General features: G+C 42.8%; 7 protein-coding genes across 9 annotated transcripts; 3 read left to right on the top strand and 4 right to left on the bottom strand.

The window, feature by feature from the left end:
* Positions 1-23,378: 23,378 nt before the first annotated feature.
* Positions 23,379-26,984, bottom strand: LOC133927336 (disease resistance protein RGA2-like). Its single transcript, XM_062373755.1, has one exon. It carries the CDS (start codon positions 26,857-26,859, stop codon positions 23,584-23,586), a length of 3,276 nt encoding a protein of 1,091 aa, XP_062229739.1. The 5' UTR covers positions 26,860-26,984; the 3' UTR covers positions 23,379-23,583.
* Positions 26,985-31,739: 4,755 nt separating this feature from the next.
* LOC133927800 (uncharacterized) lies at positions 31,740-36,783 on the bottom strand. The gene is made up of 7 exons (XM_062374190.1): positions 36,180-36,783; positions 35,740-35,793; positions 35,413-35,584; positions 34,480-34,555; positions 32,407-32,639; positions 32,095-32,172; positions 31,740-31,754 (listed from the first exon to the last, which is right to left on the bottom strand). Exons 1-7 carry the CDS (start codon positions 36,761-36,763, stop codon positions 31,740-31,742), a joined length of 1,212 nt encoding a protein of 403 aa, XP_062230174.1. The 5' UTR covers positions 36,764-36,783.
* An 8,530-nt stretch (positions 36,784-45,313) lies between these two features.
* Positions 45,314-54,638, top strand: LOC133927335 (protein SEMI-ROLLED LEAF 2-like). Of its 2 annotated transcripts, none has more exons than XM_062373754.1 (20): positions 45,314-45,758; positions 46,214-46,357; positions 46,473-46,547; positions 46,931-47,046; positions 47,230-47,344; positions 47,456-47,584; positions 48,416-48,463; positions 48,730-48,920; positions 49,010-49,206; positions 49,297-49,583; positions 49,775-49,924; positions 50,019-50,546; positions 50,673-50,822; positions 51,664-51,739; positions 51,913-52,040; positions 52,689-52,889; positions 52,976-53,110; positions 53,182-53,304; positions 53,763-53,981; positions 54,099-54,638. In XM_062373754.1, the coding sequence occupies exons 2-20, from the start codon at positions 46,223-46,225 to the stop codon at positions 54,258-54,260; spliced, it is 3,165 nt and encodes a 1,054-aa protein (XP_062229738.1). In that variant the 5' UTR covers positions 45,314-45,758; positions 46,214-46,222; the 3' UTR covers positions 54,261-54,638. The 2 variants fall into 2 exon arrangements, with proteins under 2 accessions (XP_062229738.1, XP_062229737.1); XM_062373753.1 differs by having other exon boundaries at positions 54,087-54,638.
* Positions 54,639-66,254: 11,616 nt separating this feature from the next.
* Positions 66,255-67,198, top strand: LOC133926018 (auxin-induced protein 6B-like). Its single transcript, XM_062371749.1, has one exon. It carries the CDS (start codon positions 66,504-66,506, stop codon positions 66,906-66,908), a length of 405 nt encoding a protein of 134 aa, XP_062227733.1. The 5' UTR covers positions 66,255-66,503; the 3' UTR covers positions 66,909-67,198.
* Positions 67,199-70,976: 3,778 nt separating this feature from the next.
* LOC133926017 (uncharacterized) lies at positions 70,977-71,782 on the bottom strand. Of its 2 annotated transcripts, none has more exons than XM_062371748.1 (4): positions 71,594-71,782; positions 71,329-71,511; positions 71,193-71,241; positions 70,977-71,057 (listed from the first exon to the last, which is right to left on the bottom strand). In XM_062371748.1, exons 1-4 carry the CDS (start codon positions 71,759-71,761, stop codon positions 71,053-71,055), a joined length of 405 nt encoding a protein of 134 aa, XP_062227732.1. In that variant the 5' UTR covers positions 71,762-71,782; the 3' UTR covers positions 70,977-71,052. The 2 variants fall into 2 exon arrangements, with proteins under 2 accessions (XP_062227732.1, XP_062227731.1); XM_062371747.1 differs by having other exon boundaries at positions 71,175-71,241; positions 71,594-71,781.
* Positions 71,783-77,568: 5,786 nt separating this feature from the next.
* On the bottom strand, positions 77,569-78,709 carry LOC133926015 (auxin-induced protein 6B-like). Its single transcript, XM_062371746.1, has one exon. The coding sequence runs from the start codon at positions 78,558-78,560 to the stop codon at positions 78,153-78,155; it is 408 nt and encodes a 135-aa protein (XP_062227730.1). The 5' UTR covers positions 78,561-78,709; the 3' UTR covers positions 77,569-78,152.
* A 28,546-nt stretch (positions 78,710-107,255) lies between these two features.
* On the top strand, positions 107,256-109,241 carry LOC133926014 (cation transporter HKT2;2-like). The gene is made up of 3 exons (XM_062371745.1): positions 107,256-108,539; positions 108,623-108,847; positions 109,037-109,241. The coding sequence occupies exons 1-3, from the start codon at positions 107,371-107,373 to the stop codon at positions 109,239-109,241; spliced, it is 1,599 nt and encodes a 532-aa protein (XP_062227729.1). The 5' UTR covers positions 107,256-107,370.
* The last annotated feature ends 4,984 nt before the right edge of the window (positions 109,242-114,225 follow it).

Genomic DNA, 114,225 nt, shown 5'->3' with positions numbered 1-114,225 from the left:
CGGTGTATAGTAAACTAAATAACTGTTTCTACAGTAACAGATGATTAATTAATATAGAATACGGTAGCATTAGACTCATTTCATTTGTGCAAAATAGTGATCCTCTATATTGATCCACCATTAATGCAAAGGATCCGAGTCCAAACCCTTAGACTTTTCTTTGTAGTGTAGCATAAGGTTGATCTTATGTTAATTTTTCCAATCCTCTTCTTTATCACTTCTTGTTCATAGTGTAATCTTCCTGTATTTAGATAGAAGTTGGACATTTCATAGGATTTTGTGAACACTTTCTTATAGAATTTTCAAAAGCCAAATATTTTAGATGAGATTTATGTCCTTTTAAAACTTTCATGAGAACGCTTCTAAAACTGTGTGGCTGAGTCACTGAAGGGGGGTGAGGTGGTCCGATGGGGTGGCTGTTGCACCGTTGGTTGCACAGGTTTAGTGGAGGGAGTAGCTTAAGGAGGAGTTACTTTTAATCCTCTCAAATTAAAGTGAACGACCCTTCACCCTCCCTCCAACATCGCTGATTTATTAGGTAACTGACCTGCTACGAAACACATATACATCCAGAAGCCACTCTAATACCATATCGGATACGGATACATGTTAGATATGTATCTGCTAAGTATCTGAATTAAAGTAATTATGGGTATTATATATATATATATATATTTGAGATACTTTTCCGATACACCTAGCCCATTCGCATAATATAACCACTTACCATTGGCTATCATACATTCCTTCTACAATCAACTCCCTCTCGTCAGCCGTCGCACGCACGCCTCGCTCAAGCCTCCACCAAAGCACCACCTACCTACGACAACTGGGAGTTTCTCTCCCCCTTTTTCCACCTTGCTTCCCCTTCACTCTCTTTTGATTTGAAAGATTGTTCAACCGAGCACCAACTGATGTGGTTTTGATGCAGTGATGCAACTTTAAGTAGTTGTTATTGCTATTTTTTAAACAGTAAAACGTATCCGTGTATTAGATTTTTTAGAAAAAATAATGCACCCTGGTATCCATATCAGTCTTACACCAATACACATATATGTATCGATGCTGCCTAGTAGGGGTGAAAACGGGCCATATTTTTCCACTCGTTCGATTGCTCGAACCATTTAGATGCTAATTGGATGTCGGATATAAAAAAAATCTCAGATATCGGATCAGATTTAGGATAGTCATATCGGATTAGGATGTTAGGAGCCAGATATCTGTTGGATATCAAATATCTAAGAATAAAATCGGATAAATCCAAAGATTATCTAACAACTATACGAGCATATCTTACGAATCTTGTAACTTTTTCATACTGAGTTGGATGAAAATAATCTCTATATGAAAATTGCAGCTCTCAGCGAGATATACGAATTTATAGTTGATATTTTTAATTTAAAGTTGTTAATATATTTAAATAATCAATAAAAACTTAAAGACACTCATAATTTTTTCGATTTCGCTCTAACATAACTCCTTCCATAAGAACATATTGTTGATTTATTTGTTAGATCTCTAATATAGTTAGGTTTTTAATACGTAAATTGATCCAAATAACACATGGAGTATATGGTTCTTGCGTTTACTCAATATTCAAATAAATATTTGTGACCGATATTATATACATCGGACTAGTCACATATTCCATTTATATTGTGACTGAGACTATCTTAGATTCGTATTTTTATCCGATATTATTTATACACAGCTTGATTCTAATAACAAATATTCGATAGAATATAGAATCAAACTATATCGATGCATAACCGATCCGACTATAGCCCTACTGCCTAGCTGGCCTGTGTGTGTATGCCAGAGTACACCCTCCAAACTCACCCGCGCCACTAGTGTATATAATTGCGGCCGCTAATCTTGACCATGGTACCACCAGCTTTAAAATTCACTGGTTGGGGGACCTGGCGTGATGGGATTAGCATAAGAAAAAAATCACATATGGAATAGGGTTGCATACTATAAGTCAGATAGTCTAAAAGTATACTGTTGTTTAAAAAAACAGAAACAAAAATATACTACTTAGAAGTATACTGTTGTTTTTTTAAAAATAGAAACAAAAAATATACTACTTAGAAGTGTACTGTTGTTTTTTTAAACAGAAACAAAAAATACTACTTAGAAGTGCAATGTTGTTTTTTTTAAACAGAAAAAAAATGTACTACTCAGAATTATACTGTTGTTTAAAAAAAACAGAAACAAAAAATATACTACTTAGAAGTCAACTAGGAAACCCGAGGATCAAAGTAAAACTTTTCTTCATCCAGAGTAAAAATAGAAGTGCTGAAATTATGTTCGGAATGAGCACAGTAAATTGTTTTAAATTTGGAAACAAACACACTAACAACAAAGACACTAACACTACTTGACACAATTTAAAACTGAGTAGCATACACTTTCACCAAACCTATGGTCCTCAATTCATTTTGTTCTCTGTTAGGCTCGATTATCTCTCGATCATTGGGGCAGAAACACGATGAGCGTGGGCCTCGATAATTGGAGAGAGCAAAGCCGGAAACCAGGGCATGCTTGCAGGGGCCAACTAATCTCCTGTGGCCTCACCTCACCAGCTCCATCATTCATCAACCCCTCCCCATGTGATCATCTTTAAACTAATCATCCACTTGCAATTAAACTAGTTTAACCTCTCAGCCTCATCTTTTCTCCAGGGCATCTTGCTGCCAGGGAAACTATTAATCCCTCTGTTTCAAAATGTTTGTTTATAGCCCACCGTGTGCACTGACCAAGAAAGTATTAAAGTATTACTTCTAAGAAAAAATCAGTGATAAATGACCATCTATATCCCTATTATATGACATGATATGACAATTTTCTATCTTTCAAATCGTTTAATTAGGGGTAGAGAGTGAAAATATTGTAATAATTACATTCTTGATTTCCTCAGTGGATAAATATTTTTAAACGAATTCTTCCGAGTTCAGGAACATTATTGGAAGCATGGTTGTGTTTGCCTAGCTATGTCTAAGGCAAATCAGGATCCCTAACTGCTCGCTAATATTGATCAGGTTGTTGGGTTAAGGGATTTGACCATGCAGTATCACAGTAGTTTGTGATGCTAACGGCAAGTTGTTAGCCGGTGACGCAACATAAAATGCTCGCCGTAATTAAGGTTAGAATCGGGGGGAATTGTTCCATGGTTAGAATCGGTTCTCTCTCTTATTAGTAAAATTGTAAGCAGATCGTACAAGTTTGGTTTGAACTAATTATTTTTTTAAAGTAATCCTAAAACTCGTAGACGTCCGCACACACTTACACACGTATATACACTCACACAACGTCTATTAAAAATTAGAGATTATCAAAGTCACTGTAAACATTTCGCTATCGATGGATACTTTGCAAAACACTGAAAAAAATCACCTTAATAAAATATATAATAAGTAAATCTAGAATTTAATTCTTTATGACTAAAAAGTATAATCATCTCTACTAATCATCCAAGGGTTCTGGAACTGCCTCTACTAACCATCCAAGGGTTCTGGAACTAAGCATAATCGCATTTGTACCGTAGCGTACCAGTAGTAGAAATTTTGGGTAACAAAGTACCGGCCCATAAAACCGAATAAAGTCTAGTGAAACAAATAGACGAAACACAAAACACGGAAACAAGAGGACACGCCCACATCATCATAGGCCGCAAAGCATCCCGGCCGGTGGGCCACCGCCACATGCCACGTGGCGAGCCCGCTAGGGGCAGTCCCGGCGGAAGGAGAGCAAGACTGCAAGAGTCCCGCTCACTGCGGCCTTTTCCGATTGGTCAGGATCTCGTGCGATGTGTCGTGTTGACGCCCGTGTGAACCCCCCTAGCGGTACGGCGGCTATGCTATACTTGAATCTGATGAATCGAGAGCGAGAGCGAGATTTCACTCTGCATGGCGCTGCCATATTAGTATCTGGATGATTTTTCTTTGAAACAATCGTTTGTTTTCGTTTCCAAATTAAGCTTCATTTGTTTTTGATTGGATATTTCATTTTCAATAATTAGTGTTAGCAGACCATATCTTTGGGAAAGAAAATCCAATCACAGTAACAGTACAGGACATTAGACAAACTTCAGGTATGATTGTTTGGTGTCTAACTTTACCACAACTAAATTTAAGACAAAGTGTAACGACCATAAAAAAAATATGATTAACAAAATGACTACCACACTCGTAGCAAAATTTAACAAAAAATAAATCTATCCCATGCAAAGTATAAGACTAACAATTTTTTTTTAAGCCACGGTTATAGTGTTGAACTAAATATTGTGACGTAGTGAAATGTGTCTAGCAACTAAACAGGTCCTGACTCCTGCATCGAGTAGATTGCACAGCCAAGCATCCAGAATTACTCAACTTAGCTGACGTGTTAAGAGAGGGACCGAACTCCTAATCCGTACTACTTAATCTGCCCAAAAAGAAAAGCAAAGACAACACGCCGTGGTTGCCACCTGTAAACACGTTCCTTAAACCCAGGACGTATAAAATTCCGCTGCCGACGTGGTCACTGCCTGGTGCCTGCCGGGCCCACTCCACATGACAGCGACTGCACTGCACTGCACTGAGCTGCAGCTGCCAGATTTTGCTGGCCGTCCGATCATCCGTTCCTGACATCCTGGCTGTTGGGGCTGACAAGCAGGTGGGAATTATCGGCGAGGAAATTAGTTTAAAAAATGCGCGGCGCTCCCCGGGAACGCGCGTTGCGGGGCCGCAGGGTTTGACCAGGTGGCACGGATTCCGAGGCTCGATGTCGGGACTCACGAAAGAGCAGATGCTTTTTTTCCTCTTGTATTTTTTTTCCTACTTGGAGCTTCGTGCCAACCCGCCTGCAGTGACTGTGAGTGACCTTTTCTTACCTACTGTATCTGCTGCAACCTGCAGTGACCGACAACGGATGAACGGAGGACTGTCTATACGCCAGCTTTCGATGGCAACAGGCAGGATTAACCGTGTGCGTGAGGATAACAAACCCGACGGTTATGGATTTGGGTTTCAACATTTATCCGTGTATATGAGTATGTGTTGATCATAAATTTGATGGGTAAAAGATCATAGGCAAAAAATATATATATCCGTGTCTGTAAACCTGCTTCAATCATCACTAGATATATAAATCCACCTAATTATCTATAAGGACATGTTTTTTTCAGCTGGAGACTGTGAAAAGTAGCTTGTAGATCGTGGATCGTAAAATCTGGATTATAAAAATAGTATTGTGGATTGGTACAATCTTGTAGAAGGCGGATTGTTGGATTGTTTCAATCCGAGTGTTGGATTGTAAAAATCTAGTTTTTTCAACTAGCTGTTTGTTTCAGCTTTTGGATTGTGATCACAATCTAACTTTTACAATTCAACTGTTTGTTTCAGCTTTTAGATTTTAATCACAATCCAGTTGTTACAATAAAAAAAATAGAGCCTAAATCTACTCTAAATTCTTATAAACTGGTTCTAATTATCCAAGCAGTTAGGTATATAGGTGCACCCGTAGGTACACGATACCCGCATGTGACGGGTACGAGTAACATATTTTACCTATGGGGGTAACGGGCGCAGGCACGTGTCTAAAAATATACTCACGGATACAAGTCCGGATATCCTCTACCTATGAGTATTTTACCCATTGCTATCTCTAACACCCTTTGATATATGCAACTTAAAGTCATGTGGGGTAGATTATTTTTAAAAATATGGGGATACCTCTTTTTTATTACATATGAAATAAGGGACTAAGATTCTTATTTAGGAGCGGTTTAGAGCTCCGACTCTAAGATCTATGTATGATTTAGAATATAGGGTAAAAATATATAATTTAATAAAGTTTAATCAAATACTATTAATTTTTTTATAACTTTAGCTTTAAAAATTTATAAAATTAAAAATTAGCCGCTCTAAAATTTTAAGTTAGAGCTATGTCAAATAATTTCTTAGTTACATCTGAGTATGAGCAGAGGCGGATCAAAGGAGGTTAGACTATTCTCAACTATATTTTTTTCATTTCGTTCTCTTCCCGATTTTCCTCCCTGTTTTCATTCTCTTTATTTCCTTTCATCTTCAAAAACTTCTCTTCGAGGGGAATCGTGAAAGGAAAGGAGAGAGAATCCCGTCGTGAAGAGAACCGTTGGAACGCTGAAGGGAATAAAAATCCCTTCACAACGAGAATCTCTCCCGCGAAAGAAACCGTTAGGTTCAGTCTTAGGCTCTAGCCTACTACTGTTTCCTAGCTAATGGAAGCTTTTGAGCCCCTCTAATAAAATAATTTTTTTATCAATAAACGGGGAGGGAAAAAAGAAAAAAGAGGGACAGGTGAAAGAGCCTGGCTTCAATGCATCCACCACGGGGTCCGAGAGTACCTAGGAAAAAGTATCTAGAAAGAAACGAGGTAGCCACTAGCACGACACAGTTTGGCATATCGACGTACAATTGCCGCGTATGGTGCTGTTCATATGTGCCGACCCAAACTACTAGCATCGCTAATGAACGTTCCATGTGAGGCTGCATGCATGGCAAGCAGAATCATCCATCCTTGCATGCACAGCAGAGACGCCAAGCCATGTGCCACCGTCTCAGTTTTGTTCCTTCCTGTGGATTTCTGATCCAAAGTGCCACGTATAGCTGGAGTATTCTCTATTCTGGTTTCAATTCAGACGATGCTGGAAAGCGGAAATCACTTGAGGTTTGGGTTCGCCTCTTGGGACGGCTTACCATCGCCTCGACCTAACATGAAACTGCAACCGCAATATTATTAACCGATCAAGCTGTAATATTGCGGTCATAAATATAAATATCTGATTAAATTTATGAATCTTTGACCATAAACGACTGTTATAATTTTTTATTCTATTAATATACATTATAATAGAAAACATATGTCAAATGTACATGTTGAAGATAATGTCATATCATAAACATCATGTATTTTTTATAAGTACTTGTATTAGTTCACCCTACAAGACCTCAAACTCGGGATCTCATATGACTTCTGTATCAGTCTTTGATCAAGTAGCTGATATATATAGTATAATAATCATGGTATCACAGTCAAACTTCATACATAAGGTATTAAGATTCAGAGTACACAAATATTTACAAAACATACAATATATTACAAACTTGGTCTAACGGCCAACAAAAGTACAATGGAAATAACTGCCTAAAACACAGGTAGCTAGGGTGCGAATATGACTTCTAACTTACTCTTCATCTACGTCTCTATCCTCGATGTAGTCGACCATGACTTCGTCATCTGAATGATAGCAAGAGTGAGTATAGAAGTTACTCAGCAAGCCCTATACTAATTCAAATAGTTGATAGATACATAGAGAATATTTCAAGAATAAAGCTTCACCGTTTAGTTTTACGTGTAAAACATTTTTATATAGTCATTCAATTGTAAATAGTTTAAAATAGTTTAAAACCAGAAAACAAGTCATATTTGAGGGTTTTCGATTCTGGGAGGGACTGCACTCACTCCACAGTCCCTATCATCACATCTGTTGTACCTCTAGTAACACACAGATCCTGCCGGATTGAGCCATCAATCTCATCATACGAGTATCTAGTCCACACATTCACTTATCAAGACACAAGCACCCAGAGTCTAATCAAGCGTGAGCATATTTTCGTATGTCTATTACCATGGGCACGACTATTCGAATAGGTTTAAACTCTGTAGAGGTCGTATATTGTATCCACGCGATATGCTTAGCCTCCATTTGTTGCGAGCGGAGGAGCGAATCATATCGAGACACTTCAATTACATTTATTTTTGGGCTTTTCTACGAGATTTACTCTTAAGTACTAAAGGGCTTGTACTGAATGTCAGGTTCCATTTTTAAGCACTTGCCGTTCTCTGCACATTCAAACAAAGGACCAGATAGTCACTTGATTGCCCGTGGCTCTTAGCCTCCTAGTATGATGTCCAACCCAGTTCGGTGAAAATAAAGTCAAGTCATGCTCATACAGGACACATGATTGCATAACGGTGGCTAAACATGATGGCACAAGATTCGGTGCTTAAACAGCCAGGTTAGGTATCTTATGGTAATAAATACTATAAAGATAACTCAAGCCCCCAAGAGCATCCACATGTCCCTGCCAAAACAGTTTTTACCTATTTTTACATATCACCCTCCATATCTTACACGATATCAAGGATTTTACAACTATCACAGAATTCACAATCATCAAAAATTCATGATATATGAGTTAACATTAATAACAATGAATTGTTATCTCCAAAGAGATGTATTTTACAAGCGACGTCTCCGAGGATACATATGCAATCATAAGCATGCTTGTCGGAGGATTAACTCCTGTTGCAGGGATCCCGAGAGACCCCTTTTTAGAGATTCGGTCGGGGGATGATCCTGAATAAGTTTGTCGGAGTAATAAATAGGAATGAATGCAACGGCCGGTGGGGGGGTGTTGCCTAGTGCAAGAAGAAGTAAATGCACCGGAGTTTAGACAGGTTCGAACTGCACGGGGGCGTAATACCCTACTCCTGTATGGAGGCTATAACTGTCCTGAGAAAGTCTCTCAAGGATGTTGCTGGTTACAAGAATATTGATCTATCTAAGAGCTTGGAACTCCTTGTTCTTCGGTTGGAACTGGGCTCAGGCTTCCTCACCGTGTTTCTTTGGTGCTGTGTTCTTCGCTTGGTCTCTGTTTTTCTTATCGTCGATCGGTCGATCTTAGAGCTCCAGCCTTAGGGTGGGTCGATCTTAGATGTTTTGCTTCTGTGATGTCGGCGGCTTTAAGTACTCGCCGGCCGAGACATGCCCCGAACGGAAAGGAGGGGGCACGAGTTCCAAGACGTCATGAATGGAAAGGGCGTCATCATTTCTTCTGGGCGAAATGACCGGGGGTGGAAAATGTGTCGCACGCCCGGTCACCCGTCACCATAAATGCCCTGGCAACGGGCGCCGCGGAGAGGGCCCACTGGGCAGCCGCAGAGCAACCCGGCGTGTCCGCCCTGTCTTGTTCCCCTGCCACAGCAGCGCGGCAGACGGAACGCTTTGATCCTTACGACGTTATCTCGAAACGAGCCGGATGGCACGGGACGGGACCCGTGCAATTAATGACCCCACGCCTCTCTGCCAGAATATGGCAGGAACTGACGCTGAGCGCGGCGGGAGCAGTTGGAGATGTCAGGCTACGCATGCTCATTAAATGCGGCCTCGGGCCTTTGACCGGTTGACACCTCGACGGTGGGTCCCTCGGGGGCCTTCCTGGGTCGTCGGGGTACCAAATGCTCGGGGGTACTGTTCACCTCCCCGAGCACTTTCTCCCTAGCACTCTTGCACGGACCGAGTGCTCGGGGGCTGCCACGTGCAGTCCCGAGCACTCTCTCCCGAGCACTCTTACACGAACCCTTGGGGAACCGAGTGCTCGGGGGCTGCCGCGTGCAGCCCCGATCACTCTCTCCCGGAACTTAGCTCTTCTGAACGTCGGGGGACTAGGGTGCTCGGGGGGTGACTGTACACCTCCCCGAGCACTTTCTTTCCGGTACTTAGGCTCCGTGGATCATCGGGGAATTGGGGGACTCGGGGGCCACCGACCGTGGCCCCGAGCATCTTCTCCCGGGACTTGGCATTTTCTCATCCTACAGGAGAGACCTCGCGGGATGGCGCCATGTGGCGGGTGGTTGGCCTGACCTCGGGATTCGGGGACCCCCGGTTTCTGATACACCGACAATGCTAGATATCAAGACATCGTCAAACGTTAATTTCGATAATGACAGGTAAATTCTAGGGTGACATGTATTCTGGACGATGATATTTAAGATATTGTAAGTGTTTGATATGAGTAACTACCTTAAGTAGTTTGTAAAAGCGCAATATATAACACATGCGATAATAAGTCAAGTTTTAGTGGACCATTTAGATTATGTAAAAACATAGGTTTAATATGATCAAGAAAATATGATTTGTTTTCTTCGAGGTTCTTCTCTAAATACTCCATCTGATTACAAATGTAGGTCGTTTTAGCTTCCTCATCTATTCTCTAAATATAAGTCATTCTTGAACTTCTATGCACTTTTTTCTCTTTTGTTCTCTTCTTGTTCTTGTTTAATGAATGTTATCACTCTCATAAATTAATGAGTTACCTTTTCCAATGCAGAATAAATAAAAGGCAACAAGATCATTTGATCTACTTTCTTAATCCTTGTGTACAAGTCTAAAACAACCTACATTTGCAATCGGAGGGAGTAGTATTTAGTTTGTTATATCTGTTTGGACATACTAAGCTGAGATTTTGTTTGGTTGACCAATTCCGAGATCGCATACGCGGTTACAAGAGTTGGAATTATGAATGGTTATTGTAATAAAAATAATTTTATGATACTAAGAAGTAAGTCTGCCTATACGAATGAATACAAAGTTTTGCATCCATTGAATCAAGCTAAAAACATATATTTGTATTTATCAAACTAAACTAGATCAATATATACGGTCAATCAAATACATTTATACTTAAAATTATATATATCCACCTATTAGGGTAAGATAAATTTAGACAACAAAAGGCACCCTTTTATCTTCTCGAAATCTCGATGGACTTTGCGTTCATCTTTCGAGTTCCTCCTCTCGTTCTTCCGGGAGGGTGATTCAGAGTCCGGCTCGATGACAGACAGAGGATGCTGGAGTGCCAAGACACTGACGTCACGGCAAACCGGTGAGCGTGGCACTGGCAATGGCAGAGGGGAGTGGGACGGGAAGCATGGAGGCTCCGGTTGGGGCGGGAGGGGACAACTGAATCGGCATGCGAGCCGTCAAATTCTCACCGTCCTCTCTGACACCCCTCCGGCAGCAAGACATGACTCGACCAGTCAACATGTGGGAAACCAGAGACGACAGGACAGAGGGAAACCTGGTTCGTTCGATCGTCAGGTTAGGTTTGTTGGTTTTCCGGATAAGTATTGTTTAAGTAGATTAAGTGCTGTTGAAAATGAAGATTATTTTATTGATTGTGTGTGAGTTTATGTTTAGTTAATTAAATTTGAGATGATATAAACAGATACAATAGTTAAGATTATAATTGATTATTTCTATAAAGATAATTTTTTACACTAACAAGTGAGTCCACTTAAAAACAAATACAAACTAAATTGAAACAGTAAATACAAATACTAAATATGTTTCCTTTTACTATTATAGACATCTACCAAATTAAAAGGTTCAAACAATTAAACACACATAGCTACCACTCCGTATACTTGCCATGTAAATTAACGGTGTCAAGTGCTATAACGACACAATTCATGACACCTGTTAAATACAGCATTGAAACAAATCTTCTACTACTACTTGCTGCAATGAGCTTTCGTTTTCTTTTCTTTTTTTGCGAGGGCTGCTAACGTTTCTCGAAGATTGTTGCTGTGTTCTATGCATGATCTAAACTCTTAACGAGTGTAAAAAATTAAGGTCATCTATGAATCAAAGGTAGGCAACAAAATTTGCGGGAACAAAATAAGGTAAAAAATGAATAACTAGAACTATGCATGCAAAAAGCTACTAGGCACCGAGTACTACCAGTACGCGCATGCATGAAGCGGATATATGCAGAATGATTCGCCTCTGCAGCATTGGTCAGGCTATCTCTGCTGCTTCTTTATCTTTCTCTCTCTCTACGTGTCGTCGTCACCATGCATGCTAGCTTCTGACTACATCTGCTGCTGGTGGAGTACTTGGAAAAGATACGCGGCGTTACTTGGACGCAAAATGGCTACGAGTGCATCGCTCCTAGTGTCCAGCTCCGACCATGCCCTCCTCTTGATCGCTCAGCAACTTACTTTTCACCTTTCACCTTGAGGTAGAAAAGAAAAAGAAAAAGAAAAAGAAAAAGAAGAAGAAGAAGAAAAAGAAGGAGGTGGCGTTGACCAAATGAAATGCGCAACTAACGCAAGCTGTAAATCAGGCGTTATCCTTTTACATATCCTTGATTCTTAATTTAGAAGAGCTGAAACCAAAGCCCTTTTTCTTGGGCTAAAATTAATCAGCAAGCTTAGCTTTCACAGTAACCGACCGTTGACATGCGTGTGTATTACTGTAGCGTTTATCACCAAAATCCACGAGAATTTCGTGTGGATTTCTTGATTTATTAGCTGAGGACGCTTCATCAATTCCACTAGTATTAGCTAGATTCCTTTCGGGGAAAAGTGAAAAGGGTTTGCAATTGCACACCACTACCTTTGTAACCGTCGGGGTAATAGATAAGGGTATCCCACTACACAAGCGCACCGCTGACAAATATCAGCTGACTATAGATATTTTCAACCATGGTCAAACATCACGATTAGGACAGGACTCAATGGATCATCCCCTTATCAAGGACAAGACCCTACAATAAACCCATATTACTTGGTCAGAGGAAAGGTACTCAACTGACTAGTTAAATTATATTTAATATTGTTCAGTTAAGTTTTTTTTCACTAAGTACTCCCTTTCAGCGAGCCAGGTCATGAACTGGCCTGGTGATGCAGTGATTCGTTTCATAGCATTTAATGCTACGGGATAACTTCGTAGGTAAGTGTGACAACGTTTAGCTGATATAACAAGGCATGCATAACGACGTTGGGTATGTCTACCCCTGTCATGATGAGCTAAGAGTAGTTGATTTTATCAGGAGTAGATCTGTTATAAAGTTTGGTACGATCTATTTATATGTACTCATTTTCTCCTGTTTTATAAAGATGAGAACCCGGTTTGTAAAGAGGGGACATTCGGTAACAAGTTCATCTAATTTATAAAAAAATACATAAGACATAAGACTATTATCTCACGAAAGAACTAAATCTGGATAAATTCTCGCATTCTTGTATTCATCTGATCTAAAAAAAACACCGATCAATATGTAAGTCATCCGGTACACTGAATTCATTGTTAGAAATCATCCCTAATAGAAATATACTGGTCGTGGTATTGGAAGCTGCTACAGAAAAAAAGAGTAGGAAGATGTGAACAAGACATACTACCGTCTCTAGGTGATAGCCATTGACGTCTTTGCAAAGATTGGGTGGTGGCATAATAACATGCTATGTGGTGAAAAAGATATAATTATCATGTCGTTTGTTATTTTATTTGATCTTTTAGGTATATCTTTGTTTCACACTATGACTATACTAATAACTTAGGTTGCGTGCATAGTTCGGTGCTGAGACCAGAATTTTATTCTATCATCTTAAAAGAACTGCACACGACTGGCTAAGCTGGTCGGTCGTCGAAGCAAGCAGTAGCTGAACGACACGGCCATCCAGGTGCAAGAAATGATGAAAAGGTGCTCCTTTCCGCATGCGTGCAAGTCGCAGCCCATGCATGAAAACCCACACGCACGGGCTGTGGTTGATTTCGCTGCTATGGAAATGCTTAAACTCTCGCTCGAAATGGAATGTAATTAAGCTACGTACAGATTCCGAAGCAATAAAATAGTAGAGGCTGATCTGATCCAGTAGTACCGCACCTTAGTGAATTGACATGCGCTTTCCGGCCCTCTAGAACCACTTAAAACGATGGTCGTGCCAAATACATAATATAAAGTAACATTAATCCTAACTTAATTTATTCTGATATACAAAGCTCCTCATCTTACATACTTATAGTACTACCTATACTATAATCAAAACCGCAATCAAATCCATAACCACAAACAAACCCATAATCATGTGAGGATCTAAGTCTCTCATAACTGTAGGTATGACTGTTATAACAGTTTTTACACTCTGCAGATGTTGTCCAGCTCTTTCCCACGAGTCAGTGACTTACATATCGCCGTGTTTGTAAAACACTTAACACACGTCAGTGATATATCGTCAAGAAATCACTAAATGATATTTTCCACTAACCAGAGCCTAATCCAATATGCATTTGCCCACTATGTTTCACCGCCAGGGTTTACGCGAGAACTACTACCCAGAAGCTCCCTTTTGTGCTGATACAATACACATTAGATAGACTCTAACTAGTATGTCACGTCTTACCCATATCAGTCTCGTGGTTGATACGTTATTTCTTGGGTTATCACTCCACGAACCAGTCTTTACTTAGGTTACTTGAGCAAACACTAAACTAACATCATAACCATGACAACCACCAAATCCACTTTGCTCAAGACCTAAGGTTCCATATTTTTAAACCATTAACAATTTAACTATTATTGTTGCATATGTTCATTAATCAAGATTATAATACTTTCCAGTATCCCAAAAGCATGACTAAACAATCTACCCATAAAAATACATAATTATAAACCATCTAGGTTACAAGGGATGATAAAGAAAAATCTAGAAAAAATCCTAACATAGGTGACTACCCAATATATTGACAAAAACTGTATGCAATTTGTAAAATAAAACAGTTTAAATCATAGGTTCAAGATGATCAAGGACACTTGTCTTCTCCTTGCTGCTACTCAGTGTACTCTTACTCCTGGTCTTGACGTTCCTCAAATTGATCCGGGACGCTGTCAACACGGTCGGTGAAGCTCGAGAATATGGTCAGCGATGGAAGGGGGCGACGAAGAAACTCGGCTCTTGTTGGAGAAGGGGCTCCGATGGTCGATCAGCGATGGCGAGGACAACACGAGCTACAACGATGGCATGCGGCTCTGAAAGTGGCTTCGGATGGGTTGGAGCGGCTCTGGAACGGCAGGGCAGCGAGAGCACCCGAGGGCGATGGCGATGGTGGTTCGACGAGCTAGGATCCCGGTGATTTGCGCTCGGGAGGTGGCAGATTGGGTCGAGATAGATCGAGGAGGGGTGGGCACATCTTTATAGGGGCTCGGAAGGCATCGGGGAAGGCCAGGGCTCCAAAGGCGGCGATGGAGATTGACTCAGACATGGCGACGTGGCGGAGTTCGAAACGGAAACGACGATGCTAACATGCGAGGCCCACATGGCATCGATTCGGCTGAAAACGGCAAGGCGCTGGGCGTCTTCACGGGGCGCGGCTGCGGACGGCTTTGCCGTGCCGGGCAAGCGAGCGCGACCCAGGCTAGAGGGGAGCGCGGGAGGAGGGGGCTGCGGTTTGGGTTGTAGGTAGGCCGAGAGGAGAGAAGGAAGGAGAGGGTGGCCCAGATGAGGTGTTAACTTTTTCTTTTTCAATTCATTTTCAAAAGTTTTTGAATTCAACTTAAGCACTCAAATTCAAACCAAAAATCACTAAATAAAATCAAGGGAGATCTAAATGTCTAAAAACAGCATGAATGCACTTAAATCAAATATTTCCTATGTCAAATTGGATTCCCTTTTTATGAAAATAGGTTTTTGCCCTTTTTCTAAGGTTTAAACTTAAATTAAATTCTAGCAAAATTTATAAATCGATAAAGATTGAAAATTAGGAGTTACAATAACCGGCGTTCGGTGGAACTCAAGCTCTGGCTTCGGCATAAAAAGAAGTGCCCGTGTGTTCATGTGTTTCGCATGCGTTTCGTCACATAATCTCTATCTAGCTAATTGGAAGGATAAGATAAGGTCACTTTAGGAAAGCTGCTGCGTGTGGTGATGTGGTCGGTCTCACACTCTCACACGTACGAATTAAGCACGCGTTTACCTTTGCATGCATGGGCGCAATGGATAAAATTAATTCTACTACCATCCGTAGAACAGCACGTACGATCTTTCCTTCTCCTTTTCGGGCCTTTTTTTGAAATGAACAGTACCCTTTTTGTTCATAAATGCATGACGTATCTTGTATTTAAAAAGTGAAATTTTGTAAATTTTAACCGACAACTAGTCAAACTATATGCATATTTAGTACATAAAAGTTCTATCAATATATTCGTATTTTAAAATATTTTTAATATGATATTGATTTTGTAACAATTGACAACATCTTACAAGAGAAATTAAAGGTCATAATTTATTTTTTTAATGATTTTTTCAAAATAAGATTCGTCCTATATTTATGGACGGAATGAGTACCACAGTCAGTCAAATATAACAGCATATGTAATACATTATTACAACATGCACCTGAAGATAGTACTGGTACTTTATCAATTTGCTTCAGAAAAGGAAAAGGAGAAAAAAAAAGTGGCGAAAACGAAGAAACGACTTTCAGCAAACAGCGACGTCGATCGTAAAACCGCACGAGCAATACTAATAGCGATCCAAACGCGAAATAGATTTATCGGTCCCCCTTACATATATCGATCGCGTCGATGGCGAGAGATCAACTGCCGCTGCCATGCATGCATGCATGAGACCTAGCTAGCAAGCTAGATGCGTTGCATCCACTCGGACCACTCCATGGATCAATCGAGTCCAAACCTACTATCCAGTTCTGCCGACACTGTGCGTACGTGTCTTGCCGATCGACGCAATCAATGAATCAAGCTCAGTTTTACTGGATAATTAAACTGATTGAGGTGGCAACTAGAAATTAATTATATATGTGCTAATTAAGTTACTGTATTTTCAGTGAGGGAGGCCAATGTAGCAAATGTCTCCTCGGCAGATTCAATTCGTTTGCGTTTTAAAAGTGGTGTCATCTCATGCTGGCCGCTGCAATACAAATGTCACTTCGATTGAATGGGTGGCTATTAAGTTACCGTATTTTCAGTGAGAGAGGCCAAAATAGCAAATGCCACCATGACAGATTTCAATTCGATTGTGTTTTAAGAGTGGTGTCATCTCATGCTGGCCACTGCAATAGACAGGTCACTTCGATTAAATGGGTGCTTAATTTTGTGCTTTAGCTTTTGTATCTCTTCTTGAATTGACAGCGGCACAGATTCCTTTAGTTTATTTCTCCCTGAATTTTTTCTCTATTGGTGAAGATGATATGTTGGATATGACTGCATGCGTTTATAAGCGGTGGGCCTTGTGGCTGTTAGCTAGGAAGGCCCACATTAGTTGTTGGTTGGATCACCTTTAGATGCAGGACATAGGAGCAGACATCACACGATCAGTTGTCCAAGTTTTGTCTTCCAGCAAGCCACTCCCTCCACTTAAAATAGATAATATTTTAAAGTTAAACATAAGTATTAAGATAAAAAATAAAATGACCATCTTACCCATTATTATTATCATTCATTGTATGAAAAATAAGATTTGAATTGGAAAGTAAGTTACTTAATGGATAAGTTAGACTGAAAAACTTAGACTAATGTTACATTAAAATCGTAAAATACTTATATTTTAAATATTGTAGAAGAGACTAAAACATAATCTATTTTGAGACGAGTGAGTAACGTCTAAAAGGCCAGCTACAAAGAAAAAAAAAAGCGTCTAGAAGGTGAACCAACTTACTCCTGTATATTTGACTTACCACACGTCCACAGCATGACCGCAATCTCAGATTTCGTCGGGCTTTTTGCTCCCAGAGTGCTAGGATTTGTGATTCTCCTAAAGATTTGCCGAAAAGCTCCCACTCCATCGACTCGATTTGCCTTTAGCTTCACTTGAGGTGATTTGGGCCTAACCTTTCGATATACGGTTCGATTACACATCCCAATGAGTTGACACCAATATGTCATGTACATTGCATTTCGCTGCACTTCTCTCAGGGGCAGGAGGACAGAAAGGCCTAGGGAAAATGTGGTGCTGCAAGGTTGCCGATGACTCATCGATCCATGCACAAGCACAACGACATAACGCACGGTGGTGGTTTTTTTGGCGTCCACGCTTAGGGAACCGATGGTCGTCTGTGTTTGTGCGAAGCGTCCAATCGGCGTCACATGAAATAATCGAAATAGACATGTCGTCTCTCCTTTGTTTTGCTTCACAAGGATGCGATGCGATGCGATGTATGATGTGTGTGGCTACGTTACTTCGATTTGTAGTACAGTTTTGTATTTTTGTACAAGCTTGATCCTTAACTTGGCAATTTGACACGAGTTGGAACACGTACGTAGCTGGTAAGAGCAAGTACTGCCGCCGTTGAGGATTTTGCGAAGAAAAAGGAAGAGGCGTGCGTTGTTGGGTGCGTCCCCCGTGGAGCAAGGATCCGGGTGCATGAGCAGGACGACCTCACCTGGAACAGCAAGCACTGAGGTGACTGACATGACACTGGCCGGGTAGCTACCTTGCAAGCATCCATCTCGCTTCCATGTCTCTAGCTATCTGGCAAGGGATGGATCGGACATCACATAGGCAGGATGGGTCCAGCTCCAGCTCCCACGGCGCAAGTCTCGCTCATCCGTGTGGCCGGCCGCTGCCCTTCGCTGCACCGCTCGTTCTCGACGCAGCCGCAGCCGGTACGGCGCCGCCGTCTCCCGCTCGTTCGTCGGTGATTCCAAGCGCTGCGCGGAAGGATAAGGAGGGAGCGCGCAGCCCGTCAGCTCTGTGGCGCCCATCACGTGCGCGCGAAGCAACACGGCGGGCCGCTCAACCGTCGCCGGCTGTGTGGAAACTCCGTAGACTGGGCCGACAAGATGGGCCCAAGATAGCTAGCATGTTTTTTTCTCTGAAATATATTTTCTTTTTATCAATATTAAAAAATTAGACATTCGTTTGAATTTTTTACCGAAATAGACTCATGTCGCTAAATAACGGACGACAAGGCTTAATCACCTAAACACTAGGCAATTTTATTTTTATTTTTGCAAAATTCGTTCGTTTGTTTGTTGGTCAGCATTTGCAAAAATCACAAAAACATTGTGTTTTTTTTTTTTGGCTCTCAACCTTCAAAACACTATTCAAATAGTCACAAAAAATTATAAAATTTCTAGTGGTGTAGAGTATTCTACCTTAAAGTTATCCACTAAATTTGAGCCAAAATAAATAATTGGCAAAATGGAAAAAAATTGTTTCCGTGATATTTGTCTTTTTTTTTTCTCATTGTAAACTTTAGTTTTGAGTTCATTGTAAGTACTTGAAGAGAGCATACTCTACAATACCAAATTGTTTTCAAGGTCTGAGCGTACGTAATAGTTTCCTAATTTATGAAAAAATCATCCAATAAAGGGTGAATTTTCCATTGTCGTCTCTTGGTTGGGCAACACAAGTCTATTTATATGAAAATTGCAAACAATTGAATATATTAAATGTCGCCTAGAGGAGCGGGGGAGATGAAAAGGCGTTTCCTGAAAAAAATAAAACTTCGCATTGGATTAACAAGATCTAGATACTCCAGGTTCAATTCGGAACTCAACCTGGATAGTCCGACTAGAACACGAAATTAAAAACTAAGAATACCTACACAAGTCTAGTTGGTTCTAAATGTTACTACAACTTCCAAAGGTTTCCTAGAGACTTTTCCACCAAATACCTGCAGCCACAAAATCAAAAACACATAGATCGAGGCAAATCGTCCAAAATACGAACTAGAATAAGTATGAACTCGAGAAAGCAAATGAGACATGAATTTATTTCCCGAAGTTCGGATCCAACGATCATACGTCTACTTTGAGGTGCTCACAAAGAGCTGGATCTTTTTAAACCCTATTCCTCACAAAGCGACTACGAAGATCGAGCTTGGGCTTATTCAATTGTTTCTCTTCTCTTGCGGAGGCGAGGACAACCTTCACAAACTTCTCAGGGCACTCTACGAGCTTGGATGTTCTCCGGGTAATGCCTAGCCGTCTAGGAGCTCCAAGCTCCAAGAGTAACAAACATGAATCGACGGCTTGATGATGAACTTAAGTGCTTAAGATTTGAATTTGGCTCACTTGCACTCAATCTCTTGCTCTCACACCTAACTCTCAAATCTTTGCAAGAATTAAAGCACTAAAGGAGTGGAGAGAGCTATTGAAGGGCTATGAATGCTTTTGTCTCAAGGTAGTTCAACAGCTAAAGAAAGGAAGGGGCTGGAAGGGTATTTAAACTAGCCGTTACAAGCTTTTTTGACCTAACTCGGATACTTCGGGTTCAACTCGAAACCTTCGGATTGACACTTGAACGCATAACCGAGAACCTCTGGCCCGAACTCAACATGGAGGGTCCGGATGACATACCGGAACCCGGAACATCCGGGTCAACCTGGAACCTCAAAGAAACCATAGCTAACCCTAAGCTCGGTGGATAAGGCTACGTAATTTTGTTTTTTGAGGACCAAGACACAAAGGATCTATTTAAGAATTGGCAAGTACCCGAGGTACTCTTCCTATTCACTTTACAACCGGCATAATCAGAGTCCAAATAACCAATAAGATAAAAGGTTGAACCTAGAGTCCAAATAACCAATAAGATAAAAGGTTGAACCTTTAGGATACCATAAGCCAAGATAAAGGGTATGAACAAAATATCTAAGAATTCTCTTAACAACTACTAAATGACACTCTTTTGGAGCGGACACCTCCTCTAGAAGTTCTTACGTCTCTGTTGAGGGGCTCGGTCACACTTGAGTCGGGTCTCTCTCAACCCTTTTTCTCTACAAGCTCGGTCACACTTGAGCTTGGCTTTCACTCTTAATTTCTTACTTTGCGGAGGCGAAATCGAAGTATTCACAAACTTTCACGGCACACCACAACCTTGGGTGCTCGCCGGCGACGCTAGCCGCCTAGGAGCTTAAAGCTCAAAGAGTAACAAACGCGACAATGAACTTCTTACCGATGAACTTGAGTGCTCAAGATAGGAGATACGCTCACTTACACTGAAACTTGCAATCTCTCAACTCAACTCACTTTTTTCTCAAACACACACTAGATTGGAGTGGAAGGAAGTTCTTTTGGCTCTAGAAGGTTTTTCTTTCGTGCACAAGCAGCAGCAAATAAGGGTGGGGTGAGGGATTATTTATACCCTTCCTAAAAAACTAGCCGTTACACAGCTTTTTTAACTAACCAGGAGTATCCGGGTTGGCACTAGAACGCATAACCGAGAGCCCTGACCGGAATACAACTTGGAGGGTCCGGACAACTACCAGAACCCGGAGTCTCCGGGTCAAACACTTAGGCCCTAACAGACCACCTAACTCGGAGCTAAACCCGGAGACTCCGGCCAACCCGGAATGTCCGAATTTAGCACAGCTGACCCTATGAAAACGACGATAACTTTTCATCCCGAAGTCCGATTTTGACGATTTTGGACGCTATAGAAAGCATATTCAGAGGGCTACACATCTCAACTAAATTCATGACTTCAAACATATTGAATCAAATTAGAAACACTTTGAAACTCAATTCGGATACTTTCACACTTTCCGCACCGGGTTACTTAAGCTAACTCTCACTTTGGATTAGTTAGAAAACTCTTGAGCACTGAGGCACGATAATTAGCTCAACGTTGCATCCCTCTTAATAGTGTGGCATACCTATACTCAATTTCAAAAATAAAGCACATTTGAATCACATTGAGCCTTTGAATACCTTCAAGTACCGTTTCTTTATTTCAAACTTAGAGGGTTCCCAACTTTCATATAATCTTCACTCCATATCTTTTTGATTTTTCATATGATTGATGCGAGTCATCCATAGCTTCATATGATCTCACATGATCTATTGGCGCAAAGCCTTCACTCGTTCTTCACCATCGCCTTGGTCTTTCGGCGCCAAGCTATTTGCTTGCCCTTCACTACCGGATGGTCCATAGTAGCTGAGTCTTGCTTGCCCTTTACCGTCTTACCATAAAAAACCATTTTGTATCCGACATCTTCAATAAATTCACTTTATCATATATGGAGTCCAATATTATTTTTCATTTTTGACATATATAATTTCAATTCTACTTATGTCTTCTTATGTATCTCAACTCCAACTCATTCTTAAACACAAAGCACATGAGTTAGTACATAAAAACTTTATTGACAATGACATACGTTTAGTTACTTGATCTCTATAAATAACTTAGCATTCACGTTTATCGTTAATCTTCTATGAGTTTTTGTTTTCTTTTATGAGCATTACTAAGATTTTAATGATTTTGATGTAATTCTTTGCACCTATGATAATTCTTAACAAATTCATACTTTATCATTTATACATTTTCAAAGTAACACTTAGAGCCCATTCATCTTGATACATATTTTGTTTGCCCCATAATCACTTGTGAACTGACAGCGAGACCCTAGTGGACGTTGAATCGAACCTGTGGATGACCGACCCAGCGCAGGCACGATGAGCTAGTATCCCTCCAGGCCTGATTGCCAGTTGCAACTTGAGATCCATCCTGCAAGTAGACGAACCAAAAGAACTGGCGATGGTAATCGTTCATATAACAGCAGGAGCAGAAAACATATACAAAGGTTGCATAAGCAGTCGGTAACACACACTCGAGCAGCATTAAAACCTGCCAATCATCTGGAGCGCGTCGTCGATGGGGGTTATCCAAACCACCCCGACCGTGCAAGAACAAAAGAATAGCAGAGCAGAACACAACAGAGGCCTGCACTACAGCGCCCTTAATCTGATGCTGAAATGGGCAGACTGCAAGTACAGCAGCAGCCATATGGGTTAAAGATGACGCAGGAAGATTTTTCCAAACTAAGGAAAGATCGAGACAAGTGACTCTCTTTCACTGATTTTTTTTTTTAATCTGGTAGTTGATATGCTTGTGATACTAATTGCGAGAGCAAAAAGATGATGGACAAATAACTGGTAGTCCCAAACCTGGCCAAAGACGGCCTTTCAATCCTACAGTATGTGAATATTTATGGAATAAGACAATTTGTCAAGTAGAAAAAAAATAGGCGATTCACATTTCTGACCAGTTCTAATGAATATCAAACCATTCTTTTTAAGTATGGGGAACTTTAGATTGTAGAGTAGCACACAAATTAGATTCTAGAGGATAAATGTGGTTCAAGTACACTAAGTAAATAATATCCCATCCTATATAGTGTCATACATAGGAAACATGCCACAATATCGAATGCTCTCAACTTAGATCCCCTCAATGTCTCGTTCCGTCGAGCGTTGGTGGGGAATAAGTTACAAGGCTGGTATAATTTAGTGGCCAAAATTATATATGTTCAGCTCAATGACCAATCTGACATATTTTATATGGTCATTGCATCAGAACGGGTAATTTTCTGTCCAATCAATGTATATCCCATGTTGCATTTTGGAGACAACCATTATTGACATATTCACCAAAGTTTAGCGATGGAATATATGTTTAATATTAAATATTGTGTATTTGTTAAATTTTATTTACTTAGTTGATGAGTTGTGGCTATGTGGTATAGGGACTTAGGGAGTTTACATCATAGTAAAAACTTTGTAATAAGTATCGATTTTATACATCTTCGGATGTAGCGGCTAAGATATTTTTATTCCATTATTAAAAAAGGCAGCAGCCACACGTGACACAAATGAGCATAAATCATCAACACATCATTAGCTTGTTCAGTACAAACTGCTTACTGTGCACAATTCACAATTTTCCCAACTTCCGACACTGACCGTGTGGTGAAAGGCAGTGGATAAAGTCAGAACGAAGCAAGCTGCGAGATCATAATGCCACTGTGATATTATAAAGGATCTCAAATAAATATGCCATCAGTTCTAAACTTTGAAAATACAAAATAGTTATCCTCAGCCACATACATAACTCGTATCAGATCAACCGGTCATCTGCAAATACACATGTACAGAGGATGCAATCCTTTACAAAAGATACTACAATAAACACACGTCTAAATTTATCCATTCGCAAAAGATCTTTGTAGTGACGGGGAAAGGTGTAAGCATATCATCACGGCGTACTCAGAAACTTGTTCCAATCTGGCGTACTCCAAAACTTGAGCAGATCTTTTTGCAGTATCTCGATGTGTTCTTTTTGTAGGGCTGTGTTCTTTTTGTAGGGCTGTTCTACTTCGGTCAGCTTAGGGCAGTCGGATAGCTCGGCATGCTGTATGGATGAAAGACCGTGCGATCCTCCAATCGATGACAACTCCGGGCAGTAACGGACAACCAGGCGTTTGGTGCCTGCGATGGAGCTCAACGGGATGAAGATGATGTTGAGACAGTGAACCAGCTGCAGGTCGGTGAGAGAGGTAAGGTTCTCCAGGCAGGCTGCAAGTGACCTGTCGAACTCACCGCAATCTGATAGAGTGAGCCGCAGGAGTGATGGGGGCAACACCATTTCCCGTGGGCACACTAACTTGGCACACCCGCAGATTTTCAGGTCCTGTAGGCAAACAAATCCCACAAAACTATGGACAGGTATTGATACTAGATCGTCACAGTACTCCAGGAATAGCGACTTGAGGGATGGCAGGTTCTCTGGGGACAAAAACTGGTCAAGATTTGCCAGCTTATTGCATCCGAAAAGACGTAGAGAAGTGAGGCGTGTCAAGGCGAAGGATGCAATGCCATTGCTGCTGCTGCTGCTTGCATGCTGCGTCCTACGGTCAGCAAAAGTTGTGAGGGATTCAATCCCTACCTCTTTCAGCTCCAACTGTTCGAGGGAAGCTATGCAGGGGATTGATAAACTTTTCAAGTAAAGGCATCTGTAAAGCACCAGGCTTCTTAGAGTCGTTAAGTCCTCTGGTCTAAACCAAGTTGGAGAAAACCTATCACCCAAAAATTCATGGACTTTAAGGCTTTCAATTCTTGAATTAGGACGTAAGCCTTCGACCACTCCACTGTCACCGCGCCTCAGCTGCCCGGACCCGGACGTGCTCTCATCTTCCCAGTCTAGAAGCAATTCCTTGAGGTATTGCTTGTCAAAAAGTCTAGCCTCAGCGGCCTCTTCGGTGCTCCGAACATTACGAAGAGATCTGATAGACAGCGTTCCACTGAGCCGATTCATGAACTTGAGCTCACCAATTTTACGCCCATTTTCTATTCCAACTCTAAACTCACTCAAGTTCCGTAGACAAGACAGATTTCCAAGCCCTCTTATCTCTGATAAGGCCTTAGATGCTGTCGGTGGCAGAACTAGATGGCGCAGGCTCATTGGCTTTGTTATGTCCTGATGAAATCTGCGCAGATAGGAACGAGGTGCATCAAAAAATTGAAGGCTGTAAAGGCACCAGAATTTCTCTGGCAACTCTAGTACACAGCTACCAGATATATCAAGATAACGGAGACTAGTCAAATCATATATGCTTTCAGGTAGCTTTACCAGCGTGCAACCTTTTAGGCTCAAATACAGGATGTTAGAAAGCTGATTAAACCATTTAATCTCAACGTTAAGTTTCTTTTCGAACCTGAGTGAATGCAATTTATTCAAATATTGAATGTCTCTCATTCTGCTCATGGATTCACCAGAAACCTCGACTGACATATGGCGAACTGTATGCGGCATTCTCTTCTGCTCCTGGTAGCTCAAATCTTTCATCAAGATGCATTCATCTGCAGAAACGGACATTGCCATATCATGAATCAAGTCATGCATTACATATATAGCTCGATCAGGGGACTTTGGATCAGATTGAAAAAGAAATCTGCTTCTCAATTCATCCAAATATGTAATCCCCACATCTTCAAGATGCATGTTCCCCACTGGTGCAATAAAGCCCTCCGCCACCCACATGCCAACTATCTTATCTCTTTCGAAGCTATAATCTTTTGGAAATATGGAGCAAAATGTAAAGCATCTCTTAAGTTCTTGTGGGAGATACAAGTAGCTCAGTTGGAGGGCTGGTAATATCTCATTCTCGTGATGCGGTAGTTCCCACAATTCACTGTCCTGGACATTCCTCCAATGTCGCTCGGTCAGCTCCATATTCAACAGGCGTCCGAGAGTTTTCGCAGCCAAAGGAGACCCGCACAACCTAGAGGAAATGCTCTGACCAATATCTTGCAAGTGAGGATATGACTCAGGGCAGTCTTTACCAAATGCACACTTCCTGAAGAACTCCCAAAATATATCACTGGGCAATCCTTCGAGTTGGACAGGCTTACAGTTGCTGGTGGTGACAAGGTCAGCAACCTTTGGAGATCTTGTGGTCACTAAGACCATGCTGCCTTCACGTCCTTCCCTCAATGGTGCAAAAAATGCCTCCCACTCGTCATTAGCATTCGGCCAAACATCATCCAACACAAAAAGGAACTTTTGGAGCTTCGGCAGCTTCTCCTTCAATGTCTCTTGAAGATAATTTAAACTGCATGATCGGTTGTACTCTTTCCCAGTGATGGATTCAACGATCTCCTTTGTTATCCTTTTCTTGTCAAAGAGGTCTGAAACGCAGACCCATACCCTCACTTCAAAGTGATGTTTCACCCTTGGATCATTGTAGATGAGCTGAGCCAGGGTAGTCTTCCCCACCCCGCCAATGCCGACAATCGGCAAGACAGAAACGTTGTCAGTGCGGTTGGTCTCAGCAAATCCGGCGCTGCTGCTGTTTCCTTTTAGTCGCTTGGCTCTGGATGTAGATGTGACACCATTGCCTCCTCCTCCTTCTGCTGCTGCTGCTTCTCGTTTTCCATTAGACTCTGCAGATCCACAACCTCCGGTGAGTGGCACACCCAATAGTTTGATCATCTGATCACGTTTGTCCTCAAGGCCAATCGTCACACCGAGCATCTCGATCACTAGATCTCGTTCTGTGTCGCGGCCAAACACTTGAGGAGCGCCAATGACTGAACTTGTCTCCGGCATGAGCTGCACTGGCTCAACATTAAGACCCATAAAATTGAGCACTCCCTCTATCGCAGCCACTGAATTGTCGAGCTTATCTTGGGTCTCCTTTACCCTTGTTTTGCTACCATAGATAAATTTTTTTGCGAGATTCAGAGAGGAAGACAAGAGTTGACCTGCCCGGCTCCGGTCAGCGTCCTCTATCTTTTGCCGCAGCACCTGATCATCCAGCTCGCGGAGGAGGTCCTCGGCATCGTAGGTGCTGTCCTTGAGCTGCGAGAGAAGCATTGCCAGCTCCTTGTCCTTGGACCTGCCCCACTCGCCACGACTGACGAGGAAGCGAGCCTTGGGCAAGGTGGTCCGGAGGCGGTCCAGCTCATCGTTCAGCTGAGTCGCTTCGCGGATGTTGACCCCGGCTGAGAGGATCCATTGCAGTGCCTCCATGGTCGTCGTCCTCCTCGGGGCCGGCAGTTGGCTCCTCCGCCCTTAGCTATATCTTGGCAGTGCTGTAAGAGTTCTGTCTGGGTCAATGAAGCTTCTATTTTCCAAAAAAAATAGTTTTGTCTGTGGTGGGGAGTATCGCTGTCATGGAACCATGTTTTCCCACTGCAAGGTTCCCTAATTGGCAGACTTGTTTACCTCGAAAACAAAAGATTCGATATGTGGACGACTCTTTTTTTTTTTTTTTTACAAACTTGCGGTAGAGCTGCCTACTGTGTTGACAAGAAGAAAAGCCCGACAAACTAGCTTATTCGGTTAAAAATTAAGAAAAAATTCGACACAAAATTACAAACACAACGAATAAACTACCTAACTAAATTAGACTTAAATCATCATAGAAATGACAAAAAAACTCATATCACGTGACCATCAACCTAGCTAAATTAAGCTACGGATGATCAACAATGTTGTAAAGTAGACCAAAGCCGAAACCAAGCCAGCAGCCACATGAAAACGCAGGTCAGGTCCTATTCACCCGTCCCGCTGCTCAGTATTTTTGTTGTTTTTTACGAACTGACTAATGCTTGTGCTGATTGCCAACGCCACTTCTCAAGCCTTGTATTCAGATTTGTGCATCGATTTGTTGATTGAGGGGGGAAGGGTAGATTGATTTCTGATTTATTCAGTGAGGGATGGAGTGATTTGGTCATCGATTTGTTGGTCAAAGGAGAATTATAGATTTGTGTGCTGCTGTTTTTAATTTGTGAAGATGAATACATGTTCACCTGTTTTAAAGAATGATTCATTTTTTAATAATAAAAGTACAATTTTTAGCCTATGTACCAACGAGATATCAGAAATTCAGGATGCACACAAACATTTTTAAAAAATAGGTACCCAAATTTGCATCAAGGGAACTTGAATTTAGATAATCTAGATGTACATCTATGCCCTCAATCAACTGAGCTTTCTTAAGAATGATTCATTTGTCTGCTATTTTTTAATTTGTGAAGAAGAACACATGTTCACCTGTTTTAAAGAATGATTTATAATCACAAGTTCACCTGCAATGTACAGAGATGTAACTCTTCAGAACACTCATCTTTGTTTAGATTTGTTTGTTGAGAAATCACTCTTATACAGAATGTTAGAAGCATAATATGGTTTGTATTTTTAGACGAAGGAATAACATTATTCCGGCATCTGCATAGTGAAATACACATAGCCGCTCATTATTACAAAGTTTGATATAACACCTGGTAAACCAGATAAGTTATAAAAAAATAAAAGCATTCTGAACATTGGTCGGTCCAGTTCCTATTTGTAGTCTATTACTATAATATGGTTTGTATGATCATATAGGCTAATAGAAACATATGATCTTTGTTGCAGATCCAAAATAACCATGTTCCATCTTCAGTTTGCTTCTGGATTCAACGACAGTTGGGGCAGGAGCCTGGTCAAGTGCAAATCCGAGTGCCATCAAGAAGTAGCTCAAGCTAGTCGCTGTGTAAATTGTGTTCTTGCATGAATTAGCATTTTTTCTTTGCACATATAATGTGTAGATGTTCATGTCTTAATAGTAAAAGCAAGAAGTTATTTTTGTTCATGTGGATGAATATCTAAATCTTTGAATGCTTCATTTTAAAATCAATAATTATTTGTGCAGTGGTGAAAAAGAAAAATTAAATTGTCCCTAGGCTTGCCAAATTGTAGTGAAAGACTGGCTAGTGCTATTGTGGGGGGTCTAATTTCACCTTTTCGTGCCTATTGATGACCCTGAATGATGAGGTTCTTGTGGAAATGATACAGTGCATAATGAACTAAATCTTCCATGAATCTTAACTTAAATTTCGGTGCCTATATCCCCTGTTTCCCTCCAAAACTGACAATGATATTCACGGGATTATAAAACCATCTCACTGGGACTACCATGGGTAAAATTGTCTTTGCACAAACATTTAATGGCTTGGCTCAAGGAATTTGGTCAACGATGGTAAATAAGGATAATGTTTGCAACATGATGACACATTTTATATTAGCCTTTTGTGATGGAATTTATCGAATTATGAACATTTACAATGCTAATATAATAATCATTCCATATTTAAACAGTCTGTGAGAGGAAGGGAGAAATAATGAGAGGGAGACACAGGACCTGAACAAAACAAAAACAGAGACAGAACCCAACCCGCATCGGGAGAGACATTAGGACAAACAGATTGACGACTAGAGGGGGTTAATAGCCGTCTTAACAATTTCTTGTGAAATCGATGGTCTTCTTCTATTTAGATCACCCAACGCACCTCAAAACTCAAGCGGAAATAAAAATAGAGAGAATTTTTAACAAGAGAAAATAGAGGCAACACAACTCTACAGCTGTTATATGAACCATATGTTACATTTAAGATTAATCCATGTGTTTTATTACTCGAAAGATCACAACTTGCAAAGAAACAAGAAAAGATAAACACCGAGCAACGATTGGATCCTATAGAACTCTTGTTTTTTGCTGAGCAGGATCGGATCGTAGTATTGGATCGTAGGATCATGATCCTATGAGATTTTTATTTTTAAAGTTTAATTTATTTTTTATATTAAAAATATATTTAACAAGCATGAAACATCGTTAAACATAGGTTCTGAAGATACAAACTAATAAAACATGTCAAATTAAACTAATAAAACTTCATTATGCATAAATTTTAGCGATTCTGTGGGATCCTATAGAACTCTCATCTAGAATCGTAGGATCGGGATCCTATGTAGAATCTTAGCGATTCTATGGGATCCTATAGAACTCTCATCTAGAATAGTAGGATTGGGATCCTATGTAGAATCTTAGCGATTCTGTGGCATCGTATAGAACTTTCATCTAGGATCATGAAACTATGAATTTAAGATACATGATGGGATCAGTATCATTTTGACTTCGTAATATCGTAGGATCCTAAGATTCTAGGATCCGTATCAGGATCCTGACAACCTTGGTCTAATGCCACATGCAACTTGTGTGCGGATGTAACCATAGCTCCCACTCATCATCTCCAGCATCTTCGTAGTTGTACTCTTGATCTTCATCTGATTAGCAAGCAAGAGTGACTACGAAAGATACTTAGCAAATCCTAATACTACATCAAGGGGTTGATAAATGTATAATAGAAAATATCAAGGATTAGGGCCGTAAGGCTTAGATTTTAGCACAAAGTAAGTTTTTATGCAGTGGTATTGAGGGGGTCATGCAAATTTTCAAGAGACTAAGCAAAAGTCAAGTTTTATTATTTGTAGGATTTTGGCCCTAGGGGAGCTACCCATTCCGTCAATTCTCAAGTTTTAAGCTGGGGCAGACAATGCCACCAATCCACGTCGTAAGCCGGTTTTCTTCCAAAACATGGGCACCTCACTGCCCACCCACACCTTAAGGGGTACTCACACCAAATGCTAATTATTGTGTGGCTAACACTTCGCATGTCCATGATATGGACACGGCTATTCGAATAGATTTATATCATGCAGAGATTATACACTGTACCCACATAGAATACTTACCCTCCTACCATTCGGTATGGCGGAGCGAAACATAATGAGGTTTTGTACCATCAAGTATCTCCTGGCTTCCCAATTGCAGAACAAGGGCATAAAGAATCATGGGGCCTCACATCGCTCACCTCTTTTTGGTTATATTGCAATTTGTAATGGTTCACCAGCTGGACCTTAGGACTTCACCTAGTTCGCCCGAATCTTGTCCTAGCTCCCGCTGTTCCTAGCCTCTTGAATTGCCCCCCCCCCCCCCCCACAAACACCCCTGTTGCCTTCTGCTGTGGCCGTGCCCAGGTCCTACTCGCACCACAGCTATTGTGCTGGCGACATAGCAAGATGCTCACCGTCATCGGCAACTCGACGTTGCTGCACCCAAACCAGTGAGCAATGCGGCGGATCACCGAGCTTCAACAACATTGCCATTTTACAACGATTTGCTTTTAAATTTATATCAGCTTGCCTAGAAAATACATAAAGCTGCTTTTCAATTTTGTTTGGATTTATCCAACTTTGCTTCTCAAAATCACCTAATTTTCGTGCAAATGTTGTGTTGATTTATTTTTGTTTTCGATCTTAAATCGGAGATGCCTTTTTGTTTTTCAGCTGAAACATTTGTTATTTGATTTGCTCATATGTACTTGTGTTTTTGCTTCTCGATTTGTTCAGATTTGCTTATATTTTTTTTTTCAAAATTGCCTATTACTTGTACGAACTTAGTGGAAAACGTCTAAATTTTATCAAATACCAACACTTCTTTTTTGTTTCTTCTTGTACAAATAGTGCTTAAGGGGATGGTGTTCCTGATGCTAGGGTAAAGAAATGAAATATTAAGTTACTTTTTTAAAAAATTCTCCCAATCCTGCTCTGATCGAAAAAAAATTCTTCTGATTTTGCTCCCGATCTTCTACACTTTTGTACCGAAATGCTCTATTGTCCCAAACTTTGAGAGTTGGTAATGATTTGTTCTAAAATATGTTATATGTTTATTCCACAACTATCACAATTTGCTTTTCCATTTGTTCATATTTTCTCTAAAATTTATTACTTTTTGTTTTTTTTTTTTGCCGTAAAGATAATTTGCCTATCTATTGGACATGAAGAAATGAATGGAAAGGGACGGGGAAGAGACAAAAACAACGCGCTAGTGGTTCGCAAGTTGGGCACGTGGGCGTAACATAGTGGGATGTCCAGAACTGGAAGTGTGCAGCCATATGATTTTATCGTTTAGCCAAAAATAAGTTTGTATGTCGAAGAGCTAACGTATGCACGTGCATTCTTTAGCTGTGTCCTATTTTAATTGGACCCAAGTAGTATGTTAGAAACTTTACCGTACTTGCACACATTTAGAAAGGAAATATCTGAACAGCAAACGCATTTAGAAAGAATCACAGCAAAGCTCGGTTGGTAAGTCCTCCCGATATGAAGGCTACCCGCCCGAGCTTTTTGCACTGGGACTTTCCCCCAAAATGTTCTTTCGGTTAGTCTCTAGCACCTGTAGACTATAAGAGGAGAACGGAGTATCTATCGCTAGTGGGATCTGAGGCTTCGTAAATCTCTTTAATAAATATGTGTAGATTGTGCGTTTAGACATGCGTGTGTCAAGTGTGTGTTTAAATACTACAACTTATACCAGTTTTGAGACTTAAAAAAAATCACAGCAAACAGCAGCTAGCAGAAATTAAGTAGCACTAAGTCTACCTTGATAGAGCTCAGCCACTCCGCCTTGGCCCTCAGGATCAACTCGCGGGGCACCACGGCCGTCTCACTCTCACAGTACTGCATTCCGCAATCAATTCCGCAATCAGACCGATACAGTTACCCTGATAGTGTAATCAACACAACACAAGTTGACAATAAGGGGATGCGGAGGCGCGAGGACCGCACCTCGGCGGTGAAGACAAACTCCGGCACGGCCGTCGCCATGTGTACCTTGTGCCCCTCCCCCCACCCCCCGATTAGTTGCCGCATGACTTGCGATCACGGAACCACACAAATGGAGTCAAGTCAAACCTGGCACTTCAACAGCGAAACAAACGACGACCAGTGAGGGTCGTAGCCGGAATGCCCCGGGGTGAGGAGGGACCTCGATAGCGCGGGTGGCATGGCCGAAGCCATAGCCAATGAGGTAGAAGGCGAAGACCAGGCGACGCGATGTGGCAGCAGGGAGTGGTTGGCGCCTCCGGCAGTTGCTGTGACCGACGAAGTGGAGGAAGCTTGGGATCCAAGTCGCTGGTCCACCACGACTGCAATTTGTTTGGATTCTCATAAATTTTTTACAGGAAACAATATATTTTATGTGAAATATAGAGGAATTTCCTTATTTTAAGTGGAGAGTAAAGTAATTAATTTGACTATATACTTAGACTTTTCTGTGTTTTTTCTACTTTACCCACGTCTAATCATAAATGTGAATTGTGTTATTTGTATACAAAGCATGTAGAACAAAAACACTTAGATTGTTGAGGTTTTGACATTATCGATGCATATGGCATATCCGCTAAATTCACATAAAAAACTCAAAAAACTTTCTCTCTACATTATAATTTGGTTCATCTGTTTATATGGCAGACAGAAAAAAAAAAGACGAGAGAGACCTCAATGACACGGGTGGAATGGAGGTGGAAGACGAAGACCAAGCAACATGACGATGTATGGTGTATGCAATAGCATTGGCGACGAAACATAAGAAGCTTGTGATGTAAATTGGATGGGTTGCCTACTTGTTTACATCACGCTAGTAGTGTTGTCTCTCCTCCAGCTCTGGGGAACCTCTCTTTACATTATTTCCGACAGAGCTTGCTTGGGAATTTCATAGGACAATGGTAACCCATAGAGATTATGACAAAAACACACATTTTGAACTAAGCTTTGGCGGAAAAAAGTGAGCTTGTTCAATTTTGCGTTAAAGTACGTAATAAAAAACATATCGGTTTTTCTTTAAACATTTCTCAAGTATCAAAATGAAGTGCAAAAGAACTAGCCATGGGCTTTCATTGACCAAAACTTATTGGGACCCACTTTTAAGTCATCTTCTCCCCTCCTGTCATCGGATTGGCATGGAGATCCATCAAGGGCCAGATTGATTCCTTCCTTCGTGGGTAAACCTGCTTGGATGATTTTTTCTAATATATATTTCTATAAAATAGACGAATTATAACAGATTTAAACCGAATGATCTTTATCATTCATCTAAATTAATCAAATAGCCACCATATAAAATTAAATCTCATTCATCTTTCTAAATATACTTGCAATATCCTCATCCACGAATCATGGAATTAAAAGTGATTATACTCTCTTTTTTACAACCACACACGTGTTTTTTTAAAAAAAAACTGATGTGCAAATCTCTTTTTTTTATGTTATATTCTTTTACTTCTTTTGATTGTTATATCTTAAATTGATTTTACTTCTTTTGATTGTTATATCTTAAATTGATTTTACGTGTGTAAAATACTCATACAGTTGCTAGTGAAATTCGTGAGCAATCAAATCCAGTCCATCCTCTCCGTCGCTTAGGTCTGTGGTAATATCAATCGTTCTGGTTCTGTTCGGTTAGACACTTCGTCCTCATCAGTAGCCCTACGATATCGGTTCAGCATGGAAATGGAAATACATGAAACATTCTGCAACAGCGGCTGCCTACTTTTGTCAACAGTCCGACGGCCTATGCCATGGCCTTGACATATCTACATTACAAGATTCGATGCTTAGTGCATCTGATCAGCCACATCATCATCATACACTCCAAAGTTGATGCCCCTTTGAGAACAGGTGCAGCAAAATGAGACCAAAACAAGAGCAGACCCACAGAGACGAAGCTACTGCTCCCAGAGTTCACAACAGCACACTCTATGTCGTTCGAGTGCCCTCCAGATTGTTCTTGGAATGAACAAGTCGCTGCTGGTGAACTCCTTCGACACTTCCTCGACGACGCTTGCTTCACAGTTCTCTCTCTGTTTTTTTTTTTTTTTTTGAAAGGTGCTTCACAGTTCTCTTCTTGGGGCGAGGAGCCGATGGTTCAGTCACCTCAGGTTGGTGAAGGCCGACAAAGTCTGACACCTCGGGCTGGCCGAAGCCAACAGGACCGAAGTTGAAGCGCCAGGTTCACCGAGCAGTTCTCTGCGAGTAGGAGGTGCTGCCCAACCCAGTGGATCAACTGCACAGATAACAGCAATATATACACAATTATATCAGAAAACGTCATACAATATGCCCCAGGGACAGCTGGGTTTGACAAGAAATAGCAATGGAGTTAACTAGGAAAAGAAAAGACATGCAGCAAATAAAATAATACTAAACGAAATTTTGGATCGTATGAAGACAAAATAGAGAATGGAAACCACAATAAATATCATAATTCAAGTAGCGTCATGACTTTTCACAACTCGTTTGACTGCGCTCGTTGATGATGCATATAATCCATTAAACAATGGGGCTGCTAAGGCTCGTTGCCCTCAGCTAAACTGGTATTTGAAGAACTCATCACAATGGGCTATTGGGACCGTTTAATTGCAAAGCAATACATGGATTTCTTATAAATTTCCTCCTAGATCCTAATAAGCGTCGATAGAAAATATTTCTAATGAAGGGTGTCTCTTCTTAAGGAAAAGCTTCCAGGAGAATGTGGCCAGTGCTGAATTCAGCATTTACGTACTATAGTAGTACTCAACAGGCGCAGATCAAGGCCCAGCACTGCCAGTTCTTGCCTGGGCCTAGGACCAAAAGAGCATTAATGTCCTATCGAGAAAACACAAAAAGAATAAAAGAGATAGAGGGGACCCAGCCTGGGGCATGGCGTATTAAAATACCAATGTCTTATATGAAATACTACAGTTTTCACATGCGAAAGTTGTAGCAAACACTATTGGCTGTCTGGTGATTGCAGTATTTGATCCAGTTTTAACAATCCTTACCACTGTATCCTGATTTGAGGCATGCTCTATCCAACAAATGGGGGAAATGACAAGAAACTAAACTATAAAATTACAGATACAGCCAATAGTTTCAGCAAACCTTGGGCTGATTTAACGCACCTTGTGCAACCTCAGGAATCTCTGGTAATTCACGAGATTCTCCAAATGTACGCTTTCGAACATAGTCTTCTTCCAGAGGTTTGGGAGTAGCAAACGAAAACTGAGACAAGTTAACCCCTTGTCTAATGTAGTGTGGGTTCTCTGCCAAGTACCTGGGATATCAAAATAATGATGCATAACTTCATGGGAAATTTTCAGAACATGTCGTAGAATCGTAGTTCTGCTTTGTAGTACTAGACCAACTAGGTGAGTCGGTGACATAAGTAATACGCAGAAGCTAGAACAAAGTATAAATGGATGAACACACCTCCCAATTTCAACCATCGACCTCAACCTTTTCCCAGATGGAGAAGTGTAATACCTGAGAATAAGCATAACACTTATATACGTTAAGATGAAGTACCTTGCATGTCATATGCTCTAAAAAGTATCCTGCATATCCTACAAGCATGTATTAATTTCTATTTGGAATATAGAAAAGGAAAGTACCAAAGATTAAGTTTGATAAATACTAGAGACTTCAATAAACAACGAAGATCATGTTTGTACTTTAGCAAATTTTGCTAAGTTAAGCAAGCAGCTGATCCAGAGACACGTACAAGTAAAACATTTCGAAAATGATTCCGCGAATGCTATTAATCACATAGTGAAAGGACTAAACATGAAAATGGCCAAAATAATTTGATGATGACAAACCACAAGTGTTATTGCAACTCAAGTTAAAGAAAGTAGGAAACAGTGACGTACACATCTGCAAACTTGCTGGAAGCGCCCCTGATTCTGACCTCCCTGTCCCAGCCAGGAGGAGGTTGGACAATGTTTGGCTTATCGATTGCCCACACCCTACTTCCATCTTGTGACATATCTTCTGGGTCCTCACATGATAAAGCACGGTTCCATTCACGAGCCCTTGAGCATACAAAAAGCTCCTGACAAATACTTTCCCGTAGCTCTTCATATTTTTCTTTTGTTGGAACGACCCTCCATTTGAAGCAGCAGGCACACTGTACAGTATAAACACCAATAGAAGGTAGAACCGTGCCATATCCATATCTTGGCTTCTTGGAACTTTGGTGCAGTGTATTATAGTGATCTATTGGCTCAGTAACTTCAACTACCCTTTGCTTGTCATGTGTGATCTCAGGATTGTAAAGGACAAGCTGCTTTGATCTGTCTTCCGCTGAGTGATCCTTGCTGCTGCCATCATCATAGTCATCAATAATATGCACTTCAACATTTTCAGGGAGCTTGCGAAGCTTCTTTTTTGAAGGCTGAGATTTGCAATTATGAACTCTCCTACCCTCAGGGTTATGACCGTAAAAAGTCCTCATGCCAGCCTTTTACCTGTATGATAAAGAACAAAGGATTCAATTAACAACAGCATGATTTCAGTAGGGTTTTCCCATATTGTTCCCCATAAGAAAGCACCAGCATGCTAGTAATTCAATAAACGTATAGAAATCAGTACATTTTGGGACTCCCAACATTAAAATTTACAAGTATAGATGTTGAAATTCACCATTAAGAGAACTGAAGACAGAAATGTAATCACTTCTATTCACTATCCCTGGAACTATGAATATGTCTTTCATAGGACTACAGTTACAACTAATGAACCAGAAGGAACGCTGCACTCAATGGGTTAACTCAACAAATTAATATGATTCAACTATCTAAAGAGTAGTTGTACCTTGTAAGATGCAACTTGAATTTGTAGAACATGAAGCAGGCTGGCTTTCACACACATTACACATTTCTATTGACAGACACCACACTACACAATATAAAATGATCTGAAGGATAGATACCCCCATACTCTTAAACTAACATGCCATTTAGACACTATGTCACGTGAAGAAAATGTAGCATTCAATTTTTTTCCTGGACGCTATTAAGGTAGAGGTACATGAGGTTGCTCCAAAAAATCATGATACTGAGTAACTGACATGACATGACGCAATACAAAACATATCCCTTTGGATGTCCCGGTAATCGTCCTATAGTAACACACAAATAGACCATAAACGAGGATGTCAGCATATCTGAACCACAAAGTAGCCAAGAATTTGTGAGTCGAAAGTAACAGCAGATATCAATTTTTTCAGCAGCTAACAAATAAAACACAAAGAATTGTTATTAGTACGACTTGTGTGCACGATACACTGTGTGTCTTATCAACAATTCGTCATACACATAAGCACCTATAATTTCTGCTCTACTGTACACAATGCTAAAAAACCCAGAATCAATGCAAATTCCAAAACGAGGAGTTTATATTGATATAGTTGTTCGAAAAAAAGGAGTTTATATTGGTTCACAAACAGTGGGCCCTTCTTGAAGTACATCAAGTAAAGTCTACATCCTAAATCTAAAAGGCCAGGACCAATTTTGAGCTCAGGGAGTGGCAAACGCAACCAAAAGAGAGTCCCCCTTAACACTACCAATTCACACCAAATACACTAATGTTTCAGAACAAGTGGCCAAGAACTAAGCACCACATTTGAACCAAATAGGTTTCTTGATTCACAAACAAGTGAACATATTGGTGTACTACAAATTAGCCCCACATGCAACCCACCAAACAAAACAAGATAGTTCCCCACATCAAGACCCCAGAGGCCCAGACCAGCACCCAGGATGGGCCCCCTCATGGTCGCATATATACACCATCAGATCACAGCTGAAGTACCGAGCTAGAATAAATTAAACACAAGAGGGCCGAGGCAGATAAACAGAGAACACAGAACAGAAGCTTCTAGTGCTTCCTCTAAAAAAACTTGTAATGTTCCATCTGAAGCTGCAGCTGGGAGAAGGCTACCAGAAGATCGGAAACGGATGAGGCCAAAATCAGCACCAGAGATCGATCTCGCCCCCAAAAGTGGACGAAGTGACGAACCCAAAACCCGCATTGCAAAACCCCTTAAGTTGGCACCACCAAAGGAGGTGAACCAACTGGGAATTTGCCAAAAATAGCAAAACACCAAGCAAATCCGCCAAAAGCAAGCCGCGCACGCAAGAACGAACGAACACGGTGATCTTCCATGAGACGCAGGGCGAGCTGGGATCGCGCCCGATGCGCCCTAGAAGGAACGAAACCTACGTGCCCGGCCCGGAGTAGCGCGCCGCGATCGTGCGCGGAGGAAAGAAAAACAAACAGAGAGGAAAGAGAGGGAGGGAGGGGTGGCGGTGGGGAAGGAGATGAGAGGGAAGGGAAGGGGCGACCGACGTGGAGGTGACGTCGCCGAGGAGACGCGGCCTCCGGAGACTCCGAGGGAGGGGAGGGGAGGCGAGGCGAGGCGAGGTGGTCGGCGCCTGCGCGTGCTGTACCGTCTCTGTGCCAGTGTGCCAAGGCACAGTGGCAGATATGTGTGTGAATTTCTCACACAGCCCCCTATTACTTCTTCTTTTCGCACCTGCCGCTCCACTCCAGTCAAGCAAAACTCTTTTTTATGTGTTGGGGACAATTTTGCGCCTATCCAGCAACGAGGTATGTTTGGACGATAAGCGAGAATATAATTCAGCAAAACTCTTTTCTAATTTGGCAACAGCAGTAAGTAGCATTTTATTGATTACTGCATACAACCGGCAAAAATCATACTGCATGCTGCATAGAAGTTGCCTGGCTCATGTAATTCAATTCAACAAAAATCGTACTAAAATACCAGTTCAAAATAATGGAAAATCATGATAGCAGATCAAAGCGAGACTAAATTCTTTCTTTCCGCTGGTGATTTAATGGCAATAGTTAAGGATCCAATTTATTAACCATGAGCTGCATGCATAAGGTGAATACGAGGCCAAGATATGCAATAAGTGTGTCATTGGTGGTCCATATTGATGGATGCTCGTTTAGTGGATACGTATAAATTTAGTGAGATGTGTATTTGGTTATCTGCTTACATTATTTTAGTCTGATGTGATGGATGTAAATGTACGCTCGCAGTCTAACTTCGATAGATACAGCCTGTCCCGATGGATATAGTCCGATGTATCCGTTCATACAAACAAACTTACTTGTCAATGTCATAAAATCATTTCCATACGAACAACCAATCAAGTGTCAACTCTTGTATCTACTCATACGGCCTTATATTCGATCAATTAAACAGAAACTCACTTCAGCCTATCAAGACAGATACAACCAACAAAACTCTCTTCTTTTCAACTAATATGACTCCATTCAATTTATATATACAATTTATACAAGCAAAAATGCATACAGGTAACCAATCACACTATAACGTAAACATATCACAAGCCGGTATCAGAGTACCCAGGGCAAGCATTGACTAGCCAATTATCTATGTTTAAAAGAAGTGGTAAAAAAGGAAGTCCAAATCTTACTTTTGTGAACACAAATCACAAACAGATATGTGCGTAGTTCGTCAGAGGTTTGGAGCAGATCAGTGAAGGCCGGCAGGCGGCAGGCGAGATCTGAGCCATCCCCTTCCCTCCTCTCCTCTCCTCTCATATGGCTGGCTCACTCACGAACAACTGCAAATGGAACTCTGTCCGCGAGATCTTTAGTGCAACTGCAACTCAGAGCCTCAGTGTCCCAATCACATTTTCACGAAAAACAACTGCAATTGGAGGCTTACTAGTCGGATGACGGCAGCAGTAAAGAGATCGGTGATATCATAAGAGATCAGCGAATTAGGATATTTAAAATTAATCAGTTTCAAAAATTTTACAAGATAAATCTATACCAATTTTTATCTAAATATGATCTAAGTTTATCTAGTTTGTGTACTCTACCATTTAAAAGACATTGTAACATATCTAGAAAGGTAAATCGTAAGTATATAAATACGAAAACGTAAATAAGATAGAAAAAGTAAACTCAGCACAAAGGATTTTTATCCTGTGTTACCGATGGCATAAATATCACACCTAATCCACGTTAGAGCTCCACCAAAGAGATGCTACCTAACAGCACCCGGTCACGACCTTTGAGCCACCAAGCCACCAAAGTAAGATCTCACCACAAGCCTCTCTTTCGGTCACTTGCCGCCATCATCACTTCGGAGCTTGAGCCACCAAGGCAAGGGTTTCTATGCCCTCGTATAAGAGTCTTGCCACTACTCCACACCAAGTCGGAGAACCAATAAATATGAACCACTATAGCCCATGATTCCAGTGAGTCATCAAGACTCTAAGGTGCCGACATACCACTTAGTACAAATTAGGATCACTATTTAATCCTATCTCTAGGCAGCAACATCTAGATACAACTCTCTCTAGCCCTATTAGCACTAATCACTCTGTAATCACATGCTTAATTACCTTGAATGATCACTTTAAGCACTTTGGTGGTTTGAATGTCTTCTCAAGTGTATATGAGTTTCTCTGGACTCCAGTATCTTCAAATGACCGAGTAGAGTGATATTTATACCCTCAACCCCACGAAATAGCCGTTGCCCCAACCATTATATTTTGTTATACTCACTGGATGATCCGGTGTGTGCAACATTACAGCCGTCCAAACAGTATATGTGTACTCTCTATGAACTAGTCGTTAAAACTCCACTTTTTTTAACACCGGAAGGTACGATGTGATGTCGTCTTTGAGCGCCGAAACATCCAGTATTCATACGATGCCAACCAAGCCATTTACAACCTCTTCGGAAAAATGGTCTGGCGTGTTCATTTTGTGAACGCCGGAACATTCGACATGTATTAAATTTTCCTGCAGATTTTTTGTAAACGGCGGAGTATTTTTGTGAATGACGGAGCTTTTCCTTTGTGAGCACTGGAATATCCGGCATGTACAATTTCAGCAAAACACAACAATATGTATTTTGGATATAACTTTTCACTCCGAACTCCAATTTTGATGAATTTTAACTTTATGGAAAGCTTGTGAAGAGCTCTATAAGATTGTACAGAAATACATCCCATTTGATCACATAAAAAATCATGAAAAAAGTCTAATTTATTCCTTTCTTTATCCCATCTTCGGTGACTTTTCTTTTGTTGCATCCATGAGAGCCACTAAAGTATATACTTGATAAATATGTTAGTCCTATTGATTATGTTATCATTAATTATCAAATCACATACATGCACTAAGATAGATATGTTTGCTACAATCTTCCCCATTTTAGCGATTGATGACAACACAACTAAAGCAAGTGATAAATAATAAATAATAAATGATATCAACTTTAACAGCAAAGATGTCAAAGAGATACGCCTATCCGGTAGCGGCAGGTGTAGTTACACACTGTGTCAAGTAGAGTAAGCTCGCATGACAAGACGTAGAGATCAGCGGCATGTGCCCAGCCCGTCCTCCTCGGCGAGGTCTATCCGTCATCGATCCAGCCGACCATGAGGCGCGCCGCGAGCGAGACGAGGTCAGCGAGGCCGTCCTCATCGCTGCCTGCTAGCAGACGCGTCGTTGTGACGCACGTTCTTTCGCTATGGTCTAGCCCATCTCCCGCTCTCGAGATCCAGTCGAAGTCCAACCCACTCTCCAACTCCCTCTCATAGACAGCCTAGGCCCGTCTGTCATCTCCCTCTTCCACTCTAGCCATGCCCGCTCTTGCGCGTCGTGCTTGCAACCGCCGCCCACCAAAATTGCTGGCGCACGCCCCACTCCACGCCTCACGTCTCCACAACGGCACGCACTCCCTCGCGCCTATAAATGCTGCCTAACCTCGCCGTGCTCCTTGTTCCCCTATCCCTGCTCAACCCCGTCGCGTAGAGCCGCCCTTGTTACTGCTCGGAGCTCTGCCGTCGTTGACCGCCATGCTCGAGCCCTCCTTGTCACGTCTGAGGACATCGCCGGCACCGTAGGAGCACAGGAAGTCTTCTCCGCCGCTCCTTGACGTTGTTCCGCCACTGCACAACCATCTCCGCCGAGCTCCGGTAAGCGTCGTCGCTCCTCTCCATCGCTAGCTTGCCCCGTAGCGTCCCGACGCCCACTGACTTGCCCTTTGGCACTGCATGACCCCTAGGAAGCCTCCCCGGTCCTCGGTTTCGCCTCCTTGTCGTCGTACCCGCCTTCCCATCAAGCATCGATCATCGTCGCCGCCATCTCGCCGTCGTGAAGCCTTGGTGAGACTCACCGTCACCCTGTCTCTGTTTTGCACCACTTCCGATCACGTTTGGTAGGCTGTAGCTCCTTATCGAGCGTCGCCGGTGATGTTCCGGCCGTGTCCGAGGCGACGCCGCCGTTTCCCACTGTTGTCAACCGCTCGTCTCCCCCCCCCCCCAACCGCTCTCGGCTGAGCGATAGTAGATGAACGACCGTGATTAGAAGCTCGAATACCCCTTCGCGAGCCAATAAGATTTTGACATGTGATGCATAAGCTCAGTCAGATTATGTGATCTACGTCAGCGCCACGCTTCGCCCCACGTATTGGCCACATCACCCACCCGAGCCCAGTCTGCTTGCTGATGCATTAATTAGGTTTTTCAATTCAAAAATAAATCCTTTAATATCTAAAATTAGGTAATCTTGCATTTAGGCCCTTGGACTTTACTATTTTTGTAATTATGCCCCTATCAATACCGTTATTTTACTTTCAGCTCTCTGAATTCTTACTTATTTACAAATAGGTCCATAAACTTTACAAATAAGCCCTGAAACTTTCTATTTTTATAAATTATCCCTTGTTCTTTTTCAGAAAAGTCCCTGCAGCTTAAAACCCTCATAGTTTTTTCATATGAGCTCCGTTTTAGGCGATTCTTGCACTCACAAGATCGTAGCAGCGAGTACTATCTGTTAGTAGGATTTTAATAGCTCTTTGCTTCTGTTTAGTGTATTTTTCTTATATGTTTATACTTTTTTATTTTCGGTGTGCGCAATTGCAATAGGAGATGAGCAGTTCGTGAATCTGCAGGATCAGACTTTTGAAGAGTTTGAGCAGCCCGTTGCTGAAGGCAAGTGTCCTTAATCACATTGATTCTATTATAGAAAAGTGTTTCTTTTACTTTCTAAATGCATACTTGTCAATATGAATCCTGTGTTAAGGGTTTATTAGTACTTTTCATGATTATTCTTATTGCTTGTGTTTTAGTTTAAGTGTCAAGGGTAGAAGTGCTTAGTCATGTTGTCAAGTTGGGTGGTTCAAATGTTAATCTGACTAATGGTCTCTACAACGTGAATCGGTTTGGGTAATCTTTTGTAGCAACATGGAACATAGGGATCTAGGTATGTTGGTTTGGTTGGTATGGCTGCTGTGTGCATATTGGATGATGTGCGAGTAACTGCTTGAGATCCTAAGGACCACTTCATGGACATGTAACCCGGCATAACAGCGCAACCATAAGGCTTATATGGTACGGCTTGATCAATTAATTGGATGTCCTTCTTATTCTGTACGCACTAGTGGACGGTTGAGTGGCGCAAGAGGGGGTCTCTGCAGTGGATGGAATCCCTGTTAGCGGTGAAACCTTAGTGGGTATTTATGGATTTGAAGACACCTTATAAAGGCCTTGTAATGATCTCTCGGCGTGCACCTCGGAAGTGTGTAAGGTACCGACTGGTACCAGCAAAAGAGTTGATCACTACTCGTGGGTAAAGTGTATAGACTCTGTAGAGTATAAAACTAATCGATCAGTAGTGCTCACGGTCAGGAGCGGGCTTGGACTTCTTTATGATTAGTGAGGATCTTGGATGGTTGATTTTGGGTAGTCGGGTGGTAGTACCCCGATGAGTTAGTAGCCGGATATGGGATACCTGGTGAGTTAGTAGTCGGATATGGGATACCTGGTGAGTCTGGTATTTGAATGGAATCCGATAAGTTGTTCCTTTAATGTTGATGCTATCACACATAGTAAATAGAATTACTAAGTCCTTTTTGAATCCTAGATTAGGATATCACAGATGCAGTTAATCTGAGTTGAGCCTTTCTTGTCTTAAGCCTTCATGTCATATTTTCCACATTTATTGAGTACTCCATGTACTAACGCTTGCCTTCTCTCAACCTCTTGATGCTACTCAGAAGGTGAAGACTTCGAGAATGTTCCGGATGATGGATGCTGAGTTTTAGGCGAAGGAAGTTTTCGACCTGAAGACCATGTTCTAGGCTGACGCTCCCCCGGACAACGCCTGTGGATGGATGAAAGACCTGCTACCGCTGATAAGTTATCTTAGTATTTTCTTTAAGACCTACGGGTCTTTTTTAATGAATCTTATCGCTATGTAATGACACTGTTATGTTATCACTTATGAAGTCACCGCATATATGAAACTTGATTCTGACATATATGTGGAGTGCATCTGGTTTGTTCTTTTGAAATTGGGTGTGACAGTCGTCATCGACACAAAGGCGGCCTTACACTGCACGTTTATGGATGTTGATGGTTGCTGAAGAAGGCGTGTTTGCTGTGCTGGTGCCGGACAGAGTCATAAGGAGGTGGACGCGGCATGGCACCACATGCATCTGACGACGACATCGATCGAGAAGACCTCCTCAGATGGGGGCACAGCTCGCCGGTGAGCACGCAGAACTTCTACGTGACAGTTTTTGGCACTGGCGACGCTGATCTTGACGGTGGACCTGGATAGTGCGCCGACGAGGAGCCAACGAGCTTGCAGTTCAACATGGTGGTCGGTATTTCATTTACCGTCTACCCCATCAGTATTTTATTTGCCATCCAGGGTCGAGGTCCCAGATCCATTCGATGCGAAGCGTGTGGTTCTTCGATCAAACGACTTCAAGTATATGCATCTCAACATCACGAGATGTCTCTTAATACGAATATCAAAACGATAGATTTTATTTAAATAAAAAATTATTATATATATTACTTAACATATATGATTATTATTGAGTGAATCTTAGATTTACGTTAAAAACAAGGAACTGTCAGTTGCTCAGGATGCATTTATAGCCTGTTGCGTATAATTTATTTGCTTGCGGCAGCTGGGAGCACGCACGCAGATGCTACCTAAATATGGAGAGCATGACGCCGCGTACCGCCGAGGAGGATGGCGGAGGTCGCGCCGGTCCTGGAGTCCCGGCCAGGCCGCACGCACGAACGGCGGGACGCCACCACCCCTCCCCTCCCCCATCGCAACCACCCACCCAACCCGGGCCCCCACCACCCGCCTGTCACTGCGCCACCGAGGGCAAAGCCGCGTCGCGAATAACCGTGGGGCGTGCGCGCGTGCGTGCCTCTCTCCCTCCCTCCCTTTCCCCGCGTCCCCAGCGTCGCGTCTCTCCCGCTCGGAGGCGGCAGGAAGGAGGCGGAGGACGGCCACCACCGGGGCCACCGCAGGCGTCCCGCATTGCCCCGAACCGGTCCCGTCCGGCCCAGTTGCCGCGCCAGCTCGATCCGACCGACCCACTCGCCGGCCGGCCGGCCCCTCGTAGTAATGTAACGACCTCGTCCTCATCCCATGCTTCATCCACCGTGTGAATTCTGGTTGTGTCTGTGTGCGCTAATGATCGGGAATCGCTGGGGTTTGCGGGTGATCGGGTCGCGTTGCGCCTCAATTTTGGTTTCACTTCGTATCGGAAATGGCATTTCTAGATGGTGCGTTGGGTCAAGGCGGTTTTGAGCAAAATATAGCATGATTTGGTTGGTTTGGAGAAAAAATTGGCCACGTCTTTGCCTTAAACGCTGAATCCATTGTCTTGATTGATCGGTTGCTGGTTCATTTTTGACAGAGTTCGATCGATATCCCTTCAAACTTTAATCACTTGTCTTGTTTTTGTTTCGAGGTCAATGCATCATCATCTCAATTGTTGGAATCTAGATCATGAGTTGTTTCTCATGGGTGGATGACATCGCAATGGCACTAACATGTGCGTTGTCAATTATTTATGCAGTAGTAGAGGATGGGTGTGATATCACGGAAGGTCCTGCCAGCGTGCGGGAGCCTGTGCTATTTCTGCCCCGCGCTGAGGGCGCGGTCCAGGCAGCCCGTTAAGCGGTACAAGAAGATCCTTGCTGAAATCTTCCCCAAAACACAGGTTGGGACATTGCTGCATCTCTTTTCCTTCTGCGGAATGCTTACCTCCTTGCTGCCCTGCCTTGGCTGCTGTTGCGGAGCTATCGACCAATTGGGAACTTCTTTTTGTGCTATAGGATGAAGAGCCTAACGAGAGAAGGATTGGGAAGTTGTGCGAGTATGCTTCGAGAAACCCTCTTCGAGTGCCAAAGGTTCGCTCCTTGCATCCTCATTGGAACATAATTGTTTGACAAAAGCTGTCATTATATTCATGCAATACTAGGGGCTGGGACCTTTTGATCAAGTTATTCTTGCTGCCAAACGATTCTACAGAATACCATGTACCAGTTCTGCAGCTACTGTAATACAAATTATAAATGCAATCAATCATTGTAACTTGTCTGAAAACTGGAGGTGCCTCATGGGATATTATTCTAGCTTAATGTTTCGAGTATAGTTCCCTTTTCTCCGTGGGGCTATTGTTTCAGACTAATCCTTGTTCATTATAATGCCAGACATGAATGCATCTCAATCTGTTTAAACAAATTCAGATTCTCAGTTAACAAGCGTTCTTTTGCACATTGATATTTGACAGATCACAGTTGCTTTGGAGCAACGGATTTACAAGGAGTTAAGGACTGAGCAGTATGGCTTTGCGAAAGTGGTGATGTTAATATACCGCAGACTGTTGGTTTCTTGTAAAGAACAGATGTGAGTCTTCTTTTTGAAGTTTCTCTTTCTCGCATGTCACTGGATGCCACAAAGTTATGTGTTAAGTTAGTACCACTCTAATGTCAGTAATCCGATGTTATACTGTCATCTGGTTTGCAATGGATATACTTCTTACCCTTTATTAATATTTTTTGCTGGTTAACAATATAAATGTTAATGCAGGCCACTGTTCGCAAGTAGCTTATTAAGCATTGTACACACTCTTTTAGACCAAAAGAGGCAGGATGACATGCGCATCATAGGATGTGAAACCTTGTTTGATTTTGTTGTCAATCAGGTATTTCCATTGGTCATATATTCAGCGGATGCCATTCTTCACCAGCAGGATTCGATTTAAATATATGATGACATATCTTGCGGTTGGAGATCATATTTCTGTATATTCCAGGTTGATGGTACATATCAGTTCAATTTGGAAGGGCTGGTCCCAAGACTATGTGAAATAGCTCAAGAAGTAGGAGAGGATGAGAGGGCAAATGCCCTCCGTGCTGCAGCCCTGCAAGCCCTTTCAGCTATGGTAAGTTCTGTCATCAGGCCATATCAAATAGTCATCGTATCTTAACATTGGTTGCCAAAGGTTCTGAATAAATGAAAGGAAGTTCAAAACTCAAAAGTGTAAGAAGACCTTTACATTGCCAACAGGATGTTCGAATCACACTTCAAACATAATAATTTAAATCCATAGTTTAATACATTTCTTATCATGTGATCAAGGAAGCTCATATGCAACAAGTACTAGTGACTAACTTCATATTTTTCTAATAACGTAATTTCCAATTACTATTTCTTGATAGATCCAGATTTTTTCAGCATTTTTATTTGTAGGACTAAGTATGCCCACTGCAAATATATACTCCCTCCGGTTACTATTTCTTGTTGTTTTGGACACAGGCAGAATCTTCAAAATGCATCTTTGATTACTAATATGCATTGCAATATATTTATAAAAACTAATAAAATTATAATATTGTGAAAAACTTTTCAAGAAAACCCATCCATGTGATTTTCAGATATCCAATATAAATATTTTAAAAATATATTGATAGTCAAAGCATCAACAGGCTGACTGCTTGTATGTCCAAAACGATATGTATTTGTGACAGGAGGGAGTAGCTCTTTACTCATTAGCATTCAATATATTTTTGAATATTTCTTCAATCTGTGCTCCATTGTAAAGGAGATATGATTCAAATGAATTATGTAAATGGCATCTTCTGAAAGATTACCGATTTCTCATTCTCTTATTATATTTCCATCTACTAATATGCCATAACCACTCTAAACATCTTAAATTTTCAAATAATCTTTTTAGCAGTCATAATATCGTGTGGTTTCTTATGTTGAGCAGATCTGGTTCATGGGAGAGCTTTCTCACATCTCGTCAGAGTTTGATAATGTAAGTAATATCTGAGCGACTTTATTTCTTGCCTTACGTTCCTGTTTACTATGTACATGACAATCTTGAGAGTGCATCTATAGAAGAAATATTATTTGGTAATGCATGGAAGGTTCCTTGCTGATATTCATTTTGGTTAGTATCAGATTGTGAATAACCTTTGCTGATATTCGTTTTTGTTTAGTATCGGATTGTTAATACCTTTGCGAGCCGATTGTAGTCCCAAATGTTTCATCATAACTCTTGTTTCTCTATTGTATTTCTAGGTTGTTCAAGTTGTACTGGAAAACTACAAACCTCAGAAGAAGCCAAATGATGATCAACGTACCAATGATGCACACAACCAATCGGCGCAAGAAGTCCAAAACACAGGGCATCATGCTTCCCCCTTTGTCATCTCTACGGCCCCCTCTTGGGAGAGAATAGTTAATGCTAAGGGAGGAGTTAACCTGCCTCTGTAATATAATCTTCTTTTCACTCTTTGTTGATTGACTTTGTCATTTCTTCTTATACAATAGGGTTCCTAAACATACTCCTGTGCTGCAGGGAAGATGCTAAGGATCCTAAGTTTTGGTCCAGAGTCTCTGTGCACAATATGGCCAAGCTTTCTAGGGAGGCAACGACGTTCCGCCGCATCTTGGAGTCTTTGTTTCGGTACTTTGGTAACAATAGCTCATGGTCATCCCAAAATGGACTTGCTCTGTGTGTCTTGTTGGACATGCAATTTTTAGTGGAAAGCTCAGGTGCTCCTTTTGCATTGTAGAAGAGGCTGAGACTAAGTATATTGTATACATGCACCATGGTTATTTATGTTGTTTAAATGATTTCTACAGGCCAAAACATGCACTTAATGCTATCACTACTGATTAAGCATATCGAGAACAAGGTCATGTTGAAGCAGCCAGACATGCAGCTTAGCATTGTGGAGGTGGCAGCTACCCTTGCAGAACAATCCAGTGCTCTGGCTTCAGCAGCAACTATAGGTGCCATAAGTGATCTTGTCAGGCATTTGAAAAGGACATTCCATATTACTCTTGGCAGCAAAGATCTGGAGTTAGTAAAATGGAACGAAAAATTCCGGAAGGCCATAGATGAATGCCTAGTGCAGCTGTCAAAGAAGGTGTTTTTACTTGTTTTCTCCGACTGAACTTATACTTCCTTCTTGTTACAATATCAGCATACCACTTCCGTAAATGTGAAATTGTAACTCATGCCCCTTGGCAGTCTGGTCTCTATAATACAATGATTAGTTTCAAATTAAGATCTCTACACAATGCATAGAAGGCTAATCAAGACTGTTTTGTCGATCAGGTATCTGATGCTGGGCCAGTTCTTGACATGATGGCTGTGATGCTAGAAAATATTGCGAGCACTCCTGTTGTAGCTAGATCAACTGCAGCTGCTGTTTATCGTACAGCTCAAATAATTGCTTCTGTACCAAATTTTCAATATCAGAATAAGGTATATTGGAACAAACGAATGGAAATGCTTAAATTAATGCTAGACAATAGTAGTTTCTTCTGCTTTGGAACTTATCTTCTATATTTGATGTCAGGTGTTTCCTGAAGCTCTGTTTCATCAGTTGCTGTTAACAATGATACACCCTGATCATGAAGCTCGTGTTGCTGCACACCGCATATTTGCTATAGTCTTAGTGCCCTCTTCTGTTTCCCCCTTGATTCAAGCCAGTCCCTCTGGCCATCCTAAGAAACATGACATGCAGAGGACACTCTCTAGGGCTGTCTCTGTATTTTCATCTTCAGCTGCTATCTTTGACAAGTTGAGAAAGGACAAGTACTCTGACAATTCACAAGGAGAAAGCAAGGACAATAGTTTGCATAGCATTGATGAAGAGACCAGAAATCCCAAGCGTCAAAACCTGCCTGTGTCTCAAAGCCGCCGCCGTAGTATGAAAGTTCCTAACTTTTCCATGAAAAGAGGCGCTTCAATGGCCATGAGAGCTCCTTCGGTATCTATCAGAGCTCCCTCAATATCTCTGAGAGCTCCTTCGATGTCTTTGAGAGCACCTTCTATGTCTTTAAAGGAAGACCAAAGTTCCACAAGCAAGTCAGATGAGGAAACGGTACTTCAATCAATTCTAACATGTTCCTTCTTTATCTCAGGATGTATCAAGTAAAAATTAGTTATATTTGGCCAAAATATTTCTTACCATGAGTAACTATTTATGCACTATGTTGAATGCATTCAGGAATCAGTGTTGGTGAAACTGAGCGGTCGTCAGATCACACTTTTGTTGACATCCATTTGGGCTCAAGCGACATCTCCTGAAAATACTCCTGCAAACTATGAAGCCATTGCTCATACTTACAGTTTGCTTCTGTTGTTTTCTGGATCCAAGGTAATCCTACTTAATAAATTCCATTTGCCATCTTTGTTCCTGTTCTTTTCCCTGTATGAATACCTGCTTGTAAGAGAAAACCTCATAATTATTCAATTGTTTCCAAGATCAACATTTAAAGGTGATGGGGTTTATTTGCAGGATTTCAAGTTCTGTTTGGATCTGGTAATGTTTTGGGGAAAGGGAACACAAAGCATTTTATAAATGGTTTCTGAATTCTGATTCCTCCAATTTTTTACAAATTAATTAGATGCTTTTCCATGCAACACTCCTAAAATCGACAATACACTATATGCTTGTCTTTCTCTAAATGCTGATAAAGATCAGTTGACGAATATGCATTACACACTTGAGATAAAACCTTTTTTAAGTTAGATGTCTTCACAAATTTAATAGACCTGTTGGTTCTTGTCGACTAGTGCTAACTGCTAAGTGGCCCTGAACAAATGCTTGTAGGAACTGGTTTAGACAACGCTGTGAACCAACCAATCATGATCTTAACTAAGAATGCAAAATATTTTGTATAGAGCTCATTAGAATTCGATGAAACTAATATCATGTTTGAGAAATCACATTACATCGCACGAAGTTCTATTACTCTATATGTTACATGATGTCTAAATTTATCTTTCTGTTACTTCTCTCTCTTTTCCGATGTAATATATTCCTCCCCTCATTCCCAAACAGTTTTTAGCTGAAGTCCTTACCTTGTTTCTTCTAATGAATCAGCACCTTATGCCTTTTTAACTCAATAAAAGCATAATGGAGTGCCTTAGGGAGAGAGAGTATGTCAATCATTATGTCCTCTTTGCTGATGTTTTCTCCCTTCTTCCTCTTCCAGGCATCAACTTTTGAGGCTCTTACTCAGAGTTTTCAGGTTGCATTTTCTTTGAGGAGCTATTCGCTCACTGAAGCAGGTGATACAGTCAAATTTCCTTTGAATCGGCATTTTCGATGAATAGAAATTCAGTGTTCTCACTAACGAAAATTGGTCTTGATGTTGTGCATGACGACATAGCAATTACTTATACTTGAATTGGTCTTTGATTCCTTTGTAACCGTTCCTTTTTTCTCTTTGTTAACCTTGTAGATTCGTTACCACCGTCTCGGCGCCGGTCCTTGTTTACTCTGTCCACAGCCATGATTATTTTCTCTTCAAGAGCTTACAATGTGTTCCCTCTTGTTCCAATCTGTAGACAAATGCTTAATGACCGAGCGGTATGTAAGATAAAAAAATTTCAGACACTTGCTTTACTCTGCTATATTTCTTTAGGTTATGGTAATGTAACTCTCTAAAGAAGACGAGATTGTACGAAAGCAAGGCATAGAATATAGTTGGGAAGTGTTAACAACACATAGTATCAAGCTGGCTGGTGGATCTACATCACTATTTAAGTAATCAAACTTGTCATGCTGCATTGGTTTAATCTTGTTGTTTTCCAGTATTTCTTGTATTTACCCTAATATCAGTCTGTACATCATGAGCTGTCTATGTTAGCCTTTCCTTGAAAGTTTGTTTACCACAGTAGTGAATACTCAGTAGTGAAAGTATACCAAATATGTACTCATGAAGATCACTCTATCCTTCCATCTTATGGTCCCTTGCTATCCTTCAACGTCCTATGGTTTTACCTATTGACCATCATGCATAGGCTTGGCAGCTATGCATCAGAATGGTTACCCGAATTTATTTTATTCATATACCAAATTAGAGTTCAATTGCATCTCCTATTTGTTGTGGAGATTAAAAATTAAAGTTATTCGTGGTATCAGTATTGGAAGCACTTTTGTTGCATCTTGACTCCTATGCACTCTTCATGTGTCGTGTTAACCTTACAATTAACATTTCTTTGCTACTTCAATCAGGCTGATCCGTTCCTTCATTTGGTGGATGAGAGCAGACTTCAGGCTGTTAAAGATTCCTCAGATGATCCATCAAAAATATATGGATCACCAGAGGACAATGCTAATGCACTGAAGTCCCTTTCAGAAATAGAACTATCAGAAAGTCAATCGCGAGAATGCATAGTCTCCACAATCATGAACAGCATTACAGATTTGTTGGATGTAATGATCACCTTCTCAATTGTCTTTTATATTCAATTTTTGAACCGAGTTCCATGCAGCTGCTGAAGACCTTCCTATTTCTGCAGGCGGAGTTGCATAATGTGAGAAGCCAATTGCTAAGCGAATTCTCTCCTGATGACATGTGTCCAATGAGCACGCAGTTTTTCGAAGCACATGTTGAGACGTCGTCAGAGTCTCATGAGACTGCCCACCATCAAGAGGTATATACATCTGACACGTGACATGTATATTCATCTACTACTTTCCATGAACATGTATTTGTTTTCAACAGGCTATGCTGATTGACCTGGGCAATGACCATGATCATTTCGGGGAAGCTTCAGAAAGCACAGAAGCTTGTGCATCTTCTGTACCTGTATCAGATCTTCTGAGCATTGATCAGCTTCTTGAAACGGTATGGTATTCATCCATAAATCCATCCTTCTTTCTGTTTTCTTATTTTATTTGTCCTTGGGGTACTGTCATGTTGAGATGACCTCGCATGAGTCAAGTTACAAGTTGTTCTGGCAGCATGAGGTACTTTATTGTTTTGATAGTCTGCCTTCTAGTGGCATATCTGGTCAAAAGCAAAGCCTAGGTTTCAGCAGGTATTCAGGTATCATGTTGGCTGCAGAGTGAGAGAGTTGCTAGGTTTAAAATTATGAACATTAGGGTAAGTATCATGTTTTGTTTCACTGGGAAAGAATATAGGATAAGTATCATGTTTTGTTTCACTGGGAAGCATATTACATAAATTCGTTTTTCTTTTGCCTGCTGGATTAAGGAGCACCAATCGCTTGAATAGTGTAAAGCATGCTTTAAGTTGTGGCATGGTGACTTCTTAAGCTTATATATTTCCCCCTTGTGTTTCAGGTTGTCACGGACCCAGCAGCTCAGACAGGAATAATTCCAGTGTCAGTAGACATGCCCTTCAAGGACATGACTAGCCACTGCGAAGCCCTCACTATCGGGAAACAGCAGAAAATGTCTGCCTTCATGAGCTTCCAGCAAAACGTGCATGCGGCTGCTCCGCCAAGCAATCCGCCCAACCAGATGGAACTGGTTCTTTTCCAAGACCCGCATTTGCCTCAGGTAGAGTACCTTCCATTCTCAAGACCATTCTTTACCCTCAATTCATTTGTGAAAGAACATTATGCTTAGCATGGCATTGACATCAATGAATCTAATTCTGAGCAGGCTGGGGTGCAGAACACGAATCCATTCGCGGATGGTAACTTGCAGGGCTATCCTCAGCACATGAATGGGCCAAACGGCGACAACCTGCAGCCGGGTCATGACTTCCAGCAGCAGTTCCTGAAGCTACCAGCATCGAGCCCATACGACAACTTCCTCAGGGCTGCTGGCTGTTGAGGTTCAGAGCACTGTCATTCACATGGATGATGATCTCAAGATAGCCCCACAGGTGTGGCAACTTTCCAGTTTTGCGAAAGAAAAAGGTATGGCCGTGTATGTGGTCTTAGAGGCTAGCTCAACCGGATTCAGCACCCATTCCATCCATTCTTTATGTATAGCTGTATAGGTTTGTTCTTCTTGTGCCGTTGTTTTTGCCAATGCAACGTGTAGAGGGACTGGGGGGAGCAGTGCTTCTATAACAAACTGTACATGTAACATGTTGCCAAATACATAAAGAAAAATGATGTGTGTAATGTGCCTAAAAAGTCTCCTCTTCGCAAGGCGACGCGGATCAAATATTCAAATCATTGTACGGCACAGTAATTCTGTGATCAGGAGTGCCATCGTGTTCATACATGGGTGGCATCTTTATCTCTCTTTGACCAACCTGATGATATCGCAGACGTTCTCTAAACCAGTCAGTCATCTGAATGTGACCTGACACCCAACCAAATGCTCATCATGTCCTTGAAGAATCGTGTAGCTCGAACGTGACTTGTGATTACATTCTTATTGCTGACCCAAGCTTTGGTATATATGCAAAGTCTTGTACGATGAGACATCAAGCAAGAAGTGATTGCAAGCTTGCATGTCAGTTTATTTTCTCCTGTCTTGTTCACATTATCAGTTGACAGTTGGTCTATGGATTCATACTCGCTTCAACCATAAATACATGTCTTAGATCTTAGATAAGGCACAGTCTTTAATGTATAGTTTTGATCATCTTTATACTCTATTTTGTGTGAGATAACTCATCCGAGGTTATCTCACGTCGGCATAAATATGAGTACCGTCGGATGGTGATCACTCGGCCACATGCTTGGTCCTGCTGTCGACGGGCTCCCGCGTCCATACGCCTCACGCGTGTGTTCTAGAAGACCGGAGAATACATGAGTCATCGTGGGCACTTGCCCCATATAGCTAGGCGATTCCACGGGAATCCCAAGACACCCGAATGAACTCATTTCCCGTATAAATCCATCTGATCTCTACCGGCTTTCCCATTCCCCAATCCGCAAATCCACCCCATTCCATCTGCATTCTCCAACTGAATCCAACTGAACTCCACCCGCTTCCCTATCCCTAAGTCACAAAACCATCTGACTCCGAGCGATCTCATCTACTTCCCCATTCCCAAATCAGGAATCCAGCTGGTTCCCCAAATCACGAATCCACCTGAGGCATGTGCACGTTCATCCCCTATGTGATCCATTTGTAGAATCAAGATGCAAAGGGTTGCTTGGATTTGATAAAACAAAGTATCCGTTAGTCGGTGATGTTGTTGCGTTGATTCGTTCGTCATCTCCCTGCCTCCCTGTGCAAAAAAATCTACACACAACTGTTGCCTCTTCTTCTTCTTCTTCTTCTTCTATTCCCCTCTGCTCTTGGTACGATCTATCCTACCCGCTGAAGATTGAGTGATGACAATGCGTTAGACCTCTGTAGGCCTAACTGATCATTATTATTTCCACACTCAAATTTTTGGCACTTTAAATCCTCCGGATCTTCAAGTATGGAACATTTTGATTCAAAATAAGGATTCTCCAAAGTAATGCACCAAGGTTGCTCTGCACACCCAAACATGCTTTGCAAGATGTGAAAATTAGGGATTTATGGTTATTGACTTTGAAACACATCTGAAAAAAAAAGCAAAACATGCTTTAATTCACTAATACATGTACATGCTTGCCTATCCACCGGTAAACACCAAGGTTGCCTGCTACAATGTATACTTCCTTGGCTGTGGGTTCATTCCTCTGAAGAAAAGTTTTCTGCATGTTGTACTATAAACATGTGATAAGATTTTATAATAGTTGCTCTTGTTTTCACATCCTTCAATCTACAGGTACATAGCTCCAACACTGCAATCTAATGTACCCTTCCTTTTGTTCACCTTTATTCCCTTTGGTTTGTTTCCTTAGGTTCATGATCCTTAACCCTCGCTGCGCCATCAGCATTTACATGAAAAATAAAATGCTAGAAAAATAATATTACAATCATGGTAAAAGAAGCATTGCATACTCAATGCCCTCAACGCAGTACAACAGGTCATTACAACAATATACTGTCATTGAAAGAAATGACTAACAACATGTTAGATTATTGTTACAACTATTGACTATTGCACATGGTTAGAAACATGGCAAATCATACCAGGGCTAACAATCTTTGTGCTCTTAGTTATAGCCCTAAATTTGTCTTCTGTGGAAAAAGTTTTTGTAAGTTGGAAAGTGCTTACCGGAGAACTAGTGTTAGTGGAAGAATAGTCTCCTGTTGAAGAGTACTATAAAGGAGATTTCTGTTGTTTCTCATGAGCATACAAACATCCATAGTTACATAACCCAACCAACTAAGAGTAGAGGCAAAAGGCAACGCTAGTGCTGCACCAGTGCATGCAACTGCTTCTCCATGTTTTCATTTCGCTATTGTCAACAACTACATCATTAAATTGAATTCCTCAAAAAGCTCCACGGCTCGATTCCATTTCAGCCTTTCTAACCTGCAATACAATAAATCAAAAAAAGAACAAAATAAGAAAATAACATCAATTAATTTCTTTTTCAACACAAAAATATAATTACCATGACATCTTCAAATGATGACTTGTAATGACCAACTTTCCTGTTGCAATAACGAACTCGATCAATTGATGATACTAACTCCTTGCATAATTTCCAACCTCGGTACACCTGCCTATAATATAACCGTGTCGTTTCACCTACTGTAACATAAACCCTATCATTCATGTTTATCTTTCTCCGGTTCTTACTCCTAAAACATCCCTCGTGCTGGTAATAACTAGCTACAAGCCAAGAGCGAGAGCCAGCATCATCATCCATCTCCCTACAAGGTTATTCTTCTATTCTTCTTCGATTGGGCACATATGATTCTTTGCATTGCTGTAAATCCTAGATTGAAGATCCAAAGCCATATTGGAAATGTATATGGTAAGTTTTACGTTTTTATTATTTCCTTGCATCTTTCAACGTGCAACTGAATAGAGAGAAGTCAATTTTTGCCTACCGTGCTTTCAGCGCTTAACATTGAATACCAATCATTTTACACATTAGTGCTAAATAGAAGGTACCTACCAATACCCTCAAGTTCATTTCAACGAAAAAAACAGATCCAGCATCATCTAATGAACATTATTATACCAGAACAGAAGACTGAACGTGTTTAATGACACCAATTTTTTTTTATTAAGTTTCCAAAGACAACTTTAGAATCTTACTTCAAACAGCTTCCGAATTCAGACTGGTTACCTCTATGGACCGACTTTATGTATACAGACGCAGGAGCCCAAGAACTGGGTATACTTTACATTGTTACAGTAGGTAAGGGAATTAAACATAATTATACATCGCATCTCCAATAGCTTCCAATGTTCTGTCTATGTAGGTCATCAGCCGGCATCCAAGCGCGGCAACCCCGCACCCTCCTTTCTAGTTATTTTTTATTAAAATATATTTATAATTCATTAAATTTATAATATTATGTAAGTATTTTTAAGATAAATTTATACATATGATTTTTAAGTTTCTAAAATAATTATTTTAAAAACTATTATTAGTTAAAGTTTTAAAATTTAATCGAACAATTTTTAAAACGATAAGTATTTATGATAGAGCAAGTAATATTCTCTCATTCTCAGCACCATGCATGCACCTGCCTGGTGCCCCTTGGTGACCTCATGAAGCAGTCAAGCATAATCGAATCATTATTGTATTATTTATAATTTTTTTACTTGTCGTTTAAAACATCGACATGATCTTCAATAAGCATATTTAATTATTACTTACAATTAACTCTTGGTAAAAACTAATAAAAAATAGATGATATTAAACTATTTTTCATAACAAATTTACTAATATCATTTTTATATATTAAATCCTAATAATTTTGTGTATATTAATAGTCAAATTTTTTAAAATTTAACTATATATATTTTAAGACATGTCTATTTAAGAATCAAGATAGTAGCTCACTAAGAAGCCGTGGACCGCTTCAATCTTTTTCGCTCGCCTAATTTTTTGTTACTAGTTTAGGTTGGTCTCCACTAATCGTACGTACGGACACCGGAAGGTCAACTTTCCACTTTTTAGCTTCAATTTCTACTGCCCTTTGATTTTGGTACGAGCATATGACTCGTCAAAACTCACATGCATGCAGATGGATATTAAATATTGAGCAAAGCGCAATGCTTTTTTGGCTGCCTACGCAGTGCAATAACTTTGGATTTCTTGCTAAATGTTTGCTTACTTTTGCAAGCAAAAAAAGATTAAAAAAATCTGCATCAAAAGGTAGATTGTCTTAGGAAATGATCCTCCGTAAAAAAAAAACAGTAAAAGAGATATCATATTAGTGACGGTTGTTCAACACACGTCACTAATGTTCTATTAGTATAACCCGTCACTAATGACTGGCCTAAGACGATCCTGTCACTGATGATATAACTTGATCCATCACTAATGACTGGCCTACGACGATCTGTCACTGATGACCTAGTTAATAGTGACGGGTCACAGGGTCAAGTTGTGACCCGTTATTAATGATAAAGTCATCAGTGATGGATCGTCCTAGCCCAGTCATTAGTGATGGATCACGGTTACGACACTCATTAGTGACGGGTCATTCTATACCAGTCATTAGTGACGGGTCAACTTGCAATCCGTTGCTAATGACCAACTCCAGACACTAATGACGGTATTTGCAAATATTTTTTATTTTTATTTTATTTATTTTATATTTTTTCTCATCTCAGCAGCATAAGAATAGGAACTATAGTACATTTCTGCTCAAGTTTGATGTAAGGCGTGACGGTTATGGACACAAACGCACGTTTTAAAAATGGTGTAGAAACTTTCGGGGGCGAGAACTCAATTTTCTAAGCCGTTTTTGGCCTCAAAAAATTCTCGAGATCCGACAAAATTGGGGAGAAATAGATGTAACTTTTTTTATATCTGTAGAGTCAAAAAACGTCAAAATCGAAATCTGTATGCAAAAGTTATGTTCATTTTACCGAATGCACTCCGGATCACCTATCAAATTATAACCTCCGACGAAATTTAGTAAAATTAGTTATTAGTGACGGGTCATGGTTACAACGCGTCACTAATAACCTTCAACAATGAAGGTTAAAAAGATAAAGTATCCGATTTTTATCATAACTATGTAATAGCATAGGTGGTAAGGTGGCTACATACGTGAGGAGGAGGTCACGGGTTCGATTCTTATGGAATGTAAACTTGAAAATAATATGAAAAAAGTGTAGCTTGTGAGCATATGAGATGGGCTTACGTTGGGATGACTCAGTGAAAAAAATATTTTTTAACTTTTTTTGTCAAAAAATAGAAAAAAATATTTATCGATCATTAGTGACAGATCAAAATTATAATATGTTATTAATATTTAGTCAATAGTGACGGATCATGGTTACGACCCGTCACTAATAACTGAATATTAGTGACGAGTCACGGTTATGATCCATCACTAATAACTAATTATTAGTGACGCAATAAAAATAACGGATACAAGACCCGTTACTAATATCGATTATCATCTATTACTAATAACTTTTTTTAGCCTAGCTTGCTAGGCCCTAGTGTAGCTTGCTACAAGCCCTGGACCGCTTCAATCTTTTTCGCTCGCCTAATTTTTTTTCTTACTAGTTTAGGTTGGTCTCCACTAATCGTACGTACGGACACCCGAAGGTCAACTTTCCACCTTTTTACTTCAATTTCTACTACCCTTTGATTTTGGTACGAGTATATGACTCGTCAAAACTCACATGCATGAAGATGGATATTAAATATTGAGCAAAGCGCAATGCTTTTTTGGCTGCCTACGCACTGCAATAACTTTGGATTTCTTGCTAAATGTTTGCTTACTTTTGCAAGCGAAAAAATATTAAAACAATCTGCATCAAAAGGTAGATTGTCTTAGGGAATGAGGGGCAAAATTGTTGGTGCAAACAACATTCTGTGTGCAAACAACGACCGGCTGCCATCCGATCCGTATCCACCGAGCCGAATTGATCCCATCATGGTATTTTCGCAAATAACCCCCTGCATGAATTCAATTCATCGTGACCTGGTTCCTCTCCTTCTTTGCCCGTAGTCGCACCCATAATTCCCCACTCCCTGCTAGGCCTCTATCGTCGGCCTCCTCCGCAATAACGTGGCTCCCCTGTTGGCTACCTCCGTCACCGCGGAAGCCACAAGAAGGCCACGTGCTCGGTCGCCCGAGATGGACAGCAAGGCGGTCGTACCAGCGTGAAGGGATGAGGGGAGGGTGGTGCTTCGGCTTGCGACCACCCTTCTTGGGTTTGTGCTTGTGTCCTTACCATTCTTGGACTTCTTTGGCGGTGGTGGCAAAAGGTGGTGGTGATATACCCTTAGCAAGATCTAGGGCGCTAAACAGGTGCAAGTCTAGCAAGAGGAACAATGAGAATGAGCTGGACGAGAAGCAAGAGGAGATGGTTGTGGTCAACAACAACGTACCCGAGTTTGGGAAAAATGAGGCGCCTCATAGCGACCACCCCAAGGCTTATGAGCGCTTGCTATGCTTCGCCTGACCAGCACTAGTGCCTCCATTGACAACGCACAGATGGTCGGGGTCCGTAGCGGTTAGTACGCACAAAATAGAGAACACTCACAAAATCCGTTGTCTTTCCCAAGAAGCGGTCAAAGGTCCTGAAACCTCACCAACAGATCAACCATCTCTGGCAGTGGCGGGGGAGCGGCCGTGAGCTGGGAGGACCGATTTTGGGTGCGGCTGCAGGGGGGGGGGGGGAGGATAGGGATCAAGTTGCGCAGGGGTTATGTGTGAAAATGCTGCAGTGGGATGGTGGGATCAGTTCGACTTCATTGGATGTAAAATCGGATAACTGACGGTTGTTGTTTGCATGTTTACACCTAGGACGTTGTTTGTACCAAAAATTTCATCGGAACTTGATAGGGTCGCTACACTGTGAGGTGATACTCTTGCAGAATGTGCAGCTCATGTGCCACACGATTTTGATCACTAGAAAGGTGCAATTTTTTATGAGGTAGACTCAGGCCAGCCCTAGAAGAGGGCAAATAGGGTGGCCATCATAGGCCTCCAAAATTCAGGGGGCTCTTCTATATAGGTATATATGTATATTATTTATGATCTAACAAAACAGAATAGTCTAAATTTCAATCGACTGGCAGACGTAGTTATATGATCATGCATGTGATATGGCCTTCGATCAGTCCAAAAGAAGCAGCTTTGCTGCTTTGGTTCTTTCGCAGCAGATTAGCAGCAACCCAAATTAGCAATCCTCTCGTGCATAGAGAAGTCGATGAGATCCCCTCCTCTCATGCAATCTTGCATGCTTTGTTTTATTGTGATTGGATTCAACGACGGACATAACGATATTAGCGACTCAGCGTAACCTTTAAGGGTCCTAATCGGTGACTCGGTGACTTGGCGATCGACACTCGCCATTTGTAGAAATAGAGAAGAAATTGTTTGGCAAGATTAAATGTCTAAAGAATGATTAATTGGTTTGACAACTTTATGCATTGAGAAGAAATTGATAGATGAGATTGATGTTGATAACATCATCGATGACTTCACATTTCGAATGTTAGAAAAGTTATTAAGATGATCTCTAGAAAGTATTTGAGGTGAGTATTTTTTTATATACTTTAAGTGTTTATCAAAAACAATTATTAATACACCAAATATTGTCTTTATAATATATATTAATTATTTTTTTTGATAATTTAATTAAATTAGCCTCTTTTTATTTTCACCTTAAACTACTAAAATCTCGGTAAAATTCTAAAATTAGACAACATACGCGACTGTATTTACCGAAATAGACAATATATCGTCGTATTTATAATTTTAGCATTCGTATTCGGTACTTCATTTACCGAAAATTGATTTTCGGTACATCGTACGTCGAAAATGCCATATTCGACACATAATGTGCCAAATATGATACTGTAGCACCGTATTCCGTAGACGGTGTGCTGAAAATAGGCTACATAAATAGTGTCGCGCATGAACAGTAACATTAGTACGTTTGAATTTTGCTTTCCCTCTTCTTCAAAACGGTGGCCTTCTGTTACTTCAAAAATTTTAAAACTTTTTTTACATGTTCCATAATTCATGTGCAACCCATTTTAATTATATTCACCAAAAAATCCTTTGTATATTTTAAACTAAAATTTCCAAAAAAAGGCTACTTTTATAAATTATAACAATTGTTAGTGTCTCAAATAAATTCCAAAAATCTATTAAAATTCACTAATATTCTTCTTATGTTATGGAATAATTTCTAAAATTATTCCTAGCCCTAGGTTATATGACGAAAAAGTGAGTTCCTTTGTAATGCTCTATTTATATGCATTACAAAGGAACTCATTTTTTCATCATATAACCTAGGGCTAGGAATAATTTTAGAAATTAGTCCATCACATAATAAGAATATTGGTGAATTTTTCTAGATTTTTGGGAATTTATTTGAGACACTAACAATTGTTACAAGTTATAAAAGTAGCCTTTTTTTGGAGAATTTTAGTTTAAAATATACAAAGGATTTTTTTGGTGAATATAATTAAAATGGGTTGCACATGAATTATGGAACATGTAAAAAAAGTTTTAAAATTTTTGAAGTAACAGAAGGCCACCGTTTTGAAGAAGAGGGAAAGCAAAATTCAAACGCACTAATGTTACTGTTCATGCGCGACACTGTTCATTTTAGCCCATTTTAGCATTTTTAACACACCATGCGCGACACTGTTCATTTTAGCCCATTTTTAACACACCATATGTCGAATACGGTGTTACAGTGCTATATTCGGTACACTGTGTGTTGAATATAGTATTTTTAAGGTACGATGTATCGAAAGTCAATTTTCGGTAAATAAAGTATCGAATACGAATGCTAAAATTGTAAATACGACGATATGTTGTCTATTTCGGTAAATATAGTTATGTATATTATCTAATTTTGTATTTTAGCCCTAAAATCTCAGGACCGGCCTGATAGAGTGAAGAAACAAAAGGAAACGCTAGCCACGATTTGGGCTAAAAGATGATGCAGCTTGCTGCTGGAATAAGCCACTTCTCCGTAAAATACGTGCCGGCCTTCTCTGCCTGATGTGTACAGCTCGTGACTGGCTTCTAGAAAAAAAAAAAGAAATATTCCAAGTCATGGGATAATATTCCTTCCGAAAACAATGTCAGGATCAGGAACGCTAATTAGCATTGTATCTTGTCATTGGAGAGTCTGAAATATAATTAGCATGGTGCTTTGCAGCTGGAGATGGAATGATATGATAGGTGGGCAGTCGAAATGGCAGTCTTATCAAGAGAGAGTGAGAAGCAAAAAAAGGAAGAACTGAACAATCATTGAGTGCCAGTTCACCTAATCGCTGACGAAGAAAAACTCATCAATCTCCGCTTGTCATTTCCTAGCGAAGTCACGGGTCTTGTCTGGTTCATTTTGAGTGAGTGACGCAAGATAATTGCAGCACCATATATTGCGTTGAGACCAACCTCACAATTGACGCCGCGAATGGAATATGCATACGAAACTAATCAACTAAACATCGTCATCCCCTTCCACACAAAAAATAAAATGAAAATGAAAATAGTGTGAAAGCTAAATTGAGATATGCTTGGGCTGTCTGAATTCCATCCATGACCATCAACCACATCAGTAGAAGACACCGTACGTACAAAACTGATGCTGAATTGCAAAACAACTCATCTTCTCACGTTTCGGGGTCATCTTTATTTCTTGAGGTTCCAACCTACCATATTCCAAAGTCAATGAAGGCTTCGTTTCAATTTCACCTCAATTCAACGTGCACACACAAATTGTACGGTTCCACATAAAATACTTATTACCTCGTTGTAAATGCACGCCATTTTGGACATGGGCGAGGTGTTCGGGATGTAACTTTAACCGTTATTTTTTATATAAAAATGATAATAAAAAATAAAAACTATTATAAAATGAAATTATTTTTCACACCAAACCCAGTTATACTTATTATCATATGACAAATCCATATAGGTTTTCTCATATCAATGATCGAAGTTTAAAAACTTTGACCACACGTTTTTTAACCTCACCCCCGTGAAGTTCATGTGAAGTCAGTTTAAAATTCGCGTGTTCTAAAGCGAGCCCGGAAGATGCGTGCAGATGATGTTACGTTGCGCTTAACATTTTGGCAGGACAGGTTGACCGGCGAATTAACGTGCGATCCACGCCGGACCTTCTCCGAGATTAACAAGGGTTCCACGTACGTTCTGACGACGGTGACGAAAGGGAGAAGAAAATCTACTCATACTCTGAGATTAAGATGGGTTGAAAGTGGCCGCCCAACAAACAAATCTTAGGCCGTACGTACTCTAGTCCTCCCCAGTTTCGTACCTTCTTGTCCTGCGCGTCCACGCCTTTAAAATCACCACTTAAACTGGTATCCCAAATATTTAAATCTTACTTCCTCCGTTTGAAAATACAATACGTATTTTATTTTAACTCGATCTTCAAAGTTAGATTTTAATTTTTTAATAAAATATATAGTTTATAGCTACCAACTAATATAGTATTTAAGAGTTTCAAAATATAAATCTAATTGTATAGTTTTTATATATTAAATATACTTATAAAATCAATATAGTGTTAAACCTTCATGTCCTCGCCTTTAAAATCGACCACTTATACTCGTATCCCCAAATATTAATCTTACTTGGTTGGTGACTATTTTAATTTTCTTCTATAGATTTTTAATTTTTTTTCCCTCAATGTACGATTCATCAAAAGAGCCACAGCATGACCTCGTAACACTCGGTGATAGAAAAGCAACAGAGACACTATTATTCACAGCTTCGATCGGAGCATGGCAGGGCGAAGCACTAGGCGTCGCTTCGAATCCCCGAATGGCGGCGCGGCGGAGCGCGCCTCCCTCCCTCCACACGGAGTATTTTTGTATCCGCATGGGGCGGTGCAAAGCAATTGCGTGCAAGAGAATAATCCATGGCTAATCCATCCATCCATCCATTAGTGTTATTTTAAGATTACAAGGTGACTAGTGCCATTGAACCGTACTTATAAAAGTATATATTGCCGTAGTGAAATGAGATCTCATCGCTCCATTTGGCCGCTTATCAGGGTGGAATCAAGGGGGGCTGGAGGGCTTCACCCCTACTACTTCGTAGCCATTGAAAACCCATGTGATCTTTCAATATTTTATTTTTATAGATGAGATGAGGTAGAAGAAAATGAAGAAGAAGAAAATAACAAGAGAGAGGTGGATGAGCTTTACTACGTGGTTCATCTGTATCCATCATGTCTAAAGGATTCTCGTTAAGGATTAAAATCTCTTTACGAAGGGATTTTCGTTCTTTTCAGTACTCTAATGATTTTTTTTCACAGTTCCAATCATAAAGGGATTCTTAAGGTCATTTTTTTCAGGACGGATTCTCTCTTCTTTTCTTTCACGAATCCCTTCGAAGGGAAGCTGTTGGAAATGAGAGAAAATAAAAGAAATAAGAACGGGAAAGAGAATCGAGAAGGGAACAAAATTAAGAAAATGGTTGAAGATGGACTAATAAACGTCTAAACCCCGTAACATTTGATAAACGCTATGACAAACTAAATTAAAGGTCTATTTATTTTAGTTTTAGAGTGTGAAAATCCAGTCCAGTTTATAGAATTCGTAAAAACTCATTTTCATCAGATTATGAATTATGAAATTTTGTAGTATAACTTGGTTTATAGACTGTGAGAATCAACTTTTATATTATAACTATTTGTTTTATCTTCTGTTTTTGAGCTATAATCTATAATCATAGTCAAAACAAACCAGGCCTAAACCATGCTTATCTCCATTTCTGATTCACCACTAGTAGTATAAAAGACCAACTCCCTTGCTCCCCTACCTCCTCATCACATACGAGCTAACCAGCTAACTCGATCCCACACAAAACGAGGAGACCACGTCCTGCTTTGAGCAGTGGTTGGTCCACCAACCCCAAGAAGAGCTCGCGAGGGAGCAGCAGCCATGGCGGCCACCAACCCATGAACAGAAGCCACGGCCACCAACCGATCCCTCCTCCAGCCGCGGCTGCACGGGCGATAGAGAAACGCACGGAGGTGCGCGTGGTCCTAGAGTGGAAGTCGAGAAACGCACTTGCCGCCGGCCATCAACGATGATGGTGATGGGCTACTTCCGGTCTCCCAAGTCCGCGTCGTCACCGACCAAGAAGGGCGGGAAGAAGGCGAAGAACGGCGGCGCGGCGCACGAGGAGGCGGGGCTCAGGGAGGCGCTGCTGGAGCAGCCGCCCGCGGCGGCGGAGGGCGTCGTGCCCAAAGGGTACTTCGCGGTGTACGTCGGGGAGGAGTCCCGGCGGTTCGTCGTGCCCACGGGGTACCTCCGGGAGCCGGCGTTCCGGGACCTCATGGAGCGCGCCGCCGACGAGTTCGGCTTCGAGCAGGCCGGCGGCCTGCGCGTGCCCTGCGCCGAGGAGGACTTCGAGGACCTCGTGCGCCGTCTCCAGCGCAAGGACGGCGGCGGCGCCGCGGCCGGCAAGGGGAAGAAGGCCATCAGGTTGTAGCAGCAGAATCATGCAGCCTTTGATCGCGTCGCGCGTAGAGAAGTTTAGATTTCTTCTTCTACAATTTGCTTGACGCGGTAGAAGAGAAGATGAGTGGCGGGTGCAGTTCATGTACAAAGTGCAAGCAAGCAGCCACATGCATGCATAGCATAGCTATATGCTTTGCATGGTGTGTTGATTCATTCACCGTCGGTTACGTGTAACTGTGGAAATTAGCAGAGCATATACAAAATTCCTGCGGGAATTGAAATATTTTATGTATACTCCTGTAAAATACACCAGTTGCAGCAGATCTAATCAATCTTTAATATCTATTCCAGTTGATCAAATAGTCACTGTGTAAAGTTGAACTTATTCCGTATTCAAAAAATACATTTAATCTCCTATTATTTGTCTTCTATATCTAGACATCCAATATTTACATTCCATACACTTTAAAAATATATTTGATATCGCATTATTTATCTTCAATGTCTAAACATTCAATATTTCTCTTCCATACATTTATTGTTGGGTTTTTCTAGAGAGTGTGCTGCCTCCTACACTTCGCTTACAATGATGGGTTTCTACACATAGTGTGCCGCCTCCTGCACTTCGTATACAGCGTTGGCTTTCTAGAGAGGGTGTGTCATCGCTCGCATGTCACCTCCACCGTCATCTACCATGAAGGTCAACTCCGTCACGCTATCTTTACACCAATATACTATGCGGGAATTTTTTTCATCCCCTCACAAATCGGTCACCATTTTGATCATCCTCACAACATTGCTATAAACGCCCACCTCTGGACGATGCGGTCATCTCCACCCTCCTATCCAGTGGCTTTGGACGATACAGTCATCTCCACCTTCCTGTCTAATTACTCGTCATTCTCTTCTCTTATGTAATTACATGATCGTATTATGAATTTCATGTATACAAATATCTCTTTTGTTATGCTATATTATTTTATTTCTTTAGATTGATAAATCTTGGATTGATTACACATGTGTAAAACATGTGCATGGTTGCTAGTTTAAGTACATATGAGATTCAAATAGAATTTCTACATTCCAAACATGCCTTAGGATATTTTTGTTTTTTTTTAATTTGGAATGATGGAGGCTAAACAAAATAAGGAGAAGTCCTCTATCAGGGGAGGAATTATAGTTCATGTTGTTCTTACAGAAACTGAGAAAAGGAAAGATTTGGGGGATTTATATTTTTTACATCTTCCAAGCTTTATTTATTTTGCTGGTTGGAGATCTGTGATGGGGCAGTGCGTCTGCATACTCACATTCATCAATTCAAAGCGATGGACTCATTACCTCTGTTCCATACTTCCACAAAAACTGAATATGGACTGTGCATTTGGAACATCACTAGTTAATGTAAATTGTTTGCTGAAAATAAAATAAAAAAGAAGGCTGGTTTATATAAATCGAACAACCATATAGCGTCTCTGGTCTGGATCTGAAGTGTTCATTACTTCATTCTGGAATGTACCATTGAGGAATGTCCGGAAGGTCACCATGATACATTTCAAATATGAATTTTTGCGCCACTAACTTGCAAGAACAGCAATGATACTAGTACTGTTTTTGTCCCTGAAGGTTGATTGTACTTTTCACTTTTCAGCATTGGGGAACACTAGATTCAGGTAGACTGCTGCAGGATAGGACAACGTAAGCACGACCATCTCAGAATAGACCAATCATTGTACTTCCTCAGAGAGAGTTTTCACCTGATGTGTCCTCAGTATCCTATGCAGAAACATGGTTCAGTTTCAGGTCCTACTTGGTTGTCCTAGCAGAACAGATACACTGGATCCTATGATACGTTTTTTTGACCGGAGAAACAGTAGGGGAGACTCTGCTGAGGTAAATTAATATATGTAAGAGAAAGAGAACTGTACAAGAAGACAGAAAAAGAAGAAAAAAAGAGGAATCAAACTAAACTAAACAAAATCAAGAATGCCCAAAACAAAGAGGCCAGAAAAAAGCCAGGAACGTAAGGAAGACTCCTTTAAGGAAGAGAAAGAATCCAGTCAAGGATCACATGTCTATTTTCCTCCTTTATTCTATGAGTTAGAAGCAAAATATCCTTCTTGAAATTCTTCTTCCAAAGAGCGAAGCTCGACTGTTTATGCTCAAAGATGAAGATATTTCTCTGTTTCCAAATATTCCATACTCCAATAATAAAGATTTCCACGAAGAAAGAGCAGCTGAAGGTATTTTTCGCTTGGATCAACATATCAAAGAAAGGCTTGGAGAAATCCTAATTAATATCAATGAAATTCCAACACCTCATACTGAAGTTACAACCAAAAAAGAGATAGAAAGCCGTTTCTTCAATTTGTAGTCTGCAAAGAACACAATTGTAATTTTCATTTTCCACTTTGAAGTTTTTCCTTTTCAAAATGTTCCTCGTGTTGAGTCTATCCATCAAGAGAAGCCAAGAAAAAACTCTAAGTTTGTTACAACATTTAGAGTCCTAGATCTATTTGAAAGGTTGATGAGGAGATATATGATTATAAGGTAAATTATAACATTTCTTGGATGAATATATCTGAGAACCCCATAAGTAGTGCCAAATATCCTTTGCATTTTCCTGTATTTATAGGTTTTGAATAAGTTCTTATAATTTAATATATTCATCATAGGCTTGAGCAGAAATATGAGTGTTAAACTGCCTTTCTATACTGTTATTTATCAGGAAATCAGCCACTGAGATGTTTTTGTTTTTTGCAAAGGAGAAAAGTCTTGAGAATTTTTCTTGTAACAGGTGATTGTTCCAAATGTCACCCTAGAACAACACTGTTTTTCCACAACCAAAAGAGCAAGCAGCAATTCCTCTGAACAAAACATTAAGCCTTAGGACATCTTTCCACCAAAAGGAGCCTTTTTCACTGGAGGCATGAGGTACCTGACCATTTTTGTAGTAAGAACCTCAAATCAGCTTAACCCATGGTAAGCCCTTTTGATTATAAAATTTATCCAGATGTTTGAGCAGAAGAGCACTGTTATGATTTCTGAGATTGACAACACCTAAACCTCCTTTGGATTTGGGTTTGCACACCTTTTTTCAAGCTACTAAAGGATTGCTTTTTGCATTAATATCAGACCTTCTCCGTAAGCAGTGTCTCATTGCTCTATCAATGTAATCAATCACAGCAGCAGGAATTTTCAGAGTACATATTGTATAAGTTGGGAGAGAAGAGATGACAGAATTGATTAGTTGCAGTCTGCCAGCATAAGAGAGAAGAGAAGATGTGGAATTTAATCTTCTTTCAGTCTGACTCATAAGAGGAGTAACGTTCAGTAGTACTTACATGGAAAGTTTAGTTAGTTCTGTTATCTGATTAAGATAGGTTGTTTCTACTGTAACTTCATACACTTAACAAAATGGACTTGATACATGCTGGTTTAGTAGCTCAGGATTCAGGTGCAGATGCCACTACCGGATTTTGATACTTTGCCGTGTGTCCAGGGCACACGGCAAAGCGCTAAAAACACTCGGCAAAGTGTTTGCCGAGTGTTACACTCGGCATAACACTGTCGGCATACACAGTGCCGGCAAACAGCTGTTTGCCGAGTGTTTTATATCGAGCACTCGGCAATCATATTTGCCGAGAGCCAAATACGACACTCGGCCAAAAAAAATGACCTAACGGCGCTAGGGCCTTAATGGCCTCTTTGCCGAGTGTCCGTGGAATACACTCGGCAAATCATGTCACGTTTGCCGAGTGTATTGGAGGGTACTCGGCAAAGTGAGTACAGAATAGCGCCGAGATAGCACTCTTTGCCGAGTGTATACACTCGGCAAACTGGCATCCAAAATGCCAGATTAAACAGCCTTGCGATACGTGTCATGTTTGCCGAGTGTAACACTCGGCATATCCTTGTTTGCCGAGTGTAACACTCGGCAAACTGTTCTATACCAGACGGCCAATTGATCCATACCAGATTCAAAACTGTCGCTGCAATTCAAAACAATTTATATATATCTCACAGATTACCACATTCATATAAACATCACATAAACCGTCGCATAAACATCGCAAGTGACATAAACATCACAAATTGTTGTGACAAGATAGCAAAATATAGTCCAAACAAAAAGAAAATATTGCAGGCCGTAACAGACTCCACACTTGATTACCACCTTAACCTGCATCAATCAAGGAGCAGAAACACTAAGTAAGAAGTATGCATTTGAAAGTAAACAGAAATGCTAAGTATGGATATGGGGTTACAAAAGTAAGTTTTCAAAGTGAGGAGAACAAACCAAAGTGAGGTGGAGTACCAATGTGCGAACCTCCAGCTCCAGGCGTATTCGATCCCTCTGATGGATACTGCACAAAGGAGGAGATAGTTAGCACAACATTCTATGGTTGTAGGGATGGCAATAATGGTGATTACAAGGTTATAAACTAACTCACAGGAGTGTGTGGAGCCTGTGGAGCAAGTGGACGAGAAGGGGTTGGCATCGGTGGTGGAGTTTGGCCCATTGCAGCATAAAGGGGCGTCATCATCGCATACCACTGGGATCGTTCTGCCGCCATCCTCTCCTCGAACGATCTCTCTAATTCGTGCCAGAGCCTCCTTTCTTCATCCAGCTGGGCCTACAGTATGTCATCGCAATCTCATCATCGTTCCAATGCAAAGCATGTAAAGATCGTGGAGGATGAATGAAATAGAACTAACCTGGATTTCGTTCATCGCAATCCGTGTAGGCTCTGGGCGAGGACGTATACCCGGACCTGAGCTCGTGCTCTGAGCTCTAAGCTGAGAGAGAGAGGGAGTGGTGGCCGTATCGAGTGTGCCATCGCCAATCCAGAACCGGCCATGTTTCTTGCCTCCTCCCGCCCTCATAACCACTTCCCCATCAAGATCATGCTCGCTCGGATCAAAGTCTGGGCCGTGGACCTCTTTTGCCATCAATGTGTATCCATCCAGGCGAGCCTTGACGTTCTCATTGCTGTACGCTGAGGCCGGGTCATTCGGGTCATATGCAACCCCGTGCATCGCCTTTGACTTATGGGCCAAAGCATAAGCCTTGAACTGGGAGAGAGGCTGACCATCATTTTTTGCCGACTGCAACAGAAAAGCAATAACATTTATAAAGGGGACGCCCGCACAGAAATTAAGGCGAACTGAGCTTGGGAACAACAGATGCTATTGCATACCCATCTAGCCGCGAAACTAGTCAGGCTGAGGTTGCCTTGATGGTGTGGCGCGCCAGGCATCAACAATCGCCTTTCCCGGCAAGCATTGTGACTCTCCTCCCACTCGGGAGCGCACCACTTCTCCACGATCATCGTCCAGCACAGAAGGTCTCCTGCGCACCACCCCGGAGGCACCTAAATAATCAAGTACATGATATATAAGAAGAAGAAATTAAGTGTTAGTAATCTAAGGAATAATAAGCTTTAATGTACTTTACCTGCAGGTATTGCTCTCGGGTCAGAGATATGGTCCTAGCGTCTTTTTTTGTCACCTTCGCTCCAAGGTGTTCCGCGTGAAATTTGATCACTACCTGGACGCGCGCCTCGTAGTGCATATCCTTAACAAGCTTCTTGGCAGCTTTGTCGACGACAGCAGCTGCCCTAGCCTCTAAGCCCGGCTCGCATCTAAAAAAATCCTGCATATAGACGCGACGGATCCAGTCATTAGTTAAATAATTTCCATGCGATTAGTATTGACTAATGTAGTACGAAAGAAACTTACCCACAGCTCGGCCTTCACCCGCTCGGCTCTATTGGGAAACACCCTTTCCTCCCGGTCACGGGCGTCCGGCGCGGCTGCATAATGGGCCCATGTGTATGCCGGTTCGGTTACTCCGCCCAAAGTAACCATGCCAGGGAACTTCTCCTTGATCAAAAGTCCAAGGATGCCGTTTACATGGCGTGAGTGGTCACCCTCTCCAACCCTCAGCCAGTTCCTGCACAAGTGTAAAGGCAATTTATTAGTATGTGTTGAAATATTGAAGATACAAAGGCAAAAAAATAGTGAGAGTAGAGAGAGCCATTTACTTCTCTCCATCTGGTCGAATGAGCGGGCATTTAGCCATTGGCACCGGTCGCCTCGGGAGGCTAGAAGGACCACGCAGCCACACACGAGAAGAAGTAGAGCTAGAGCTACCCCCCTGGTCAACCTGCTCCTCCTCTACCTGCTCCTCCTCATCCCCAGACTGAGTCGCAGCCGTAGGTATAGGCGAGTCAGACTCAGACTCAGTCGCACCTAGAGGCGACTCAGTCTCCTCCTCAACAGCAGGTATAGAAGGACCTCCTCCACCCCTGCCTCCGCCTCTTGGCCTTCCTGGAGGTCTTCCCCGGGGTCTCTTTCCGGACCCGTCACCTGCATCCGTGGCTTTCCCCGTCGCCTTTTTGTATAGCGACGTCAACTTCCTCATACCGCCCACCATGCTTCAATCACCTCCTATGAGAACGAGTAAAGACTTGCATATTTATAACCATAACTCTTTCAAACGGGAGACGCATAGGTTACGCAACATGCACATCCTAAACCCTAAATTAGCCAAAATTTAAAATTTCAGCGGCACCTCATTTGTAATAAATAGCAAAACTGACATAACAACACAACAACACAGGCATGACAAATATGGAGGATACAACCATCTAAAGACTAATTCATAACCCATTCCCCGGATAGTATTGCCACGAGGACCCCATATGATCTACTTCATGTGCTATCAGCAACACATGCCCACAAAGGGACGAAAGCTTATGAGCAGGTCACGGTTTTCCGATTCTTTGTTACAGAAATCTCTTTAATTGGTCATCATAGAATTCATGTAGATAGCAAGAAGAAAATTGACATTTATGTGATTTCATTTAAGTAGATGGTCAGACTGCTACTTTTCTGTTTATGGAACTGCGAACATGTAATCTGGGAAAAGTACACTCTGCTTATTTCTGTCTCTGCAGAACACCTGCTTATTGCCAAAGACTAATGTCGACGGAGTACCTTGCTATCTAGATGCTTGCTGTTTTTTTTTTTCATTTAGATAGGAAGAGGTAATACTGGATGGAGTATTTAATCTATTTCTAACAAATTGCAAGCTCGACATAATGCACTCGGCATACACGTAGGCACTCGGCATAGGCCTCGTTTCCGGTAGTGGCAGCAAAGAATGTAAGTACATGTTTTTTGGGAAATTGTAAGTACATGTTTTGAATAAAAGACAAGTGTATATCTCAACATCTATGCATATATTTATATATGTAACGGTGTTAAAGTTGTTTAAATATTACAAAAAAATAATCAGATCTAGAGGATGGCATGTTCTTAATTTATCTCCACAAAATGTCAAAACCATCTCATTTGAAAACAACTTTTAAAATATTTGGTGACTAATGATTTCTCTGATCCCTAAGTACTTTCAAATAATGATTTGTTGAATATTACTTGTTTTTCTTAGAACTGTTTGATACTTTCACGCCTAGTTTTCATGAATTAATGCTAGATTACAGACTATTGTATACCACCGTTCGCTTACCTAGAATACAATGATCGAGTTAGCCAATATCTTATTCAATAGATCGACCACAGCATCCATCTTCTTTTTTCTTTCCTTCAAAATTTTAATTAAGGTATACAAGTACATAAAACAATATATAGACTGCTCCAACTTAGTTGATGTCACTATATTGATTATTTATTTATTTATTTCAGTGGGCGCATTTTCCAAACATTCATTTTGGGCTAGGGCCCCATGAGTCCACCAGCAAGAACCTCAATGAAGCCATCGGTGCGGCAGGTCATCCCCAGAAAGTCCAAGATCTCTCCTGAGACCAACCTACATCAATCCTTGATTTCGTATTGTAAGTAATTTGAGAAAAATCTACCTTAATTCTGAACCGGTTTGTGAGTGCGTTCACATATAGATGAGTGAGAGTGATATCATGAAGTGAGAAATTACGACATATATGTACGAAAACGTGCTGCTAGCTACCATGAAAGACTGAATAAATATACCTGACCACCGTGTTGTTATTTAATTGTTGGAAATAAATTATCCCTTCTGCAAATTTTAGTATTTGTGTTGAACCTTCAAGGCTTCAATCATGCCAATCTTACAGATGCTCCAACCAGAACGTCTTAAACCCTGTGAGAATGACAAATATTATATCTATTTTTGGTGCAGCCATCTAAGAATGGAAAATATTATATTTATTCTAGTACAATGAAGTTTTTTTTATTACAACGTTGATGGCAATTGAACAAATAATTGGCAATTGAACAAACAATTGGTGTGCATGGAGAGGCCACATACCTTGCTGATTTGCAAGAGGTCGCAGTCGACAGAAGATCGCAGCCCTAGGGGGGCGGCGCGGGCGGGGCGGCAGCGGAGGAGGGGGAGCTGGCCGGCGCGGGGCGAGGCGGCGTCGGAGCGAGCCGGCGCGGGGCGGGCCTGGCCGGCGCGAGGCGGAGCGGGCCGGCGCGGAGCGGCGTCGGAGGGGGGCGGCGCGGGCGGGGCGGCGCGAGGCGACGTCGGGCGGCGGCGCGAGGCGGAGGAGGGGGACCTGGCCGGCGCGGGTCGACGCGGGGTGGCGCTGGCCGGCGCGAGGCGGAGCGGCCGGCGCGGAGCGGCGTCGGAGGGGGGCGGTGCGGGCAGGGCGGCGCGAGGCGGCGTCGGGCGGCGGCGTGAGGCGGGGCGGCAGCAGCGGAGGGGGATCTGGGAGGAGGGGGAGGGCAGCGGAGGATTGGGGCGCGGGAGGTGGCATTTGCGGCCGGGGAGAAGGAAATAAATTCTGAGATCTGTCCCCGCGCGCGGCCGGGGATGGGAAACCCTATATTCGTGAAATTGCCGAGTGTCTGTTTTTGCCGTGTGTCAAATCTAGAACACTCAGCAAAGCGCTTGTTTGCCGAGTGTAAACGCAAGAACACTCGGCAAACACCTGAATTTTTTTTTTTTGCTACAAATGCATTTAATGAATTAAAAATAGCAAACGGATCCCAAAAAATACTAGATTTTAACATCAAATATGCTATGTTGTATGTTGAGTGTAGAAAAAGTTTCAAGGTCAAACGACGATTGAACTGTCACTTCGGCTTCAAACCTGATCCGTTCCCTCTCGAAACAACGATTCTTCCTCGGAGATGCTTCAGTTTCTAAGCATCGTACATGATAACTTTTGCGAAACCTTCTCAAATTTTTATCACAGCCTCTACGTATCATTTCATGACACTATGGCAAGTCTCATGTTTTTCAGACTTCGTTTGTTTTTTTTAGAATTAGAAAACCAATAAGCTACATGTTGGTGGTCGAGTGTTGCCGCCCAGATGTTTCAAATTTCTTTTCATTTCTTGGGTAAGGCCTAAAAATAGACTCAACAACATGAATATGATTTTTCTACCCATTTTTATTCATTATTTCATGTACTTGCAGATCAAATTTGACTTATATCCATTAAAAGCCAGGAAATGCACTTAATGAATTAAAAATAGTAAACGGACCCAGAAAAATGCCAAAGTTTAACATGGAATATTCTATGTTGTATGTTGAGTGTAGAAAAAGTTTCAAGGTCAAACGATGATTCAACCATCACTTTGGCTTCAAACCTGATCCGTTCCCTCTCGAAATCACGATTCTTTTTCGGAGATGCTTCGGTTTCTAAGCATCGTATGTGACAACTTTTGCTTCTTCCACTTGGCAAGCATTAAAAATTCCTTCTTTGTCTGGATGACAGCTAGAATGATAGTATATAGCAGAGAAATTCCTTTTTTAAGGCAAGCAAGAAGAATTGTCATTCTCCTTTGTTTGTGAGCTCAGCTCATCACACGGTAGCATCTTTGACACATGTTTAGAGCACAACTGATTCCAAGGGCCACTCTCAGGAGTCCACATCTGCTGCATCTCAATCTTGAAGCACGACTGAATTCTAACTCCAAGTTCATAATAATATCATCCTTAAACCATACTGCAGTAGTACCGGAATCGATGTGTGGCGGCTCTTGGTCGGTTGTTATTACGAGAAAGAAAAGAGAACAAAAGGAAACCAAAAAGAAAATAAAGAAAAAAAATAGTTTGTCGAGTGCCTAATATCGGGCACTCGGCAAACATACATGTTTGCCGAGTGTCCGTTAGACGACACTCGGCAAAAGGGAGACTCGCCGTCAGCCGCCGAACGAAGGGACACGTGGCGCGTTGTTTGCCGAGTGCCCGAATTCGCCGAGTGTTTTTTTCTCTTTTTGCCGAGTGCTATTGTTTGCCGAGTGTTTTTTAATGAATTTACCGAGTGCCTAATTATTTGCCGAGTGCTTTCGTTAGGAACTCGGCGTAGGTAGCTGTTTGCTGAGTACCCGATATAATGCACTCGGCATACACGTAGACACTCGATATAGGCCTCGTTTCCGGTAGTGTGCAGAGATTCACAGAGTATCCCCTCAAGTGTTGTTGATGTGAAGCCAGGTGCGCTTGCCATGTGAATATGTACTATAATATTCTTTTCTTTCTGTTATTAACATCATATGGAGTACGATGGTTAAGAATATGCCAATAGTTCCTCCAAAAAAATGCCAATAGCAACACCTATTTTTTATATAAAATAGAAACTTGTTTAAGCCTCTTTACCGTGAGATACAAGTAGCCTGGTTTATTATTATATCATATCAGCCATAAAATAAAATTTTAATAAAACAAATAATATGTCACATGATGTATGAAATATCATCCAACCCACATCATATTGCTAAACTGCTATCTATTTTTGGCAAAGAACTCTATGTCGACCACCTCCAAATACTATGCAGTGTGAACTACTTCTAATCTACCATCTAAACTCTATCTAAATTGAGGTGCAGACTTGCAGTACTATGCAATGGGACATCTGAAATATTATAACAGCTGCTTGGTTTCAGTTTCTGCCATTGGTCAGTTGCTTAGTTTCAGTTTCTCTCTCAATGAAAATGTGAGTAACAGAAATGCACTGCCAATAAGTTGTGAAAAAAGAAAAAGCTAGCAGCAGAAGAACAACAAGATCAGAGCCTTAATTAGTTTGTCTTACACTAGATCCTTGTTGTGAACAAGAAAAAAACAACCCTTCATCTCCTCCTGTTGTTGTACAAATTACAGATCTCATCATCCTGTGCAACCTCTTCTCCTTTCTTCGGAAAAAAAATCAAGAAGAAAGAAAGAACCAACCAAGAAAGGAGCGAGGAAAAAAGAAGCAAGAAAGAACCGCCACTCCTTCACAGAATCAGAGCAGAGCATTCAGACGTCAGGCCTGCTTTCATGGCGTCATCTGCACAAGATCTCGGTCTCGGAGGAGCAGGAGCGCCGGCACATGTCGGCAGCCTCCTTCTTCCTGCCCTGGACGAGCCGGAGGATGCCCTCGAAGACCTCAACGTCGCAGGGGATCCGGAGCGCGCCCTCGTGGCGGAACCCGAACTCCTCCTCGGCCTCCCGGAGCAGCTCCACGAACGCCCAGTGGCCCAGGTACTCGGTGGGGATCACAAACCGCCGCATCTCCTCGCCGACGTACACCGCGAAGGAGCCCCGGGGCACGCTGCTCTTGCCGTTCCTGCCCGACGACGACGGCGACACCGTGGCCAGCTTCTTCCACTTCTTGAGCAGCTGCTGCAGCCGCACGGCGTCCCTGCTCTTGTTGCTCGCCCGGCCACCCTGCTGCTGCAGTTGCTCCTCCATTGCTGATGAGCACCGCACTGATGTCGTTGAAGATTGCTTGATGTGTTCTGGGTCTGGTTGGTGTGAAGAACTGAGAATGAGGTGAGAGTATATAGGAGAAGCTTGGAGGAGGGAGGGATGACCTCGGGGTGTGAGCCTCAGCAACCTGCTCGTGACTTCTGAGCCTCTCTTGTTAGTTTAAGTGTTCAAATCGATGGAGGTTGGTTCAATGATTAGTTTTCGGTAAAGGAGCCCTGCTGCCTTTTTTATCGACAAATTGATCTCCATACAATGCTCTTTCTTTTTACATCCATTACTTTTTTCTTTGCCATTTTAGAATTTGTGCACTCAAATTTGAGAAACTTTTACCACTGGCGTGAACTGAAGTATCTATAGTTTCCGTAGTACCGGTGCATTTTTTATAAGGCTGTCGCTATATTTCAACCGGCTGATTTTTTTTCTTTTTTTTATGATGGTTTTAGGTTGTTGGATGCTTACAACCGTCTTTAACCTCTTGACACCCTCGTCTTCTAATATCGCCTCTTATCGGTGTAAAGAATAAGGGGGTGTCTTATCAGGGGTCCACACCGGCAAATGCCTGTTGACAGTTGATATTATCAACACCGTAGCCCCACCGCGCGACCAGGCGGGACTCGCGCAATCAGTCCTCTGATCACAGAAAGAAACTCCGTGACCAGCAAGGAAACTCCGTGACCAGCCCTTACTGGTCACGGGATAGGTACTTACATAACTAGTCTAATCTCATTTAATGCTATCCTCACAAGCGAGCGTGTGACGCGCGATGGCGAGACAAGACGTATCGATCGACTGGAGTAGGGCAAACCTGCCTATCCTTCGTCATCATAGGCTAGAAGTAGTTAGTTCCATCAGTGTTAGGCCAGTCTCAGGGTTTGACATAGTCTGTTTGTATGTACCTCTCTCTTCCTATTATATAAAGAGAGGAGGACCGGGTTTGTAAAGGAGGGAACGGATTCAGGAATAAGTTCATCCAAGTCATAAGAAAATGCACAGGACGTAAGTCAGTTATCCCATGGGAGGCCTGAACCTGGATAATTTCCTGTGTTCTTGAGTTCCCTTCGACACACACACACATACACACACATCCACCGAAAACGCTGATCATGCGTCCATCGTCCGGTACACCTTGGAAACATTGTTAGCGATTAACCCTCGACAGCTCTACTCCCCCGCTTCCCACCTACCTCCACCAGTCTCTGATGGCGCTCTCTCCACCACACTAACCTGGCTCTGCCAGACCGTCTCCACTTGCCCCAGCACCAGCACCGCCCACCAGCTATCCTCTACTGCCCATGGCCCCTGCCTCACCACGACCTTCCTCTAAGCCTGCCACCCACTGAGAAGCCGCCACCAACCTCGATATTATTCATATCGATTTTTATATAGCTATTGTTCATATTGGTAATATAGCTATTGTGTGATTTTATTTCATATAGCTATTGTCCAACCAGGATACACTAATAAAAATGATTGCCGTCGTATTCAAAGAGAAACATTTTCCCGAAACAAAATGACAAATTCTGGGTAGAATTCTCAAAACTGTATTAGTTATTCCCACAAGACACTAGCAGAGCTTAATGGAGACCATGGGTGGCCTTGGCCCCTCCTTGTCATTAAAAAACACTTAGTAATGCACTTATATTTCAGTAAATATATATTTATAAAGTAATAAATTAGTTTTTTACATAAGTTTGTTGATGAATCTTTTGAACCGGCCCCCTCTTAATTTTTGTTGAAGCTCCACCACTGCCGCAAGTCGCCATCGATGTTTCTCTAATAAGATGTTAGACATTGTAAGTATGTATAATTTATAGTACATATTCTTGTATCATTAAATTTCATGTCTAACTTATTTCTTATCTAGAATGGAGATACAGACATGCAAAAATAATGGTGATCAAGCAATGAGATTCGTCAACCTGAGACTTGTAAACTAGGAACCTGTTAAAACAAAGCCGAAGGTTATTGAGAGTACATATTCAAGGCTACGCTCAAGCAAGAATACAAGAGATTTTTACTTTTATCATACAACTTTAAGTATGTGTTTGACTACCTGCTTGTTTTGCTATTTATGCACATAGTACTACAGAAAAGGTCATCATTGCCCGTTTAAAATTGACATTACTGCCGGTTTTAAATCGGCAATGAATAAGTGGCAGTGATAATCCAAGATTATCACTCCCTGTTTGTGATACAATTTATCACTGTCGGTTTTTGATCTCATTCTGATCGATTTGTATGCTTATCACCACCGATTCTATCTATGAACTGGCAATGATACTCAATACAAGATAAAAGAATAAAAATAAAAATAAACATTCATGCATTAATTTAAAGGACATTAGCATTACTAATGATTGTATTAATATAGTTTATACTAATTACAGCAAAAGCTACCGTCATGCAGGCAACTGCGTAAAACTCTAACACGTGTGTTGACTAACCTAGCTAACTAGCTAGTAGTCATGCTTGAGTTAAAACTCTACCCACTAACGGAAGTCCGTGGCCTCATCGTCGTTATCGGTGTGAGGAATCGTCCAAATAGTATTCCAATTAATCATCAGGAGGAACATTTGCTTAATCACAACCTCAATGATTAACTGGAATAACATTCTGATAGTCCCGATACGTGTTTGGTGCCTAAGATCAGAACACATGCCTTTCTAACATATAACATCACAAAAAAGCTTAAGAAAGAGTGAGTAAATAACATTAGATTACAAGTTCTTAAGCATTCAACAATTTACAACAATTTACACAAAAAGTTAGACCATACGTAGTGGAAATAAAACTATAGACAACAAAAGAAGAGTGGAGCCATATGCCCTTAGGTTCCTCCTTAAAAGCTTTGCCACTCGAGAGTAGTTACCTACTCAGGCCCGCCACCAACATCGGCAGGCGTGAAGTAGCCAAACACTACCTCTTCCTCGCCAGCAGAACTTGAAAAGGCAGCGTGAGTACGAAGGTACTCGCAAGACTTTATCCATATATATCACATATAAATAGCCCGACTCCAAGGATTGTGCATTGAGCTATTAGCAAGAAAAGGTCACATGATTATGTAGAACATATACTAACATATATTCTTGACAAACATATTAGTCCCAATGAGTATGTTGTTATTAATCATCAAAATCACAATCATGGTCTAATACGGCCATTTTTGCTACACATAACTTAACAATTTAGACTTCACAATTCAATCAAATAGTGCAATATGCCTAGATGCTTCCCTTTCTGCTCTGGGGTTTGCTTGATACTTCCCGCACAACACTCGCGAAACTCCGAGAGATTGGCGTCACCTTCACTCGCTTGGATTGTCGGCGCAACGCTCTAAACGGAATAAGAATCCATTGCATAAATAATAAACGATGGAAAAATATGCACATGATGAATGCTTGAATAATACTAGAGTGTCGTGCTTCAAAAATATTTGTAAAATATCACTAAGTGATTAGGGTTTTGAAGTTTGAAACCCCGGATAAGCTAACCTAAGTCCATCTAGGTTCTAGAGTCTAGCGGTCAGACCGCCAGCGTGCAGAAGGTTTTGGTCTCTGGCGGCCAGACTGCAGGCATACTGGTGGTCAGACTGCTGTATAGCGGTCATACCGGCCCTAGTAGTGGCCTGACCCCTGTATAGGGTTTTTAACTCGAATTCTCCAGCCCTAATTGGCGGTCAGACCGGACCTATCGATGATCAGACCGCCAGACCTTGTCGGCAACTCTTTTGCAGGGTTACGGGCGAGGACTCCGGCGAAACCTTCGACGATGAAGGGTATTAAATGCTCTATGGGACTAGTGGAGTGTTTCTAAAGTGATTTGGACAATATTCACCGAGCTAAACTCAAAATATCCCCATGGATTGGATCTAGGCTAGGTTGAATTTGGGTCTAAACGACATGAGGGTTAGATCGAGCTTGAAAACAACTGGGAAATGGTAGGGGATGCCTCACCTTAATGTATGACAGCTTCCTAGTGGATCGATCCACTCCGAAGAAGCTCCGGTTTAGAGATTGGGCTCTGGAGTGGCGTGCGGACTTGAGGTTGGATGAGCGTGCCTCCTGCGAGGGAGAAGAGGGGAGGAGCTCGGGGAAGTCCCCTGGAAGCTTGGGGAGTTTTCCACCGTCGATCTCAGGTCGTTGTGGATGTTGAGGTGGAGTTCTCCTTCTCTCTCTAAGGTCAGGTGGGGAAGAGAGTGAGGGAGTGAGTATGAGAGAGAGAGAAAGGGAGAGTAAGAAAGAGTGATCGATTCACTTAAGTCGAGCCTCTGCGCTCTGTCGGTCAGACCGTCCGATGCTCCTGGTCAAACTGCGGTAAGTCTACGTGGCAAGCCCACGTGGCTGCACACCTGGCGGTCAGACCGCAGGTAAGCCCGGTCAGAGCACAAGGGTTGTTTTTTCTGAATTTTCCTAAGTGTCCCCTTATCTTCACTCTCCACCTTTTTCTAAGTATTTGGGGCTTCTCCAAAGTGCTCTAAACCATCTCTAAAGTACTTGAAACACATTTCGACTACACTCGATAAACAAATATGTATAATTACATACGATGATGATCATACACGCTTAATTACATAATTAGCATTTTGGGACGTGACAATCAACATCGTCCTCGTTGCTGCCATTGGTGTCCTCCTCGTCATCGCTGTCATCGTCGGCACCGGCGTCATCTTCCTCCTCATCCTCCTCCGATGACGATGACGACGATGAGCTCATCCGAGCCTTCTTGGCCCTCGGTGGCTCATTGATGAACTCATCCCACACCTCGTTGTCCAGGGATCTTGACGAAATGCCAAAATCAAACGAGGTGGACGGGTCCTCCTCCCCCCCCCCCCCCCGGACAAGGTCGTAGGTGTGGGAGGCAATCTCAGAGAGGGCGCTGGAGGCGGCAATGGATCCTTATGGATCACGCGGGGGAGGTGGAGGTGGCCGGTGATGGGAGAGAGAGAGAGAGAGAGAGAGAGAGAGAGAGAGAGAGCGTGCAAGAGCGAGCGAGCGTGCAGAGTGAAAGAGTGAGCAAAGATCGCTCACATTTAAAGTCGCACGCGTGAAGACGTAAGGATTTTGAGTATTACTACCGGTTCGTAAATCCAACCGGCAGTGATAGCCATTATCACTGTCGGTTATTGTTTGTACATCTTTTGATGAGCTAATATCACTGTCGGTTCGTATTACTAATCGGCAGAGTTAATCACTATCACAGTCGATTCTTGCTGGCTCAGCTTTTTATATGTGGCCGAAGCTTACGAATAGGTAGTGATATGTTATCACTGATAGTTATTTTTTAACCGGCAGTGAAGACATAGCATGGATAACCTTTTCTGTGGTAGTGACAACATGATGTTAGGACTAATTGGCTATACACTACCGGAGACAGCTTCTTTGCCGAGTGCCTCAGGCACTCGGCAAAGGACGATATACACTCGGCAAAGGCTTTGCCGAGTGCTACACTCGGCAAAGGACGCTCGGTAAAAAATTTGTCGGCAAAGACCTCTTTGCCGAGTGCACTTTATCGGGCACTCGGCAAAGGCTTTGCCGAGTGCAATGCCATGACACTCGGCAAACAGGCCATCTTTGCCGAGTGCCTGTGAATCAAACACTCGGCAAACAGGACATCTTTGCCGAGTGCCTCACCTTGGCTCTCGGCAAAGCGGAGGCCTCTTTGCCGAGTGCCTTACCATGGCTCTCGGCAAAGCGGAGGCCTCTTTGCCGAGTGTCATGGCCATTGCACTCGGCAAAGTGACTGAAAACAGCCTTTTTTATTTGTTTTTGACATCCCATCCAAACAAACAGATATATATATATATATAACAAACATCACCAACATCACATATATATCATCAACAGCACATACATATCACCAACACCACATATATATCACAAACATCACATGTCTCACAATATATAACAAATAAGTTCACAAGTAATCCAAGTGCTCCATCATCTACAACCATAATTGCAAATAGAAGTACCATTAACAACTACAAGTATCATCACCAAGATGGTCAATGAAACTGATTTGGTGAATGATTCGCTGAAGCATGAGGATCGTTCGATGCCGCCGATTGATTCTGCACAAAGGAGAAGAGATTGCATGTGTGAGACAAAATAAATATATACCATACATGAATAAAATTTTCATACTCCACTAGGTTTGACCGTAAGCATGAACATACAAACTAAAACATTTATACTCACAGGAGTAGAATAGTGAGGAGGTGGAGGTGGAGGTGGAGCGAATAGCGAAGGTGGCGGAGTCACACCCGTAGCGGCGCCAATGTACTGAAGAATCTCCACCATCCTCCGCTGATCGGCCTCCATCGTCGCCTGCATTTGCTCCCGTATCCTCCTCTCTTGTTCCAGCTGGGCCTACAATATATTCACCCTAATGTTACAATAATGCAAAGGAAAGGTATGAAAAAACCAATGAACGACGAATAAACCAGAAATAACCTCGAGTGCCTCCACCCGGTGGTGTGAAGTGTCCTTCCGAGGTCGTATGGCCGGGCTCGTGCTCGTGCTGCTTGCTCGAATCTGGGAGAGACTGGGAGTAGCGGCCGAGTCGATTGCGCCGTCGCCAATCCAGTATCGCCCATGCTTCTTGCCTCCTCCCACCCTCATGACGACTTCTCCATCAAGGTCCTCGGTGCTCGGATCGTACTCTGGCCCATGGACCTCCCTTGCCATCGATGTGTACTCACTAAGGCGGTTGTGGACGGTCGCATTGCTGTACGCCTCGGGCCCGTCCTCCGGGTTGTAGTCGACGTCGGACGTCGCCTTGCCCTTGTGGGCCATAGCAAATGCCTTGAAGATGGAGCAAGGCTGGCCACCATGTGACGCCGACTGCGAGAAAAACAGCAAGATGATTAGAAATCATGCAGAATTGAGCGTTAGAATAAATAAATGAATTCGCGTACCCATGTTTCTGCGTATCCGCTGAGGTTGCGGCTGCCTTGATGGTGTGCTACACCTGGCATCATCAAACGCCGCTCCCGGCACAAGTTGTGCGTCTCCTCCCACTCGCGTGAGCACCACTTGTCCACCATCTGTTCCCAGCACTGGGGATGCGCGGCGCACCAATAAGGAATCATCTACAGGCCATCAAGATGAAATTAAGCCTACTTAATCTCAAAAGGAATCAGTATTAATGTTCTGTATTTACCTGCAGGTACTGGTCCCGGGTCAGCGTCATGGTTCTTGCGTCCCTTTTGGTGACCTTCGTTCCAATGACGGTCCCGTGGTAAGTTACGACGGCCTGGATGCGCGCCTCGTAATGCATGTCCACGACGAGTTTTTTGCAGCATTTGGTAGCCACCGCATCCGCCCTGGCCTCATGTCCGTCCTGGCATCTAAAGAAATCCTGCATACAAACACGATGTATCCATTCATTATTTAAAGAATGTCCAATAAATACGATGTATTGAGGAATGTAGTGCGAGGAAGACTTACCCATAGCTCTTGCTTCACCCGCTCCGCCTTGTTGTTGAATACCCTGTGGGCCCGATCTGCAGCATCGGGGGCGGCGGCGTAGTGGTCAAACGAGTAGGCCGGCCCCGTCACTCCGGCGTACTCAACCAGGCCAGGGAAGTGCTCCTTGCACAGAAGACCGAGGATGCCATTGACTTGGCGTGTGTGAGCACCTCCACTCGCCACAATCGTCCAGTTCCTGCCCAAGTGATTAACAATCGTCCAATTTCTATTTTGATATTCAACATATCATATAAAGTAGTGATAACATCTAAAGTTACTTACTTTTCCCCCTCGGGTCGAATCAGCGGGCGTCTCTCACGAGGTATCGGTCGCTGAGGGAGGCTCGCGGGACCTCGCAAGTAGACGCTGGACGAACTAGAGGAAGCGGAACCCCCTGCTGTCGCCTCCTCCAGCGCGTCCTCCTGCGCCTCCTCCTGCGCGTCCTCCTGCGCCTCCTCCTGCGCGTCCTCCTGCGCCTCCTCGGCGTCCTCCTGGGGCACCTGCTCCTCCTCCTCCTCCTCACGCGACGACTCCCTCCTGCGGCTGCTCCTCCTTGTCCTTCGGTACAAGGACGTTAGCTTCCTCATCCCACCGCCCACCATCTTTGTTCAATCACCTGCAATTAAAAAGAGTAAACCAATAAGCACAGATAAACAAGAAGTACTTAGAAAGAGATGCAAAATAAACAAAACGTAATTACAAAATAACATAGTATTACATGTATTAGAAATAATCTTCATGATCGGGATTAGCTGGATCATAAGTCTCATCATCACTATCAATCATGTCGAAATAATCAACACTATCCGAATGAGCAATGTTGCCATTGTCATTGTCTAAATGTAATCGCTCAAGCATTTGTAAGTCTTTCACATTTTGCACCTCATCTCCAACGTCCTCTTCAATAACCGTTTCATTGTCTACTTCCATTCCGATCGCTTCAGTTAAGTCTATCTCAAACCTCCCTTCTAGTCCCTCTTCTTGAAAGAACTCTCCGTCATATGTGTTTGGGTCTAAGTTGTAATCTTCATCGTTTGGGACAGGCACTTTACCGTGTGGCGATACCCTGTGCACAATATCCCAACCCTTAAGATGCCTTATGGTTTGACACGCATATGGGAGATAATAAACTTGCGTGGCCTGTTGGGCCACAATATAGACATCGTCTCCTGGTAAGACAGAATCCTGTCGAATTTCGACTAGCCCAAGATTACAATATGTCCGCCTCGTTACTTCAGGATCAAACCAATGGCATTTAAATATGACGGGATTAAAAGGTTTGGAACCATGAAACTTGAGTTCGTATATTTCTTCAATTCTTCCATAATACTCGACCTCATCAACGCCGGGCGTAAAAACTCCGGAACTTGTGGTTCTTCGATTGGGCCGACTCTGCTCGTAGCTTGTTGTGCGAAAGCGATATCCATTCACGTCATAACCAGAAAATGACCTGACCCTATAGGCAAAGCCATCGGCAACCTGTCTCAACTCGGCACACATAGACGCATCCCTCTGGCCCTGCAAGCTCAAGCAGGATACATCGTTATATTATTCGCACGTACGAGTAACTTGGAATGTCAAACTACGTACGAGCTAAATTAGACGGTACCTTCCGTTTGAACCAAGAAATGAAATCGGGCATTCCATTTCCCGCACCCTGTCTAAGAAGGGTATCTACCTGCTGCGGGGTAGGATCCCTTGATTGACGCCAGAATTCATCCAGAAATTCCCTGTACCAACGAGAAACAAGGGGGTTGGATGCAGAATAGTGATGGCGTATTTAACAAGTTCGTTGAGAACTTACTGCATGTACGGTGCCACTTCGTCAAGGTTGGTCAACACGTATAGCATGATATGGCGCCACTCTTCATGATTCAAGGTCTTGGGGGTCGATGCACTTGCGCTTCCGAGTTGGCCTCGGAAAAGGCTGAGGTTCGATTCATTTTCGCCAGCATTGTAACGAGGGGGTGGATTATGCACGCTAGGGAGGTGGTCACCATAGTATGTTGTTGTGAAGTTCGCCACCTCCTCCAGAATGTATGCCTCTGCAATGGAAGCCTCGATTTTGCATTTATTTCTACATTTCTTTCGAAGAACCTTTAGACATCTCTCGATTGGATAGCACCAACGGCCCTGCACGGGCCCCCCCATTCGTGCCTCGTACGGGAGGTGCAAAATCAAATGCTGCATCGGATTGAAGAAGCCGGGTGGAAATATCTTCTCCAACTTACAGAGCAACACAGGTGCCATTCTTTCCAAGTCAGCAATCACGGTCCGAGATAACTCCTTGGCACAAAGCTGGCGAAAGAAATAGCTCAACTCTGCTAGCACTAGCCAGACATGCTCAGGGACATAGCCCCGAACCATCGCCGGAAGAAGCCGCTCAATCCATATGTGGTAGTCATGACTCTTCATCCCTAAGACTCGCATAGTAGATAAGTTCACTCCCCTCCTCAGATTAGCTGCATACCCATCAGGGAACATTAACGTCTGGATCCATTCTAGTACTTCCCTCCTTTGAGGCTTGCTCAAGACAAAATCGGCCTTAGGCCTTCTCCATGTCTTGCCGCGACTAGGAGGCTTCATATGTTGGTTTGGTCTATCGCATATCGTTGCCAGATCCACTCTAGCCTTAACGTTGTCCTTTGACTTGTCAGGAATGTCCATGATTGTTGCCCAAAGTGCCTCGGCAACATTCTTTTCAGTGTGCATTACATCAATGTTGTGTGGAAGGAGAAGGTCATCAAAATAGGGGAGCCGAGTCAAGCCCGACTTATGAGTCCACATATGTTGCTCACCATATCCCACAAAACCACCTTCTGGATTGACCACGAGACCATCTATCTTTTCACGAACCGTGGCACCAGTCATTATCGGTGGTGCAAGGTCTGTCACTACGACACCTTTCGTAAAGTTCTTGATGTCTCGTCTGAATGCATGGTCAAGAGGGAGGAATTGCCGATGTTTGTCGAACGATGAATACTTGCCACCCTTCTGCAACCAAATGAACCTCAGACCTTCCTTGCATACTGGGCATGGGAACTTCCCGTGAACACACCAGGCGCAGAATATCCCATACGCCAGGAAGTCATGCAGGGAGTAGTGGTACCAAACATGCATTTTGAAGTTTTTCTTTGTAGCTCGGTCGTATGTCCATACCCCTTCCTCCCAAGCACGGACCAATTCATCAATCACAGGCTCCATGAACACACCCATATTATTCCCCGGGTGTCCAGGAATTATCAACGACAAGAATACGTTCTGTCGTTGAAAGCATATGCCGGGGGGGAGATTGAGGGGGATAACGAACACGGGCCAACATGTGTATGGGGCAGCCATCATTCCATAAGGATTGAACCCATCTGTTGCCAGCGCAACACGTACATTACGAGCCTCTTTAGCTTTCTCATGATGAATGCCATCGAAGTGGGTCCATGCTTCACCATCGGATGCATGTACCATCCTGTCAGGATTGTATCGTTTGCCATTTTTGTGCCATGTCATCTGTTTCGCGGATTCCTCGGTCATGTATAGCCGTTGGATCCTCGGTATGAACGGAAGGTGCCGTAGGATTGTCACGGGAATGTCAAGCTGCCTCTTCTGGCCATCACCAGAATCTACCTCCAGGAACCTAGATGATTTACACTTTGGACAGTACTTTGCTTCCACGTATTCTTTCCTAAATAGGACGCACCCCTTCGGGCAAGCATGTATCTGCTCATACGGCATCTTAAGTGCACGAAGGAGTTTCTGTGACTCGTGCATGCTCTTTGGCAGAAGGTGACCCTCCGGAAGCAGGCTGCCAATAACTGTCAACATACCATCGAAGGCGTCTCGACTCAGGCTATACTGGGACTTCAACGCCATTATGCGTCCAATGGCATCCAGTTGAGAAACCTTTGTCTGGCCGTGAAGGGGTTTCTGTGCCGCGGCAAACATGTCGTAAAACGCCTTTGCGGTTGCCTCTGGCTCCTCCTCCGTACGTCCTTCAGCGAACTGTGCCTCGTGATAGTCATTTAACATGTTTGCTACCCCGGCCTCAGCATCATAATCCTCGACGCGTGGCCTCACCACCTCCTCTCTCGTACGATCGGCTTCACCATGGTAGACCCACCGGGTATAGTCTGCCGTAAATCCATTCTTCCAAAGATGTTCCCCCATTACCTTCTTCGTTTGTCTTTTCCTGTTTGCACATTTGCTGCAGGGACAGCAAATTTTACTCGCTCCTTTAGCAGCCACGCCAAACGCCCGTTCCAAAAAAGCATCGGTCTTGTCGATCCATTCATTGGTGACCTGACCCTGACTTGCGCGGCCCGTGTACATCCACTCACGGTCCTCCATCCTCTAACATATATAGCGGCGAGTAATATAAACATCAATTGCATCTACACGACGTTCCTACTATCTTATAGGTGAGGTTAGGTCCTAATCCCACACGAGCATCCGTAGATGAGGTTAGTTTCCATTCTCTACTCCTATTCGAGACAGAATTTCGGCAGCACCTCCCCGCTGTTCTCCAAATACACGTCCTGCTAGGGAGAGTGTGTATCCGGAGAACAACAGGGAGATGATGCCGAAACTCTGTCTCCGATCGGAGCAGATCATGAAAACTAACCCCACCTACGCATCCGCGTGCTGTCCAAAAAACGTGGACAATTCAAAACAGATACGGTTTTAGATATGCAAATATCTGCATATTTCCAACCGTATCTCTTTCGAACGGGAGACGCCTAACTAGGTTACGTGATCTACAACATGATACGGAAAGATGGGTTATACCTAGGGTGGCGGTGGAGTCAGGCGACGTGGTGCAGGCAGTCTCGCAGCGCCAAGGAAGGCGATCGGGGTCACCGAGGTACTCCGGCGCCGCTCCGACTGGCTCTTCTCTGCCAAAAAAGAAATATAAAACTGTTAATACAAAATTTCGGCAGCACCTCCCCTGCACGGTGAGGTTTCCAAAACCTGCAACAAAACCAACGGCACGATAGCCGACATGCACATATATATGAACGGCACGATGGCCGACATCCACAAGATTATATCCAACCGCATATATATAACAATATCACAACCACTCCTACGACTACTTTGACTACCACCACAACTACTTTACCACTACTACTACCGCAACCATTAGTAATACTACGACGACGATGGTATGGCATACCTAGTGATACGGAAACGTCGGGAACGTGACAACGACGACCGGAGCGCCTCCTCCTCCTCCTTCTTCTTCCTCCTTCCTCCTCCTCCTTCTTCTCTTCCTCCTTCTTCCTCCTCCTCCTTCTCTCCCTCCTTCTTCCTCCTCTCCTTCCCTTCCTCCTTCTTCCTCCTCTCCTCCACCCCCTCTCTTTCCTCCTTCTTCTTCCTCCTTCTTCCTCCTCTCCTTCCCTTCCTCCTTCTTCCTCCTCTCCTCCTCCTCCTCCTCTCTTTCTCCTCCTCCACCGGCGGCGCGTGGCGGCGGGCGCGGCGGCGCTGGCGCAGGCGCAGGGGCCGGCGGCGGCGGGCGAGGGCGGCGCGGGGGCCGGCGGCGCAGGGGCCGGCGGCTGCGGGCGCAGGGGCCGGCGGCGGCGGCGCAGGGGCCGGCGGCGGCGGGCGCGGGCGGCGCTGGCGCGCTAGCGGGCGCGGCGGCAGGGGCCGGCGGCGCGGGCGCGCTGGCGGCCGGCGGCGGCAGGGGCCGGCGGCGGCGGGCGCGGGAGCGGCGGGCGCGGGAGCGGGCGCGGGCGGCGGCGGCGGCGGGTGCGTGCGTGCGTGCGCGTGTGCGGGCCGGCTGGGCCGGGTACTTAAATCCCTGCTTTGCCGAGTGCCCCCGATCTGGCACTCGGCAAAGAGGGGTTTTTTAAAAAACATGTGCAAATTCTTTGCCGAGTGCCCCCGATCTGGCACTCGGCAAAGAAAACCGGGATTTTTTTAAAAAAAAATTCAGGGTCTTTGCCGAGTGCCAGAAATATGGCACTCGGCAAAGACCCTCTTTACCGAGTGCCAGACTTCCGGCACTCGGCAAAGTCCCTCTTTACCGAGTGCCAGACTTCTGGCACTCGGCAAAGAGGGTCTTTGCCGAGTGTAATTTTTTAACACTCGGCAAACCCTAATTTTTTTCCCCCCTTTTGGCCTCTCCAAATTTTTTCTACGGTCCTCATACAGTACCTGGTACTCCATGTTCCAATGTGGCACATTTCTCGGATTTTTTCTATATTTCTTTAATTCATTTCAATTAATTGAATTTTCTTGGATAATTCAAATTATAACTGCTAGTCATTCGAATAATGAATATCATTTTTCCATTTTTCCATTCATTTTTTTTCATTATTCGAATGACTAGCAGTTATAATTTGAATTATCCAAGAAAATTCAATTAATTGAAATGAATTAAAGAAATATAGAAAAAATCCGAGAAATGTGCCACATTGGAACATAGAGTACCAGGTACTGTATGAGGACCGTAGAAAAAATTTGGAGAGGCCAAAAGGGGGGGAAAAAATTAGGGTTTGCCGAGTGTTAAAAAATTACACTCGGCAAAGACCCTCTTTGCCGAGTGCCAGATGTTTGCCGAGCGCTTGCTCTCTGGAACTCGGCAAAGATACTCCTTTGCCGAGTGTCCTATTTCTGGCACTCGGCAAAGAGGGTCTTTGCCGAGTGCCAGATGTTTGCCGAGTGCTTTACCTCTGGAACTCGGCAAAGACCCTCTTTGCCGAGTGTCCGATAAAAAGCACTCGGCAAAGTATGGGACACTCGACAAAGACGCCGTCTCCGGTAGTGATAGTGGCATATGTGTGTAGTTTTCACCGATCCTCCTTGCCATTTAGTGAGAGAATCAAAATCATTGTCATGGACTTGCTAAGGAAACCACAAAAATATTATCAAGGCATCATAGACACGCTAAATTAGTAATCTCGATTATTTCATCTATGCTCTAGTAATCTGCCATTCAATTTTATCTATGTTTAATTTACTATTCAAAATCACACACATGCGCTCACATGATACAGTAAAATGTGCGATACGGCCCATTCAAGAAGGATTTCTACGTCCAAGCCGACTTTCCAGTATATACAGAATCTTCATATATTGTAATTCGTAATAAATATCTCATTCCATGATATTAAAGTTTTATTTATTTTTTCAATATCACATGCAGGACCAAGACAACAACTTAAGCTGGTTCTTTTTATATACATTCATGTGAGGATGCACCGGTTCTAGTGTTGAAGGAAATGCCATTAAGGTTTGTAATTATAGATTAATGGCTACTTTGCTATTTCTATACCTATTCATGGATTAATATTTTTAATTCGCTTGAAATTGAAAACAACTCTACTACTACTCCATGAAATAATAGCCATTCAAGAACATCTAGCCAGGCTCATCAATGATCAGGTTATTAATCCATGGGCTGAGTTTCATGACCCAGAATATTTTGATGTAGAGCTCCATAAATGTCTTAATGAACTAGCTCCTCGTGCGGCTCATTCATTCAAGACTCATGACTTAGGTAGTTCTTGCATGCCTTCTAGGTAGTAGATGAATAAAACTTGGACTGTTTGTAGGTCTTTTGGTTTGTTGGTCCAAACTTGTAATTTTTAATTTCATATGGCTTCTAGGATATGAATGTTGAAATGTGGTATAAGAGTGAACTGTGGCATGTAGTGTATGTGAATGGACGAATAGTATCGTGTATGCGAATGAATTATGCTTGTATATTGTTTTATGTTTCATGGGGCGTGGCTAGCATACCTAAGACTAGCTAAAAATGCAGGTTTTGTATTTCGAGGTGTGGAATTATCATTGTTAGTTCAAGGCTAAGACTTTACCAACGATGATAAGATGTATCACTTCCAGTTCTGCAACCGACAATGATAATATGGGATTATCATTATCAATTGTTTACTAACGGTTCAAAAATCAGCAGTGATACCAGTTATGAACCATCAGTGATCATATGTTGTATAGTAGTGATGGTCAACGATCAGTCCATGTTGTGGGTATGGAAAATTGGAAATGATGACCCCGTGAACTACCAGGCACCAGCTTGTCTCCTTTGCTGGTTGTGATGTCAGTGATGTGGAAAATGCAAAGTTTTCTCCTTTGATTTTTGTGATGTTATGGGTGACCGAAGAAGGTTACTAAAGTAATTCTCCTGTTCTTGTCACACTGAATTCTACACCGGCTTCTCCCATTTCATGCTGCATGATGCCTGCTGTTCTGTTCGGTGAAAGGGGTCTTCAACTCTTATTTGCTGCATAATTTGTGTGCAGAGCAGGCAGTGAAACATCGTGGTTCTCACTTCTGGAACACCTCGTTCTATTTGCCACTCTTATCAGCTAGTCGTAACAGATTTACCACCATAGTCCCACTATCAATGACTTAGGTAGCCCCACATGTCAATAAGAAATCGAATTAGCATACGATAAGAGTGTCAAATAGTTTAATAATCCTCTCGTTCTGGCATAGAGTACAAGCAGTTTGAGTTTGATCAATATGTGCCAAAACAATTAAGTGCCCAGCTCAGGGATTCTTTACCAGGTGGTCTGCACTGCACAAACACAAACAAATTTTTGAGGACCCCCAACTTGTCATCCGCAGGTGGCCGAAAATGCGAAGTTTTCTCCCCTGATTTTTGTGATGTTATGGGTGACCGAAGAAGGTTACTAAAGTACGTAATTCTCCTGTTCTTGTTACACTGAATTCTACACGGGCTTCTTCCATTTCATGCTGCATGATGCCTGCTGTTCTGTTCGGTGAAAGGGGTCTTCAACTCTTTGCTGCATAATTCGTGTGCAGAGCAGGCAGTGAAACATCATAATTCTCACTTCTAGAACACCTCGTTCTATTTTCCACTCTTATCAGCTAGTGGCAACAGATTTATCACCATGATCCCACTGTCAGTGACTCAGGTAGCTCTATATGTCAATGAAACACCGAATTAGCACATGATAAGTGTATCAAATGGTTAAATAATCCTCTCGGTCTGACATAGAGTACAAGCAGTTTGAGTTTGATCAATATGTGCCAAAACAATTGAAGTGCCTAGCTCAGGGATTCTTTACCAGGAGGTCTGCACTGCGCAAACACAAACAAATTTTTGAGGACTCCCAACTTGTCATCCGCAGGTGGATATAAAAAGTTCATAAGTTCGTGTACTCTCTCTCCATCCAGTTTCAAACTGTGTGCATGGGAGAACATGGCAGGGCTGAAGAGAGGGGACTAGCTAGGGGAGTTCATGCCTGCATGTGAGGAGGCTTCACATGGTAAAGTGCGTTGAATAATTCAAGAAAATGGGTTGATGAAGCGCGAAAACAATTAATACAAGATTCCTCATTCATATTTGCCTATTAGACTTCTCAATTTTCTTGATATTATTCCAGTTCATGTGAATGCATAACTTGACTAGTCCATTTCCTGAAGGATGCAAGTACAGTCCAAGTAGACGATGAAAGATTCCCACCACCATTCATGCATGCAAGCTAAATAATCATCATGAGCAAACTAGAGGATCCAAATAAGCAATAGCCAACACCGTACCGGAAAACCCAAATAGTTTATCTCAACTACCATATGCATGATTTTCATCAATCGAATCATTGGTGCAACAAGCAGATGGGCAGATCATGGATGATGGATTGAAATGCGACTCGGTCCTAGCCTACCTTCAGGCAGCCCTAGAAATTGCTCATGTAAGCTGTAGGTTGCATCTGACGTACCGGCTTTAACACTTGCGTTGACATTCCAATATTAATTAGCATGTGATGGCATTTTACTGAATTTGATGGCAGTTAGGTTGTATCAGAGTACAATTTGTCAGTCTTGACATTTCTAATGGTTGGTTAGGCTCCTGAAACATAAGAGGCTCTGATCGGGTAAATGGAAAAGAAAAGAGCACCGAGGGGAGGACATCCCTCTAGGATTTTTATTAAGAAGATGTCAGATCTCGAAACTAGGCTAACTTAGTAAGATTGTGCTCGTCTGACCGTTAGCACCGTGAAAATGGTACCCAAAATAATCTTAAAATAGCTTAAAGCAGCAGAGAAACAGTTATAGAATCAGATAGATTAACTAGCTGAACTTAGTCGAACTCAACCAGTCAACAGACCTGAACAAGAACCAAATTTCCCAGAACAATGACATTTTTTTACTTATGACCTAGAGGAACTAAAGCGTAAGAAAACTGGAAATAGTCATACGATCAAAGGGAGAGAGAGATTCCCTTTTCGCCGCGCGGGAACCGAGGCAGATCACCAGCGCAATATTTATTTCTGATCACATCTGGGACCTTATTAATTTAACCATAGATTATGGCATTATTATGCTAGCCTAGCTATTCAAGTTGGAAGCCATAGATTAAGGGTCATGGAGTTAGCGAGCCCTGCATGCGTGCCCCTGTATATACTATACTGTTTAGTAGTGCCATAGTGGCAGTCCATTTTTGTTTTGTGAGGGTTTCAGTTTCGATATGAGGTACGGCACAGGACATCACCTTTGTCTGATCTTGAAGCTAATCTTAAACTACACACTGATGATGAAATGCACTTACAGTCAGGACCACCACGTACGTACGTATACAGATCTATATATATTATCCTAATCCCGCCTTCTTGTTCGATCGATCGTTGCCACAGATATAGTAGTATATGGCTCATCTTCAGATGTCAGCATCCTGCGTGCCGTCACGGGATTGCAGATAAGCTGCTACTACTACCATCTACGAGTAAGTATTTGTTATCTTTACCGGCCATGGCGGCCATGCATGACGCTAGGATCTGCGCATGCATGCAGTGCTGAATCTGTCACACCTGATTTTTTTTAAAAACAATTTTATCTTAAATGTAATGATGTTATTAGTGATAAATATTACTATATCGTATAAAATAACTTTGTTAAAATAAATACCAGAGTTTTAAATAGTAGCGGAAGAACAAAAGAAAACTCCAACGAAAACCTCATGGCACACCACATGCAATCGACTAGAGCCAACGTGACCTAGTACGCTTCGTGTTCCTAGTAGTCTTCAGCTTCATTGATCTTCGTTCAGTCTTCTCCAACTAAGCAGTATTTATTATTAGAAATAGCAAGTGTAAGTACATATCATACTCCAAAAGTATGGGAAAGTATGACATGAGAGCTTGAGATAAGAAAGGCTTGATTGAACATCTATGTCATCCTAATTTAGGACTTAAAAAGATACAACAGTTTTATTTACTATGTGTGATGACACTAACATTAAGAGAAATAGCTCATCGGATTTCATCCAACTACCAAACTCACTAGATATTCCATATCCAGCTATCAACTCATCAGGTTACCACCACCCGATTACCAACACCAACCATCCAAGATCCCCCACTAATCATGAAGAAGTCTAAGCCCGCTCTTGACCATGCGCACAACTGATATATTAGTTTTACACTCTATAGAGGTTGCACACTTTACCCACGAGTCGTGATTTCTGTGTTGCTTTACACTTCCAGGGTGTAGAGCCAGGGTCTCACTACAAGGTCTTTACAAAGTGCCTCCTAATTTGTGTATAGCCACTAAGGTTTCACCGCTAACAGGGATACCATCCACCGCAGAGGCCCCCTCTTGTGTCATTCAACAGTCAACTAGTGCATACATAATAAGGAGGATATCTAATTAATTGGTCATGTCATACCCATATAAACCTCATGGTTGCGTTGTTGTGTCGAGTTACATGTCCATGAATCGGTCCTTAGGATCCCAAGCAGGTACTACTATCAATCCAAAATGCATACCCGCACATGTGCATACCAGCATCATCATCATACCACCTCCTGCTCAAAATCCCTATGTTCCATATTGCTAAAAATATTACCAGACCAGTTCATGTTGCATAGACCAAACAGATTAAGATTTAAACCACCCAACTTAATAGCACAACTAAGCAATTCTACCCATGACACCAAACTACAACATAAGCGACAAGGATAATCGTGGAAGAATCAAGTAAACCCTAGTCATGGAATTCATATTGATAAGCATGCAAGTAAAGTAAAAGACACATTTTCCTATAATAGGGTCAATGTGATCAAGGACACTTGCCTTCTCTGAAGTGCTGCTCCAAATCACCGAAGTCTTGATCTTGAATATTCTCGAACGGCTTTGGGACATGATCGTCTACATGCGGAGAGAACAACACACTAAGAATAAGCACAAAACGAGCTAACACAGCAAACAAATGCTAAGGATGGCTAGGTTACAATTTCAGAAAGATTTGAGCGCAAGAATTACCCAAATTGAAGCTATGACACGAAAACTACAACTAATCAAATTTTTAAACAGCTAAAAAATGACAAAAAATATTTTTCTTGAATTAACCTTAATTTTTTAAAAAGGTTTAAAACATTTATTTAAAAAATTCAAAATTATTATATGTGATAAAACTAATTAAAGTAATTTTATAGAATTTATTTGCATTTTTAAAATTAAAACTAATTTTGTAAGCAACTAAACATATTAAAAGCATTTATTTTACTAAATAAAACATATTTAAAACATTGTTAGAATTATTCTTAATTTTGTAACTATTTTTCAAAATAAAACATTTATATTAACATTAAAATTATTTTCAGATATAAACTAATTTCTGGAATTTTTCTATAAAAGAAAACCTTTTTTCGAATTAAATCTATTTCACGAATCATTTTTCTAAAGGAAAATCTGAGTTACTACATAATGATGACATCACTAGCTGACGGGACTGCTGACTCAGCTCTAATCTGCTGACTGGACGGCCACGTAAGACAAAACGATGACGTGTTGGCTTGCGTGGCGCTGACAGGATGCACTACGTCGGATTATGAAGTGCTCACTAGGACCAAACGAAGGGGTACATGAGATCTAATACTAGCGCCACGTCGGATTATGAAGTGCGAACCCGTTTGAGGGGCAAGTTCGTGTCAAGGTGGTCTCCAATGACTCAGTGATGGTGGTGACCTTCAGGGATGGTTGGGCGGCCGCTAGAGCTCTGTGCAGTGGCCAGAGTTCAACGGGAAGCAGCGGACGTCGATGATATGTGGTTGGCATACATTGGCATGGATTCGGACGTCGTCGGGGAGCGGCGGAGCGGATCGGCGTCAGTGAAGGGCGGCGGCGAACTTCAACGAAAAATCGATGGCACTTGGGCGATGGTTCATCGCGGGGGTGGAGTGGTGTGTGTGCGGTGATGCAATGAGGGGGTTGAGGGTCTTGGGCGCTTTATAGCCATGGGGATGCAATATACGCTAGAGATTCTGGGATGCAATATACGAATATAACTATGACAATAAATTTCTATAACATCTGAAATATTAAATTTGAACGTATGAATATTGAAGAGGCGAAAATACATGGATTAACTCGAATGGATGATCTTTTCGGGTCCAAGTACATGGGCTGGCCCAATCAAAGTATCTAATGTGTCCGGACGACTAGGCCACAACATTATGGATCTAGAAATGATCATATTGAGCTACATGCACCAACCAATTACACTTAAAAGCCTAAGCTGATGGAGAAATATGGTCAATTCACTTATACTTCAACATTCCCTCACGTGGAGGCTCTCCCAGGCCTCAAACATGAAAATAGGATTTGGCTACAATTTTTATTTAATTATGTTTATCAAGACTCGACCGCGAGACATCTAGCTCTGATATCATATTAAGATACATGCACCAAACAATTATACTAAAAACCTAAAATAATAAAGAAAAATAAATAATTCACTTATGTTTCAATATATTCATGTACCACTAGCGTTACGTTGAATCGCAGAATGCATGCATGGTCCACCGCCATCCAATTGATCGGAGATGACGTACGTGAGGGCCGGAATGATTTGGAAAAGGAACTCCAAGGACCAAGCTAGGTGGGCGGAGATGAGATAGGAATCGACAGTAGGTAGATTCCTATATATGTACGGCTACAACGGAATCGTTCCTACAACCGAATTGTGTTCTGTACAAATAAAGAAAAAGATGAGCTGAATAGCCGCAGCTGCTAGCTCAATGCATGTACCATTCATGCACCGGCTAGATTGACAACCGACCGATCAACATAATAATGTTCGTCGTTGTAGTCGTACCATTAATTTCACAGCCAATGAAGCCCTTTATGAGTCCTCCAACAATGTTTAGTATGGATGAAAAAGATGAAGAAGAAAAAAGAGAGAAAGAAAAAGAGGAGGAGGGCGAAAAGAAAAGGACGGAGAGAGCATGGTAGATGTGCCTCCTACCTAGCTCGGCGTGCATATGTACGGCCCCTCGGCCAGGTTCACAACTTGACCGTTCAATCGATGCTGGATCTTCTTCCATCTTCACCAGCTGATCGATCGATGGATCACGCGATGGATTCTGATCCATTCATTCTAGACGCTAGCTTAGGCTAGCTGCACGCGTCTCAACAAGAGTAAGGTACGAGCTAGTACTAGGCCGGTTGTGATCGCATGCATGCATGCCATCTCATCTCGATGGAAATACAGGCGTGGGCCTCCGCTCGGCTCACGGCGGCGGCCTTCTCATTGCGATGTGTCAAACCGGCCAATGGTTTTCTCTCTCGAAAAAACAAGCAACGCTGAACTGGTGGTTTTCCAGCCACCTCACTAGACTACACCGGCAATATATCTCTACTCGGGTATAGTCTAATTCACGCAACTTAAAAAAGTATAAGAGTGCTGATTAAAAAATAGTTTCAATGTCAGCTTTTCAATCGACATTTTTTACTCGGCACTGATACTAGCTAGTATCAATGCAGTTTACCCATTGGACATACATGTCATTTCCAGTGAATAAAAAAAAAGAAGAAAATTGGTTGCGGGAGCGGCATCCGAGCCAGCTCGATTTCGAGCCAGCTCCGATACAGCTCCCGTCGCCGCTCCTGTCGCCGTCGTCGCTAATTCACGTCGCTCGTGTCAAAGCTAATTCGACATGAGCTAAACTGATAGAATCCAAAATCACACAAAGTTGATTCAACATCATCCCAATGAATAGATTGGATCACACAGTCATTAAAAATGATTCAACATCACACAAGAGAATCGATTCAATCACATAAACGGATTCCACCCTGGACTCAATTCAACGGCACACAAAGAACTCGATTCAACATCAGCCCAATAACAGCGCTCAGACCACCTATGTAAGATAAGAAAGCGATAAGCACAAAGAAGAGAGCTTGATGGGGGCAATACGTCGAACACGTGGTGGGCGAAGAGGGAAAGGAGGTGAAGGGTATTTGGGAGCGCCAGGGTGCACACCTGCTCCCGCACCGCCGCCGACCTAGACGCATGCCGCCGCTGCTGGGTCGACAAGGACCTCCTTCCCCGTGTCATCGCCTCCGTCTACGACGTCTCCTCGCAGCGCGACAGGGACAACCTCGTCGCCACCGTGCGTGACCTCTTCCACGGCCAACTCCACATCCTCATCAACAACGCTGCCTAATCCCTCTACAAGCCCACCGCGGACACCATGTCCAACGACTATTCCTGCAGCATGGCCACCAATCTACTCACTCACCTCTGCACATGTCCTTTGTCGCCTCCTTCATCGCGCACCCGGCATTGTCCCTCTACTTGCTAAAAAAGGGTGACCTAATCCCACTCTCCAGGAGCCTCGCCGCCGAGTGGGCGCCGCACCTCGCCCCCCACCTTCATCCCCCAGCCCCGGAGCGGACGATAGCAATGCAGCAAAGAGGAGGAGCAGCAGCAACAAGGCAGGAGTGAGGGAGGGAGAGAGGGGAAGAGATAAGGTGGAGAGAGATAAGGACTAAGGAAGAGATAAAACATGTGAGGACTGAGGAACGGATGCGAGGACGAGCCAAAATGCGATTTAAGTGAAATTTCGGGTCCGGTTACTTTTAGTGGCGGTTGTGACCGCAACTGGTACTGATAGTATCAGTGCCGGTTGGTAATATGAATCGACACTGATAGTCTGTTTCAGTGCCGGTTCTTTAACACATCGATCACTGTTTGTATGTGGGAGCCTAAGAACCAGCACTGATACATCTTCAGTTTTGGTTCCTGTACAACCGGCACTGATGTGCCACTACTTTTGACCAGTTTTTTTAGTAGTGTCATATGCCAACCTTTTCCTCTTTCCAGAGCACACACCTCAAGTTTTCGCAAAGACATAGGCTGAGCCATGGCCTGGTGACCCTGGGTCGCTGCCCGGGCTCCACGGCTACCGATCATAGAGAAATCGAAGTTGGGTTAGGCTATTTGGTAGCTTCAGTTCTAGTCAAGCTGTCGAAATTTTGTCCATGTTGTCCTACTTTTCTGGCTCCGCGGCTGAAAAGAGTCACATGGTGTAGGATCAAGGAGGCCGATTAGAAGGGGTGAATAGGTGGTTCTAAAAGTTATATTAAGATATAACTGATAAAGATATAGAATTAAAAACAATCGGTTACAACACATATAGAACCCACAAAATATATGTCTCAATAAAAGTGATCAATCCTATATCTATGTTAAGGTTTGCAACATAGAGTGACGTGTAAGTAATTATAATTCTAGGGATGTAAATTACTCAAAGTAGATAATCTTAAGTAGACAAACCACAAAGGAGATATAATTTTTTTTTACTGTGGTTTCGGAGACTTGTCAATCAATCCACGTTGAGGTGGGTTCAAGTCTTTAACCGTTCCTCCATCAAGTATGCAATTCTCACCACAAGAAGAGGCTCACCACGAGCAACTTGATCTTGAGTCGGATTAATCCAATGAATCTCACTACCTCGATTCCACTAGAGTTGAACTTTACCACTCCAGCAAGACGTGCACAAAGCCTCTCATAATCACATGAGGCCTTCTCACAAACTTCTTTGAGAAGATCATCGGATCTCAACGCCACCGCATCATCTGGGTGTTGGCAAACACCAAGAATAACAAGCTAAGATAAACTTGACTCTCAGTGTCTAAAGCTCAATCACTAATACAAATACACATGATTCTTGCCTCACAAACCTCTCTGTGTGCAACACATGCACAAATATATTAGGAGAACTTTACTTAGCTCAAGGATGCTCAATAGGTACAAAAGAGATCCTCTAAGCCGCTGGATATGAGGTATATATATGCCAGAACCTGAAATGTAGCCGTTACCCAAAGTCTGACCTCTCTGCGCATCTGGCAGTCATACCATAGTACAATTGGCGATTAGATCACCACTAGACCAACGGCTCTAAAACTAGTCGTTACAGCCTTTTCAGTCCTCCGGCGGTTAGACTGACCATCTTGGCGGTCAAACCGGCAGCCTGGAATAGAGTACCAAAACTCCTTGTTCCCTGACGGTCAAACCGACAACACCTGGCGGTTAGACCAGCCACCTTGGCGATCAGACCATCACCCATTCCAGAGAAATTGAAGTTCTCTACAAGCTCCAGTGGTCAGATCGGCCATCTTGGCTGCTAGACGGTCAGACCAGAGTTCTAGCGGTCAGACCATCACTCCTTAACAAGCACACTTGACACTCGGAGAAACGACGATAACTTTCTAATCCGATATTCAATTTAGGTGATCTTAGACTCTAAGAAAAGCTTATTTAGAGGACTACACATCCCAACTAATTGCTTGATCTCAAACACATTGGATCAAATCTAAAACATAGTCCAAAGATCCACCACAATAAAAGTTGTATGAACCTTAATCTTTTACAATACACATTTGTAACCTAAAGGTTCCATACGATCAATATTCACTATGACACCTTGCAAAACACCTTTGCAAATTTAGTGACATGCCATACAGAGTAAGATCATGGACTTGAGCTATTTGCAAAATAGCATCCTAGAAAAGAGAGTATACACATTCAAGATTGAGCTTATCAACATATAGTAAAAACTCAAGCAATCATATAAACTCCTCTTAATAGTATGGCATTTATCCTATCAATCCGGTCACTTCTCTTCTCAAATCACCATTGACCGGTAAAAAAATATACTATATTTTATACCTTTGTCTTGAGCTAGCCATCCTTTTGGACTTGACGAACACATTATCCAAGTCATGATGTTTCTTCTAGGCTTGTCATCAACTTTTTACTTGAGTATGATGACGATGTTCATCCTCGTTTCTCATCTCGATACTCTCTTGATCTTCCGGAAGCTTGATAAAATTCACTTGATTGCTTCCCATGCACTAAGCATGAAAGACTTTTCTTTTCATATCATCTTCATCCGGTTCAGCATCGAAGTATGGACCGCAAGTATCAAGCACACAAGTTATTCACTAAGCTTATTCTTCCAACTCGGCACATTGAATATCTCAATTCAATATTTGTCTTCATATGGAACTTAACTCCAACTTACTCTCAAGCATATAGCACATGAGTTAGTCCATAAAACTCAATTGACAATTTCATACATTAAGTTACTTGATCTTCACAAGCAACTAAGATTTGTTCCTCTTTAGCTTCTTCTTAATCACATAAGTATCACTTAGAGCTCAATGATCTCGATGCATATCTTTTCATCTCATAGCATTCCTCAATAAATTCATGATTTATCACTTAGACATGTCATGTAGAATAACCTACCAATAATTCTAAATATAATTGTTAGTCTATAGATATAGTTATTAATTATCAAAAACATATTTAGAGGCTAAATACACCCTCACAAGGGCCATACGTATACGTACTGTGGACATGCCTTGGTGTCTGCTGAACATGCCTGCCACCACGGCGCTCCAATGATTGAGGCTCCCCTCTGATTGGTCCATTTTGTATGGCCAAATCTTATCCCGTTGCACATGCACCGACAACGTGCCACCTGTACAATGGCCAGGCCAATCTGGTACAGTAGCTAGTACTCTTCTGCTAACCCACTTGTCTAATTATCAGGATTGATAAGATTAAGACTAAGAGGGGCAGGGATGATCTTGACAGTCTTACAATCAATCTCACATTATCATGTCCAGCTTCCATATAGCCCAAACGTATGTACATGCTCATGTAAGCACAAGGCACCGTTCGAGGACTGCTATACGCACAAGTACAACATATTCGTACAACCCCTTTACAACCAGGAGATGCAAGAGTTTAAAATACTTGGGTGGCGGGTCACTAATAAATCAATAAGAAAAATAAACACTTGGTTGTAACATATATAGTTGTGCAAGTGGTTTGTACGTGAAATACCATTTACCCTTAGATTTGTGAAAATAGCTCATTATTACATTGCTTGGGCCATGTAAGCTTGAAAAAAGAAATGCGCACATGATTCATGTCTGCTTGTGAGGGTTTTTTTTCCCGAAAGGATGGCATGAGCTCTGTCAATTTTATATTAGAAGAAAAGATTTGATTTAGTTTATGAGAGAAATCGGGTCCGAAAACCTTACAGCTGTGCGGTTAAATGGAGGAAGAAACGCTTCAAAACCCTCCAAACAACAAGGCAACGAAGATAACTAAATGTCTCACCCGCCATACAACTACAACTCAAAAAAAAACCCACAACAAGTCATCGTTGCCAAGCTCGCCCTCAGCATAGCAACTCCGACTTTCCATAGTGGACTCCGACTGCTACCTCGTCGTTATCACGCTGGCACCATAGCCACCACTAACGCAACTAGAAAAAGACCATGCCTCATGTCATCGTTGTCGAGCTTCGTCGGACCCCATTGACATAGCAGGTTCGACTCCACTCAGCACGCCCCTTCCAAGCACGTCAGCAGATCATCTAAGCACAAAGCGAGAGAATTGACCGAACGTGGGACCCAAGCCATCAACTGATCAAACACGTAAAAGGATCTCCAAGACAACGCCTCCAAGGAGGATGCGACATTGAAGACGCCGTCGTCGCCCGTCCAAAATTTCGGACCTGTGTTTTCACCTGGAAGATCCTTTAGGTAGGAGAGAGGCACCATGACAACGCCTCAAGGGAGAAAAACGACGCCAATGGTGTCGATGTCGTCTGCATCGGCAAGAAGTCAGGCTAGGCATTCACCCAGAGCTTTAAAACCCCACCCACCACGCAATCAAGCCACGCCATCGTCGCCTCTTGTGTGTCACCCGTTGGGCCACCACTAGCTGTAGAGCTCCCCACGCGCTGGATCTAGGAGAAGATGACATATCAGTAAAGGGGAGGAGCCCTTGGCCATCGGTAACCGCGGCAATAACATCGGGACAGAACAACAATAGCGACGGGGCAAACGACAACCAAGCAGCACCATGCACCAGCAGAAAAACGATGGCAAGCACCAGCAGACAAAAGCGATGAGCACTAGTAGCCGTTACCAACAACACGAGCACACAAGTAGCAAGACGACATCGGTGACCTCAGAACAACATCGCGGCAACCGATCTGGATGTGGCGGTGAGCGCCAAACGCCGCGCGCCTGAGCGGGTTTCGTGTCCTAGAACTCGTCCTAGCTAACGTGCTCTTGGACGGGCATCATCTGCATCGGCAATCATGACCAGCTGTCAAGCAAGGGCGGCCAGGTAGCTGCACAATGGTGATTAGGCGACGGGCGGATAGGGCGGCGGCCGACAACGTGGCATCAGTCAGCAAACCAGGCGCTAGAAGGACCCATCTCCGCCTCAGCTAGCCACCGACGGAGCCCGCCACGCTGATGCCAGATCCACGTCACCGGCGCCACAAGCCACGCTGACGCTAGATCTGCCCACACCGATGCCAGAAACCACGCCACTGACACCACAAGCCATGCTGACACCGAATCCATACCGCCGATGCCAAATCCTCCCGCCAGAATCACACGTCGACGCTCAAAATGGGGAGAGGAAGGGAAGAAGAGGGAGGGGAGGGTGAGGTCACCACGAATGCTGCCACCAGCCACCGTCGTAGGCTGGTAGTGGTGGCAGCGGCCCGCACAAGATTGTGGAGTGTAGGGTTCCTGATGATGGTGACGTGTCTCCCCCGTGTCGCTTCTGGGGAGAGCGACGCGGGGAAGCCTGCGTAGTTTTACTTGTGAGAGGTTTACCGGAGTGTTCCTTTCGTTTGATCCTAAGCAACCCTAGAGCCTGTGAGGAGAAACGATTTTATGGAAACAATTGCATTTTTATCATAAAACATGATAGGCTAATGGTTGATTGGTTAACTGCATGATTGCATTTTTTTAGGGAAACGATTTTATCATAAAACATGGCAGGCTAATGGTTGATTGGTTAACTGCATGATTGCCTTTTTTCAAGGGAAACGATTTGATTGCATTCATCTGTTTCATGCCCAATGATTGATTTTTTTAAAACTGAATTCATTCAATCCCATGTCGACACCGATCTAACGATGCATTGCTTGGGCCCATATAAATAGCATGCCCTTCAACCCAATCTTGTCACACAGACGCGCGCATTTGTTTGTCAGGCACATAACCCCGTTGATCTGATGGAGGGCTTCCACTATGAGTTCATCCACAGCAAGATGCACAGCTTCATTCGCATCAGCAGATATGTTCTTGATTCTTTCGTGTTCGTCTACCGATTCGTCGCCTCACGTGTCCACCCATTCTTCATCCAATTAGCTTACTTCCTTGTCTTTGGCGTGATCGGTTCGGTGCTCTTGATATCATTGAAACCGAGCAACCCTGACTTCAGACCTCGATACATCGACATGCTGTTCTTGTCAACCTCTGCTCTGACGGTTTCCGGTCTCAGCACCGTCAAAATGGAGGACCTCTCGAGCTCTCAGATCGTAGTCCTGACCTTGCTGATGTTTGTAGGGGGTGAAATCTTTGTCTCTTTCTTAGGCCTCATGCTGCTCAGGCCGAACCACCAAGACAAGCCCGATCCTGCAGGCAACAACAAGGTCAGTTCAGTTGCTGTCAAGCTTGAGTCGATAGAACCCACGAGAGCCGCAATTATCTGTGAAGAGTTGCAGGTTGAAGAAGCAGTGCATGTAACTCCATCTTTGAACCGTAATGATCTGAAGAAGAATAGGAGCGTGAGATATTTAGGATTAATAGTGTTTGGCTACCTTGCTGTGATCCATGTCCTTGGCTTTCTTCTAGTTTTCTTGTACATAACCCATGTGCCAACTGCAAGAGCCACACTGATCAAGAAAGGGATCAACGTTGCTCTGTTCTCGGCGTCGGTCACGGTGTCCTCCTTCGCGAACGGAGGGCTCGTGCCGACAAACGAGAACGTGGCCATCTTCTCCAAGAACGCAGGCCTCCTACTGCTCCTCACCGGCCAGGTTCTTGCAGGCAACACCCTGTTCCCTCTCTTCCTGAGGCTGCTGGTATGGTTCCTGGGGAGGGTGACCAAGCTGAAAGGGCTGGAGTTCATGATCAGGAACCCCACGGAGCTGCAGTTTCCTCATCTCCTTCCCAAGTTGCCGACAGCGTTTCTCTCCTCGACGGTCGTCGGCCTTGCAGCAGCGGCTGCCGCGCTGTTCTGCGCCGTCGACTGGAGTTCTTCGGTGTTCGATGGGCTCAGCTCTTACCAGAAGATTGTCAATGCATTGTTCATGGCAGTGAACGCAAGGCATGCAGGGGACAATTCCATCGACTGCTCGCTCATCTCCCCCGTCGTTCTAGTGCTATTCATCGTCATGATGTGAGTTCACGGCACTCTATTCAACAAGTACTCCCTACTTCAGAACCTGACAATATGTCTGAAAATCTACTTGCTGGTTTCAGGTATTTGCCATCGTCGACCACGTTTGCACCTCCAGGTGAAGATGATAAAACCTGCAGGGATGAGAAAGTGGAACCCAAACGGGGGTTTTTGGCGCGGAACTTGGCATTTCCGCAGCTCGGGTGCAACATCATCTTTGTGATGGTTGTCTGCATCACTGAGAGGAGAGGGCTCAGAAATGATCCACTCAACTTCTCCACGTTGAACATGATATTTGAGGTCATCAGGTGTGTTATCTCTTCTCATGTGATCGATCGATGCCATTCTGTTACTCTGCTAGTCACCTTGCAGGAAAGATAGTAGAAGCAGCTCATGTTGTCAGACCTACACATCGTAATAAACTAGATTAGGAAATGTTTTGAAGATAAAATATTCATGATGTTCTGAGTTGCTGAAATATTTTATTGTCTATGCAGCGCATACGGCAATGCAGGACTGTCCACCGGTTACAGTTGTTCTAGGCTGCAGCAGCTGCACCCAGAGAGCATCTGCCATGACAAGCCATACAGCTTCTCTGGATGGTGGAGCGATGAAGGGAAGTCGATGCTGGTTTTGGTCATGCTATATGGAAGGCTCAAGGCCTTCACCAAGGGCACAGGTAAATCCTGGAAGTTAGGGTAAAGCACAGCAATGCTGAACAAGATTGATTGCAAAGGCAAGAATATCAGATTTTGTATATCTGTCATTACTGTGCTGCCTGAATGTTCAGGCTTCAAGTTTGAACATATTGCACAAAAATATGTGCTCGTGGATGTTCCACAATTGCAATACAAAATTTTCTTTTTTATCCAGTCTCTTTTGCACTACATTATCAGTTTACATCAAGGTATCGGTAATTCAGCTAAACACGGAACTGACACGATCTGACTAGGCACTAATCAAGATCTATGTAGTATTTGAAGTTTGTAGAACAAAATAAATTAGTTTAAATCTCTGTTTTTAGTCCAAAATAAGAACAAGATGACTCAATCAAAGGTCCTGCCTATAGCTCTAGGACTGGCAATTGGACCCGTGTGTCTGGAATACCAACGGGTTCTGCACCCGACGGGTTTGGGTTCGGATCTAAATTTTCACCCACAGGTCTAAAGGGTCAGGTATCCGAAATGGATCGGGTTGGGCTCGAGTTTTCAATTTCACCTGTGGGTGCCCACGGGTCGTCAAAAATCCATACATTCCACAGATTGCCATGACTAGGCCCAACCCAACTCAGCCCATTCACACACATTCTCAGCCCATCAGCACATGAAACCCACTACACACATTCATGCACGCTGCCTCCCCACCGCCATCATCGCCTCCCCGTCGACCGGTCTCCCTGCTGCCACTATCGCCTCCCTGCCACTGGGCAGCCGCAGCCTGGCCTCCCTGCCACCACCATCGCCTCATCACTACCCAACCTCCTCTAGCTGCAGATCTGTCGGTCCGTCACCACCCCGCCTCACCGCCGTCACACGGCCACCACAGCCCCACCCCATCACCCCGTCATCATTGCTCCACCCCGTTGCCCGGCCGCAGCTGCCCTGCCCTGTCGCCCGACTGTCGTTGTCATTGTTGCCCTATAATTGTTGCCTTGCCCTATCGCCCGACTGTCGTTGCCGTTGTTGCCCTATCGTTGTTGCCTTGCCCTATCGCCCAGTCGTAGTTTCCTTGCCTCGCCGCCCCTCCGCTGTCAGACCCTTCCTCCGCTGCCGCCTCCTGGCAACCACCACAGTGCCCACGCGCCCACACAGGACAACCCGACGGGCACTCAAAACCTGACGGGAGCCCAACAAGCTCAGGTTTGGGTTTGAGATTCCACTTGATTAGTAAATTAGGTACGGGTTAGGTTGGGTTATTTGGTTTTGGGTCGGGTATGGTTTTGCTTCATCTGGATCCGACCTGACCTATTGTCAGCCCTAGCCAACTCTAAGAATTCTTGAAGCTCAAGCTCTATCAAACAAACCCTAAGACTTGTTAGTGACCGACTTTACAGTGCCTCCTTACTTATTGATTGTTGTCTCCCACCGTACGCTGCAGCCACAAGGTTGTCATGAGCTTCAGTCCAACAACTCCTTAACATTCAATTTGTCAGGAATCAAATAAACAAAATCTCTGTTTTGAAAAAGAAATACTCACGGTCACTGAGATCAACGGTCTATAGGGAAAATGATCCTATTAGATCATGATTGTGATTTTAGTGATTAATGACAATGTAGTCATTGGGACTAATATGTGTGTCAAAAATATATGTTAGAAGGTCTCATGGATGCAATATATCAAGAAGTCATCGCACCTAGGGCAAAGTTTAATTGAATTGGAGAAGTCCCGGGATGATTGACCTCATCGGATAGTCTGGTGCAGAAGAGTTTGCACTCATCGAAGCATTGTGCACAGAGGTTGATAGCCTCATTGGATAGTCTGGTGCTCTGTATGTTGAACTCACTGGAGTATTTCTGACAAACGGAGAGAAGGCTGATGACTTCACCGGATAGATTGGTGATCTGCACTGGGTAACACCGGAGTATTTCTTGAAAAGAAGAATACAAGTGCAGAAGACTAAAGATCAACCCATCAGAAGATCCGGAGCTTGATTTGTGCACACCGGAGTATTTCTTGTAAAGAAGAAGTGGCACGGTCTGGCTCAAGATAACTCATCAGAAGGTTCGGTGGTGGATTTGAATGCACATTGGAATGTCCGATGTCCACAGAGGCTTTGAGTGGACTTCCAATAGTTAGTTTTTGAGTTTGTACTCACCGAATGATCCGATGTTAGTACTACTATTCTCACCGGATAGTACTAACATCGGATCATCCGGTGTTAACAGCTTTTCTGAGGCATTGGGAAAATGGCTAGTTGGTAGGTTTGAGGCTATAAATACCCAGGGGTGGATCCAGGGCCCGTGCTGGGGGGCTGCAGCACGGGCCCAGCCCAGGAGGAATAAAGGAGAAAATCCAGAAAAAATCTAAAATATCCCTCTCACATAGCACGGGCCCAGCCCAAAAAGCTTAAGAGTAAAAGGTCCAGCACCCCACCCTAACATGGGCTGGATCCGCCACTGTAAATACCCCTCCACTCAGTCATTTGACAGGTGGCCTACTGCTGGAGTTTAGAGGAAGCTCATACACACTTGAGAAGACATCCAAACCATCAAAGTGCTTAAAGTGATTATCCAAGGCGATTAAGCACAAGATTAAAGAGTATTTAGTGTTTATAAGCCTAGAGTGAGTTGTAGCTAGGTGCTGCAGCTTGAAGAAAGGATCAATGAGTGATCCTGGCTTGTATCGAGTGGTATGTCGGTGCTTTGGATTCTTGGTAACTCACTGGCATCTTAGGTCTTGGTGACTCAAGCTTGTTGACCCTCTGACTTGGTGTGGAGCGACGGCAAGACATGTGTACGAAAACACGGAGACCCTTGCCTTGGTAGCTCAAGCTCTGAAGTGATCAAGGCAGCAAGTAACCGGAAGAGAGGCTAGTGATCAAACCTTACCTTAGTGGCTTGGTTGCTCATTGTACTTGAGATCTTGTCTTGGTGACTTGGTAGCTCAAGAGACATGACTGGAAGAGTCATGCTGACCTAGAGCATATCCTTTGTGGAGCTCTAACGTAGATTAGAGGTGACATTCATGCCATCGATACTACGGGATAAAAATCTCTTGTGCCGAGTTTATCTCTCTACCTTATTTACGTTTCTACATTTACATACTTACAATTTATTTTGCTAGAATAGGTTACAATCCTCTTGAGCGGTAAAGTAGACATATTATATAAACCTAGAGCACATTTAGATAGAAATTGAGATAGATTTATCTTGTGAAGTTACCTGTTAGAGTATATGGTATATGATACATAAAGATCCGATTATTGTGGTATGATAGGATTAGATTCCATCTTATCTCCAAGGTTGCTTGATATCCAACTTATTTGTACTTTATATATTCCACCATCGAGGTTCAATGCAATATACACAATATTTCACCAATTCTATTCCTCTTTCATGGTATCACGAGTTTGATCTCTGTTGGCGCCAGCGTTGCCTGTACATAAGGTTTGTATTGTCGATCATGTTGGTCGACCACCCTAGAGAGTCTTTTACCGATCCGTTGATTGAGTTTTTCTCTCTCGTCGGTCGTTGATTGGCGTTTCTCTTTGGTTTTTCTAATCCAAGATCAGTTTACATCGCCTGCCACCCATCATCCTCGCGCCTCTACTCTGACCTCGGCTTCAACACGGCACAAGCTCCTCTACCCGTATGGCATGGCCGGCTGCTCTTCGTCGACTCCACGCGCATGGCCTGGATCCTCATCGTTTGTCTCCACGCGTTGGTCAACGCCCATCTCCATCTCCCGCGCGTAGGTCTTTGTGCCTGGATCTGCTTGGTGCCCACCTCAACACTCCAAGTCACCCAACCATGCACCCCTGTCCGACCCCACACGTATCCGTCAGTTGACAAGCATTGGCTCGCCCCTGACCTTGTTGTTGCATGGCACTACAAGTCGCTCGACCATGTTGTCCACGCCTGTTTGCCCCGACCACCTTGCCACTTCGACCATTACACATCTCCAACCGTTGCGCTTGCATCAACCACGTGCACGGTGCCTGGATCCACCCATCGCCCATCTCCACGCCATCGCGCACAGGACAAGTCGCCCGTCAACATGGCTGCATGCCTCCAACCTCAGCTACCCCTGCTCGACTGCTTCTCGGCCATGTCTGCATTCCCCTCGACATCGTCCGCCCACACTCGACCACGGCTCGGCATGCCCTAAGGACGTCTTCACGCGATGCCGCCCATCTACCCCATTCGCACACCCTCGTCGTGGGTTCATCGTCGCCTACACCAATGGGGATGCCTATGCCACGACCACCTCGTGTGCCCTCGGTCTGATCAGCCGATCACGCTAGCACCTCACGGCCAATCGGCAACGGCTCCCATCCTCCCCGAGTACGCGCATCTCCCTCCCAAGAACCGGGGATGCCATTATGTTGCCTTCAGGCCGTAGTGCTGCCACTAGTGGTCGTGCCTCCGTAGCGCCACAACGTCCTCCCTGATGCAGTCCGGCCGAACGGAGGATCCCGCTGTCGCCCTTCATCACTGTCCCATGCGCCACGACGCTTCGGTAGACCGATGTTGCCTCTCTCGGCACGCTATTGCCTCAGTCATTGGTGCCCTTGGTCTTTGTCACGATGTTCGGGTGTTCTTTGCCAGCTTCTTTGAGCACCGCCACCACGCTCTCGGATCCTGCTGTCGCCGCTCCAGGCCACTAGTCTCGCCTCTACCGTCTTCATCCAGCACAACCTCATCACCAACATCGCAGTCTCCTCCTCGACCTCTTCGTCTACTCCGGCATCTCCAGGCTACACCGGCACCTTCTCCTCTCACCACTCTGCGCACGCAACCGTTGAGGCCTTCTCTGCTGGTCCCTTAGACAGTGGTGCATGGTTGGGCTCCCTACCTTCGCGCGCCCAATACTGGCAACACTGGTGAGTGCCTTTGTTCCCGACGCATTCTCGGGCTTGGCAAATACGATGCATGTCTCGTCCTCGATGGCCTCAACTGCGTTGAATTCGGCATTGACATCCTCTTCTATGATTATCTCATCCGCGTCACCGTCTTCTTCCCTCGAG

Source organism: Phragmites australis, chromosome 8 (genome assembly GCF_958298935.1).
Source record: "Phragmites australis chromosome 8, lpPhrAust1.1, whole genome shotgun sequence".
NCBI lineage: Eukaryota > Viridiplantae > Streptophyta > Magnoliopsida > Poales > Poaceae > Phragmites > Phragmites australis.
This window is presented reverse-complemented; position numbering and strand designations above follow the sequence as displayed.

Coding starts and splice junctions, on each gene's coding strand:
- LOC133926014 (XM_062371745.1), top strand. CDS start 107,371: ATGGAGGGCTTCCACTATGAGTTCATCCACAGCAAGATGCACAGCTTC. Junction 108,540..108,622: donor GTGCTATTCATCGTCATGAT/GTGAGTTCACGG, acceptor TGCTGGTTTCAG/GTATTTGCCATCGTCGACCA. Junction 108,848..109,036: donor ATGATATTTGAGGTCATCAG/GTGTGTTATCTC, acceptor TTGTCTATGCAG/CGCATACGGCAATGCAGGAC.
- LOC133927335 (XM_062373753.1), top strand. CDS start 46,223: ATGGGTGTGATATCACGGAAGGTCCTGCCAGCGTGCGGGAGCCTGTGC. Junction 47,345..47,455: donor TTGATTTTGTTGTCAATCAG/GTATTTCCATTG, acceptor TGTATATTCCAG/GTTGATGGTACATATCAGTT. Junction 47,585..48,415: donor TGCAAGCCCTTTCAGCTATG/GTAAGTTCTGTC, acceptor TATGTTGAGCAG/ATCTGGTTCATGGGAGAGCT.
- LOC133927800 (XM_062374190.1), bottom strand. CDS start 36,763: ATGAGGACTTTTTACGGTCATAACCCTGAGGGTAGGAGAGTTCATAAT. Junction 35,585..35,739: donor TCGATGGTTGAAATTGGGAG/GTGTGTTCATCC, acceptor TTGATATCCCAG/GTACTTGGCAGAGAACCCAC. Junction 32,640..34,479: donor GGCGCTTCAACTTCGGTCCT/GTTGGCTTCGGC, acceptor AACAAATTGCAG/TCGTGGTGGACCAGCGACTT.
- LOC133926018 (XM_062371749.1), top strand. CDS start 66,504: ATGATGGTGATGGGCTACTTCCGGTCTCCCAAGTCCGCGTCGTCACCG.
- LOC133927336 (XM_062373755.1), bottom strand. CDS start 26,859: ATGGAGGCACTGCAATGGATCCTCTCAGCCGGGGTCAACATCCGCGAA.
- LOC133926015 (XM_062371746.1), bottom strand. CDS start 78,560: ATGGAGGAGCAACTGCAGCAGCAGGGTGGCCGGGCGAGCAACAAGAGC.
- LOC133926017 (XM_062371747.1), bottom strand. CDS start 71,761: ATGAGGGCGGGAGGAGGCAAGAAACATGGCCGGTTCTGGATTGGCGAT. Junction 71,512..71,593: donor TTGCGATGAACGAAATCCAG/GTTAGTTCTATT, acceptor GACATACTGTAG/GCCCAGCTGGATGAAGAAAG. Junction 71,242..71,328: donor CACAGGCTCCACACACTCCT/GTGAGTTAGTTT, acceptor TCCTTTGTGCAG/TATCCATCAGAGGGATCGAA.